This window comes from Blennius ocellaris (assembly GCF_963422515.1).
Source record: "Blennius ocellaris genome assembly, chromosome: 12".
Classification (NCBI taxonomy): Eukaryota; Metazoa; Chordata; class Actinopteri; order Blenniiformes; family Blenniidae; genus Blennius; species Blennius ocellaris.
The window spans coordinates 15,685,131-15,828,293 of record NC_137661.1 but is presented as its reverse complement, the minus strand read 5'-3'; the positions used below and the strand labels follow the sequence as shown (position 1 = coordinate 15,828,293).

The 143,163-nt window shown below is 41.2% G+C and overlaps 9 protein-coding genes across 15 annotated transcripts; 4 read left to right on the top strand and 5 right to left on the bottom strand.

The window, feature by feature from the left end:
• Positions 1-53,513: 53,513 nt before the first annotated feature.
• On the bottom strand, positions 53,514-54,767 carry LOC308137776 (C2 calcium-dependent domain-containing protein 4C; the record flags this gene model as incomplete). Its single annotated transcript, XM_080506612.1, has 1 exon — positions 53,514-54,767. The coding sequence occupies one exon, from the start codon at positions 54,765-54,767 to the stop codon at positions 53,514-53,516; it is 1,254 nt and encodes a 417-aa protein (XP_080362738.1).
• Positions 54,768-63,961: 9,194 nt separating this feature from the next.
• Positions 63,962-75,381, bottom strand: cdc34a (cell division cycle 34 homolog a). The gene is made up of 5 exons (XM_080506829.1): positions 75,042-75,381; positions 68,245-68,331; positions 68,040-68,137; positions 66,265-66,399; positions 63,962-66,166 (listed from the first exon to the last, which is right to left on the bottom strand). The coding sequence occupies exons 1-5, from the start codon at positions 75,222-75,224 to the stop codon at positions 65,941-65,943; spliced, it is 729 nt and encodes a 242-aa protein (XP_080362955.1). The 5' UTR covers positions 75,225-75,381; the 3' UTR covers positions 63,962-65,940.
• A 1,331-nt stretch (positions 75,382-76,712) lies between these two features.
• On the bottom strand, positions 76,713-101,650 carry ap3d1 (adaptor related protein complex 3 subunit delta 1). 6 transcript variants are annotated; one of them, XM_080505945.1, is made up of 35 exons: positions 101,371-101,650; positions 97,421-97,516; positions 97,196-97,276; positions 96,805-96,885; positions 96,557-96,664; positions 96,311-96,440; positions 95,664-95,803; positions 95,246-95,319; positions 95,069-95,118; positions 94,664-94,713; positions 94,214-94,262; positions 92,540-92,685; positions 92,003-92,151; positions 91,656-91,886; positions 91,006-91,237; positions 90,718-90,863; positions 90,353-90,494; positions 89,968-90,039; positions 89,803-89,878; positions 89,452-89,651; positions 88,783-88,856; positions 88,400-88,423; positions 86,991-87,159; positions 86,722-86,865; positions 86,293-86,346; positions 84,303-84,416; positions 83,903-84,058; positions 83,499-83,546; positions 83,121-83,141; positions 82,536-82,725; positions 80,329-80,417; positions 80,061-80,146; positions 79,773-79,894; positions 79,560-79,639; positions 76,713-79,467 (listed from the first exon to the last, which is right to left on the bottom strand). In XM_080505945.1, exons 1-35 carry the CDS (start codon positions 101,464-101,466, stop codon positions 79,372-79,374), a joined length of 3,816 nt encoding a protein of 1,271 aa, XP_080362071.1. In that variant the 5' UTR covers positions 101,467-101,650; the 3' UTR covers positions 76,713-79,371. The 6 variants fall into 6 exon arrangements, with proteins under 6 accessions (XP_080362071.1, XP_080362072.1, XP_080362073.1 ...); XM_080505946.1 differs by having other exon boundaries at positions 83,903-84,055; XM_080505947.1 differs by lacking the exon at positions 83,121-83,141.
• Positions 101,651-102,588: 938 nt separating this feature from the next.
• On the bottom strand, positions 102,589-110,934 carry hdgfl2 (HDGF like 2). The gene is made up of 16 exons (XM_080505625.1): positions 110,749-110,934; positions 110,121-110,197; positions 109,391-109,532; positions 108,830-109,048; positions 108,470-108,589; positions 108,234-108,302; positions 107,938-108,121; positions 107,715-107,799; positions 107,332-107,629; positions 107,084-107,217; positions 106,918-106,985; positions 106,508-106,578; positions 106,323-106,424; positions 106,000-106,156; positions 105,742-105,859; positions 102,589-104,623 (listed from the first exon to the last, which is right to left on the bottom strand). Exons 1-16 carry the CDS (start codon positions 110,818-110,820, stop codon positions 104,524-104,526), a joined length of 2,016 nt encoding a protein of 671 aa, XP_080361751.1. The 5' UTR covers positions 110,821-110,934; the 3' UTR covers positions 102,589-104,523.
• A 1,157-nt stretch (positions 110,935-112,091) lies between these two features.
• On the top strand, positions 112,092-113,726 carry fh (fumarate hydratase). The gene has a single exon (XM_080506442.1). The coding sequence runs from the start codon at positions 112,096-112,098 to the stop codon at positions 113,593-113,595; it is 1,500 nt and encodes a 499-aa protein (XP_080362568.1). The 5' UTR covers positions 112,092-112,095; the 3' UTR covers positions 113,596-113,726.
• A 488-nt stretch (positions 113,727-114,214) lies between these two features.
• On the bottom strand, positions 114,215-115,839 carry fam32a (family with sequence similarity 32 member A). The gene is made up of 4 exons (XM_080505661.1): positions 115,702-115,839; positions 115,026-115,170; positions 114,450-114,503; positions 114,215-114,357 (listed from the first exon to the last, which is right to left on the bottom strand). The coding sequence occupies exons 1-4, from the start codon at positions 115,773-115,775 to the stop codon at positions 114,289-114,291; spliced, it is 342 nt and encodes a 113-aa protein (XP_080361787.1). The 5' UTR covers positions 115,776-115,839; the 3' UTR covers positions 114,215-114,288.
• Positions 115,840-116,021: 182 nt separating this feature from the next.
• Positions 116,022-117,688, top strand: mrpl54 (mitochondrial ribosomal protein L54). The gene is made up of 3 exons (XM_080505875.1): positions 116,022-116,222; positions 116,521-116,677; positions 117,141-117,688. The coding sequence occupies exons 1-3, from the start codon at positions 116,096-116,098 to the stop codon at positions 117,271-117,273; spliced, it is 417 nt and encodes a 138-aa protein (XP_080362001.1). The 5' UTR covers positions 116,022-116,095; the 3' UTR covers positions 117,274-117,688.
• Positions 117,689-118,698: 1,010 nt separating this feature from the next.
• On the top strand, positions 118,699-125,762 carry malt2 (MALT paracaspase 2; the record flags this gene model as incomplete). Its single annotated transcript, XM_080505735.1, has 16 exons — positions 118,699-118,813; positions 119,589-119,764; positions 120,409-120,533; positions 120,719-120,875; positions 120,971-121,158; positions 121,967-122,063; positions 122,298-122,348; positions 122,687-122,773; positions 123,123-123,326; positions 123,444-123,621; positions 123,701-123,775; positions 123,943-124,076; positions 124,517-124,666; positions 124,789-124,946; positions 125,056-125,193; positions 125,328-125,762. The coding sequence occupies exons 1-16, from the start codon at positions 118,740-118,742 to the stop codon at positions 125,760-125,762; spliced, it is 2,427 nt and encodes an 808-aa protein (XP_080361861.1). The 5' UTR covers positions 118,699-118,739.
• Positions 125,763-127,225: 1,463 nt separating this feature from the next.
• On the top strand, positions 127,226-137,641 carry safb (scaffold attachment factor B). 2 transcript variants are annotated; one of them, XR_013936868.1, is made up of 21 exons: positions 127,226-127,486; positions 127,748-127,844; positions 128,849-128,910; positions 129,035-129,232; positions 129,521-129,577; positions 129,662-129,707; positions 130,518-130,926; positions 131,236-131,279; positions 131,373-131,473; positions 131,585-131,734; positions 132,327-132,412; positions 132,660-132,709; positions 132,795-132,874; positions 133,169-133,311; positions 133,695-133,800; positions 134,191-134,390; positions 134,472-134,646; positions 134,839-134,912; positions 135,001-135,084; positions 135,203-135,260; positions 137,000-137,048. XR_013936868.1 is itself a non-coding variant. In XM_080506862.1 (21 exons), exons 1-21 carry the CDS (start codon positions 127,334-127,336, stop codon positions 137,115-137,117), a joined length of 2,466 nt encoding a protein of 821 aa, XP_080362988.1. In that variant the 5' UTR covers positions 127,226-127,333; the 3' UTR covers positions 137,118-137,641. The 2 variants fall into 2 exon arrangements, 1 of the variants encoding a protein (XP_080362988.1); XM_080506862.1 differs by having other exon boundaries at positions 135,001-135,059; positions 137,000-137,641.
• The last annotated feature ends 5,522 nt before the right edge of the window (positions 137,642-143,163 follow it).

The window sequence follows — 143,163 nt, the reverse complement described above, 5'->3', positions numbered from 1 at the left end:
TAGGTAAACTAGGGATGCATATGTCCTGTCTGCTCTTTAAATAATATATTTTATATTATACCTCTGTGATGTATAGAAGTCGCCGACCAATGTCAGTAGATTGATATCTCAGAACAGAGCTGGATGACTGGATGCGGACACTGGCTCATCCCCTCATACTCAGACTAAAATCACTATAATACCTCCTTGAAGTGAAAGTGGCGCATGTCTTGCTTTGTAACCTACCAAAGACTTTCTTTACAAAGAAAGACTGTAAATCTGTTAATTGCATGTCGCTCACCGTTTGACTGGTCCCACATACACAACAGTGCAAGACAGCGGAAGACAAATCGTCAGCATCCTATCACCTGTTATTGTTCTGGGCCTGAGGGCGGGCCCTTAATCTTAGCTGCACGTTAGCCTTCAGAATAATCACCTGCACCCACACACAGCCTTTATTCTTCTACTTGGTCTGGGTCCACTGCCTGAGGAGGAAGAGGGAATAATGGCGCTCTCTGCACTGGTGTGACTCCTCCAGTCAGAGTCGCAGTACGGCGCGCTAAATGATGCGTCATTATAGCGATTCCATAATGGCGTTCTAATTGGGCCCAGGCGGCGCGGCGGGAGCATTTTATGTCAATCATTTCTCTTTCTGGCACGCTCTGTCCTTCCTGCGCTGCCTCACTGGTTTTCCTGTCACTCTTTCTCTTACCTGCTCATCTCTGACATTTTTACATCAGTCATTTTTCTAACCGTCACGCATGCTTTTATTCTATCTTTTTAATGCATCTCCTCCTTGTTAATCCATCTTTTTCCTCCCGTGAATGAGGACGAGAGACACAGCGAAGAACAATGAGCATGTTCTTCGGTGCAGGAAACCCGGGAGGGGAACCCATTGTGCTTGTAATCACAGACCCCGCACTGTTCGTCCCCCGGCAATGAAGTGAAAGGGTCAGTAAAATGATCAAATATGGGCACAGTGACAATTACCCAGCTCCATTCATACCGGACCACCCACACTGTGTGATGCATATCGACTCAAGAGGTGAGTCAAAGGCTGGGAAGCAGCTCTGGGTAACATGAATCCTTTTTTAGTCCTCAGTCAACCTTTTGTCCATCATATATGAGTGAAAAGCATAGAAGCTCTGGTGTAATATTATTATTATTGTTATTATCAGCTTTTCAACCAGCTTGAGGACGAGAGGTACAGACAGTGATACTCCTCTTTTCCAAATAAATGAATGAATTTTGCTCTCCAGGGGAGACGAATATGTTTGATTCACTAATTCAGAGGTCCTCTGCTCAACTGTATGAACAGCGGGGCAGCAGCAAAGCATATAATTACAGAGATAGATGAATCTAAGGGTACAATTACCTCTGAAGTAACAGAACCCCAATAGTATTTGTGTATATGTGGCCAAATTAAAGGGCTGTGAATGAAGGGCCTTAGCCTGAATGCATCAGCATGCATGCAGAGCTGAAAGGCCGATTTACATATTGTACACTAATGGTTGTTTGATTGGACAAGGTGATGAGTTTGACCTTTCTTCCCTGTATGGCAGCTGGGTGAGCCTGTTATTATCCTGAATAGGGGTTGTGAACGATGAATAAACTGATTTGTACATATATACTACCATACACAAGGGAGAAGGCATGTGCAGTTTTCTTTTTTTTTTCTATTGGTTATTTATCTGCATCCCACTGATGGACAGCTGTTTGTGACAGGCACACACCACGTTTCTCAAAAACATCTGAGTTTTTACCACTGTACTTAAACACACTGTGCTTGTATCTGAAGTTAACCACATTATCATTGTATGAACTCTGAAGCGACGTACGCTCTAGTTTACAGAGCGAAGGGTTGTTTTTTTTTTTTTTTTTACTTTACTGCTGTAACGATTTACTACATGCTGAAAATCCACTATGTATTCTGTGTCAAGAAACATAATTCTATTCTATTCTATTCAATATAGTTAACACACTGGTGATTGAAGCTCCTGCCTGCCACATAATGTGTTGTCCATGTGACATAATACATTATTGATGCAGTTATTCATACATTCACTTATATAATTGGGTTGAGAGCAGTAAGAAATTTAAGACACTTATTTTTGAAGTGATTAAACTTATACTGAAAGAGTCTGAGGACACATGTTTTGGATCTAATGTCATCAAAAGCACATCTTTCCTCTAATCCAGTCCACAGCGACCACCAACCAAAAATAAGAGCCAGAACTCAACTTTCCCACTCAATGTGTAACAGTAGCAGGACTTAACTTTTACACAAATTCAAAGTTATTCCTTGCTGATGACACTCGGATCTGTGCAGGTACAAATTTAATCACTTTTTTGGGGGGGTTTGTGCAGACGTGGTCTTAGAATAGCTCAGAGAAAATGAGAAGCGAGAAGATATGACGCTTTACTGAGAATCTTAATGGCAACTATTAAAACCAGAAACTGTCTACCTCGAGGCAAATAAACCAACAGAAAAGCATCACATTTACCTCAAGGTGGTGTCTTGGGGAAATTAAACCATTCCCTCCCGTTTCAAGTTTTTAAACACTCATCCAATTCACCCTCAGTCTCACTGGACAAACACAACCTCAGCAAGATGGGGGAAGAAGTAGGTTTTGTAAATGGAGGATGTAAAGCAGTTCCTACCTGAAAAAGCAAACCTCACCTCAAAGAGCAGTAGCATTGCTCTACTTGGTGTGGCAGCGTGCGTGCGCACAACGCATGTCGCCTGCAGCACGACTCTTATTATTATCCTTCTCCAGTTTGGTTTCTTTCAACTTTTTCTTTTCGTCACTTTGGATTCATTCTTTCAGGTGTGTTGGTGAGCTTTTCTCCGCTTCATCCAACATTCTTTTTTCTTTTTTAATTTAAAATTGGCCTTGGCTGTGACTGTACCTTTCATTTCACTTTGATGCTTATACGAGTCCCCGGGTAGCGCTGCATATATTTAACTTTATTCTGTCATGTTGATATTGGAACTACAACCCTATTTATCCTGTGTTCTTTTTCGTGAGCAGTTAGGTTACAAGAAATTTCTTCTGAGATGATTTCTATTCTATTCTATTGACATGCTATTTCCAGCTAGCGCCAGTAGAAATCCATCGAGAACCCAATGGATAAAGATAGAGATGGCGAAAGGAGAAAAGTTGAGGGGAAAACAGAGATTTCACATGCGTGTCTAGTAGGGTTGAGGTTAGTGTTTAAATGTGCTCTCGACCTTTCACAACAAGACATTATGGAGCACTTACCTGTGCCAAACAGCACAGTAATAACATTTTCCAGACAGCTCAGTCTGACCTGCACGGATGCACAATTGCCTCTTTGTATGTTCTCCTTAAAGCAAAGGTTCTCTGATGGCAAGTAGAATAACAAAACAAACTACAAGAACCCCTTTTTTTTCCCAGCATCCTGATATTGGTTCCCGTGTATCTGAAAAGATGCATTATGTATGTGAAATGCATCTCTTAATGAACAAATAGTTCATTGTTCATCTCATTATTATGATAACCGTCCGTCCTTCCCTTCCTTCTCTGAGCTGCCAGCCAAACTAACAATAGCACATTTTAATTAACTGAGCGAAGCGTGTCTCCTTGGCTGATAAATTATGACACCGGGTCTTCTTTATTTTACAAATGTCTGGTAATGAACCTCAGGTCTTGTTTGCGCTGCTCTGAATATCCATCGTTTCGGGGGTTGTTGCTGTGAACTCGCCTGCAACGATAATAATGAAAACTGGACGGCAGAGAGAATTCAAGCTGAAACGTAACCAGTGTGATAGTTTGCCACCACACAGGGTCCAGAAACCATTTTGTCCCTAAATGTTGTTAGGGGTGGAGGAGTTACTGGATTTACCTGACAACAAAGTATCAGATGTGCTCCTGTCTTCCCTGTCCAGCTGTATCAGCACTGCATCAAACCTCTGTAGGCCAATTAACGCAAATATCACGGCCGTGATTGGATCATTGAGTTTTATTGTGACAGGAGCAAGCATGTGTCAAAATGCACTCATGTGTAAAAGACAATTTTAAAATGTATTATTCTAACATTTCAAATGCAGATGTGAACTCCTGCATCAAACTGTTATTAAAAAGAGGAAAACATTCAGATTATAACTATAGAGTGATCCTAAATAATCAATGGTGAACAGCCTGACCCATTAAAACGAGTGAGGAGAGGTAATGTTGAGGGAGATACAAACACAAATTGCTTTCGGAGACAACCAGGGGTTAAATTGTTTGTTTTTTTTTTTTTTTATTTGGTTTGTTGTGATCAAACTGACCACACAACTGTTTTCATGAGTAAAATGTTATACACAAACAATCTCCTGCTCATAGCCTTTAGGCCTGATGATTTTTTTTTTGTTTGTTTATTTTTTTATAGTATTTCCTGCTTTGAATACTATCAATTTATCAATTAAAAGAATGTTACTTCAATCTCAGTGTGCTGCCTTCGGTTTTAAACTTTCTAAAAGCTGAATGGGAGGCATCAATTTCACCTATCAGGTTCACACAGCCTCTACTTTATCATCAGGACAAAACTTTCATTGTGTGGCAAAGCTTACCAGCAGCACTTCTTAGTTTTGTCCCTTGCTTTAGACTGCTGCGGAGTGATGACTCTCGCTCTCCCAGTTATTTCCATTTAATATTAACAGAAGTTAATCCTTTATTTATATATTTGACTGTATTTGTGCGCACGTTACAAATGGCAGACAACAAATCCTTATTTCTCTATAAATGACCTTTGAGTGTAAAATTCAAAGGCTTTTGGTGAGGTATCGAATGTTTCGTGCCACAGTTATCCTTCTTGTGGTTTATATTTTATTATGAAGTATTTCTGTTTTCTCCTTAGTTGATGGTGAAACAGTTGCATTAGAAAACACAGTTTCCTGGGCTGATCCTCATCGTCAGCAGCTGCTGCTCCAAACTGAATGACATTAGGCTTTTAGTGATAACAAGGTTTCCTCCTACTCTCCTCCATCATCTGCAGTATAATTAGACAGGTAATGGAGAGAAGAGCAGCTCTGGACCAATGCTTCTTAAAAGGACCATAGCGGAAGAACCAGAATGTGAAAATTGACCCATTGTTGATTTAGAATCCCGAAAGCGTGATACCATTTGAACTTTTAAAGTAGTAGAGATTCATCAGAGCACAGCAGAGCCACCAAACTCATACAATGATGAAGGTGATGATGATATTCACAGGAGGAGGAAAGTTATGAGTCGCATTAAACTGGTAATAAAATTGTGAGAGTAGGGATGTGCAATATGTGAGATATGGGGGAAAAAAATATAGATCTCTTGGCGCACTATGCCTCTTACATTGTCCCATTCATACTTCAGATTTACTTAAATCTCTCTCTTTCTGTCTCGCTCTCTCCTCAACTTCACTTCTTTCTGTCTGTCTCTGGCCTCTCAAATACCACTTTCAGTCTCTCTTCATTATTCATTCCTTTACATTCCTCCTCTCTTTCTTCTCACCTTCATCTCTTTTCATTTCTCTGCTCCTCCCTCCCAGGTCTTTGTCGGTCTCACTCTTTCTCTCTCTTATCAGACAGGCGGTGAAGCATAGGGAAGCTGTCTGCAGCCAAGACAACACCAGGGGAGCACAGGGCCGTGAAACGCAGGGAGCCGAGACAACAGACCTGACGCTAATTTAATTAAAAGGCTCCAAACTTTAATATAGGATCATATTTTTTTAACACTTAAGTTGTAAAAGTGGATAAAAGCAGCTGCTTGTTTCCATGCTCTGGTGAAAATATGTTGCAGGAATGAAAACAATAAAATTAACAATAGTGCGACTAAATAAGAGGACAACATCATTGAGGTCACATCATTACAAGTCACTGCCAAATCTCCTGAATGCCATTACTGCCATTGGTCATCGTCAGAGTACTTAGGTTAATCAAACAACTCATTCAAGTAGAAGCAGATGTTAAACCACTTTAATTAAACCTTTACCATCATTATAATTGGACCAAAAAAAAGTTAATAAGTTGTGAAAATACAAGCTAATTTCCAGGAAAGACTACATACACAACATTTTGACTTCTCATAAAGATTTGTAAAATCCTGTCCTTTCACCACTGAGAAGATTTGACACACATACTTGAGACAGGGTCAGTTTGACAGGCGCTTTCAATGTATGTTTTAACTTCCCAGAATGTTTAAAATTATTTATTGTGTTTTAAGGTGTGTTTTCAACTGGGTGTTTTAGTGCTCGTACGCAGTGGTTTGAATCCCCTTGCCCCTGAAGACCATGAGCAGAGGAAACCCACACACACACTGGGAGGACATGCAAACTCAATACAGAAAGGCGGAATAGAATATTAAGACATTAAGCAAGACCAAAATATTAAACAAGTAAATGTGAATATGTACAAGGAAATATTAATATTTACAAGCCAAATGATGACTAAACATATACACAGAGAAGGGTTTCCCAGTTGAAACTGTTTCCAATGGGCATGAGAGCAATTAGCTGTTTCCTGTAAACAAGCAGGTCTAATCAGAATGTTAAAGAAAGGGAAAGTGCTCCATTTATGGCATTGAACAAATAAAAATGGATAGAGAAGAGGAAAACTAACACATGGGACGAAAGAAACTGAAATTGATGGGGGAAAATGTTTAGAGTAAAAGGTGTGAATGAAAACAAAAGAAAGCGTCGACACACACCTGATGCACATTTCATTAAAATGTAAACGTTATCATGATTTCACCTTGTGGAGTTTATGATTCTTCTGGACAAATTAATGCTTTATTATTACCGCCTGCTTGGATTCAAAGTCCAGCTTTTGAAAAAAAGTTTGAAAGATTTCTCAAAATTAGCAATGCATATTTTATATATATGTTACATATATTTTATTTTGAAAGAAATTATGCTCCTCGTAAGTGGATGCTCCAAGCAACATTTATATCAATATTTACAATTTTTGTATATAGATATATTAATTTACCTCTTTATTGTGCATTTCCCTCAGCAAAGGTTTTGCGGTTTATCTCTAACAAACAATATTCGCCTCTGGTAAATCATGTGTTTCGGTTTGGTTATAAGCTTAATAAAGTGTTACAACAGCAACAGGACTTACGTGAACGAGAGTACAGTGTAATTTCAGCACAACACATTTACCCCGCAGCCATTATACAATTAGGGATCTGTGTGTGTCCATACATGCTTGTTTCCTCTTTAGGATGCTTCCTGGTACAAAGATTGACCTTATCAGGACTAATAGTGCTCATGGGGACCGACTGTTGATCCCAATGAGGAAAGACATTCTTTCCATGGTCCCAGCTTAGGTTAGGTTTAAATAATAAATGGATTTCACTTATATAGCGCTTCTCAACTGCTTGAGGCGTCCCGACGCACTTTTCATCATTAATCACATTCACCCATACATTCACACACCAATGGACCAAAGGACACTTGTGTCATGTGGACATGGAGAGATGAGGAATCGAACCTTCCAAATGGGAGCGGACCATTCTACCAACCAAATGATCAAACTTTTAACTAGTGAAATTACATTGCCTTTTCCTGTCACATGTATAAATTGCATAGTGACATTTGTCCTCTGCATTCTACCATCGAGACGGAGCAGTGGGCAGCCCCAGCGCAGCGACCACATAGGATCTGTGAACATCCGCAGTCGCATTAGCATCAAATTCATTCTGAGAAGGCGAGTTCCTGAAACATGCAAACTCTGAAGGCAGGAGGAATCCTGCACCCTGAGAAGTGGCTTTTTCTGGCATAAATCGAATGAGAATCGTGAGGATTTGAATTGCAGGGTTGCAGAATTGTTTTTATTTATTTGTTATTTTACGAAAGAGCTTCAAATTGATTAACATAGGTTTTGCAAACACTGTGTACACATTTAGAGTTCTAAGTATTGATGGGCTATTTTGTTATATATTTTGCGTGTGCACATGCATGTGTGTGTGCGTGCGTGTGTGTGCAGATGAGAGTTGAAATTAAAGATGGTATTAGAAGAGGAGATGATAGAGGGTTAGGGTTGAGAAAGCCGAGCGATAAAGCTTTACTGTTTGGGATAGTGGAGAGATGAGTTAGGGCCTGAAGAGAAGAGAGAATTACATTCTAATAAAAAATAATAAATAAATAAATAATTGCCTCCGGGTATTCAATGTACCTGAAGGTAGGATTTCACAGGAAACAAGAACATTGGTGCATCCAAGGCATTTGTATTTAATGTATTGTCTACCTGCTGCTGCTTTAAAAGCAAACTGGACTGAGTAAATTCATGTGTGTTCCTTTTAAATGCACCTCAACCATCAGTCTGGCAAACGAGTAATAAAAGCTAATATTGACCAAGTACTGGAGCTCTTATTTAAATAGAGTGATATCGATAAAGCAGAAATCATTGGGCCTCTTAACTATATATTATTTATTACTGCTGCAGCCTTTCTCTGCTCTCTATGACACGGTGATACTCGGTCATGCAGAAGCCACGCCACAGCAGAACATGGTCAACAAGATCCCTGTGAGTCCAAGCCAAACCTTTATCATGACATGTGTAACAAGCATTGACATTCAAGAATCAATATTTAATCTGTTGCGTCCAGTGCATTACCCGCTGCTGCTATGTTTTACACCGGTGCAAAAAATGTACGACAAAAGTGGTGTGACAGTAAGGTCAATTAAATTATTTCAAAAAGAGATTGAGGAGTCGGAGTGATTAGAGCAACAGTGCATTCATGTCTATTCATGTTCTCATTCGTCCATGTACAAGGCCTCTCAAATCCCAAACGAATCAGTTCTGTACTTAGTCATTTCTCTTGAGAGTCGTTCACGAGCATCAGTTATCCCTGAGCAATTCAATTTGAGGATTAATCACAGAAAGTGTCAAATAGTGTTACGTTGTGCTTTGTTATCGATAAGAGATCTAAATTTGATCATGTGTTGATACATTTGAACTTTGTACTAAAATTAAACAACTTTAACTAAATCCATAAAACAAAATGACAGAGGCAAAAAGCAAGTATATTTTGACATTTCAATGGCCCTGTGTACTTTCTCTGTCTACCTACTTTTGGGACTTCCAAGTTAGTCTGTGTGTGTATTGTAATACTGGGAATTAACACGTCGGACATGTTTAGACAGTCACTATTTCCGCAGGAGACAAAATACACAGGAATCAGACAGAAAAGAATTGAAAAATGAAGAGAATTTTAATACATTATTCTTGGAGGAAAAGACAAATGTCACAGCACAACCGTGGCACTAAACCCCGAAAGATAGAAAAAGTAGTACCACAAGTCATCTTTCGAACACAGATTGCAAAAACCATTGTTATTTATGACATTAAACAAGTTTCCACATCATACAGGTGTATCCTTGGAGCATCGATAAAGGGAATCACACTTTATGAGACAAAACTTCTTTGTGAGATTAACAATTTTACCACAACATTATTATACCATCATATACTTTCATCTACAATAACACTTGGCTGGAGAGCTGCAGTCTCTTTGTCCTGCTCACTAAAGCAATTGTTAGTACTGCATTAGCATTACCTAAAGATGAAATATAGATAATCTCTGGGTCTATTTGGCTAAACTACTGTTTCACAGCAGCATGAAAGATACCCGACTGAAAGTAAAATAGAAATTAAAATGAATCCACCAGACCTTGGACACTTTAGCATCCATAAAATAATAGTAGATTACCTTTGTGACACATGTCCTCTTGTTTATAGTGTATCTCAGCTGTTTTGCTGTTGCTCTCCTGTGAGTTCAGAAAACTCCTACATAGAGCATCTTCCACCAACTCACTGATGTTATTTCGGTTCATTCAACCATTTATATGTCCCTCACTTGAATACTTAACAGATGGAGAAACAGGTGGTGAATTTCTACACACATAATGTCATAACTTCTTCTTTTCTTATTGTTTTAAACAATGTGGAATAACACTAGTAAATGGAAAGTGGACAAAAGACCAAATTGGCATTGTATTTCACAACATAGAACTACAAAAAAAAGGGGGTTAAAAATCTCACTGGATCACTGCATGTCTTCAAAAAGTGTCCCTCATCATGTTATCTCATCCTACTTACTACATGGTATTAGTTACAAGTGTCCTTCATACATGTAATGCAAACTCTGTATTTGTTATTAACTCATAAATTCGCCTTTTAAAGAAACCAGACACACATGGAAGTGACCATATATGTTTATTGACCATATAAAGGGTTAATGACTGGCAGCCGGCTGGCATTGTCTCACTTTAGCAAATGTGAGAATCAATTGCAATTGAGGCAGACATATGGATTGAAGATCTTTTGAGCCGGGGGCCTTTATCTTGAGTCCCGAGAGACAATTTAGTGATGTGTTTTTCAACTTACTTTTTAGGCCTGAATTACAATTGTTAGGAAGCTTCAACACGCTATCTGATTCCACAGAACCAAAACGAGAAGCTATTTCCAAAAAACAACAACAACCCCCCCCCCACAATTAAAAATAAATAGCATCTCATCATATCCCTTTTCTTACTGGCTACAACCATTTTTATCTGATCTTTATGGTACTTGTGTTTATGGAAGGTAGTGGTTTATACCTCATGCATCTGAAAAAGTTTCTGAATTATAGTGTAATGTGGGTGGAACGGCAAAGTAAAAGTAACATATTTACTAAGCTGTGTGGCAGCAGAAATCCATACTCTTTTGTCGGCCTTCTTTATAGGCTCACATGGTCGTCAGCTCTGCAGAGAAACAAATCTTAAGATAATCCTTTCATCGCTCTCCTAAATCTGCACTCAGAGACCAAGTGAGCAGATAAGGCTGAGAGAGAGAACAAAAAAGTTTCTGCTTTAACGCAACAAGGAAAGAGTGCAGTAGAAGGTATAAACTCGTGATAAAATATTTATGTTAATAAAAACTTAAACAAGGTATATCAAGGGTTGTAAAAGTTGTTCATGACGTTCTCAGCTTTTTGAAGACAAGAACTGTTTCGGTTCTCCATTAACATCATTTTGTTACAGGTATACCAGTCGCACATACTCTTGGCAGTGTTGCTGAAATGAAATGATTAAGGCCGTCACGATTAGCTACTGTAGTTTCTGTGATAACATGAGCCATTAGTTATTATTTTTAATGGAAAGGGTTGCAGTGCTGCCGTCTCTCTCATTCTGTCATCTGTACATTCTCAGAATCAGTGGCAGGCAGAAACGGGACGACTGCAGATTGGACATATGAGGGAACAAGAAGGACAGAACAAGGACTGACACTGTACATAAATGAGCACAATAGTGTAAGAAGTTAACTTAATGAAGCGTACCGATGCCAGCTTAAAACATAAAGGTGGCTATCAGATACTGATTATATCTTACACCCCACTCATTTTTGAGAGATGTTTCTGAATAACGAAGTGGATTTTTTTTTTTCAGGCCACAGAAAGCGGCTCCGTGGGTCATATGCGTCTGTGTCTGTAGCGTTTGTGGATTTTGCCATGGCGACGGACTGAGCCATGGTCCAGCTTGTGCACTGCCGTGGCCCTGGGCTATCTGACAGTTAATGAATGGGAGGCTGTGGATCAGTTGGTGGAGCAGCAAATCTTCTAGTAACAATCCCGCATTTCTTGCTGTACATGTGTCAAAAAAGTTATTTGACAAAACGCTGAACCCTTATGCGGCTTCCGCAGTATACCACCAGTACACACGTCATGTTCGGTGTGTGATTATGTGAGAAAATAGGCGAATGTGACTGAGTATAGATCACATAAACACCGAGCGCTAATGCGAGTCAACGTATTTAACTGCTTATTGTTTGATAAAGACTTTAACATATTCAAAGATTGATCTTGATAGATTTGAACAACAGCAGCTGCTAAGAAGCGGCATTGTAACGTCACCTTAATCACATCACTCCCGCTCCTCCGCTGCACACCCAAACGCATCATTAATAATCACATCACAATAATTGGTTTTCAGCCATTCAGCTGCACTAACTTGTGTCTGTATAGATTAACCGAGGTTGGTTTGGGTTTTGTTTTTTTATGCCCAATTAATCCCTCTATGGACACAGTGAAGAAATAATTCTTTCAAGGACAATGGGGTGTTTTACAAAGTTTTCAATAAGATGGCAAAATAAATAGAACTGACATACACTGAGCCAGTTTAGTTAAGATTGACTGCTGATCAGAGTGAAAAAGAGTCTCTCGCAGGGTTAGGTCAGATGAGTGTATTTACGGGAGACTGACCCTGCCAGTCAGTCAGTCAGTCAATACTCTGCAGACTCTGGTTGCAACTGACATCTGCAGCAGCACTGTGTGGTGTTGCTGATCGAAACTAAACACATTTGAAACGACTCCAAAAAAAACCATAAACTGGTCTGTTCAGCTCAAGATCAAATCTGGATACATCGGTTCAAGCAATAAACTAAAAACTAAACCAAAAAATTAAAAAAGGTATTTATGAACCCAGGTCATCAGTGGTTAGTCTCCCTGACTGCACGAATGAGACGTTGCTATCTCCTCTTTGAGTCCTGCATTGGTCCACCAAATAAGGCGTCATTATTTAGTTTGTACACTTCCAAATCACTGACTTTTTTTTTTTCTTCAATCTCCACTTCATGCATTATAGGACCATCCAGAACAATCTGAAGGGATTTGTTTTTATTGTAAATAGCAATATTCTTTTACATCATCCTCAGGCCAAGGCAGATGTGAGCAGCCCATTTTTTCTTTTCACATTTTCTTCCTCCTGTTTTTAGTTCCATCGCCAAACTGGACGCCGTCTCCTTTTTCAGTTGAGGGTCTTTTTAGCTACTTTGTACATCTTTTGTTGCTTAAGTGAAAAAGAAAATTGAACTGTCAGTGTCACCATTGTTCTTGGGAGAGCAGGAAGGAAAGTGGCCTTTCTTTTTTCTTTCTTAAATCAGCCCTAATCCAGGTAGAACAGGATTTGCCCAACATATATGAATTTACGAAACAAGCAACAATGAGCAGACCAATGGACAAATCCTAATTTCTCACTCAAAGCCTACTGATTGCATTCAAATTCAGATAAATCCTGTAAACCTTAAAGAAAAGACGGGCTCGATGCAGATCTGACTTTAAGCCACCAGGAGCAATCGATGTGAGTCACAGAAACACACACTGCCTGATTAGGAAGCTTTTCTGCTGTCGCAGACGAGGAAGACTTGTCTCTTCCAACATACAGCTGCTTAAAGGGAAAAGGGTTGGCACGTTTACTTTTTCTTAAATAAGTAATGTTTTCCATTCTCTGCAGAATTACTTAAGCGCTATTTACTCAAAAAGGTCTATGGTTGATAACCATTGAAATGCATTTTCTCTGTAATGTAATTAACCGAGGCACAAAGGGAGAATATATCAGCCCTCTAGTTTAATTCATAGAAAGACAACAATGGAGCAGGCTTCCACAAACATGCTGTACAACTGAAAGTCTTCACTATAAATTATTTCATAGGGAAAAATGATCAAAACCACCTGTGGCGATCTTCAAGCGCACGGGAAGAAAACAATGATACAACAAAAAAAAACAGCATTGTTTTGGTGTACCCAGAATGAGCAGCCGATTTTCACTGCATGTGCTCGTGGTTTTTGTTGATTTTCTACATCTATGCCAACCTGTGTCCTTCTCACGCTGTTGGGGGAGTAATTACGTTTCCAATTGTCCCTTGTGTCCGTGCGCTTCCTTTTCTGCTTCAGTTTAATTTCATGCGGCTTGGGAAGATGAGGGCACGTGACAGACTAAGTGCAGCAGACAATTACGCCATCTGAGAATAACCACTGAAGCCTGTAATAGATATGCAAAACCCAAAATAGACGCACCGATTAATTTGTGCTCTACGTCATTGCAAAGGAGACAGGAAAATACCATGGACCGATTGGAGAAACATGAAAAAGAATGTGGTCCAATCATAATACATGAAACTGCAATCAAAGAATTGAAATTAGGCACAGCGAGGCGAGACTCTCCCAATCTTCGCCATCACATTCAAGTCTCATATGCAGCTGGAGGTCTGATTCCTATCTCGGCCTCTCACAGCTCTGTGACCAATCAATACGTATAAGCCCTTCTGCCTCCAGCCCGGTGTGAACAAAACTACTCAGAGCAAGAACGCCGCTCATGTTCCAGCTGAAAATAAGAAAATTGACACACCAAAAGCTAAGCAGTGTGGAGCTGGCTATCTTGACTCAGGTTGTTGTGGGCTGTCTGCTCCTATTACAATGGAATTAATTATCTTGTGAAGCCCAAAAAAATAAGATTCGCTCCCAATTTAAGGTAATAATTTCATTTTTTTCCACACCAGTTGATATGAAACCGCTCTGCCAACATCTTGAGCTCCTGGCCATCAGGCAAATTTGTAAATCATTTCACTATCTCATATATATATATAGTCTATTCTCTTGTGTGCCACTATCCTATCTTTACCTAATTGTTCAATGTGGAGCTGCTGTGATGACTCAATGTCCCCATGTGGGATTAACACAATCTCATCTCATCACACCTAACCTGCATTAAAACAGATGAAATATGATATTGTCCTGTTGTCTTTCACCCACACAGAAAGAGAGGACAGATCTCTTGATGAAAGGAAGCCGCGGCGAACATTAAGCCATAGTTCATCAAACCTTGAGATTGGATTAACACAGTAATTTATTATAAAAGACAGAAATACTGGCCTAACAAAGATTAGTCTTATACTTAGCCGATAAACGCGAAGGAAAACAGCCAAGGATGAAACAGTTGAGCTCAGTACGAGGAGGAAAAGACAGAGAGTGAGGCAGCCGGAGCTTCCGCTATATAAAACACGCGCGCTGCTAAATCCCCTCTTCCCATTGGCCACCGCTAGAAAGAGGCGTAAGCAACGTAATCTCCTATTGGCGGACCTTCACACAGACTGAACAAACTACGGTACCCATGATGCATTTCGGTATTTGTCCATCATCTACAGCTCAATAACAAAACAGTCCGCCGCCATTTTAACAGTTTGAATAAGTCTATGCGGGAAGCGTCACAGTTCGGAGGTCAAAGAAAACGTCATACTCTAACAATAGCTCTCTTGATGTGATTCTATCACATCACAAATAAACATTAAAAGAGAACAGATTAGTTTCATCTTCTGGATCAAAATGACCTGGTTCACCTGTGGAAGTTAACAATGCCATATTTAATACATCCCGTTTGTCAGGGGAGATGGCAGTGTTAATCAAACGAGTAAGAAGCTCTCTATTACATGGAATGCAACAACCAATAGAAATCAACACAGACATTACCAAAGCTTTGTAATTACCAAACATGTCAGCCAAACCGTCCCACATGAATGTATCAACTCCTGAATGATGATGAATTATTTTTATTGAGCGTACGCAAACCTTCTAGAGTCCTAGTTAAGGTGCCATCTGCTGTTGTGTTATTAGGGATGAAAATACACTTATCACCAAACATAGCACATACTCCTTCATCCAGGAGCATATCAACGGCTATGCGGGTCGGATAAGCCATAGTTGAGGTTTCTTGAAGCTGTTCGTGGACGGCTGCAAAACCCATTTCTGTCCAATTGCCTAAACGTTGAACATTATAATGAATATAATTAATCCTATCTACATTTTTATTAGGTGTGGCTGGGAAAACGCTGAGATATTTGGTAGGTTTTCAAAACCTGCTGCTATTTGATCAACTAATTTGTATTCATCAGGCACTCCTATCGCATCTATATAAGTTGGATCTAATGGTCTTCTCCAATCTCTTTTGCGATGTTTAAAATGATTTTTTGGTGCACCTCAGTGCGTTGTATTAGAGTAGAAATTTTATCTATGTTTAAAGGCAGGACTTTTACTGGAATAATTAAAGTTACAAATGCACATAAACCTCTAGCCTGTCTTGGGAGTCCATCATAAATTTTATTTGATCCACACCACCACCATACATCTGACCTAGTTAATAGCGTGAAATCAACGGGAACTTGAAGTGTTTTTTCGCACAAAGTTGAATCAAGAGTTCCTAATTTGTGTTCAACTTTGTCCGCATTTACTTTAATACAGGTGAAGTTTTGTTTAGCCACTGTGCTATGAAATAGGGTTTTTAAGTTTAGATATTGTAGTTATGAGAAAAGTTTCTTACAGGTGTTACTAGGTATAGTTTGATTCATTAAGTTGACTATACAATTTGAGTTTACTGGAGCCGGCACTACCTTAAGTAGAGGTCAAGCATGCATACACAAACATGAACCTTTAATTGTGTCCTGGGAGATTTTAGAAGCCTGCTCTGCCATTAGCAACTAATTATTTACATCACCTAAAATTCCTGTTGTTATTTTGAAATAATCATTTACTTCTTTAACTTGAGTAATGGTCCTAATTCCTACACGTTTTGCTGCTGGAGACATCCAAGCTTTAGCTCCTATTTTATTTTGGCAGAGGTAATCACACAATTTTATTGGGGAAGCTACATCTCCCTTATCTCTCAATTCCCATAGGAGGAAATTCCAACACACTCCAAAATTACCTTTAGGGAAAACAGGGGGAAAAGTAGTACGGTTGTTAGTTAGATCTACCTTAATTTCTATTGATTCACTATTTGAAGTTGGTGATTTTAGCGTGTGGCTGATGCAAGTGTGTTTACTTGGTTTACATTCGTTAGAGAACTAATACCTTTACCTGCGGGATGAGTGGTGACATGTACAAAAACCAGGATGATAAGACAATTAGTAATGTAAGTATCAATCTACATAAACATTTCCATGATTCACACATACAGGACCTCTGGCTATGACCAGAACCTTCAAACAGTTTTTTCAGCCACTTCATCCTCTGTTCTTCTGTGAAGATGAATTCTTGATTAATTCTTTCCGTCTTTCTATATCAGTGCTGCTCCTCGGATTCTTCGTGTTGTACAATGTTTTGCGATCTTCTGACCGGCTGGAACCTAACAATGTTTTCTCTTTAATCCTCAGGGGTTGCTGCAGTGCACCCCTGGGGATCTCTTGTCGTCGGTGTCGTCGCGATGATTTCCTCCTGGTGCCGATTCTGCGTAGGATGCTCCCTCGTTGTCATTTGGCCCCTCCTGGTCGTTGGATTCCTAGTCGTTGTCAGGAACGATGATCTCTCTGTCGGATGAATCTGCCTTGGTGCAGTAATGAAGATGGTACCACGCTCGATGTCCTTCGAACTTCACGGCGTGTGATGTTTTCTCCGTCACTCAGAATGGACTCCATCACCTTGGATTCCTGTAAACATTACAAAAAATTCTCCAGAGATGGGGGAAGACTCAAGTGTCCTTCCTCACCTGCTGTGAGCAGGAAGCGTCACCGTTCACAGGCATTCTCCTTTTATCTTGTAAATAGCTGATGTTGTTTACAATCCCACCCAGCTTTTATTACCCCTATTTGATGTGGTTGGCGGGGCCGTCTGCTGAGGAGTTATCTCTATTTCAAAGGGATTGCATACATCGTGTGTGTGTGTGTGTGTGTGTGTGTGTGTGTGTAGACAAGAGAATTGAAAGGAGCATTTGTGTGAGATGTGTGATGGAAGTTCAAAACAAGATGGTGGATCACAAAATACTACATTTCAAATGGCAGTTCTCAGAGAGCAGGAGGACTGTCCTTGGTCTCCACCATGTGTTGATAACAATGGAACAATAGAAGCTTAGCCGTAGCATCTGCTTCCTATGTGTCTTTGCTAAAGGACCATTTCTAGAATAAGTTTATGTGAATGCGATTTATCTTGTAAAACGTCATAAGTCATCAGCTGGTGTTCAGTCGCAGTGTGATGTTGTCTTTGATATATGTGTAGGATTGTGAATTAACCAGTTAGTAAAACAGATAAGCATGCAGACCCTGTGTCTGTGGCAGAGTCAACGTTGGTTTACACATTATTATCTGCTCCTAATATCATTATCAAAAGAATGCGATCACTGTAACAGAATTAACACATTTTCATGAAAGTTAAACAGTTCTATGCATAATCATCAAGTTTAACTAATCTCAATTAAACCCCAATTGTTACCACTGCCTTAAAGCAGTTCAGTTGTCGTCTTGCTGGAGGGAAACTGGTGTCTTCTCCTTTAGTTAGCAACTCCTGCTAACTGTGGCTGCTGGTTCTGCAGGCTGAGGAGAAGAAAATGAAGTTGGTGTTTCAGGAGCTGTTCTTTACAGCTCCGAGTTGGTCCCCTCCAGACTGAAGACCTGGTGGCTCCAAGCTATGACGTTTTGTCCTTTTGTCTTTCACCCGCACAGAAGAGAGGACAGATCTCTTGGTTAAGGGAAGCCGCGGCGAACTTTAAATATAGTTCAACATACCTTGAGATTGGATTAACACAGTAATTTATTACAAAAGACAGAAACACTGGCCATGTAGAGAATCGCCTTATACTTAGCCGTTAAAGCAGCTGAGGATAAACGCGCCTCAGGTCAGTCGAAGAGCAGAAGGAAGAAGAACGCTCCACACAGTGCTTCCGCCCGATCAAACACGCGCGCTGCTAAATCCCCTCTTCCCATTGGCCACCGCTGGAAGGAGGCGTAAGCAACGTGCTCTCCTATTGGCGGACCTTCACACAGACTGAACAAACTACGGTACCCATGATGCATTTCGGTATTTGTCCATCATCTACAGCTCAATAACAAAACAGTCCGCCGCCATTTTAACAGTTTGAATAAGTCCATGCAGGAAGCGTCACAGTTCGGAGGTCAAAGAAAACGTCATAACTCTAACAATAGCTCTCTTGATGTGATTCTATCACATCACAAATAAACATTAAAAGAGAACAGATTAGTTTCATCTTCTGGATCAAAATGACCTGGTTCACCTGTGGAAGTTAACAATGCCATATTTACTACATCCCGTTTGTCAGGGGAGATGGTAGTGTTAATCAAACGAGTAAGAAGCTCTCTATTACATGGAATGCAACAACAAATAGAAATCAACACAGACATTACCAAAGCTTTGTAATTACCAAACATGTCAGCCAAACCGTCCCACATGAATGTATCAACTCCTAAATTATGATGATGAATAATTTTTTTATATTGAGTGTACGCAAACCTTCTAGAGTCCTAGTTAAGGTGCCATCTGCTGCTGTGTTATTAGGGATGAAAATGCACTTATCACCAAACATAGCACATACTCCTCCTTCAGCCAGGAGCATATCAACGGCTATGCGGGTCGGATAAGCCATAGTTGAGGTTACTTGAAGCTGTTCGTGGACGGCTGCAAAACCCATTTCTGTCCAATTGCCTAAACGTTGAACATTTTAATGAATATAATTAATCCTATCTACATTTTTATTAGGTGTGGCTGGGAAAACGCTGAGATATTTGGTAGGTTTTCAAAACTTGCTGCTATTTGATCAACTAATTTGTATTCATCAGGCACTCCTATCGCATCTATACAAGTTGGATCTAATTGTCTTCTCCAATCTCTTTTGCGACGTTTAAAATGACTTTTTGGTGCACCTCAGTGCGTTGTATTAGAGTAGAAATTTGATCTATGTTTAAAGGCAGGACTTTTACTGGAATTATTAAAGTTACAAATGCACATAAACCTCTAGCCTGTCTTGGGAGTCCATCATAAATTTTATTTGATCCACACCACCACCATATATCTGACCTAGTTAATAGCTTGAAATCAATGGGAACTTGAAGTGTTTTTTCCGCACAAAGTTGAATCAAGAGTTCCTAATTTGTGTTCAACTTTATCAGCATTTACTTTAATACAGGTGAAGTTTTGTTTAGCCACTGTGCTATGAAATAGGGTTTTTAAGTTTAGATATTGTAGTTATGGGAAAAGTTTCTTACAGGTGTTACTAGGTATAGTTTGATTCATTAAGTTAACTATACAATTTGAGTTTACTGGAGTCGGCACTACCTTAAGTAGAGGTCGAGAATGCATACACAAACATGAACCTTTAATTGTGTTCTGGGAGATTTTAGAAGCCTGCTCTGCCATTAGCAACTAATTATTTACATCACCTAAAATTCCTGTTGTTATTTTGAAATAATCATCTACTTCTTTAACTTGATTAATGGTCCTAATTCCTACACGTTTTGTTGCTGGAGACATCCAAGCTTTAGCTCCTATTTTATTTTGGCAGAGGTAATCACACAATTTTATTGGGAAAGCTACATCTCCCTTATCTCTCAATTCCCATAGAAGGAAATCCCAACACACTCCAAAATTACCTTTAGGGAAAACAGGGGGAAAAGTAGTATGGTTGTTAGTTAGATCTACCTTAATTTCTATTGATTCATTATTTGAAGTTGGTGATTTTAGCATGTGGCTGATGCAAGTGTGTTTACTTGATTTACATTCGTTAAAGAACTAATACCTTCACCTGCGGGATGGCAGTGACATGTACAAAAACCCAGGATGATAAGACAATTAGTAATGTAAGTATCAATCTACATAAACATTTCCATGATTCACATATACAGGACCTCTGGCTTTGACCAGAACCTTCAAACAGTTTTTTCTTTCAGCCACTTCATCCTCTGTTCTTCTGTGAAGATGAATTCTTGATTAATTCTTTCCGTCTTTCTATATCAGTGCTGCTCCTTAGATCTTTGTGTTGTACAATGTTTTGCGATCTTCTGACCGGCTTGAACCTAACAATGTTTTCTCTTTAATCGTCAGGGGTTGCCGCAGTGCACCCCTGGGGATCTTTCGTCGTCGGTGTCGTCACGATGATCTCCTCCTGGTGTCGATTCTGCGTAGGATGCTCCCTCGTTGTCATTTGGCCCCTCCTGGTCGTTGGATTCCTAGTCGTTGTCAGGAACGATGATCTCTCTGTCGGATGAATCTGCCTTGGTGCAGTAATGAAGATGGCACCACGCTCGATGTCCTCCGACCCTCACGGCGTGTGATGTCTTCTCCGTCACTCAGAATGGACTCCATCACCTTGGATTCCTGTAAACATTACAAAAAATTCTCCAGAGATGGGGGAAGACTCGAGTGTCTTTCCTCACCTGCTGTGAGCAGGAAACTTCACCATTCACTTGCTCTCTCTTTTGTCTTGTAAATAGCTGGTGTTGTTTACAATCTCACCCAGCTTTTATTACCCCTTTTTTGATGTGGTTAGCGGGCCGTCTGCTGAGGAGTTATCTCTATTTCAAAGGGATTGCATACACCATGTGTGTGTGTGTGTGTGTGTGTGTGTGTGTGTGTGTGTGTGTGTGTGTGTGTGTGTGTGTGGAGACAAGAGAATTGAAAGGAGCATTTGTGTGAGTTGTGTCATGGAAGTACAAAACAAGATGGTGGATCACAAAATACTACATTTCAAATGGCAGTTCTCAGAGAGCAGGAGAACTGTCCTTGGTCTCCACCATGTGTTGATGACAATGGAACAATAGAAGCTTAGCCGTAGCATCTGCTTCCTATGTGTCTTTGCTAAAGGACCATTTCTAGAATAAGTTTATGTGAATGCGATTTATCTTGTAAAACGTCATAAGTCATCAGCTGGTGTTCAGTCGCAGTGTGATGTTGTCTTTGATATATGTGTAAGATTGTGAATTAACCAGTTAGAAAAACAGATAAGCATGGAGACCCTGTGTCTGTGGCAGAGTCAACGTTGGTTTACACATTATTATCTGCTCCTAATATCATTATCAAAAGAATGCGATCACTGTAACAGAATTAACACATTTTCATGAAAGTTAAACAGTTCTATGCATAATCATCAAGTTGAACTAATCTCAATTAAACCCCAATTGTTACCACTGCCTTAAAGCAGTTCAGTTGTCGTCTTGCTGGAGGGAAACTGGTGTCTTCTCCTTTAGTTAGCAGCTCCTGCTAACTGTGGCTGCTGGTTCTGCAGGCTGAGGAGAAGAAGATGAAGTTGGTGTTTCAGGAGCTGTCCTTTACAGCTCCGAGTTGGTCCCCTCCAGACTGAAGACCTGGTGGCTCCAAGCTATGACGGTTTTCCTGCTTGTTGAGGAAAACACAAAGAAGTTATGTGAGATGTCTTTTCTTGGTCCCGTCTTGGAAGAACCGGTCGGTTCCCTGGGAAGCAGACTCTGGATCGCTGGTCTCTGGATGTGGAAGGTCTGACCCTCATGGTAGGGTCAGCTGAGTTGAGGAGTGGAGGCCGCTGGTTTAAAAGTTGTTAGTTGGTTAAAAGTATTAGTTGTTAACGCTGGGTGAGTTGAACTGCTGTAACTCACCTCCTCTGAGCGAGGCTCCCAGGACCCCCTGTGACACGAGTGCATCCAGAGGTGTGAAAAGTCTGCTAGCTGAAGCAGTCTTAATTACACGTTGTAAACAGAGAAAAGAGGAAGGGGGAAGGAGATCCTGCAGAGCTCCTCCAACCCCCTACTAGGTGCGATAGACAATTACATTCCTGAGTCTTCTTTCATGTCATGGCTGCGTCTCATGACAAATGGAGATTTTTTCTACTAAAATTAACAATCCAAATTAACAATCCTTCTGTGATCCTGTGTAATCCCAACATTCCCCCTGTGGCCTCAGAAGCATTGTCGACAAATGATTCTGAGGGCACACATGTTCAGTCTACAGATAAGAAAGTTCATATATTAATTCATTCATGTGGTATCATCTGGACACCTGGTAAACAATTAGGCCTTGTCGGTACAATCTATCTCTGCTATACAATAGTACTACAAAACAATCCTTCAGGTTATGAAACACAATTCAGAAAAACCACAATAACACTGGCATGATGTTAAATAACTAGCTTTTGTCCCAGTTAATGTTAGTGAGACACAGGGTTGGTAGTTAAAATGGTTGAAGTGTGAAAAAGAAGGGGGGTCACCTCAATGAGCACTGTATGTGAATGTATATTTATATGACTATGTGTAAGTCATACAGAATCCTTACTAGTGTTTCAACGTACCTATGTGTCTGACAAAATTGTGCACAAAATTTAATACAAGTGTACTTGTTAAGTGGACAGCGATGTTTTAAGTCCATCTGAGGTTAATAGCAGGGTGTCTTGCTATTACTTGTTTAGGAATCGACTTCCTGCTCTTGCAGCTCAAGTCTGCCGGTCTGCAGAGAACAAAGAGCTCATTACAATACCAACTGTATCAATGTTGCTGTGGGGGTTGTCTGTGGACAAGCCCTGGTTCTTGGAGACAGAGAGACAGTTAGAGGCATTCAAATTCATCACATGCCGCTAAAATGTCCCTCAAATTCATTTCAAATTCTTCACTTTTTTTTCCTTCATTCTCATACTAACTATCCCATCTCTCCACAATACCAACACTCTTTACTCTCATTTGCTGGGCTAACTTTTTCTACCTGCCTTGTTCCTTTCTTTCCATAATAGCCAACAAAATAACATACTTTTCCTTCAAAACACACTTCCTCTTCTCCTTCAATATAAATCACATTTCTATTTCTCGTTCTTTTACTTAAACCACTTTCTATTTCTCGTCCTTTTACTTAAACCACTTTCTACATGAAGAGGGGGTTTCTGTTTTACTTCTTCCCTTATCCTGTGTCTTTATCCCTTTTTCTCCTACTCAAGCACATGGAGATAACAAAGCACACAGCATCCATTTTTCTTTCTTTCTTATTTTATACTTTAAAATGCCACTTTTTCAGTTTCAAAGCTGAGAAATGTCTCACTTCAAACTGCCTAAAGATCTCCAATAAAAGGCTGTCTTTACTCCACTAGAATAACCGCACCGTAAGGTTTATCAGTCATCTAGTGTTTCAATTCGGACACTTTTCATTCACACAGTCATTCACAGTGTTATTCTCGGATTGAAAACTACTTTTTCCACTTATGATAAAACAACAACACAACTATATCAACTCACAGCATCACCCACACAATTGTGTATTTTACCAGAACATGAGCCTGATGCAAACGCACAATACATACAAACCACTCACACAATCTCTTCATGCTTATAAAATATTAAAAAAAATGACTGCAGTTTCCCTTAAATAGCGCTTTTCTAGTCTAACGCGTCCCGGACGCGGGGCAAAGTTTGCAAGTGGTAAAACTCCAAACTTTGCGGGCCTTTAACCCTTATAGTTTCTTTTTAAACTTTGACTACAGCGACCTTCAGGTCCTTATTTATAGTTCAAGGAACTGAAATTATTTCACGAGACTTTAAAATCTCTGTTTAAGGTTCCCCGAACCGGTTATATGTTTAGGATTTGATAGATCCAAAGACCCCAGGCCTTCCTCAGCGTGTCTTTGACACCTGGTATACATAAAAAACTGCGTATTCCACTCTCAAGTTTCTGAACTTTAACATATTTACCGTTAATTCTATAAAATTTAGCAATATCAAACGGCGTTCAACTTCACGTACCACAGAGCCAATTTATCGTGTCCAATGTGCAGCATTCGGTGAAACAGGAAACTGCGCACCTTTCAATTTAACCCGGGCGGCTCGGTATTACGTTCAGAAAAAAATCGTTTTTCACTCACCGGACCAATTCGTCCAAACTTCCCTTCCGTTAAAAATCGTGTTCGTGGCGCCATTTTGTCCTTTTGTCTTTCACCCGCACAGAAGAGAGGACAGATCTCTTGGTTAAGGGAAGCCGCGGCGAACTTTAAATATAGTTCAACATACCTTGAGATTGGATTAACACAGTAATTTATTACAAAAGACAGAAACACTGGCCATGTAGAGAATCGCCTTATACTTAGCCGTTAAAGCAGCTGAGGATAAACGCGCCTCAGGTCAGTCGAAGAGCAGAAGGAAGAAGAACGCTCCACACAGTGCTTCCGCCCGATCAAACACGCGCGCTGCTAAATCCCCTCTTCCCATTGGCCACCGCTGGAAGGAGGCGTAAGCAACGTGCTCTCCTATTGGCGGACCTTCACACAGACTGAACAAACTACGGTACCCATGATGCATTTCGGTATTTGTCCATCATCTACAGCTCAATAACAAAACAGTCCGCCGCCATTTTAACAGTTTGAATAAGTCCATGCAGGAAGCGTCACAGTTCGGAGGTCAAAGAAAACGTCATAACTCTAACAACGGTTTTCCTGCTTGTTTGAGGAAAACACAAAGAAGTTATGTGAGATGTCTTTTCTTGGTCCCGTCTTGGAAGAACCGGTCGGTTCCCTGGAAAGCAAACTCTGGATCGCTGGTCTCTGGATGTGGAAGGTCTGACCCTCATGGTAGGGTCAGCAGAGTTGAGGAGTGGAGGCCGCTGGTTAAAAGCCTCTCATGTTAGTTTTGTGTTAACGCTGGGTGAGTTGAACTGCTGTAACTCACCTCCTCTGAGCGAGGCTCCCAGGACCCCCTGTGACACGTGTGCATCCAGAGGTGTGAAAAGTCTGCTAGCTGAAGCAGTCTTAATTACATGTTGTAAACAGAGAAAGAGGAAGGGGGAAGGAGGTCCTGCGGAGCTCCTCCAACCCCCTACTAGGTGCGATAGTCAATCACATTCCTGAGTCTTTTTTCATGTCATGGCTGCGTCTCATGACAAATGGAGATTTTTTCTGCTAAAGATTAACAATCCAAATTAACAATCCTTCTGTGATCCTGTGAAATCCCAACATTCCCCCTGTGGCCTCAGAAGCAGTGTCGACATATGATTCTGAGGACACACATGTTCAGTCTACAGATAAGAAAGTTCATTTATTAATTCATTCTTGTGGTATCATCTGGACACCTGGTAAACAATTAGGCCTTGTCGGTACAATCTATCTCTGCTATGCAATAGTACTACAAAACAATCCTTCAGGTTATGAAACAATTCAGAAAAACCACAATAATACTGGCATGATGTTAAATAACTACTTTTGTCCCAGTTAATGTTAGTGAGACACAGGGTTGGTAATTAAAATAAGTTGAAGGGGGGTCACCTCAATGAGCACTGTATGTGAATGTATATATATATATGACTATGTGTAAGTCATACTGAATCCTTACTAGTGTTTCAACGTACCTATGTGTCTGACAAAATTGTGCACAAAATTTAATACAAGTGTACTTGTTAAGTGGACAGCGATGTTTTAAGTCCATCTGAGGTTAATAGCAGGGTGTCTTGCCATTACTTGTTTAGGAATCGAATTCCTGCTCTTGCAGCTCAAGTCTGCCTGCCTGCAGAGAACAAAGGAGCTCATTACAATAGCAACTGTACCAATGTTGCTGCGGGGGTGGTCTATGAACAAACCCTGGTTGTTGGAGACAGAGAGACAGTTAGGGGCATTCAAATTCATCACATGCCGCTAAAATGTCCCTCAAATTCATTTCAAATTCTTCACTTTTTTCCTTCATTCTCATACTAACTATTCCATCTCTCCACAATACCAACACCCTTTACTCTCATTTGCTGGGCTAACTTTTTCTACCTGCCTTGTTCCTTTCTTTCCATAATAGCCAACAAAATAACATACTTTTCCTTCAAAACACACTTCCTCTTCTCCTTCAATATAAATCACATTTCTATTTCTCGTCCTTTTACTTAAACCACTTTCTACATGAAGAGGGGGTTTCTGCTTTACTTCTCCCCTACTTTTTCTCCTCCCCCTAGTCAAGCACATGGAGATAACAAAGCACGCAGCGTCCATTTTTTATTTTTTCTTATTTTATACTTTAAAATGCCACTTTTTCAGTTTCAAAGCTGAGAAATGTCTCACTTCAAACTGCCTAAAGATCTCCAATAAAAGGCTGTCTTTACTCCACTAGAATAACCGCACCGTAAGGTTTATCAGTCATCTAGTGTTTCAATTCGGACACTTTTCATTCACACAGTCATTCACGGTGTTATTCTCGGATTGAAAACTACTTTTTCCACTTATGATAAAACAACAACACAACTATATCAACTCACAGTATCACCCACACAATTGTGTATTTTACCAGAACATAAGCCTGATGCAAACGCACAATACATACAAACCACTCACACAATCTCTTCATGCTTATAAAATATTAAAAAATGACTGCAGTTTCCCTTAAATAGCGCTTTCCTAGTCTAACGCGTCCCGGACGCGGGGCAAAGTTTGCAAGTGATCAAGCTCCAAACTTTGCGGGCCTTTAACCCATGTTATAGTTTTTTTTTAAACTTAGACTACAGCGATCTTCAGATCCTTATTTAAAGTTCGAGGAACTTGTATTTATAGTATGAGGCTTTAAAATCTCTATTTAACGTACCCAGTACGGTTCTTTGTTTAGGATTGATAGATCCAAAGGTCCCAGACCTTCCTCAGCGTGTCTTCGACACCTGGTATACATAAAAAACTGCGTATTCCACTCTCAAGTTTTTGAACTTTAACATATTTACCATTAATTCTATAAAATTTTGCAATATCAAACGGTGTTCAACTTCACGTACCACAGAGCCAATTTTGCGTGTCCAATGTACAGTCATTCGATTAAACAGGAAACTGCTCACCTTTCAATTTAACCCGGGCGGCTCAGTAATACGTTCAGAAAAAAATCGTTTTTCACTCACCGGACCAATTCGTCCAAACTTCCCTTCCGTTAAAAATCCTGTTCGTGACGCCATTTTGTCCTGTTGTCTTTCACCCACACAGAAAGAGAGGACAGATCTCTTGATGAAAGGAAGCCGCGGCGAACATTAAGCCATAGTTCATCAAACCTTGAGATTGGATTAACACAGTAATTTATTATAAAAGACAGAAATACTGGCCTAACAAAGATTAGTCTTATACTTAGCCGATAAACGCGAAGGAAAACAGCCAAGGATGAAACAGTTGAGCTCAGTACGAGGAGGAAAAGACAGAGAGTGAGGCAGCCGGAGCTTCCGCTATATAAAACACGCGCGCTGCTAAATCCCCTCTTCCCATTGGCCACCGCTAGAAAGAGGCGTAAGCAACGTAATCTCCTATTGGCGGACCTTCACACAGACTGAACAAACTACGGTACCCATGATGCATTTCGGTATTTGTCCATCATCTACAGCTCAATAACAAAACAGTCCGCCGCCATTTTAACAGTTTGAATAAGTCTATGCGGGAAGCGTCACAGTTCGGAGGTCAAAGAAAACGTCATACTCTAACAATATCACAGTTTACCTGTGCCAAAGTGAATTTTTTTCCCCCACGTTTCTTACTTTTGTAAGTCACGTAAATAAACTGTGATGAAGCAAAGAATACAGCACAGTCGTTAACTTGACACCATGCTGAATTTCTTCTGGCTTCTATATGATGATTTGGTGAGCGGACTCTCCTAAAACAATCCCCCAAAAAATGCTTAATGTTGACCCACTCGAGTCCTTTCACAGTAAAATTGCTTTTCTTGGTTTTTAGCATTCACATAGAAATAATTCCATTCTTTCTGCTGGGCAATGATCTGATTCAATTAGTTCAGAATTCCTTCAGACAAATGTCCCGGTTCAAGTCCAGTTGAGGTCCTTCTTATGTTGAATAGGATTCAGTGAAACAGAAGGTGAATGCAGAATTTTCATTTGTATTCAACAAATTAGTATCTCCTCAAACAATATGCAATAGATACTGTATAAAATGTACAAATTACTATTTCTTCATTTTTAGTGTCTGTGCAATAGAAGTCTTATCCATTTGCTCACACAATCATCCATCCATCAGTTGCTCATACACAATTAGAAGACACTTCAGACGTTCAGTCTCAAACACTTTGATGTATAATGATAAGACGGGTAAATGAAGCACTAATATTGAGATTCATCCTCATTCTGCTCTGGTGATAAAACTGTGTTATCTTTAAACACATTTCCATAAAGTAACTTAAATCAATTTACTGAGATATGTCAATATCAGATATATATACACATATCTCAAGCATTTATATATCAAATACACACAAATATATAATCAGCTCACAATTTCTTTTACAAGAACAGTATTTTTACTTCAAAAAACCAAAATGAAAGCTCAATACAAGGAGAAGCGGATCAGTTGGAGCATAATGGATACTGTAGTATAACAAACATTTTTTTAATAATATGTGATGTGGTACACATTGATCAGCCAGAACATTAAAAGGTACTGACAGGTGGCACCTGTCAGTTGGTGGAACAAATCAAGCAGCTGGCAAACAGTCAGTTATTAGAGTTTATGAGGTTTTCTCTCTTTTTTTTTTTTTTTTTAAACTGGACAAGCAGCAGAGTTCTATTTTTGGCCAGGATAACAACATTCAGAAAGAGAATCCAGACCTCTCCGAGCATGTTACGGCCTCACAAAATCACATCAATAATCTGTCTTGGCTAAATGACACCAGAACGTATAAAAGGACATCACACAAGAAGTTTCAGGTTTTTGGGAAGAAAATAAAGCAGCACTATTGTTTGCTCACTGTGGGGAAAAGTGACAACGAAAACTTAATTCCTAAAGCATCAACCAAAAAGAGGTGGAGACACAGGCCTAAAAAAAAATAAATAAAAAAAAAAAAGAACAGGACCAACCACGATGTGGCCGTCGCACCCTGCACTTCCCTCAACTCAATAAAGAGAAAGGTTTTAGTCTGATCACGATAAAAACAGGACTGCCGGTGACCTCCAACTCAAAATGGAATAAACTAAAAAGTAAGTCTGCTATTAGGGCTAGAGGGAAATAAATTAGGGATTCTGTTTTTTCCAGTTTAACCCAAAACAAGGAGAAATCAAGCTGCTGCTGCTGCAACTTCTGAGATGTGTGTGGGAGTGCTCATCCTCATGACTTGCTCCTGCCTTCCCTTATATTACCTCTGATTACCAAATGCCTGGCAGCCTGTGAAGGAGGGAACAAAGGGTGAGGAGGAGGAGGAGGAGGAGAAACACACACAGCAGCAACCCCCCCCCCCCCCCCCCCCCCCCCCCAGTATGTCCGCAAGCAACTCACTACACAAAACAAAAAATATAGACGAGGTAGACAAAATAAAAGTCCACAGAAAGGCTGACAGACATTTTCTGCCTGTAGACGGCAGAATGCTGCAGAGTGACATGTTTTGTTTTGTTTTTTTCTTTTTAATATAAATGCGAGTCAGTTTAGGGCTTGCAAGCAGTAAACACCTATAACAGCCTTTTACAAACTGTTCCCACAAAAAAAAAAATTATATTGAGTTGGAACGTTACCAAAAAAAAAAAAGCAACAACAAAAATGTTTGTTGGTTGTCAAAGTTTTTGGATATGTCGCATCCTTTTTAGAATTCAGTTTTTTCATATTCAGAATTTCAGTCAGTTAGATAATTATATATGAAACAATGCCAATGTAATACAATGAAACCAGTGTTCAGACTGAGAAAAACAGACATTTTTACTATGTTACATAACTTTCATTATTGCTCAGATGAACTCAGATCAAGTGTCCTGCTACGTAGACCATCTTTTTGAAACAAAAAAAAAATATTCATTGTCAATACTAATGTAAAATAAAAGAAAGAAAAAAAGGTCGTTTTTACAATATTCAAGATTTCTCTTGGGCAGATTGTGTGTTGTTGCTTTCAAGGTTGGACTAGTTCCTCTTTTGTATTTGTTGTAACTAGATCAATGTGTTATCGCTATCAAATTAGACAGACATGTTAACTGAAGTCTTTCTCTATTACTCTCATACCGAGTTATGTATATTAGGTAGATTTTTCTTTCATATCTGTCATCTAAGAAAGGTGACACACATTTACATGCATGATGATACTGCATTTTGAGTATTTGATATGTAAGAAGTAACTAAGTAGCTGCATTTACTCACCTACTCGTGATTTTTACTGCACACCGGGAAACCCTGGGGTTGTTCAATTAACAGATCTGATCCAACCAAGTCACCCCATTTGCTCTTTAATGATTCTAAACATCTGAACTCAATCAGTTTAAATTCAATGAATGTAATTCATGAAGTAATGCTAACTATGTGAACACTGTAAAAGCAAAGATGAATCAACAAAATGCTGCTCTTCTTAATCTTTATTCGCCCAGGAGATTATTCCAATTTCTGTGAAGTTACCGTGACATGTGTGCTTTGGGAACGCCCACATTTAATTGTCTCAACTAACTGAAAGTACAGTGAATACAGAGGAGAGATTTTTCTACTGACAGGTACCCATTGTCCACCTTGAAAGGAGCGTGGTCTGGGAAAAAGTTTCCTTTTAAACCTACATCTAACGTCAGACATTAAACGCGTGTTGCCCTGCAAAGTGATGGAGCGTTTGAAGGGTCGAGGAAAAAGCACTTAGACTGAGCACAGAGAAAAGACCGAGGCCACCACGTGCAGCTGGCGCTCGTCAGGATCAGCATTTTATTGGGTGAGTGGTGTGAAAGGGCCATCTTTTATGGTTGATTCATGCCTGCTGGGATCTGCAACAATTTAGGTTAGTGTTAGCGACGGTTAGAAGCCTTCCTACTTTTTCAAGTTTACAAGTAGAATTGAATCGATTCTCCATGGACCATTTTCTAGCTGGACTGCTATAGGTTTGGACTGCTAGCAGACCTTTTCTTCTCTACTGTCCAGTCCTCATATATTCATGTACTGCTATTTCATGAAAAAGGAGAGTTTCCTTTTCACTCTCGCCTATCCTTGCTCATGCTTAAATTGACATTAATGCAATTAACAATACAGGGAATCCAGAATTCAACCATGATTTACTTATTCATGTGAAGCCAAACACGAGTGTGACTTTAGAGTTAATCGTTTAACTTTCACACCGAATCACATTTGAGCCGATATCTCAGCTTTTCATAGCTTATGATGACATATATCCAATGCTTGTTCACATATTCTACAAATCTTAAGTGCAACTGTGAGACTGAAGTTCGTGGTCTGAAGTCTCCTACCCTGATCTGTCTGCAGCGAGTGGACCTCTGTCCTGTCTGTCCTGTCCTCTTCTCTCTTTCTGTCCTCTAACCCCAACCACAATAGCAGAAAGCCACCATCTCTGAGCCTGGTCCTGCAAAGGTTTCTTATAATAAAAACTAGAGTTTTTCCGATCCACAGTCGCTTATGCTTGCTATGCTATGTGGAATTGTTGTCTTTTTTTCCTCTGTAAAAGTGTCTTGAAATGACTGTGTTGTATTTGGCGCTATATAAAAAAATACTTTCATTAAGTTGAATTTAAAGATTCAACAACATATATAATCATCAGAGCGTCTCTCCAGTAAGCATTTTTAAACACGCACACACACACACACACACACACACACACACACACACACACACACACACACACACACACACACACACCTGGTGGAACTTTACTTGTCCAGTTACGCCCTGAAAGCTTTATTGGGGATTCAGAGAAAAGCCTGTTGTGGGTGCATTGTTTATCTTAGGGGTGTTGCATTGTCTCGTCTGAGAAACAGATAATTGCACCTAAAGCCTCGTCTGACAGCAAAAGCTCTCTAGACTCGAAACAGCACCGATGGTCAGTATCTGACAGTTTGCGATCAGGAGAAAACAAACGCAGACGTTCAGATTTAATGTTGTATAAGCATCAAACATCTCGGGACACATAAAACACTCCATTCGACTCACAATGGGTCGTACAGTGTTTTGCTCAATAACAGCCAGGAGGACATCAAAACAACAATGAAGTAAAATCGCAAAAACTTCACCTTTTATATATCAATAGTTATTGGATATTGTCGACATCCACGCCTCTTGATTCTGTAATCTATTTCCTCAAAGCCACACTTTTCACAGTTTTGTTTGTGCTATACTGTTGAATTCCAGTCTCTGTCCATGAAGTACAGAGTAAGATGTGTTTTTTTTCTTCTTTTTTTTTTCATTGCCTTTTGTGAGCAGCTCGAAGTCATTACAAATTCTGATCATCATTGCACACATGATCAAATAAAAGAATAGTGAATGTTGAGTCTCTTGAACCATTCAATCTCACGCCACACTACCAACAGGCATCCCTCAAAAAAACACTACTCTGGGGTTAATAGCCAAACAGCTACCCATCTGTGATATCGCGTCATCCAGAGACTTTTGCAGCATTGCAATAAGCTTTGAGGCAGGAGGGAACATGCTGTTTACAACTGAACTGACAATGGGGCTGTTTCCTGTCAGCAAGTGAGGAAAGCCGTGTAGCTAAAGCTCCTGATTGACTCAGTGATAACTCTATCCATTCAGGTCAGGTCGAAAATTCACCGTGAAGCATTTGTATGTACTTGCTTTGAAAGCATCTATTAGAAGCTGCTTTTGTGAGTCTTCACGCCATTTCTCCTGATACTCGTGAACCATTGTGCTCTCATCTTGTCAGGCTGTACCGTCTGTGAAGAGGTGTTGCTTCAGCCCCTGTATCCATATTAATCAGTTGCTAGAGTATGCAAATAACACTTATGGACTGAAAATTGACACAGACTTGGGGTTTTTTCTACGCTGTTCTTTTACAACAACAGTGTGCTAATAAATTCAATGGTATTATGAAACAGAAGTGCCACATCGCAGTGGCGTGATTCTTTAATATCTAAAGAACAGATTGCAGTGCACTAATACCCACTTGAGCACTAAAGATAAGTGAATAAATGTGACACATCAAAGTGGGACAGATATGAGGTTACAGTGAGATGAACCTCGATTTGGCCACTGAAATCTAATTACCGGTAGTTAATTTTGTGAGGAAAAAAACTGTGTCAAATTCAAGGAATGTCCATCCATTCAAGAACAGCATAGCATAGCATAGCATAGCATAGCATAAAATAAAATAAAATACAAACGCTTCATCAATCCCAGGGGGAAATTATTGTAATTGCACAACACTGAAAAGAATTAAGGAAATTATGATAAATAAACCTTAAACCTTAATTAAACCTTCGGTTAGCAATTGTTTGTTAAATGTTTGCACTTAAATATATAAAATAATGTCAACAAACTGTATAACAAGAATTCATTTAAACTCTGCTCAGGACTTGCTCCAGATATGCTTAATTGAATCTGAAAGTAAGGCACGCCTGGGTGTTTGTTTACCCTGATGACCGTATTGACAGCTCACAGAGGGCGGACGACGGGGGAGGAAGCTGGAGACGCATCTTTTCCAGGAAATGTCTGAACAGTGAACTGGTATGTTCAGTCGTTGGCTTCCTGTCACAGTGGGTGGGACCGACGAATGCAAACAATCCACGCCACCAAATACACTCTTCTGTACTTCTGAGTAATGGTGACGTCTCCTTCGATTTCTATTCTGGAGTGAAAACAATGTTGTTGTTTTTTTCAAGAGTGACCTCTATGTCAATGCCCATTCTCGTAAATATGCCACACATCACATGTATCACTGAAAAATGATGGCAGGGCAACAGATTTTCTGAAGGATCTATTCACTAATTGTGGCGACAATTAGGGAGCCTTTGTAGTGGTAATCATGCTCACGGCATCTGGGCTTGCCATTATCATCACTGGGCCTCATTGAACAACAACACCTCATCATCTTTTCTTAGCTCTCTTCAGCCTGCAGAGGACAAGTAAATATCAGCGCCGTGCAGGACGGATCTGCTGCCGTAAACATCACCGACCAATCCAAGTCTCTCCCGGAAAATCAGTGGATATTGTGTGCTCATTGTCTCGCTAATGGCCACAGGTGAGCTCAAAAAAATTAAAGATTATTTAAACCGATGATGACGTTTATTCACGCATTTGGGTTGACTCATCTTTTTTTTTATCAGCTACTCAGATGGTCAGTCATGCACTAATATGGAAACACTGATGATTAAATGGTAGAAAAAACAAAGCATTAATATTTGACAACTTTGTGTCACAAAATAATTTATTTCTTGCAGTATTAGGACCTGTAGTCATACAGTTGTTGTTTTTTTGTTGTTGTTTGTATTTGATACAACAGGGATACAAACGAACCAATAACTTTGTTTGGCAGATGATTTTATCTAAAGCTGAGTTGCGTCAAAGAACACGAGAGGTAAATGTTTCACTAATGGATACAACCAAGGTTCAAACTCTGATCAGAATTAGATTGTAATTGCCAGGTATGTACAGCATGCAAGGAATCTGTTTAGATGATTTTGGACAACATTAATTAAAAACAAGACAAGAATATATAACACTTACAGGTTACATATATAAATGGATATGCCATAAGAAAAATACCAATAATAACAACGTAATAAAAACACAACTAACTAATCAACTGACTATGTCTCTCGGCTGGCCTGGGAACGCCTTGGGGTGCCACCGGAGGAGCTAGAGGAAGTGTCTGGGGTGAGGGAAGTCTGGGCAACTCTGCTCAGACTGCTGCCTCCGCGACCCGGCCCCGGATAAGCGGTAGTCAATGGATGGATGGATGGATAACTAATCAACTGAATACATAAAAAAAAGTGCAATCATCTTCCTGTTGCACAGACTTTATTTGCTCCTGTGGTTCCCAATCCTACATGCAGAGTTTGATGCACCCTTATGACTTTCTATTACATTACATTTGCTGGCAATTTGGCCATTTCACCTCTCGTATTAATTTCTAAAGTTTACAAACCTGACAGACAGGGAAGCTTGACATCTGGCAGCTGAATGGAAAAATAACTCTTCAAGAGTATTCTACATCTGATAGATAGATAGATAGATAGATAGATAGATAGATAGATAGATAGATAGATAGATAGATAGATAGATAGATAGATAGATAGATAGATTTATTAATTTGGATTACCTTCAGCTCCCATATAGTCAAACAATATGCAAAACACGTGTGTGCAGTCAGAAAAATATCTAATGGGCCATAAGTCCGTGAGTGTGAGAGAGGAACACAACATGACTGTGTCATAATCAGTAACTATCAGCTTAACGTCAATGTGGTGGAGGGGAAGCAGAGCTTTCAGCCATCATGTTCCTCCCAGTTTCAGTGAGAGAGGCTGGCACACTCTTTACTTTGAAGGTTCGGCTTGAAATGTTTCCATGTATTCATTAAGCTTACAGTCACAGCTGGTTCAGGCCACCCTGGACCAGTTTCTACTTCATTAGATTAGAGATCACTACTATTACAGAGAGAGATTTAATTACATTTGTAATGTATTAAGAGACAAAGTGACTCAAATCAATATGGTTGCTTATTTTTCCTTCTTGTAACGCACAAGGAATACTTGCTGAATACTACAGTATATCCCCCCATGCTATCATGTGCCACAATTAAGAGATCATTTGTTCATATGTAGAACATTCTCTAAATATATATTTTTCACATTCAAACTTTAAACTTATGGTTGCAACACTTCACTTTCAAGATGATGTGTGTCAAGTGTGTAAAATATATTGATGTCAGGATCAAGGCAGTAGATTTAGCAGTCTTGTTCATTCAACTTGTCCCCGTTACCTCATCTGTAACTCTTTGTGACATGATGGCTAAGATATTTATTTCATTTACAATAAGTCAGTCGTAGTTAATAAAATGACTAGATGTGAACAGTGTTTGCTACTTTTGAGCAGAACTGAATGTGACAGCTTGGATTGAATGTCGGCGACTAATAAAACAAGGATGAATGAGATTCTGAGGAAGAAAAGTTTCCTTACTGGTGGACGTATGAGGTTCATTTGAACAGTCTTAAATGACTCGTGTGTGTGTGTCTGTCGTGTTGTCTCTCCAAACAGACTCGTTTTTTTTCCCACAGGAAGTTGCTCCAGTCTCTGTCCTTTTGTGAATTCTGCAAACATCACTTACCAGTGCTGCTGCACCCAACCACACACACACACACACACACACACACACACACACACACACACACACACACACACAGAGTGTATGTGTAAAACAACACAGCAGCAGGCTGTGGAACAAGGGAAAAGGCTGAGGTCTGGCTGATGATTCAATGTGCCTCCAATAGAAGTTAGACTTCATTTATTATTCTGCATTCAGTGAGAGGACGATATTTCACACACACACACACACACACATATATATATATATATATATATATACATACAGTAAATATATAGTGCTCATGACTACTATTTGGCAATATTATTGACTAAGAGCAAGCCACACATTGAAGAGGCCAGTATTACTAATGCCTGCCCATTATTTGTTTGTCAAATTTAGGAAAGGTTAACTTCTATTGCTTTTCTCAATTTTAAATACTGATCAAGTCAGGCTGAGGTATAAACTGAAGTTTAACATGGGTCGTCTCACAGATTGTTGTGGCTCAGCTCGGTACAAATGTGAACCATGAACCACATCCTTCATAATGTTTAGTGACTTCAATTTATTTTTTTTATTCTTTTCATCCTTAAACAACAATAGACATGATTAAACCAGCTTTCACACGCACACACACACACACACACACACACACACACACACACACAGTGTGTGTTCAGTGTGAGAGTCTTTGCTAATCTCGCGTCGATACACATATTTACTCTTCCTCGACTCCTACCACTTCTTATTTTTTTCTCGGTGGCTCCTTTAACAGGTTGCCACAGGGAATCGTCTTCCTCCATTTCTCTTCATCCCCTACTTCCTGTCCCGCTACAATAACCATTCTTTAAGTCCTCCATCACTATATTTATGAATCATCTCTGAGGTGTTCCTCCTCTCTTCCTGCCTGCCAGCTCCAACACCTTTTGTCAAATATTTATCATTTACCCACCTTCAGCAAGCATTTTAACACTTGTCTGTGAGACCGGGTGTGTCGGTTGGTGGGCTGGCGATCTTTGCACCTTTGGGCTGTTAAAATCAGGTCTCACCTCAGGTGATTTAACACAAAAAGCAGTGTCTGCTTGTCACTCGCTAATGTTTTGCCGTCACGTTGAGGTTTAATTTGTTGGTGACACTGGGCTCTGGGCAGATATTCACACAGCCCTGCGTCATCTTACACTTATTTTTAAATACCGTGCATTTTAACGTACTGTATTGTAAATGTAAGAGAGGCAAAACTAAAAGTGTAATTCCATCCAGCAACAGGGTCCAGCTGTGTTCTTTAGTTGGCTGTGACACAAAGTAAGTGAAGTGCAAATGTGGATCATTTTCTTTTCAAGAAAAAATGTACTTCCTGCTTCATTTTCCACCACGTTAATACGCTGAGGTTGTCAAGCCGATAGTCTCTCTATAATAAGCAGCCTCCAGAGTTTCCATGAGAACTTTCTCTGCAGGAGCTTTGGCATCAGTTCTAAAGCGCTCCGTTACTTACTCATTAAAAGAAGTGACAGACACAATGAGGAGCGTCAATCTGACATTTTCTACCACATGAGTAATTAATAAGGCAATGATAAGAAAAGGAAAAAATAAAAACAGAACGATGAATTGTTTTCCTGCATAAATATCTGGTGGCAATAAACATGTTCTGGCAAAACCACCATCATCTCATTGAATTTATTCTATGATGTAACTTAAAACACCGGGATTAATCGGAGAGGGTTATTAACAGTTATTAACAGCAATTACAATTTTTTTTTCTCTGGCAGTTTTCATAGACAAAGTAGCTCTGTCACTGTTTATGCACAACAATCTATATGAGTCTTTTGATGTGGGATTTACAGTCGAGTTCTGCGAAGGTTTCTTCCTGTTTTTTACTTTCACCATAACTTTTCCTTGCTCATCTGATATAGTTGAGTTTTCTCTGTAAATGTGCCTGGGGATGACAGTGTTATATTTGACGCTATATAGATAAAATTTAATTGAAATGAATCAAATCAAATCAATTTAAATCAAATTTAATTGAATTGCCTGAATAAGAACATCCTATTTAACTTGTGAAATCAGCTCTTCTATTATTATACAATGAAGAACAGCACATTTCCTTCTGAAACATTCATGAGTTATTTAACATGGAAAAATTATCAAACTAATGGGAAAGGTTTTCAGGATGCTTCTGAAAATATGACCAGGAGTCTGGTGAGAGCAGTGGTCTCTGTCTGCAGTCTAAATAGATTACAAATATAGTATGCAGGACTAGGTTCAATGTCATTATATGTGCAAATATTGTTTTGGACCCTCTTCCCCAGTATTGTGTAACCATTTCTTTGAAAAACCATGTACCCCTGGTGAGCTGAGAACAAATTTAAATCTTCTCTAAAGCCTCTGCAGGGCACAGATGCTCTGCTATCACCGCGGCCCTCCTCTGTTTTCACCAGAAACATCAATATGCATATGCAGTTAATCCCGAAATGAAAAGATTTATTCTAAACACTTTTTAAACAAAACAGTTGTTAGTTGGAAAGCAGCAGTTCTGCATGCCCCAACCTGTCTTTTGTGTCCATGAAATGCTTTTATAAACACGGTTACGTTTAAACTCACCAGAGTTTGTGTGAATGAGAATCCCTGACCCTTATTCGGTCCGGCCTTCCCGTTGTGACCCTCTTCCACAGTCTCTGTCTGACACCTGTTCATTTGAAAGCTAATTTCCTTTGATTTTATGGAAGCGGCATGTTGATAAAGGGTCAGGATATAACGCACTAAACTGCTCGGCCGGCCTGCTCTTTCCCTGCGTGTCTAATTAAGATCCCGGCGCCACGGCACTAATGTTAATTCACAGGTGTCTGCTGCCTGCCAGTCACCATGGCAACCACAAGGTATGTTGTCTGATCTGTAGGACACACACACACACACACACACGCACACACACACACGTTTTACTTCATCTTATCAGGGCTAATTAATCTGGACAACAAACAATGCTCGCTGCGACGTGGGAAACGGACTGCTGATTTTTTTCCTGAGCAGGAAATTGAAGGTGTCTGGTCAAAGTCAGATCCTGAAAGCGCACACTGGATAGTAAACAAACCGTGAAGATTTGTTCATGGAAGAGCGGTAAAGCCTCTCAGCTGCCTAACTCCTCTGGATGTTTGCTCAAGCTGTGAATAACTCATCAACATAAATGTGAGCTCCGAAGCTCGGGCCTCAGGGTGGACACAGTTCCAGCAGGAAAAGAGGACCTGATTTACCAACAGCTGCAATAGTTGCACATGACACGTGTGCAACTATTCTTCAACATCCAATGCAGAAATTAGTTTATGTAAGTTTCAGGTGAAGTATGTGATCCGTCCTTCTGTTTCTCTGAGTTTTGCACTGTAATGTACTGTTCTCTCACATCTTTCTACAGATTTTAATAATATTTTCTGGTTGGATGTGGATTTTCTGCATCCCAATGAAGTAGATAAGAAAAGAAAATAGTAAAGAAAAAAAAAAGATTTTCTCTTCTCGGCCCATATTGTTTCTCTTTCTATTGATACACTATTTTGAATTCCAGAGTAAATTAAAAAAGAAAACTAGTAAAAAAAAAAAACTAGTATTGTCAAAATTAAACTTCTCCACTGCCAATTTCCTAATAGTTAAGAAATGCATTACAGTGAGGCAGAGCTGGTCGCTCATAGTTTTTCTAAAATTATAAAATCCATAAGCCTACTGGAGTTTTTGTGAACTCATTTGTTTTATAGAGGTTTTTTTTATTTTGAACATAAAAAAACAACAGACAAATACAGTAATAATGATAAGTACATCATCATAAATACTCAGATTGTTATATCATATATTATTGATTAGTCTCCACCAACCATCCCTACACCAACCCTCCTTAAAATACATTTAAACTTGTACCTCATGGATATGAGCTCATTATCTACTTGCTGAACACATCCTTTTCTCCCCATTGCCCTACAGATTGAGAAGCTGTTCTTTCCAGATCAATGCGAGTACCATAATGAGAATCGGGGGTATTTCAGGACATGTCTACAGTTCATCTCAGTACACCACCCCTCCCTTTCACTTCCCCGAAGTTCTGAGCATTCAACAACCTTTTTTTTTTTTCTTTTTCTGTGAGCTCTCTTTGTTCATTATCCTCTATACTGCATATTAAATCAATAAGCCAACTGTGTACAGTACGTGTGTTCCCAACCATTCAGTCCAGAACGTTCAGTATGTTTTTCTTGGTTGATGCGATGTAGGTTCATAAGTTGACACTAAAAGATACTAGTGAGAGAAAGGGCATGCTTGTAGATTTAGCCTTGAATGCTGAACTAAAACAATCCATCCATTATTCATCTTGCATATCTTCAACCTGATTAAATTAAATTGCTGCATCACCAATCATTAGGTGTGTATCCTCAATTGAAAAAGTGCTCGTTGGAATCATAATTATACTCCTGCAGAATTATCCATTACATGCTTTGCCTGCAATGTGAAGGTTGTGGTTTGTAAGGCTGTGCATGAATCTTCAATGAGAGGTGTGTTCAAATTTACATCAGGAAAAAACGCTGAAGTATTTCTGATGCATTGACTGAGGACTTCGTGAAGAGATGATGTCAATAACATCCAGCTGACTCTGTTATTTTAAAAGATGTAAATATATATGTTGATTGCAGTTTAGTCAGTATGGCGGCTTTTCTTTTCGTGGTTCAATCAAATGTACACAAAGAGCCTCCTTCGCCTCAGCTTGAGGGGAATTGCCAACAGCTCATGGCCAAGACTCCCAGTGTCAATCAGAGCATCACGGCCAGTTGCTGTTTTTTTTACCTGCGAGGCTGTCAACAGGAGAGACGGAGGATTAAATACAGACATGCACTGAGAAGGCTGAAGGTGAGAGTGAGACTTGCACAGAGGAGATTGTGTCATGTGTTGCTGCTGATAAGGACGTCATGTCAGGATGTTGTCACAGGACGACTGAGTCGCTGCTTTGCAAGAGAGCAAATAGTGCAGCACTTCATTTCACATTGTCCTAATATGGTGAGAGACGGGTGTCACCTTGTATACAGGCTGTTGATAACTGGTTATTGTAACTGCTTTCATTTCCTTTCACCCCATTTATTGTTTGTTTTTTTCCCTTGGAAAAAGGAGGCATCGGTAAATGTATTTCCATAATAAAGCTATATGTGCGTCACAAAGGTGGGCAATTCCTGCCTTTTATTTCTCAGTGACTAATAAGACAAGATAAATACCCCCATTGGTTTCTTACACAGTCGTCACTACAGCAGTGTTTTAGTAAATAAAGGCAGTGGTGTGCAGTGGGAGTGTAGGAGGGGCACACGGACTATTGATTCTTGTGTTTTGAAAAGCCGCAGCCAACCCCTTAATCTTCCCTCTGTCAATATTTCACAGGAACAACTGATGAAACCTAATATGTTTTAAGACACCATCTCAACATGACTCGAGGGCATCTTATTCTGAAATTGATTATTCAATACAGTCTAATGCTGATCTACAAGTTGTTCCATTAAAAAAAATAAAACAAATCAGATCTTTATTTTTTTTTTTTGTCGGGGTGGATAAAAAAAAAGTAAAACACCCTTAGTTCAAGCCTCTCGGGTGTTAATAATAAACCATCCACCCTCAGTATGACTTTATAATGTCACAAGGTGCTGGAGTGAATCCCAATCAGCAGTCCAACGCACAGTAGGTAAATGATCTCATCTTATTTGGGGATTTACTATCTGAAACATTCACGTCTACCTCAGCTTGGTCCAGGCTGAGAATGAAAGGAGAAAAAAAAAATGCATCATGATGTTGTGCTCACACATCTGGTATAATAACCATGTCTTCATAGTGTGACAACTTCTGATACAGTGCGTCCCTTTACACAGTTTAATACAGCTACAGCCCACTGAGCAAGCAACGTCCATAGATGTCTGAGCCATGTCCGTCCAGCCAGCCCGTATTCTGGATGTCTATTTGACAGGCAGAACTGGTTGAGAAATGACACATACATTTTTTTTTTTTTAAATGGACATCGAACACACCCAGAATCAGTTAAAAGAGACAGGTCATAAGCTGTCTGTTAAGTCCAACTGCCTGTATAACTATTGATTTGTCATTAAAATATTGAGGGAAGTAGATCATGACAGGCAAGAGGAGACAGCATGTGAAGTTTGATGCACAATGTCTGAGTTATGACCATTTATTGTTTTGGTCGCAAGGCATTCAACTTTTTACGTCTCCACGGAGAAACGCACCACTTTGATAACCTTTCATCTTGTGAATACAACCATTTACATGAGTGAATGTTCTATCAGCACTTTACAGACTGAAGGTTGCGGGTTCAAATCCAGCTGGAGGTGTTTGTGGCATTTACTTGTGCGTGTGCATGTGTTTCCACAGTTATCTGGTTTCCTCCCACATTTAAAAAAAAATTCATGTACATTTTAATGCTAAATTGACTGTGTGTGTGTGTGTGTGTGCGTGTGTGTGTGTGTGTCCTGTGTAAGACAGATGACCTGTCCTTTTTCTTTTGAAACGTATTGCATTGACTTCCATATGATGTCCAGACAAGACATCTAAAAACAACTTTACAAATACTCATTTACAAATATGGGAAAAGGCAAAGCTACCAATTAGCACTAACTGCATGTTTTTGGATTGTGGAAGGGAAAAAAAACAGAGTACCCAAAGAAACCCTTACACACAAACAGAAAGAGCATGCGAAATACACAAACCACAAATCAAACCAGAAAATATGAGGTGAGAAGGCTCACTATTTCACCACTGTGAGTCCCGGATTAATGATCACAACTTTTTTTTTTTTTTTTTAATCATGTTTTGGTCACCTCTGATGCACTTCTTTCATAATGAGCTGACATTTTACTGCTCAATGTGATTAATTAGGAATAAAACCAGTGGATGAATGGCTAATGAACAGAATTTGGGAAGTAGTGGTCAGCATCGTCACCTCATAACGAGAATGTCAGTAGTTTGAGTCTGGGCTTAAAGTCCTTTCTCACAGTCCAAAAATGTGCCTGTGAAGCTACTTGGTGTGTCACGTCTGCAATTGACTGTCTCTCTCTGTGTTCAAGATCAATTACATAAGAGCTCAATCAACAGTTACACATCTGATCCCACTAAAATGTCTTCATAGAATCTGTCTCTGCATTAGTTCACTGGCTGAATTCCTCACATTCCTGCACGCCTGAGCTTACACCAAACACTTTTCTGCATCACCGATCAGATGTTCGCAGAAAAAGAACAACTTTCATTTCCTCCTCACCTGTGACAAATGTCCCCCGGGGGTTGCCATGGTAACACTGTCACGGTTCGACAGGGTTGGTTGGCTGAAGTTTTCACCCAATCAAGCTGAGAGCCCAAAAGCGTCTCTTGTGATCCCAGCGGTTGGGCCACAGGTGGACCCACACAGGTCAGCACTGTGAGGGTCAGTCTAATGGCAGCTTCATGGATGTAGGATAATTACAGTGAAGAAACTGCAACAAAAAAACAGCTGAGAAGAACCACAGATGTACCGACAGCAACACGCAAGGTTGAAGTGCCAAAGCTACAAGTAGACGGCCTTCATGTGGAGCTGAAGGAAACTCGACATCAAGCAAACGGGAGTTTAGTGAATAAGTTACTGAGTTGCTCGTCAATGTAAGGTCAGTTTTAGATGATAGTAAAGCCAGTGGTTGACGAGTCAGCAGGGCAGAGAGACGCAGCAGCACTGCAATATTAGCAATATTTAATACTTCACTTCACATTACATTACAGTCAAAAGTAATGCAGTTACAACTCCTTCTGTAACCCATTTTAACGAGTATAAACCTTTGAAACATCCATGGTATCTGTGCTCAAGCACTAAGTACACCGTAATATTTTAGAGTCTCCTCAAAACTAAACATGAGATGTGATCGTATTTTATTTTCACAGCGGTAAACTGAGGAAATTTGAATAAAGATGCCTACAGGCGGAATAAAATCACTTGCTAAATTTCCAGTGCCGTACAAGTGAGTAAAGTTAAAGTATTCGTGCGTTTAGTACTATAGCTTGTAAAGATCAGAGTAAAAGTTACGTCATGTTTTTGTTTCCTGTTTTTCCTCAAACAACTGATTCAATCTGGGTTATGGCTGTTACTGCCATTTCTTTTCTGTCATTTTCCATTCTATATCTACTAAGTTAATCAGAATGAAATATAACTATTCATGCTGACAAGTTAGTGTTTGAAAAATTATTAAATAATGTATTTCCGAAATCAGTATCATCAAAATGCTATCCTGCATATCATAATACGAGTATTCAGTATTATCAGCAAATGCTAACATAAGTAGCAATTGTGTTTTTTCCTGACGCATTGTGCAGCAATCAGGCCAACGCATCAGAAACAGCTCAGACTGTTGCCCAATCTTACTCAGGGCTGAATCAAAATAGAACCTGACTGTATTGTTAAATCAAAATATTAGAATGTTTTTGATTTTTAAAGCAATTCCAAAGGCAGGATGTACGGTTCAGATGCTAAACTGAGCCACACTGGATTGAGTGCGTCTTATGGAGTCTTTTATGAGTTTATTTCATTAATGTTGTGAACTGTGCTAACGGTGCAGTTCATATAGAAATGATCTTTCAAACTGAATATGTTATACATTTATATTAAATTCTATTCATCTGTTCTGTCATTCAAGTCTGCTGCAGGAGCACGTGCACAAGTTCATGACGTTACAATGGAAATCACACACGGTATTAAGAATCATGGGAGTGTTTGTACTTTTGCACAGTTTCCAGTCAATAGAAAATGCAGCAGCTTGACAAATTTCAGACAGCAGCACATTAGTAAATGTTACAGTGAACAGACAATTTGACCTTCAGAGCAGGAAAGAGGATGGGTGGAACAAATGACAGTAATGATAGATTTGTTCTGTTCTTGTAAAGCAGTGTACTGCAGCCATTATTACCGTAATTAGTCACACCTGTGGCTGCAAAGTGAAAAAGAAAAAAAAAAAAAATGCTCCCAGTGCAGCGGGTCTATAAAACTGCCCACATAAAAGCTTGTATACAAGAGAGAGCGCTGGTCTTTAATGTAGCACTATGGCTCTGCGCTGCTGGTCAGATATTGTGACAATTACTGTATTTATGGTGGCCAGGAAGTTACATGAAATATGTAAAACTCAGTAATTCTTATACTGCCTGCATACATGGACATGGCAGTATTAAGGGGTTATTATCAGAATAGGTGTGACCAATTCTTACTTTTTCTGTCCTGTAATTTTTTTTACCCACAGACATTATTTTTGGGGGGCAGAACATTACAGTGAGGTCTAGCATCAGGTCTAATGAGTTTTTGAATTCAGTTGATTCCTCTGTGCAATTCAACTGCATTTGCATATGTTGTGCTCCTGCCATTCACAAGCATTCACAGAGCCATTTTCTCCCCCACAGGAGGAGGATATAATCCAACACATTGATAATCTGTCTAAAAATATCTTTTAAAATGATTTTATGTCCAAAGCTTCACTTACCATTCCTGAATTTCTGCCACCTGGTCTGGACGACAGTAGTTGAGGCAAAGCTGAGAATCACCATGCAAATTGGCCAAATCCATTTATATTAAAAGATCTTGCTCAAGTCCAGACCGCAATTACTGGTGTCCATGTATTCAACCACAAAATCACATCAATCATTGACCAATTATCAGTCATTGGAGAAATTACAGTTTGCCACATACATTGCATCACAAATTTGAAAACGACATGGCAACATAATTTTTTTTCCCCCACACTGGATTTCCTACACGGGGGAGCTGATACTACACTGGATCACAACAACACTCCTTTTGCAATCGTTATGAGGACTGCAGTGTAAAAAAATTTGAATCTATGCAACATAAACTCAGCATGACGTAAAGTGTAATTTGAACAATCAACCCACAATAATCTCTCTCTCTCTCTCTCTCTCTCTCTCTCTCTCTCTCTCTCTCTCTCTCTCTCTCTCTCTCTCTCTCTCTCTCTCTCTCTCTCTCTCTCTCTCTCTCTCTCTCTCTCTCTCTCTCTCTCTCTCTCTCTCTCTCTCTCTCTCTCTCTCTCTCCATTCCTTTACTTGGAGAGCACTCTCGTCTGCAGTTGCCATAGTAATCCCAAAGCCAATAACGACCCTAAACCTTTCCTCCCTCAAGTCAAGGAAGCTATGGATGAAAATTGCCCCAATCAAATTTGCCCCCCCCCCCCCGAGAGTGTGGATTCTTATTGCTTCTGTTGTGTCACATCCAACTCCAGACCCCCGGTCTCCATCCTCCTCCCACTGCTCAGGAAAAGTCAGCATTATAAATCAATTTGCAAGCTGTGAGATACATTCGGCGGAGGATGGAAATGAACAATGGCAGATGAAGGATATTGGAAAACACTCTTTTCCCCATCACAGAGAGAGTGTTTGCAGCAGCTGCATCTCGAGCGCAGCTGGCAGAAAGGAAACCTAATAGTATTTCTTTTCTTTTTTTTTTTGGTTCATTTTTGTGTATGCATGTGGGCGATGAATTAGAGATGGTGGGGATGAGGTGGGGGAGGGAGAAGGTCTTTGTGTGTCGCTTGTTTGGCTTTCTAAATATTCAAAAGAGGAAATGTTCAGTCACGACATTGAAAGTTGTTTTGGGTAACTCAATTGTTGAATGAAGGAGGAGGGGACAAAGAGTGTCGACGCTTTTGATTCTCCATCGATCACTTTGACGCTGGCTCCCTGCGTGGATATGTTGCACGCTGCAGTGCCGTGGTTTGTACGGCGCCAATGAACGAACTGGCGGTCACTTAATCACTTCATATGACTGCTTGCAATTCAAATGCTTTATGTGCTAGTTCATTTTTTGTGTCACAAGGCGAGACCTTATGTTCACATTTCACCTAGATCTGGTCACGTGATGATTATTGTATTTTAATCGCTGATTTTTTTTTTCTTTTCTAGGTTTTTTATAATAATGCTGGTTTGCTGTGTCAGTGTCGAGGCCTCAGCTGCCCTGCTTTCAAAAATTTTTTTTGAAAATGTTAAAAATGAATACATTTGAAGGATTTGAAATCTTCTTGCATGAGGTGTATGAACTTGAAAACATGGTGTTTGAATTTTGAGCATTAGCATGATTTTTCTTCTTCTTTTTTTTATTAAACAGCCTGATAATTACCGCAACATGTGTCAATTTAGTTTCAGCAAATCCAATAACATGTGTGTTAAATTACAAATAAGCATTCACCTTGTGGTCTGATCTAGCTGCTGTTGCACTCCCTTCTGTGTCACAGTGCACGTTTTCTGATTTGTTTGTTTCCTGTATTATTTTGAAATCTCACCCTCTCTCTCTCATTCTGGGCTCCTTGACTCTCTGTGTCTGATTGCTGCTTCCTGTCTTGATATCTTTCACCTGTGCCTGAATGCACTATTGTCTGCACCTGGTGGCTGCGATTGCTGCCAGAACTGTTGTGTCACCAGTCGTTCCTATTTTCTCCCTGTGTTTCAAATCTCAGGCCACATTTATATTTACCCGGGTTTTTGAAAATACGGTGATATTTCTCTATGTTTGGACCTCGCATTTTACACATAAGCGCAGTTACGACTCACCACAAATGTCGATTCCTGAAAACTCCGGCCACAGTGGAGATCTGGATAAATTCTGTCTCTGTCTGAAGGGGGGGAAGGTGGATATTTATGTCACAATTCATGAAGTGGTGTTTTTTTTTTCCAGGATACTGATTGGCTATCATGGCTTCATGCTTCTTGCTACACTGCCCCCAACAGGTTCGGCATGCTCATAGTAGCTCTGAACTAGGTGTGTATGCAGTCTGTGTAAATGAAGATTTTTTTTGTAGAAAGGGAAATATCAGAGTTTTTTTTTAAAACCCGGGTATGTGTAAACATGGCCTCATGTTTCTCATCTTTTTTTCTGTATGGCCAAGACTCTCCAGCCCTTGAGTATGATTGAAGATTGTGACCTTCGCCTGTACCTCCACGGCACTGTTGCGACGCTCTCCACCTTCCTTTTCCCCAGAAAGGTCAATAAAGAGCATATAAATTTATAATTTATATATATTTAATCCTGCCTGGCAGTCATAGAGCTGAGTTTAATGAAACCATGCCATTAATTCTGTGATTCTATAGTTTCTTTCTACACTGAACTTTTATGTTTTCTGTTGGAGACAAACATAGTGCTTCCATTTCATCAAAAAAAAAGAAGGTACACATTTCTTCAAACATCATTAAGGTTCCTAAATTTTCTTCCTGTTGACAGCAGTGACAGTAAATGCATCCAAGTTGCTGCTTTAGTTGCTGTCCATAAAAATATCCATTTCACAGGATGGAAGAAAAGTGCAAACATATGATTCATGACAACAACTCAATATTCATTGTCCAATTTGTGTTGTGGCAAATGTAAAATGTTTAGTTTTAACTACTTTTAACTTATTTCAAATAGCACGCAGAGACAGAATTGTAACTCAGGGCAGATCCCACACAACAAATTGCTTTAAGACAGACCCTGTTGGAGAACGTGCACTTTAATGCATTTCAGGTGGGTTTGCTAAAAAAAAAATATATATATATTAATACCCTGCCAAATGCTGGCAGCTTGGCCAGAATAAGGTGTTTCCTGTCTTGGTTAATGCTTGTTCAGGGAAGATAAAATACGTACAAAGGTTGAGGAGGTCAGAAAAAATATAGATTTTTAAGTGGGCAGACTTTGTTTAGAAGAGCACATCTCAGTGGTGAATCAAGTAATCATGGCGTCAGTGGGGGACCTGCTCTCATTTCACTCAAAGTCAGAGGCAAGCCAGGAATCCTGTTGTTTTCATCCTTCCTGTAAAAAAACACATTTTTACTTACTCATGATTTGTCCTGTGCTAAAACAGTATCCCAGAGCCCATGCATGCAAATGATCAACAACACATCAATGATGTCATTTTAATCATTCCTTTAATTTAAGTTCTTCACACACGCATATTAACATATTAACCAGAGAGAGACTCTCAGCGGTCAAAGTAATATCACAGTATAAAAAGTATATAGCTGCACAGGCCAGAAACACAACAAGAACAGTGACTGCACTCGTTAACGGCTACGTTTTTGCTACATTTTATAACTGATTATTCTTTTTTTTAGCATTCTCCTTGAAAGGAGTTCAGTGTCAAGTACCGTAATGGACTGGCACGTTGTTGCCTCGCTTTTCGAAGCAAAACCTGTCGAGACAGGAGAAACATCTGTACAGTATATTTAAACCATGTAACCAGTATCAGTAAAGCACAAGATCCAGCTGAGTCTCTCTCTCTCTCTCTCTCTCTCTCTCTCTCTCTCTCTCTCTCTCTAGTATTGACACTTTCCACCATTCTCATTCTAAATGTTATCAGTCAAGCATGTCTGTACTCTGTCTAATTAAACAGCTATTGAGTGCAGAAACATATACATTGATTTCCACAACAACAGCAGGGTAGATAATGGGAAAGTTAATTCTGGTAAGCTAATTTTGGTAATTCCTCTGTAAATCAAATGAGACTTGCCATTCAGATCAACCGACCCGGCATGTAGTGTCATCAGTGCAGTGACTGTGAGAACTATCCTTCCTGCTCTTGACTAAACAGTCATACATTCTGGTACAGATCATTATTCATGCCTTGACAAAAAATTTGAACTGCCGAAATGTAAAAAAAGAAAAAACATGCTACAATATAAACAGTGATTAATATGAAGCTGCAGCTTCACTGATGCTACTGTGCTGCAGCAGGCCAGGATGAGCCAGTGTCGGTGGAGAGAGGACGTTTTTAAATCCACTAATCTGGACACATCACCAGTGGAGTTTCCCCATGGCTGTCGCATTAAAGTAATGCAGACAGCGACAATTGTAAATAAGCTATTTTAATTCACTAATTTGGCTTCTTATGGCACAAAATTAAATAATTCAAAAAAGATGCAAGATCAACCAATAGGGGTTGCTTCTCAAATATATTAGTGTAATTGTTTAGGTCAGATCTATTTTTGTTGTGCATTGAGATATTTATTATTCATTTCACTCTTAGCAAGAGTCTGCTGAGACATACAAGCAGTTCTTTCCAGCGTGTGCAGAACTCGAACCCAGAGCGAGGCCACAGTTTGACCGATGACAGCATCGTCTGTCCAAACAGAAGCAGCCAGATAACACTGTTGCTTTTCAGCCTGCATTTGAAAGCTATTAATTGATAAGCCACATAAAAACAGTCATACAGTCGTAATTAGTTCAAACCAATTTAGATGCAGTCAAACAATCTACATTGTGCATTATTATAAACATCTGTGCCTGAAGCTAAACTGCCATCGAGCACAAGGAGACGAAGAGCCGCACGACAAGAATCCACTCAAATTTAGTAAAGACACTACTAAAGTATAGTCATGCGAGAGGAATCCTCTGACAGAGTTTGGTTGCAACGGTGTCGAGTTCAATTTAGAGACTGTGGTTAAAAGGTACAACAATGAGCAGGCACCGAGTGCAGTTGGGTTAACAACAGATCACTGATTTGCACATCAAAACAGACAATGCCACTATATATAAGGTATACATAGAGCACACTGAGTGGTGCTACAAGTGAGCTACGGACACCCGGTGTGAGTAATTCATCGAACTGAAGTGGAGCTTTGAATAGTCACGTCACAAACGTCAATAAGCTTCACTCTGATGTGTCGGACTCCTTTTCTTTTCCGTCGTTGCATTTCTTCCACCGAGCTCTCAAGGCCGCAGTCAACATGTGACTTCTCGTATTTCCTCAAACCAACAGCAGACGGCCCCGCGGCTCATCTTAAAGTGTGTATCACCATTTTGTTTCTTTACAGTTCCATTGGGGGCATTTTCTTATCATTTGAAACAGCACAATGAGAAAGAACGAGACTTATCAGCACTTCTTGTTTGCTGGTGCATAATTTGCATTTCACAGACAAATGTAAAAACCAGCACATATGTGGTTATATACAGTACAAATCCAACATACGCTTTGAATCGTGTCAAAACATTCAAAAGCAGTTTACAAAATACCACATGTTGTACATAGAAAATCACAACTCTAGGCAAAGCCATGCTGATCAAAACACACACGACTTGATCCTCTCTCTCTTTCTCTCTCTCTCTCTCCCTGACACAAACACATTGTAAGGCTTTTGGGTTTCATGCGAACGCCAGTGACATGTTCATGCCATGCAGCTGTTACTCACTGCAACACCAGTGCTCTAATCTCCTCATAAGTTACATTTAATACATTAACATGCACACTATAGTTGCTTTTCTGCCAGTATTGTGGCTAAGGCGAATGCCTGCTTGCATAAATTGACAGTTTTTTGTTCATGTAAACGGATGTATTGACTTTGATTGAGGAGTAAAGAAACTAAATGATGCTCATTTCCTAGGATTAAAAAAAAATATGGTGGAACTAGAAGTTAGAGCGCTTTCTGAAAGCTGCAGCTTTAATTGCTTGGATGAAATACTACAGATGCTACTTGAGAGAAGAATTTGATATAAATGACTAACCAAGCTTGGAATTTAAAATGGGCATTTCTGCACAGCAGAACAAAATTATAACTTGTCAAAGTCTCATTTGACCAGCTTTATTCACTATCTGTGCTGCGGAAAATAAAAACCAACTGGTGGTAAGTAAGGAGGTTGGTGTGGAGTGAGGAAAGCCTGTTGCTTAGTTGCAAAATATTTAATCAAGGTGCTCACACTGGATGAAGCATGTTGACCTGCTGCGGTGGGAACATCCAAACAGCTGCTTGAAAGCCACTAGAGATCTCATCACTAAAGTAAATATATGTATATCAAACATGACGTAATTGTCTCGACTCCACTGTGAGAACATGTCCTCAGTTTCTCCTTATTTATTTACTCAAAACCGGTTTTAATGCCATTAAAGAAGTACCTGGAGATTAGAATCGAAAATGCACCCTGTACTACAGAAAAACTCCCCTTATAGTCATTTCCGTCTGAAATTGAGAACAAAAAGTGAGCAAATCTGAAAGATAATCGAGAATATTTAACCTATTTTCAGAAATAATCACAGATTGAAAAATGTTGCGTACACACACACACACACACACACACACACACACACACACACACACACAATGTTTGCTTATGAGAGAACAGGCAGTAAAATTCACATTGGGCTGGTTAAATTCATATGACACCATTGACTGACAAACTTCATCACGTGTCAAGAAGGCATTGATGAAGAAGAGCGGCAGAGCTTAATGTTTAGCAAAGGGGATTTGGAGGAGTAAAGAATTGAATGTCACAGAGAACCAGGGTATGAAATTACAACCTGCAATCCTTTTTTACAGGACAGATATTTCGGTAGTCTTCAGTTCATGTTTAACATTATTCAATCAGTCTTATTATAATTGTAAATTTTTTTGATTTTTTTGAATATGCATGCAAATGCTCCTGTTTGTCCATCACACTCCCATGTCAGAGTTGAGTCACGGAGACTGGGATCAAAGCATCCTTTGCGCATCAGGATGTAGTGCTACTTCAAAGAGCGCATCGACTCACAGAAGCATCTCCGTGGCCAGCACATGGTGACGCTGATGTAGGATAACACTCTGTATTGATGGGCATTTCTTTCAAAGAGGAAACCACAGAGGGTGCAGTGCAGACGAGAACACGTGCACGCAGGCCGATTCACATTTGTCGTCCCACCTTTGAACTAGATATGCATCCAAAACAAAACAAGAAGGGAAATCGTTCATCTGTTGTATACGTCTGTGGTTGCAAAGTCCAGCTTAGTGTAACAAATAGCCGATTTTTGGGGAAAAGGGCCGGTAAAAATGTGTCCACCATAAATCCAGTCCAGATGAATCAAAGGATGTTTTACCTTTGTGCAATTATATATTTTTTTAATTGCAGATTGAAGCATTTTTTTCTTTCAATTAGTCGGTTTTACAAATTTTGAATTCCGAATTTTCCACTCACTTTTTAATCGCTTCACTCGGTTTGACGATTGGGATAGACCAAGAGTCGAGGAACCAATTTAATCGTGGGATGTTTCTGTCTAAATTAGGTTGTTTTCTTTGTCTCTTTTGACTTGGAGGTCATGCAGCTTTAAATCTCAGAGAGCAGCTTTGTCAGAGGCACCTCTCGTTCGCCCAGCAGCGTGTCCCTCTTGAGGCTGGTGCCTTTGTTCACAACCTTGAACTTCACCGAGAGGTTCTTCACCTGAATCGAGCTGATCGAGTCAAAGAAGAAATCCTCGTTGAAGGTCGGGTTGCGGCTGTTCTTGATGATGTTGCTCCTCTGTTTCTGCAGCTTGCCGGGGTTCAGGTAGACCGACACGCAGCAGTTGATGCTCTTTATGTCAAAGTGCTTGTCGTACAGACTCTCCGCTGCAAAGATGCGGATGAGCAGGCGGGAGGTGCCGGAGTCGTAGTTTGCGCCGATCCTCACGGTCCCGCCTTTGTGCAGGTTGATGGTATGCTCCCGATTGAGGCCGTGGTCAGAAGCTCCGGCGCCGCCTTGCAAGGACGGGACGTGGAGCCGACGCTGAATGTTGGGGCTGGGCTCAGCTGAGCTGCACTCGTCGGTGGAGAGGGAGCTGTGGCGGGCGAAAGTCCGCTTGACCTTCACGACTTTGGCCTGCGTCTCATGCGTGAAGATCTTCAGAAGAGACGCGGAGCGAGAGAGCAGTGGGGAGCTGAAGGGGGAGGACTCGGCTGAGGAGCACGTGTCGCTCTCTCCACCGCTAAAGTATCGGTAAGGATTCATGTGAGAGGTGTTGAAATCTCCTGGATTCAAGTGGTTCCCGACCTCACTGCTTTTGCCTGCGGTCTTCCTCTGTGCATTTGGGGAGGTGATGGGGCTGGTGAGCTCGCAGTGAAACAGCGACTCTTTGCGACGGGTGTGGGGGCTTTCCTTCAACGTTGCAAAGCCATAAGATGTCTGAGTCTTGGGGACATAGGGCAGTGACATTGCCGTCTGTGACTGTGGGTCTGCATTGGTGTCCCCAGTCACAACGTCATCTGCACTTTCAATTTGTATAATGTGTCGGTTTGCTGCTCTCAGCAGGTTCTTTGTGTCTCCTGCGAGCTTGGCAACCAAACGTGGGCTCCTCGGACTGCTGATCTTCCTCCCGCTGCCGACGGTCTGCTCAGATGTGGACGGCTGCAGGCACTCTTTGGGCTTCACGTTGGGAATCTCAGGCTCAGCAGGGCAGCTGACCAGCTTTGGAGGAATGAAAAAATCTGGGATCTTGTCTGGGGTGAGCACATTGCTGTAGGGGACACCTTTCTTGTCTCCATTGTCCCCCTGTCGCAGCATGCCAGTCTCCACTGAACCACGTATCTTATCGAGAACCCACATAGTGCCAGACAGTGGGGATGTGTGGAGTGGTTGCAGTCAGGTGTTTCTGCAATTAATAACACAGAAGGGTGGGGAGGGAAGTAAATGATCAGAGAAGAGAGCTAAAAATATCACCTCTGTGCTGTGATGCTGGAACGCAACCTGTGATTAAACTGAAGCTTTTTACTGAATTAAGACGGAAGAGAGAAAAAAATAATTGCAGTTGCAGCTGAAGGATTCTGACCTCAACTTTTAAAAACAGATTCACAGCATACAAAAGAGAACAAAGTATTCCATAAAGGTGCAATTCAGCTTGAAAAAGGTTTTCCCTGCACAGTTAAAAGTCAGTTACCACTAATCCAATAGGGAACAATATGAGATATTTGAGGCTGATAAACAATATCAACTTTTCATATACTAAAATTGTTCTTTTTAGAGAGAGAGAGAGAGAGAGAGAGAGAGAGAACTGGCTTTATTGATGGAGCCTAATTATTGGGGTAAATACTGCATCAACCTGAAAAGAGACCGACAAAATATCTCATTTGCCTTTCCTTTCTTTGTAGTCCATCTTGTCAATAATTAGACTTTTTCTTTAAGGTCGTATTCTTTATTTTACCTTCTGTGCCGCCTTCTCTTCTCCTCATTTAACTGAGCTGTGATGTACAGGTTAGATTTATATACACAGTCTCAATGTTTGACAAATATATTGCACTAAGCCTGAAGTCAATTTATAATAACATATCATGTTCATCCCGTTTTGGAAATCTGTAAACTGAACACAGAAAGTTGCATTCAATGATTCACTCCAACAGGTGCGAGGATATTTCAGCCTCTGCGCACCACTCTTGTTCCACAACCTCCAGAATGTACGCTGAAATGTCTACAAATAGAGTTCGAATCAACAATTATTCATAAACGAGACACTTACATCTATATGGGAAACCTTCCTCCTTTTGCTCTCCTTTGCATTGGCTCCGTCCGCAACAGGTGTTTGTATTTTTCCCTCCCGGTAAGCCTGCGCGCTGCGCGGCGCTCCTCTGCGCTCTCAGACGGTCTCCCGCCGCTCCGAGCGCACGCAGGACGCTTTATAGGCGCAACCAAGGTGAAGCCGACCAATAAGATCAAACTGTGGCTTTCCGTGTTTCCCCAAGCAGAACCAGTTAGAAAGAGACGGGTTACATGTGAGAGACAGAGGACCGGGGCACGGCCGTCATTCTCCAAGTGTTTTATATCAGAATGAACCTCAGCTGTGTTCAACACAACCACAGGTGGGAAAAGTATGTGTGTATATATATATATGTTTCCACAATTGACAAAAATTTTACAATTTTAATCAATTGTAAAATTGTATAATAAACCTGTTGATCTATATAGTCTTGTGTACCAACTCTAGTTTCTGGGTGCAGACACGATTTTATTAGTAGCAAAGTACACTACAGATTAACTAATTAAGTATGAGGACAATTACCTACATCAGTAAAATATTAATAAAAGTACCCAAATTATACTTAATCACAATAATTACATTAATAGCTATTCAATGAGCCTCATCTTTTAAACAGATTCTCAGACTTTTAACAACAATAAACTCAAATTGTATGCCTTCTGGCGAGCTCTAAAGGTTTTTGTGCTGCTGCCTCTTACTAGTCAGTGTTTCAAGAGAAAGGTAAGAAGAGATGGGACACTTTGCCAGATTAAACCTCATTTAAAGGGTGGAATTTGAGGTTTTGAACAGTACCTGGAAAAACGACAAGCCTGATCCTTCTACCATGACAAAGCACATGCAAGTGAGCGGGTGATATGCAACTGCATGCTGCTCAGTGCAAGTCAATTTGTAAGCAGGCTTTTGTAAGTTCACTTCATCTTTTTTATTTTTTTATTTTTTGGGGGGTGTAAGTTTGAAACCCTCTGAAAGGTTTCCCTGGAAACTTTGCTATGGCAACAAATATATTTGTCTAAAATTGGAAGGGCACCCCTGATTTCATCGATCTGAAGGACAAAAAGCTCTTTACTCTCCAGACCGCCTGGTTTTGAGCACATGCCTGCAACCTGTTGACTGTTTGGGCCGCGCTGCCTCAGCAATACTGGCATGCCACTGATTTCATGCAGAAGCAAATGACTGCACTGACAAGTCAATGAACAAACGTTTATAGTGAACCGGCATGGAGTAACTGTCAAGGTCGCTGGAATGAATTCTTTAGGAGTGGGATTCCACAGCTAATTGGAAACTTGTACAAACAACACAGAGCTTCTCTTGAAGCCAAAAGAAATGTGACAGCACCACGTCTAAAGAGACGTCACAACACAAATAGGAAAAATCGAAATGTTTGGCACATACAGTGAGGAGATCATGTGAATCTTCCCTGCAAGGGGAAGCATTTCAGTGGCATGATTGAAACTCATTTCTTCCTTTACACGTGCAAGTCACTCCAACTCAATACCAGCCCCCGCTTTGTAATCACATTTATCCTCTCATGAAAATTATCTTTGCTCAGTGGTCGGAGAGCACAAAGGGTCACTGGAAAAAACATTGTCGACAACTGTGGTTTCCACCGAGGCCAAATTAAAGTTAAACCACCAATCCACTCTTCTTACAGTTGAAAACTTGAAAATTCATTGACCTTGTTGAGTTTAAAATTATTCAAATACTGTTTAAATCAAAGAATAACAAATTATGTGTAGAGATGAAACAATTTTCACATTTAATACCATTTAATAAAATATAAAAAGTTGATTCTGGCAAGGTACAGAGTTTAGTCACAACAGTAAGGGTTTGTGGATTTAGGGGGTCACATTGTTTGATCGATGGACGTGAATGAAATGAGATGAAACGTACGGACAGTGCCTCAAATATTTGTGGAAATTGTTGACTAAGAATAATCCACAACGTCATATTGGTTGGTGCTCGATGGGACAGATTTTAGCACAGATATTAGGATCAGGAAGTTTAACATCTTCTTAGACTTTCAGGCTTAAAGCTGTAAGAAATTATGTCCCACATAGCAAACATTTTTCCAATTAATGTCATCAGCGTGGTTGTGTTTTGTGCAGATGTGTTTTCTTTTTCAAGACGTATCTGATTGAAGTTTACTTCCATATAGGATATATTTTGAAGGTGAATCAAGTGTCCAAAGTCAACATAAAAACACAAATATCTAGAAGCATGACACATCAAATAATATTAAAGTTTCTGAGTGACATCTTTGTCTTTCATCATATGAGAAGCTGCTAAAAAAAATTTAATGTACCTTCACCGTTGGTGATTTTATGCTCTAGGGACACTATAACAGGATCACATATATTTGAGAGCTTTATTGGTGACATTCAGAGGCACTTGTTCATATGCAATATTTAACTATATATATGCAAACTTTCCATGAATGTTTACAGATGTATATGAGCTACTGGATTTTTAGAAGAGCACAGTCTTTCCACGTGGCCAGATCATTTCAGCTTGAAGTGATGAGGACCACATCAGGACTGCATTTCACATAAACCATATCAGCCATCGGAGCGAGGTGGAGATAATTACCCATCTTGGCTTCAGAGGTCCTCCCAGATGTAATTGCCTGATATGATCAGCCTGTGAAAAGAGCCACTTACACAACCGTATAGATTGCAGAGGCACATTGAAACCCCCGCACTGTCGTCCATCCAAACCGGAACCCGGGCTCAACTGGCATTAAAGTGAAAAGTGTTGAAAGTCTTATTTGAATGTGTCAGTTCCCACTTGAAATGTGGTAGCTCTGCTCAGTTAGCTGAAGCAGTGGCCCGCAGATGAAAGTGGTAAGCAATTTATTTTGAAAATATGGAGTTTAAATTTGAACCTCATATCATTGTTCTTGTTCCCAATCCAGGAGCTTAATATATAAATATAGACACATTTAACCAGAGTTGAGTTATTCTGTATTATATTGTAGATGTCATAATCAGAAACAGCCCGTCTTATAGCGCCGGGTCACGGCCCTCTCTGTAGGGAGTTTGCATGTTCTCTGTGTACCTCGGAGATAACTCATACATACACATGCATTTTCATTACCATACCATTGTAATATTCCATATTAAACTGTAAATATGACTCTCAGGGTCTCACTGTGGAGTAGTGCTGTTCCTTGTGCTCTTTTCCATGCGCTCTGAGACTTGTCCCACAGTTCAGTTACATAAGTATGAAGAGCTTCACGTCTCCATTGAGACCACAGGCAACAGTTATCTGTTGTGATGAACTGGTGACTTGTCCAGAGTATCTTAAACGATAGTTAGCAACCCTCAAAAATGGATAAAGTGGTATTAAAAGGTGGTTGGATGTTGTAAATAAAATGCATTTATTTTCACTGTTGAAAAGTACGACTACTGACCCTCAGGTGATGGACACAATATAAAAAAAAAACTAAAAAAAACTTTGTATATCAATAAAATAGAATTACAAAATCTTACCGCAAATCAATATTTGATGGTCGAAAATCATGGATCATGGACCTCTGAAAAAACCCAAAACGTACCAAACTGCACCTCCTTGTGCAACAGTACAGGTCTGACTCACTTCAGCAAATGCAAAGATGTAACAACACATCAGCAGTGACTGGGGGTGGTAACGGGAGAGGCGGGGGACATCATTTGCAGGACAAAACTGCGGAAGTGTGGCGTGACATCTTTCCTGCTGACATCCTACTGCCTTCCTGGAAAGACGGTAAAGACAATTTGGGGCTGGTACACGGCGACCAAGCTGAGCTGGAGACGCATAAAAGCTCAGCAGGAGGTCCAGTCTTTAAACGTACGTGGTAACCCAATTACAGTCAAACAAGCCCCCCCAAAAAAACTGCAGAGTTTTGACACACAAGGTTCATTTTTTTGCATGTTCTCTCATTGTTGCCATTTGCCTTTCTGCCTCCCTGTCAGCCTGTTCTCACCTGCCAAAAAAACCTCTGTTGCCTTGGCGACGACTCATACACTTTCACATCGACCAACGCCACATCAATTAACTCGTCCTCCTTTCATCTCACATTTCTTCATCTCTGTCGTCCATCACGGGTGTTTGCAGGCCCCAGAGGGTTTGGATTTAGTCGCCTTTTCGTCAACACCAAATATTCACTCAAATAAAAGTATAGAAGGATCTGAGGTGTTATTAGTCACCTGCGGTGTGATTTAGTACTGTATCATGTCATCTGAATGACGTTATTGGTATCTCATCAGGCTGGTTGCGAGTTAAAACTCATCATTTCTTGAATGAAGAATCAAGAAACCTCAAGAGTTTAAAAAGAATTCTCAGAGATAAGAAGACAAAATGATTAGTTTATACCATCTCAGCTCTTTTGGCTTTTTCTGATGGCCTTTATTCCTCCTCCTTCTAAACTGAACAGGAATTTAGGTTGTTTATTTATTTATTTTTATCTCTTGGGGGAATTTCTTCACTGAATTGACCCATTGTTAGCAGCCACACATCGGGACTGTGGGAGGAAACTGGGAGTACCGAGAGGAAACCCACACACATTAAGGACAACATGCAAACTCCACACAATAACATTCTGCAACAACACTGCAGCAAGAATTTCGATTAGGGAAAACAATGACATAAAAATAAAGGAAAGAGAAAGAAATAAGCAAATAGCGGAGGTTGTATGAGCATTGGCAGCGATTAAATGGCCGCTATACTCAGAGAGGAAGAAGAGGGTGGAAATTAGCGATGGAGATCAATGTATCAATGAATAATTACACCTTAGGCGTAAGATGAAAACGGCAGAACTATGATGTATGGATATAATTTGATGGAACTTTCAGAAAAGGGTTTTGTTTTTAACTGAAAACTTTAAAACACTTCTTATGAATAAAACTTCAAATTAGGAGCTTGTTGCTGCTTTTTATCAACATTACCCTGCTCATTGTCAGCCATGTTGCAAAAGGTTTGTTTGATGACAAAAGGTGAGCTGAGAGCTTTGTCTTTTAGATATTTTAATGCCCTTTATGGCTCTACCATAGGCAGTAGAAGAATCATTTAAAAAAAATTGGGCATTGTTCCCTCAATTTGTGTTTGAAAGCGAAAAGTTCAGACAATAAGTCATTATGAAAAGAAAAATGGAGGGAAAATATTGCAGAATCGAAAATATGTGAAAACCTAGCAGCATTTTCATTTTATCATTATTACATGATATTTAGAAGTGTTTACATCATTACCTCTTGACAATCCTGTCACAATGGCAGTTTGAATAACTCATTGGAGTAACCACAGGTTGTATGTGATTAATGAGCTGCAGAATCAGACAACAGGTACAATCTCATATAAAAACACCAGAGGAAACCACAGAAGAAGAAACAATTCCAGCAAATGCCTCGACCATTTGAGTGCCTTGCTTTTTATCGTCTGCTGCAGTGTTTTTCAACCTTTTTTGAGCCAAGGCACACTTTTTTCTTTGGAAAAATCTCGAGGCACACCACCACCTGAAAATGGTAAAATAAATTAACTCGAGCCTATATTAACAATATAAAGCCATTCTTATCAATGCGTTATCAACAGGAATTAAATAAATACAATTTAATTTAATTTTTACTCACTCAGTGTGAAACCTGGGCTTGATGGATGAACACAGGGCTGAGATCCTGGCAGGAATAGAAGACAGACAAACACCAACATGTCTAGTTCGGAGTTCAAATCCTCCCTTTTCAAAAACTTCTCCATCACTGTCACTGACACAGTACTTTGATACAAGATGGTAGCAGCTGCAGGTGGTGGTGATTAACAAGACTGACGTCTTTCAGTTTCGATTTCAACGGCAAAGTTCTGTGCTGCCATCTATTGGTGAAGAGTATTTATACATGATTACTCTGCAATACACTGTTTTTTTACAAATTGGATAATTTCCCACGGCACACCTGACTATATCTCGCGGAACACCAGTGTACCGCGGCACAGTGGTTGAAAAACACTGGAACCCCCATGTCACCCAGAGAAACACACCAGGGACTCTGGACCTTGCCCCTGTGAACACCAGGATTCTAACTGGGCTTTATTTCCCCTCCAACAGTCCCTCTTTGCCACCGGTTCCACAACCAGGAATTCATGCTCCTTTCGTTAAAATCTTCACAGCTTGATGAGTTGAAATTGACGCTGCTTCAAACCTGCTTGTCTGTAACATTTAAAGAACTCTGAAAATACACTGACTTATGAACTAAGAAAGAAGTTTTGTTTTTTTTACACTGGAGGTTGTTTATCAGCAGCTACAGTGGATTATATCTGTTGTGTGTGTTTCAAATGTGATGCCACTCTTGCTGTGGTGTGGCTGTTAAACACGGGGGTATACATAATGCTGAATTAGTATACATAATGTTGATTTGGTGATTTTTGTTTTGTGGCCCTCTATAGACGGGTGGTTTATATTTTCAAGTGGCAAAGACAGTATGAAAATTGGGGTCTATGAAACAAAAGCTTTTCTTGTTTTTCAAAGGAGGTAACTTCAGTTTTCCAGTGTCTCACTTTTACCTGCACTATTAAAAAAAAAGAAGAAGAAACAACCCTATTCAAATCACCACCATCAGACAACACGTGTAGAGAAATAAAAGAACTGGACTGATGAAAATCAGCAGGAACAGAAGCTCATCAACACCATGTAAAGTACCAACACTCCATTAAAAAAAATAAAAAATAAAATAAAAAATCCACACACACTGAGCATATGCCAGAATCTCCAGCTTTTAACTTCACAGTAGATCTGGTTTCATATGGAACAGCCTGAACCAAATTCATTATCCAGCCCCATTAAAATAAAATAAAAATCCCAGATCCAATAGTTGAAGTAGAAATGACTTATTTTGACACTTTGAATATGATTTGATAAAATACTATTATAATCAGATAACAAGATACACTAATAAATTATTATGAAGAGTCACTGAACTGTACACACGACTGAAAGACAGCCGACTATAATTATAGAAATGAGCTGCTGCTGCCCTCTAGTGGCACAAAAGTCAGACAATTATTTGATTAACAGTTTAAAATTATTGAAGTGTAATAAACATCTGAAAGTGACCTCCTGGTGGTCCACTACTGGACACCAATACATTTTATTTGGATAGAACCTTTCAGGAAACTCAGACACTTTACATCTTCACATTAATTATTTAATTGATTGGAAAAACAACAAGCAGATTTAGTCACGTACTTGATTGTCAGTTTGAAATCACCAGAACGATAAACTCATGAAAGATTTAGAGCTCATTACGATCTAATTAAATGTGAATTTATTGGTGCAAATAAACATCAGAAGCTGTGGTGGCTGTAATTATCCTGCAGAAACGGGTCAATATTTTACCATATAATAAGAATTGTCAAGAAATGTCAAGAATTATGTCAAGAGTTTAAGAAAGAAGAAAAGTAATCTTCAAAACTCCATGCTCCTAATCAATGAATAAATGTTCAAACAGGATGATTGTATTTTTAACATGATAAACAAAATAGTACAGACCTATAATACATTGCTCAGCTATTTTGCCTTGCTGAATAAAAACTATAATATATAATTACAATTTTATAATTCAAGATAGTATTTTTAAATGCCTCTTATCCACAACACAAAACAGTCAGACACACAGGATGCTTTATTGCATGTGATGCACTATGAGTGAATTATAAAGTGTCAAGGTCTCCACTAAAGTTTGCTGAATTTGAAAATTACAATCAGTTCATCCCGGCTCAGTCAAATACAAACTATTATTGCATTAAAACAGAAAAGACACCTTTAGGTTTTGGAAGTGGTCAAAGATTATTAGTCCTTCAATGTCATCCAGATATGCCACTGATTTATCTCGAAACATAATTGGCCATAACAGCAGGGCCACCTAATGATGTGCAAGTTTTGGGTTGTTTTTCCTTTTGCTGCCCATTAGTCTGTACAGATGTTTGAGAGATGTCATCCAGTGAAACACGTTGAAGTTGTACTAACAAATTTCACAAAATACGGAGCAAAGTCTTACCTTCGTTTCTCCTAAGCTCACTATTCACCGTGGAGAAGGGAAAAGAGAAGAGGAAGAAAACCGGTCCACAATCCTGTCGGACAAACAAGAAGTCGGCATCAGAAAATCCTGTGCAGTCTCTCGGCGCAAACCCCGAGCTTCATTCACTCCTGAGCATGTATCAGAACATCAGAAATACAAAAACCAATAAGTGTTTCGATTTTCCAGAAAGGAACACACACACAGATAATAAAATAACCAAGCACTCAACATCTAATAAACTGTTTTATTTCAGAATTTAAATACATTCAATATCCATATGAAAAAAAAAAGAAAATATAAACAAAAAAAAATCAAGTGACCATCAAAATATCCACATGTGCATATCAAGGTAGATTGTAAACAGTCCTTTGAGGCTCACGGTCAATGTCACTCAGCCAGTAAAGGATTTGTTTGGCGTCTTTGTTTTTTCCTGAGGTTTTTCTTGTAACTGCTGGGTTTTGTTATTATTGCGCTGAAAAATCCATGATCGGATCATTTTGGGCAGTCGAGGGAGAGGGAAAATTATAAAAGTTTAGATTGACAAAATCTGCAAAGGAAAGCCCGTCAAGCTCCCAAACAAAACTGAAAGGTAGAATACGTTGCAGGCCATGCAGTGAATAATGGACAGGTAAGATTTGGTTATTCATTATGTGCTCAGTGAGGGAGTGACTGCCGTCTGGCATTGATTCTATATTGTTTCGTTTAAGTGTGTCGGTTTGAATATATAATTCATATACAAAAACAGAAGGCATTCCAGCTCACGCCAATGTTTGAAAAGGATATAACAAAGGTGTCCTACAAAACAAATCCTCAGCCAAGTCACAACGGATTTAAATGAACACAGTAAAGACTTTTTTTTTTTTTAATATAACTTTAGAGAACACCAACAGCAGACCTGCAATCAGTCAACATGCTGAAGAACCGCATTCACCTCTTCGTGCTCAAAGAGAAACCCAATCAAAGTACCCTTCTCATTTTGAGTTTCTGTACACGTTTCTCAGCACATCTTATAAACCACGATTGGACACATGGAAACAATCACAGTGAAGTCGAACCAGAGATGGTCTCAGACAGTCTACAGCAGACTTCGGCCTACATATTCATGGTCCTGAATCACTCACGCTGCTACAGGAGCTCCATCTGAGGTCACATGGTTCATCGATTCAGGCGAGTCGAGACGACTCGATAACTGAACTATCCAACTCTGGAAAGTTGGGTTATCATTGGGAGTAGTTTAACTTAAAAATAAAAAAATAAAAAAAAAAATACTGCAAGACTCTGTAGTGGCCTCGAGGTTAGAAAAACAGATTTGGGTACTGAAGTTCTCAGGCTTGAATCCCACTGCTGCTCCTGAAGCGAGACCCTCGACCCCCATCGGCTGCAGCCCACTGACCCCAGCATGCACGAATAGGAGGGAGTAGAACCAAATCCCTGAGGCAATCAAAGTTACACTTTCTTTACTGTGCCACATCCAAAACACTGCGTATCAAGTAAGCTCAAGCACAATCTTTATAGTTTGTTTTTTAATTTATTTATATCTTTTTACAGTAATTAGAATTTATTAACAGTGACCTCAGCAAGCCGCCTCCCAGTGCATCCAGGCCACGAGTAACGAGTGTTCATGTGATGGAGGTCTGCACGGCAGTGAGCCGAGAACATTTGTGGGAGTCTGGTCTGCATTTCAGTCTTCAGCCTGGAGCGACGAGGCCGAGGGCGGAGAACCCGTCGGCCCAGATATCAACCTCTGGTTTAAACTGACGCACTTAAGTAGCCAGGAAAAAAGACAAAAAAAAAAAAAGATGGCAGTTGGTCCCCACGAGTTCACATCTGGGATACATTGTAGCATGGGAAGGCACTAGGGGTTGTTACCAGCTTCATAAAAGCTGAAACTTTTCATACACGTAACGCCACGAGCCCAGCATTCACCATGAGCACAGCTTCGAGGTGGAAAAGATACAGCTTCATAAAAACACAGAATATCAACAACTTTCCTCAAGGAGCATCTTTTGCAATAGTTACAGTTTGATTTAATTTGGATCTGAAGTGACCTGTGGCTTTATCGCGACGCGAAGATCTGCGCCGAGTGGTTGGGAGGGGAATTAAAATTCGGCCCGCGGTTCAGAGAATTGGGTGTTAAAAGGCTCTGAACGGATCCAAGAAAGGCCGCTGGTCCAGGGTTTGGGGAGAGTGGCGGTGGGTGGCGTCGTGGTCAGGAGTCCTCGGTACCCGAGTCATTGTCATCACAGTTTAAGTCTCCAGTATCCTCCTCTTCCTCTTCCTCCTCCTCCTCCTCATCGTCATAGTAGTCGTCGTACAAGAGGTTGGATCCGTCGTCCGGGAGTGGCGCCGGCGTGCGCACGCAGTATTCGTCCAAAGTCACGGGAACTTTGACGCCGTCTTGCTCGGCATCATCTCTGGTCCCCTGCACCTGCTTCCTGTGAGACAAGAGGGGGAAAAAAAAAAAAAAACCTCAGACATCACTGCACAGAGATTTGTGTCCACGTGTGTGAAAAGTGGTGTGCCGTCGTCCGACCTGATGATTTCAATGTACTCCTTGTCCCTGCCCTTGCTCTCTCGCCACTTGCGGTACATTACAGACGCGTCGACGTTGGCCGGGGAATACGTGTTGGGTTCATTCAGGAGAGAGATCACACTGAGCAGGATGGTCCTTGGAGAGATGGAAGGAGGCAGAGTGAGATTAAAGCGTTGTATAGAGGAAGGGGGTGTAAACGGTAAAATTGCAATGCGGAGAAAATAAAGGCAAGAAAATCGAAAATGAATGGAGAGAAGGTCAAATGCGCGGACAATAAAAATAAAAATACACAAATATCAGGATCTAAGAAACTGACGAACAGAGTGTACATTTGATCAAATCAAACTTTTTGTACAATATAAGTCAGCACAATATTTTACAGGGCAAAGATGGAGTTCCAACTCGTATCATTTGAGTGATCCCATGTTTGTCCTGTTGATGATGGACAGCTCTCTAGTGACCTCTTGAGGATCACAACACACATTGCAATCTACTGGTGTCAATTTAAAAACAGACTTGAGCAAATGTGGCTCAATCTTGTCATTCAAGTCCGTCTTGCTGTGAACAAACACTTCTTTTGTGTGATGAAGAACCTCCTGCCGTTGCTCCCTTTTCATATACTCTTAATGAGGCCACACGAATACCAGGAGTGCATTTACCACAGCACCCGTCATTACTGTGGCAGGTATTGAGCTTCTGTAATGTAATCCACATTTTAGAAAGTGCATTTAGAATTGTTTTTTTAATCCCCATGAACATGAAGCAAACTGAACTAAACTAGTGAAGTCAATCCCAAACAAAAAGTGGAAAAATTCCACTTTGACACAACATCGCGAACCTAATTTCTTTTTCACATTTTTCTTTGAAAATATGGCACTGGTATAGTGCTTTTGTTGCACAGTGTACATCTAAAGTATGACAATAACAAAACCCTTCAAGACGGACTTCAATAATTGATAGGTGTCAAGTAAAAATCTCAACGAACAAGCAGAAATTGTACAACCTCCCTGGGCGTTAGCATTTAAACTGCAAAGATTTGAGGCATAGCAGAGGGAAATAAAAAAATAAAAATCTGTTTTCTTGTTTTCATAACTACATGAGAGCTCACCAGCTATTTTGTCAGTTCACCTCAGTCCCTGGGCCAAAATGGGAAACCGTGTTTGTAATAATCAGTTGCAAAATGTCCATTATTGTGGACACAACCATAAAATAGCTGATCATTTCTGTGGGTGTATGATAAAGAAAAGGGGAAGACGAAGAAAGGGAGAGCCAGAGTAGCATTGGTATTACTAGAATAAGTCGAGTTTAGAAGGAAGCCATTTTTTTTATTATTCTTATTGTAAGGACAGTGGGACTATGGTATTGGATAATGCGTGCAAATGTTTAGCAAACACCTGCTGGTTTAATAATACCAATATCCTTTCTGAAACGTCGAATTGGCACGAATCCACTGACTGCTTGTGCAGATATGTGCAGGTACTGCTCATTTGATAATTAAGCGCATGTAAAAATGCAAGCTACCACCAGCTTGCATTTTTACATGCGTTTAATTATTGTAATTATTGTTACTTAAACAATTATTATTGTAATATCACAAATGCTCAGTGGATGAATAAAGTACATTTCTATACTTATGGATGTTTTTTGGGGGGGGGGTGAAATTGAAGGAATGCAAATGGACAGAAAAGAAATGCGTTATTGAATAACAGGAGTGTTTTGCCAAATTCTGACTGACATTTGTTCTTTGTACATCAGTGTTGCTTTATGAGGAGTACCTGACATTCTGTGTGGGGTTCCACCTCTCTGAAGGCAGCTCGCCGCTCTGTGGATCATCTACTGGTGGGTGCAGGATAGAGATGCACACGTCGCCGTTCTGTGACACACACGCGCAGAAACTTTTAGACGGGCATAACATCTACTCAACGTGTAGCCAGAACTTGCACGTTTAGAGCCGGCTCTCTTTACTGCAGTCACATTTACCTCATAGATGTTGGGGTGCCACATATTGGTGAGGAATCGGAAAGTCGGAGGAGAGTAGGGGTAGTCGAGGGGAAACTTCATCTGAGCCTGAGGAGGAGAAAACAAAGTTTCAGAGACGTGATGGGCTTGTCCAAGTACATGACAACCTAAAACTGCCTCTACTGATCAAACCCTGAATTAAATCTCAACTCAAGAAGCCCTTAATGAGTCATAAAGTGAGAATCCAGCATGACAAAGGCATCACAAATCACGCCTTAAATAGAGGTGAACGACTTTATATGCAGTGTGAATTAATGTAAACAAACATCTGAGGTGTGGTAGAAGAAGTGTAAACAGATCTCTACAGTGGTTCTTCTACACCAACAATGCATTGGATTTTGTTCTCAAAATATTTTTCCTTATAAGAAAAAAAAAATCCATTTACTGCAAATTGCAAAGTGAATCAACTAGAGAGTGACAAATCATCATTTCTCTTCACCATTAAAAGCAGCTTCCATCCTTCTCGGCACACTTTGATGGCACTTGCAGGGAGTAGTTTAAAAAAAAAAAATCGCCCTCAACTCCATTCAATTCATAAATATGAGCCATAAATGCACTCAAAAGGAAAAGTGAGGGCCTCCTGAAAGCTTTCCGTAACCCCCCCCCCCAAAAAAAAACAACTTGAATTTGCAGCACCGGCACACAGCTGATGAATGAAGATCAATCATGCTTCATTACTGCTCGAGAGAAACCTATAAATAGTATCAACGTAAAGTCGCTGCTGACCGAGGTGACGGCCCATGGAAGAGCTAATGATGAGTGTAACATAATACGAGCTGGAGGAAGAGAGAGATTGACGTTTGCAGTGCATTCAGAAGCAAAGTGTATGGATCTTAGTGGTGTTAAGTAGGGGGGGGGGGGGGGGGGGGTGGTATTATAGAGACATTGTGTTTGTCCTCTCCAGCTGTCACTGCAACTAAAGACAGACAATCCACCACTCACTCACGCCCGTGCTCTGCCATTATATGTCCCTGCAACTGAAACCACACCCAGATCCACTGTGTAAATCCTCCATGTGAAGTCCCTCCCTGCATTTGTGAGATTTGCTGTGGGAGGGGTTGGCAGTGTGTGCGCGTGGGTGTCTTGTGTTCTTCGCTGACCCCGACTGTACAGATTACACACATGCATATCACTCGCAGCATGAAACCTCCTGCTGATCCCCCCCCCCCCCGTCTCACGGACTCGCGCACACACACTGGATCACATTTGCCGATTTGGCACGGTCAGCTGGTCCTCGCCACAGCGCATGGGAACAGAGTGGAGTGTGTGGCGAGGCAAGAAAGACGGGATTTAACCAGTGTGTGGGTCTATTCATGTCGTTTTAGTTCATATTTTCCTCACTTTCTGACGCTCTCGATGTAGGACTTCCCAACGCAAGGATCCTGGACTCCCACTTTGTCCAGCGAGTCGACTCACTCCTCCTGCCAAGGGTGCCTCGTCTTCAAACCGCCCTTTGACTCCCAACCTTCTTGTGACTATTAAGTTTGCCATGCGCAGATCGCATGATGAAAACAAGTGGAGTTAAAACAAGTAGAGTTGCAGCCTACGATGTACGCGACTGCACATGAATGTGTAAGAATAAAACATGTATATATAGATATATATATATCCATATATATATATAAACACAGCTGAAAATGGAACCCGAGAAGCAGAACAAGTTTTTGGTGACTAAAGAAAAGCAGAGAAACTGAAGTAGACGAAGCTAAGTGTGGGCTATAAGCATGATGGCGAGAGCTGAAGGAACAAATTCACAGTTGGTTCTCGATCAGCAGCAGCTGGCTGAGGTTTATCGAGCAAATAGAAATGAGCATTACACACCAGTGCAACTTCAGCTTTAAACTTTATTGACAGATACGACTCCTACTCCTACTGGTGACTTTGCTTGGAAAGTGCAGGAAGCCATCAGAGGTGTGTCGTATCAGCGGTTGATCTCAGTGATGAATCAGTCATTTAAAATGTGCATCGGATGGCTTGACATTTATACCGTCGAACAATGAACGAACAGCATTTACCATAGTCACAGAATTCAACATCAACACGTTCTTCTGGATTGTGACCCAAAAAGCAGGATTGGCAAGAGAACGGAAAGAAGAGTTGAGAACGTACTCGCCCCCCCTGGAAAATTACAGCACAGTGAACAAAACTAGGTCAATGCAAAGACACTTGGCTGAACAAATCATTCTGTACTCCTCTGTGCACGCCCTTACCGTCTCTACAGACCTCCCACACAATTATCCTGCACAGTACCAACACTCACCTTGAATGACTGGGAATACGGTCCCAGCTGAAGAGCACATTGCATATAGACTATCAAACATTCACGTCCCAGAGGAAATCAACCTACACACATAATCTTTCGCCTCAAGTGTCTCACCATATTCTTGTTCTAAATACATTTTCCTCCAACCTAGACTGGATCAAGAGCCTTTTTATGGAGTCACATCGCCTCAAAATGTGTAAAAACAGAGGAAAAACAAACCCAAATGGCCAGGTGGCAGCTAATCGGCTAAAACCTTTTCCTTCGGGCTTCACCTGCTCACAGCAGGTTCTGCTTTCAAAAGGAACCAATGCAAGGAAGCACCGATTCCCCACAGCCTGCTCTTGTTTCTCTGAGACACTGCCAGAGGGGAGGGGGGTGTGGGGGGGAAACCAGACTCCAGCGGCTCGTCCGGGCATGGCTCAGTCAAGCCGTCAACAGCCAGAGTGGGATGTGTCGATCGCTCCCTCCCCTCCACAGAAAGGCCAACATGGAGCCTGTTGTGCAAACGCTGTGATGTAGAGTCGACAAGAAGAGACCGCCGGCTCAGAAACCCAGCTCCGTTGATCATCGTCAAAACAACAAACGAGGCCTGGCAATGATCAAAGAGCAGCACCTCTCATCCCACCCCCTCTTATTTTTTTTTTGTATTTACTTTCTTTTCATCACAAAACGCATAACATAACATTGACTACTTGTAACCTTGTTTCAATTCTACCTCAAGTATGACCTGTCTTCTGATACAGACGCCGGTAAAGATTCCGTTACGGATGAAAACTGGAACGTGGCCATTTTTTATTCCCCTTTCTACTTGGCGTAATACACTGTGCCGATGGTTCAGTAAACATTGTGAATAAGAGCAGACTTGTTGATTATCTTGAGTGACCGCAGGTCTGAAGCTCACCATTGATTTTTAACTGGGCTTCGGCTTCATCGCATCAAAATCAGAAGTCAAAATGTCCCCTCTATTGTCAATTCTGTCTCACTGGACTTCCCACAATGCAGACACGAATCACCCAAAACAGCCAATGGAGAATATCGGCAAGAAAAAGTGCAACATTTTAAAATACAAGTTGCAAAAAACAGAAATATGCAACATAACCATGAAAAGGTGCAATGTCCAATGCGAAGTACACTTAATATCGAGCCCTCTTAATTACTCAAATCAAACTTCTTTGGCACTGAAAAAGTAACGTTTTGGATGGTTTTTAATAAGTGACTGAATCGATCCAGAACACATCTTAAGAAGCAGCATTTCTTATAACATCCGTCACTTCCTCTGTGAAAATGGGTGAAACCACTTTAATCAAAGAACCAGCAAAACTACCAAAAAAATTAAATAAATTACAGAACAAACATTGTACTGACTTCTGCTGAAAGTAAGCACAGCAAACCTTTTCGAAAATAATACGAACATTGATGCATGGAAAGCACAACAATTGCTTTTTGATTATTGAGGGGTGACTTGGTCTGAATTCGGGTTTGAATAAATGGTTCTGTTGCACAACTCTCTCAACTAATTATGGGCCTCAATAGCATGACGCGTGTCAGGAATTAAAAACTGAATACGTTTCTAGGCGTATGTTTGCCCTAAAATGACATTTAAAGGTTGCTTTTTTTCTGACAGATACCGATCACTCCACTTTGAGCACATCAGGCCGTTATGGTTATCAAATGTGTTATTTCATAGAAACAAAAGTTTCATTGCCATTCATTCCCTTGCCTCACATTTCCACAAATGATGATATATATATATATATATATATATATATAAAAAGTCACCCATTCACTCAGTCACTTGATTAATTTTAACTACCGAGTGCAAGACTGATCGTAGTAAAATATAGACCTTGGAGAGGACTGGCCACATCAGTCACTGTTCGGTGATGGCTCATAAAAGATGCTTTATTCAATCTCAACACAAAGTTAGTCTCTGTTACGACGCTGCTGAGCCGAGCCGAGCTCAGCCTCTCCGTTTCATCCATGTTACAAGACCATCGCAGGAAGTAGGACAAATGGACCCCTTCCCACAGGACACAGCCTGAAGGAAAACTTGACAAAGGAGAGCAAAAGTAACAACAACAAAAAAACAACAACATCCTGACAATACAGAATGAACATGTAACCTGGAGGATAATGGTCGGATAATTCTGATCATTTACATTGTTTACTCAGGCTCGAAGGATCCAGGACAGTAATCTAATCCAGGTGTGACCCTCGGAGGCCACAACACCCAAGTGAAATAAACACCCGACTCAGCCAAGTTTTGACGTGACGTCAGTCACCGTCCAGTTTCGCCATTCAACGCCCAGTTGTGGTGTGTGTGACAACCTTTTTTTTTATTTATTTCGGGTAACGTGGTTAAAAATTGGGAATACGTCAAAACCGGTTGGATGGAAACCCAGCGCAAAACACAATGAGTCACAACGAGTCACAACCATGCAGTGGATTTCACAGCCAGACGGGAGCATTCCTGGCCCGACAAAGGAATCCTGCACCCACACACACACACACGCCAAACACGGCCTACGGAGGCTCGGCCGGTGCGCTCGCTACATGCTGGAGGCAAAGTGACGACATGAGGCTTTTAAAGAAAAATCAGTCGTGAAAAATCAGCCCAATGGACTCTTTCGGTGGGCTGAAACAATTCGGTTGGGGAAAGTGTCAATAACCTGACCAGGGGTCATCGCGTCCAATGACGTCCGGCAAATACCGCCCCGAGTGCTTGTGCCTTCCATTAATCGGATAAATAATCACAGGCAACGTGAGAAGGAGGACTGGATGACGGTCGATACAGCAGCTGGCAGGACAGGTTACTTTCTGATTTCAGAAGCTCCGATGTCGCTATGTTAAGATCACAATGTAAACCATTTAACTGTCGTCACAGTGCTGGATACAGGAGCCTGCTCTCAGTACACAAGCTTTCTCTTTGTATACAAACAACAAGATAACAAATCAGAGTCTTAAGCATGACTAACAGTTCAGGATGTGAGACATGGCGTTTTCTCTCAAAGTGCTCAACAGGAGGGACGGCCACATAATGTTCAGAGTTTGAAACAATCCCCTCGGGGCTTGTGAAACTTCTCAAATGAATTGCGCACATGCCGATTCAGGTTTGAAACTAAATTAAAAACATCAGTCGTGGCACCAAATGGAAAAAAAAGTGCTGATGTGCCGGTTGAATAATGAGCTTCAAAAAAAGCTTCAACTTTGGAGCAAAATGGGACTTTAAAACAGTAATTCACACTTTGATAAGAACGTGGTTTTTCATTTTAGATTAGAGAAATGACAAGTTGGTGAAGGTTGTGAGAATGAGCCTCATGGTGGAGGAAGTATAAACAAACTGTCGTTACCTTCTGCTACAGTCTGGGCCGTCCTGCTTGGTGCAGACAAGGCTGATTTGTCAAGTCATTTCTCGATCAATTAAGTTTGACTCTTCATCAGTCTCCACCTTATATTCCAGAAGCGTCTATATCGAGGCAGTAGACCAAAGTATTTGAAAACGGTTTGTCCTGTACCTGAAACCAGATTCTGAATGTCTCGGCTCATTGCCACAACACAGCATTAAAAGGCAGTCACTTTATAAATTCTGATGGACAAATTACTAAAAACTTCTGAATACAGGACGTGAAATGGATAGTCAAGTGGCCAGAGGTGACCCGGACATAAGATCCCTTACTTTTTTCCCCCTCAGGGTGTTTGTACTCTGACATGAGTAAGTGCTGAGTAAGTGACCAAACAAGAAAGTCTGTGGCACTTTTCAATTGTGAGATTCTGAGACGAGTTAAAAGAAGGGGAATTATCTGTTAGTTTGTTTTTTCTGAAGGAGCTATAACATCCCACCAAATAGCTGAAGCATTAAATTGCATCTTGAAAGCATGGATACGCTCGATGAGAAAATGATACCCAAGAGGTTGATTCTACTGCATCAATAAATATTCATTATTAAAAACAAACTGTAGGCGCAGGTGCCATTTGGGTGAAACTGGTACGAGAAAATAAGCAAGCAGTTCATTATTTCGCAGCGGATAACACAAAGCAAATTACTTAATTACTTATGGATGCTATTCTGGAGGTGTTTTATACCAACAGGAGTAACTTTGTCAAGCCGACCGGCCTGCGTAAAATCAGTACGTTTACCGATTTACGCACAGACAAAAGCGGTTGGAGGAAAAGTTCCGGGTGTCAGAGAAAGAGAGAGAGACCGCGAGGAAGTGAAGCGATTGATGCGAGACTGGGTGGAGTTGAGTTAAAAGTTCAATAAAAGCGGAACTGATCGTTATTTAGAGGGAGAGACGATCGGACAAGGAGCGGCGGCCGTTCGGGGCTCGCGACGAGCCTCGGCTGCTGTGGTTCACGTTCGGACCACCCGGACGCTGTGGCTTAAACTCGGAGCTGCGATATTATCGCCAAAAAAAAACCCCAAAAAACAAAACACGCCAATGTGGGCTAAAGTAAGAACAATAGAGCGACTGTTAGCTCACATTAGCCAACTCACCTTAAAGTAACCCCCAACGTAGAACGTGTTCGGGGGTCCGAATATCGCCACTTCCCAGTTGTACATGTCCGCCTCGTCCACCAGCGTGATCTTGAAGCCTTCCAGCGGCTCGTCCTGGAGGCTCTTCATCTCCAGCATCAGCGCTTTCTGGGAACTGGCGACATGGAGTAAATGCTGGGCCATGTCGCACCTCGGCAGGGCGCAAATACAGCCGCGACACCGAGGGGGGAGAGAGAGAGAGAGAGAGAGGAGAGACGGGGGAGCAAACAGAAGTCGAACGCGGAGGCGCCTGTACGCAGCTGCACGGTGCCGAGTGTCGGGGCGTCTCCGCTCGGTTCACAGCCGGTCACCTTTCCTGTGGACGGCCGCGGGGAGCCCCGGCTTTTAAAGTCCATCCGGAGATCCCGTGCCAGTCAAGTTACACGCGAGTGGGAGCAAGCACATCCGGTCACCCCTTCACAATACAACCGTGTTTTTAAATAAGATTTCGATGGAAAACGACAGGTTCGGTCATGAACCATCTGGTAATCATCGTCACAATATGAATTACTTTTTATATCGAGTCAGGTTGGATTGTATTTGTAATTTCCTCATACTAGTATCGCAAGAGTCAGATTTTTTTTGAGTTTCCGTTTTATTTTAAAGCAAAAATCAGCCGTTTCCTGAACAACACATGTTATTTGTCATAGCTTTTGAATGATCTCGTCAAAGAAAATCGAGTGAAATTTTCTGAATTATCTACAAAGTAGCTAATATTTAGAAGAATGTTGTGTTTTTATGGATAACACCCTCTCATTTAAAAGTAAAAAATGTTTTGTAATATTAAACATTATTTTACAATCTATAAAGTCTGCTCTATTTCACATTTCATCTTTAGTCATCTTACAGTCGTTTCATGTTCACATCACATTTCCTTTGTCTTTTTTTTCAAAGCAAAAACACATTTCCCCGATTACACACACATCTCAATGTAATCAACACCCGTTCACAATATTTATTCTAATTATTTTCAGTATTTGAAGGACATTTTTTGTCTAAAAAACTTTATGAAATATCAAGATATCTACAAACATGAGCCGTTTTCCCAATGTTTTCTGAATATGAAAAAAACATTTCGACAACAAAACATTACTTGTTAATCTCATAATTATTAAGAAAGTATACCGTGCATCATTTTTTAATTTCTTTAAATTTTTATATTTGTCCCAGTTTTACTAAAAATCTGATTTTCTTTGACCGTTTCATTTCAAAGCAAAAACATTTCCCCATCATCACATGTGAAAGTCACAAATTATTACCATTAACCATTGTTAAAATTCTAAAACAAAAATACTTGTGGAGAGCCAATATTCACAGGTCTGAACATGCTCGCTTTGTGTTGTAATGCCGCCTGAAGCTTGGCTGCTGTATTGTTTTCAAACATAAACGGAAGGCGGTTCAATGACCTTCGGGTCCAAACGACGTAGCTCCATACGACACCGCAAGCTCGAAATTTGCAGTAGTGGAATTGATCAATCTTGCCGTCAGGCAAAGCTTTCTTGGTATTGAAGCTCAGTAAAGTGCACTGCAGCACCAAAACAACAATGTGCACACGTACTCTGATATTGCATCAGTGTTTATCAAATCACTGTGACACATAAACACAAAGACCAAATCTTGCTTATTCTTACAACCTTTATTTTTTTTCATTTAGGTGGACTTTCTGTAGAGGGAATGTAGATAGTTTATGTCGTCCCCTTTAAAACATGACATTGTACATCTTGATAGTTGAACATGGAGAAATAAAAAGACAGGACCTTCAGAAAGCTGTCATATGAGAGTATATTTCAACATCACAAGCCAAACTTTTGTAAAATAACAACTCACTACAACTGAAACCAACAGATATTTAAGACAGTGGGTTGCCTCTCAGTACACTGTTTCAGGTGACCTGTACTATTCCACTTGTGATTCTGAGCCCCACGCCCTCAATGGTCCTGACACCAAACAGAACCCCCTTCCTTCTTGTGTTTAATAATTTAAAACATTCAGTGAACTCACTTATTATAATTGTTGAACGTAAAAGAGATTTTAAAAAAAACACAACACTGTCGAAATTAGAGAATGATAAAGTAAACTTCATTTTAGGGAGAGAGAAAAAATGTACAGAGAAAGAAACGTGGAATGACCAAGTTGTAGTTTGTGAAAATATGTCCATCAAACCAAAAAAAAAGGAAATGAAAAGTGTACATTCCTACTCATGCAATATACAAACTTTATTCTAATATTGTGCACAGGATGATAAGAATGAGAACGATAGGATTATAGAGGAGTTACTTCTTGATTTCACTTTGTCATTTTCTATCGATATTCTTTGAAAAACAGCTGATCGCCTCTGTATTACGGCTACTACTAGGACTGAAGGTTTATTGGAATGGCTGAGCTGACTTCAGGTCAAAGACACCATTATTATTATTATTATAATTATTATTTACAACATTTGACTAATGTTAAGGGGCCTTACCAGTGTGCATGTATACAGACGCTACCTTGTCAGTCTTTTGCTTGCTACTACAAGGATAAGTTGTGCTGGACGGGGCAGTTACTTGAAACATGAATGATAAAAGCTAAAACATCAAGTACCTCGAAAAGAGGAGGCCAAACTTTGATTTATTTATTTTTTTCTTTCAAAGATCCTTCATGTTCGTCATAACATGCAAATGCACAAAGAAGTGGCAAGGCAGTATCTGACGGGGGAAAGAAACATCGGGGGATAATTCTGGGTGCCCGTCGCCCGGTCTTAACCTGGGGATGGGAGGAGCTTCTGTGAGGATAAAACTAATGCGTCGCATTTCGCAATAACTGCAGCAAGCAACAGAGAGAAGCTCGGGTCACTCGCCAGTTAAAGATGTCGGCTTCGAGAATCGGCTGGTTATAAACATGAAGAGGAGTTAATCGTTATGCTACGGTTTATTCAGTTTGGTTTCAAGTAGGCCTCGGCACCCAGACTTTTTTTTTTTTTTTTTATCAGAAGTTGACCGAAGGGCGATACAATTGAGGGCCATTCGGCATCAAAGTGGCTTAAAAAAATAAACCTTCTGTATTACAACAATAGAACATCTGCTGAACAACTCAAGCTGAGGTGAACAAAGGTGCTTTGACCCGACGTAAAACCGCAATCAGGTAAAGGTAAACTCCTCCATCTCACTTTGGTTTTGCTGCCAAAAGTTTAATCCACCGGTCTTGTTACTTTTGAATATTTCCATTTTATTCTCAATTTGTGAAAGGAATAATGTGTCGAAAGCCTCCTGTAATGCCGGCGTCAATCTGCAGCTTAACACGGTTCAGCCAGCGAGCGGATATCCTTGAAGGAGAGGCGGGGCCCTGCGAGACTCGCCAAGTGCTGGAACAGGTCAGTACAGGGCCAAGGCACAGAGCATAACCACGGTACAGATCACCAGTACTGCCACAAGGTTTATTGAAACAGCAGCAGATCTGCTCTGAGCCTTCCCAAAAGGCAAGAACATTTTCCAAACCCCCCCCCCCATGCCTGTGTAGCTTTGGTTTGACTTCAGCTCCATTGTCACTGCAGCCACTCAGTGTCTGGTCTTTTCCAGACGCCAGCTCAGCAGAGCATTGAGCAGGTGAGAGCGTCTATTTTTTTTTTTTAAAGCTCGAACCAATCTACAAAGAGTTAGTTGTATAGTTTGTTTGTTTTTTTTCAGGCCTACAGAGACGAAAGAACCAGTGATGTTGAGTGAGTGGAAAGAAGGGAGTGAGACAAAAGGCGCACGCAGGCTTCAGACAAAAGAATGAAAAAAAAAAAAAAAAAAGGACAAACAAAACCAAACCGAGGAAGAAAACATAAAACCTCAAAAACGGTAAAAATACAATTCAACCATCAAGAGCAAGAGTCCAGTTGTCAACATTTACAATACATGACTGTCACAGACTGAAGAAGGGCGGGAAGAAGGTATGCGCTAAAGAGCAGAGGATGCCAGGCATCCAGAAACAGCAGCTCAGTAACAGAGTCAAGAGTGTCTCTTCGAAAACCGGCGGGTAAAAATCAAAGTGCGATGCAGAGAAGACGGCGCGTGTGCACGGTGGAACTGAAAAACACTGAACATGAAGGGGTAGTAACCACAGAGCTCAGAGTGTGCGGAGGAACAGCAAAGTGTAAAGTCACTGTAGTAAAAGAGGAGGAAAGAAATGTTGCGAATCTCAGGACTAATAAATAGGGCGATACTGGGAATGCCAGCCGCAGTGTTTTGTAACACGATTATGGTGTGCTGCAAGTGGAAGAGGAGGGGGGAGGGGGGTGTCAGGGGCACCCTGGGGCTTTCAGACACAATCAGCACTGAGAGAAGGTCTGCTTGATCTCGTCCAGCACATTCCCAAGCAGCGTCGGCTCGTCACATTTAGCGTCGATGGTCACCGTCTGACCAGACTGGAAAAAGAAACAGAACAGGACATTAAAAGCCACTGTAAGAAAATATACGTTTGTTTTTTTTTTGGCGCATAATAGATTCGGTTACTTACAGTTTTCACCAGCAGACAGACATGGTGACCCTGGATTGACCTGCTGTACATTGAGGCACAGGAGTCGATCCTCTCCACAACTACTCGGTGACACAAAAAAACCCACAAAACATTACCACAAGGCGACGTACAGAAAGTTTCCTAAAGTCCATTGGTAATGATGAGAACTCCGATCCGAAATACAGCGGGGTTACCGTTCTGGTGAACACGTACCAGAGAAGTGATGGTGGAAGCAGATCCTGGCCAGTAGATGGTGGAAGGGCATGTTGACGCCCTCCAGGCGGACCGAGCTGCCCTTCAGGTCTCCGGACTCCAGCAGCTTTGCAAACGCATCACTACAGAGAGATAAACATCGTCCTTCAGCAAAACATCACAAAACCACAAAAAACATTCAATTTTAAAACAAATCTTGATGATTTCAATATTTTTTCCCCTTTTTTTAAATAGTCTGTATCAGAATGAAATGGCCGTGATACTTTGAGCCACGTTTGCATCACAAACCTGTAACACGGAGTAGTGATTAGGTAGGAAGTGCAGGTAAAGTGCAGTTTGAAGTCCAGTTTCTCATGAGTGGAGGAGTCCTCATTCTAAAGTGAAGCAGCACAGCACCATGTTCAACAAGGGGAAAACGCGAGCGTTCCACTATGAAATTCTACCACGAATTTTAAGTATGGAAAACATTTTTGGTCAATTATTTTCAGTACGAAAAATAATCACAATTAAAGAAAAAAGAAGTCATATTTACATTAGCCTGGATTTTCAAACATACCTTGACTATGAAGGTAAGAGTTCCCTTCAGTTTCTGGGACATGACGATGCTCTGCACAGTGAAGACAAACCGGGCCTCGTTGGACACTCCTAGAGCATAAGAAGACAGAAGGTCACCGGTAAGTCATGAGACCTCAACTTCCTGCCATGACGCCGCTTCCCAGTGAAGGCGGAACAAAGGGACTTCTGCTGGTTTGTTATCACAAGTTAAAAACACACAATTGATCATGTCGTACACACACACATATAAATATATATATATATATATATATATATAGTAGCAAGAACATGAACCCTTTGGATATCCCCAGTCTCCGCATCAACTAATCATTAGACAAGGAACTTGATTTGTACAGCATATTTCCACTAAATGCAGAATACAAAAAAAAAAAAAGAGCAATTAAATGCAAATTTAGGATCAAGTCCAATTGCATCTGCGTGAGCAGCCCCAAAGCGCTTCACATAGCTCAGCACATTTAAACCCCAAATGCAAGAAAAGATGCAACATAAAACCATTGTTTAACCAAATAAAAATGTAAAAAAGGAATACAGAGTGAAAGGACATTATGCACTATGAAACAAATGAAAACGTGCAGCATTGGGTACAAAATAAAAAAGTTGGAGCCACACTTGGGGCCTTTTTTTTGAAATATTTGGTCCATAAAAACTAAAAGCGGCTTGAAAAACAACAACTTAATAAAAAAACCCTACAATAACGTCATTGTCAAACTAAACACAGATGATACACAGCCGGTCAGTCGAATGATCAAAGAAATGCACGTTCAGGTTGCCTGTAGGTATTCAGGAACAACTTTCTGGAAGACGAGTTAAGATCTGTTTGCATTGAAGGACGTCACTAAACACTATTTGCAGCTCTGCCAACATATTTGACATAAAGTCAAGCTTGTGCTCAGTAATTCAACCACTGACTCACTTTCCTGCTCGAGAGGCTAACTTTAATGTATTTGGAGGCGTCGTCACTGGGACTATCGGTTGAAAACGAAACAAAACGATACCAAATTATAAGCTGGCATTATCAGGAGAACATCGTCTTCCTTTTTTCCTGTTTTGAAGTCGCTCCAAAAATCCTGGAAACAGGCGTGCACATTATTGTCCTTCAACTCTGGACTCACGTGTGGGACTGTACTGGCAGTATTGTGCACAACAGTGCTGGAGGGATAAAACCTGCTTCCACAAGGCGGATTGGCAGGGGAGACTGCGGCTTTAGAAATTAAGAGTTGCAGAGGGTTCGTTTTGTTTCAGTCGTCACCGTTTTCTGGTCAATGAACTCCTGAGATTTTAACCACTTCACCATGTTTATAGTTTCACAAAGTCCTTTCTCCTTCATATTCAATCTGAGCTGATTGGATCTTTGTTTCCATAAAGGCAACTGTGGTAATCATGTGAAGAGAAGCAGCTCATTACAATGGAAGATGGTAAAGCTATAGCGGATCGCTGTACGACACACTAAAGTCCCACTGATTAATGAGGTCTTAGTATCTGATTTCGCTTTGCTTCTAACTCCACAATCAAGCATATGGCTGCTTGTTGTGTGTCAGCAAAGCAAGATGGAAGCAACTTTGCATAAAATGTGGGTTAATCGACGAAAACCTTTTAATAGGTTAACACAATTTTTCTGAGCATCATGATCAATTGCCTTGACCTTTGACTTATCGATCAGGAAATGTTTAGAATTTTTAAAAAAACAAAACACAATTTTTACCCTGAAACTTGCCTTTTAAATTTATTTTTTTTAAAAACAGGTCACAGTCTGTGACACATCAGCAGTTCAAGCTGTTGTAGCTACAATGTCATCAGGTAGCAAACATTATCTTGCTAACAAGTTAAAGATCGCTGCAACTTTCTTGCAAGTTTTCTCATCACACTCTTCACGCACCTCAGCCGAGCCGAGTCAACACAACACCAGATGAAGGATGATCAGTGCAACGAAAAAGAACTTTAAAGTAACATCTAAAGAGGCTGGAGGTTTAAAATCACTGGAGCTGGTTATGAATGTTTCAATTTCTAAAATATAATCATTTGTTTTATTAAGCAATTTGTGGTTCTCTATACAAGCGACATAGATATAGATAAATCTTTTTTTTCTTGGTAAACTGAAGCAGAAACCTTACCAAACAGTTCTCGCCACTGTACATTTAGAAAGCGATCATCAAAAGAAAGCCATGCATTGAGGATGTAATTACTTACCAGGAGGCAGCTGGAAGGGGACAGTGAGGCCATCGTGTGGGCCCGATCCCTCTGGCCTTTGCAGCTTGGAGTTCAGCGAGTCCAAGACATTGAACTCCATGGATTTTAAGAAGCTCTCACACTTGTTTTCAAATATTACAGACACCACCACCTGGCTGCCATCCTGCAGGTTCCCCTGGATGTCATACACCTTAAGGAAGGAAATCAAAAAAACAAAACAAAAAATAAAAGGACAGTATTTACAAATTAGGAATCGATGTTCACAACAAGCGGTTTTATTCCCATGCCTCTTAAAAGTACAGCAATTATTGTAGAGCCGAACACCGAGCACGGAAATTGTGATTCCTCACCCCAACAACAAAGCAAATGTCAGAGCTTTCCAAGAATCGGTGTGAGCACAAGGAGGTAATCACAAGACAACAGAATCATTCTGAGAAAGAAAAGCCAGGCTGCTGCGCGACGCAAACACTCGTGGAGTTCGCCCAAGACGGGGACGTGTTTGAAGAGCAACAAGAGCAGAAAGAAACACGTCTAGGAGAGAGAGCTTGAATAAAATTCTGCCACTGACAGAACGTGAACCAATACCTGATCAGCATCTTCCATCATCTTCATAGAGAGGGAGAGAAAACGAGAAGCTTCTTTTTAATGTGTAAAGCAGTGCGGGGAAAAAAAAGCACCATGATTTCTCTCAAAGTTATGACGTATCTCATGCGGTTTGATCCGTTTGTGCTCAGATTTCAGTTGGACTGTAATTAAAGCTATGAGACGTGCGCTCGCACACGGTTTTCCGACAAATTTGGTCCTCAGCAGGGCTGAGATGGGACCGTTCAGTTCTACGACAGGCGTCAGACTGACGCGGCACGGGCAACGGCAGCAGTCATTTCTATCAGCCCCAAACCCGACATGGACACAGACATTCTGATAAGCCAACATGTAGCAACATCCACGTTCACCATCACTCACCATCTTGATGTAAGAGTTCTCCGCCAACAGGCAGTAATTAGACATGGGCTGAAACGAGAGAAGAGCTCCGGTCAAATCAGGCATATCCTGCAACTCAGTAACTCGGCAACAGGAGCTTGTTGTCCACAGCTGATGCATAACAAGTAAGGCTGGGTGTGCCAGCAGCGGTCAGTGGGTTTACATGCCACATGGTTTTTGTTTGTTTTTTTGGCTTTCAGGTAAGGAATGACTCACAGTGGGGATTTAATGTTTACGTCACACTTTTAATAACGGCAGCATCGATCTGTACAAAAAAAGTCTATTTCTCAACCAGTGTCGATGCGCAAGATGGAAATGTGTAAAGGCTATGAAGAGAGTGTTTATGTTCAGCACGTCAAGCTGTGTTGAGGCAGTTTAATACTCACCGGCAGAGGCTCTTCATCCTCAACGGTGCCATTTTGCACCGACTCCTCTCCACCTCCGTCGCTGTGGTGGTGACGGTGATGATGCTTCTTCTTCTTTTTCTTCTCCTTCTCCTCCTTCTCCTTTTTCTGCTTCTTCTTCTTGTGTTTGGAGGACTTCTTGTCAGAAAACCAAAAGGTAAGATTGACACAAGGAGTTACAAATTTTAACAGCCGATTATGTGAAACTAAATAACCAGAAGGAAGTTCTAAAACACAGTTCGTAGTGAAATATTCCTCAGAAAACGGCAGGTTTGTGGTACATAATTTACACAGATATACGAGAAAGAATGCTGCCAATGTGCTGCATCCTACCAGGGCCTTTGTGAACTGAAATGCCATCGTCGCCACATCATTAACTCACAGTCTCTTCCATTTCGGCGTCTTTGGGTTCATCGGGATCCGAGTCTTGCGCCGTGCCAGAGGTCACTTCAGGTACCGGGGCTGCTTCTGCTGCGGCTGCTACTGTTGCTACTTCCTGTTTGACACAAGTACACCAACAAGTGAATTGCGTTAGCAAGTAGAGCTTTGCACTCCGATAGGCTAGTGAGATCAGTCATTCATGATCTGCTGCGAACGACAGAACTGTGACGCCCTGAATGTGAACCCGATTCGTTAAACCGAGAGAGAGAGACGAGCAAATCAGTAAAAAAAAAAAAAAAAAAATCAATAAAAGCCTACCTAATACACCGACACAGTGATCACAATGGCAGGCTCATCTGGCATTGCTGGATCAATGTTACTAAGCAGCAAACTAAATTAGTTGTTGCTATACAATCAAGATGGGAAAGCTCCCGGTGAGAGTCGGCACACGTGTTACCATGACTTCTGAGATACCAGTGTGACAGCGAATACAAAAACACATCTTTCACACAGACGTGTAGAGGCAGGTTTCTGGGTCAGCCTTTGCAAGGCTGACGGCTTGACTGGTCGAAAACAAGAATCCTCTAAAACAAAGTTTAAAAACTACTAAAATCAGATATTCAGTCAATATTCCTGAATTTAAGAGTGTTAGAGGGGTTTGACTCTTATTTCACAGCCTTCTAACTCTTGATAGACTCCTGAATAAAATTACTAAAGCACATAAGGGTAGGAAGCATGATTAAAAAAAAACCTGTTAATGTCCAAAATTAACATCTTCCTTTTCCATCTATCAAGATGGTGATTCTGTTACATCTAATAACCTACCGTTGGCAAGTGTCTTACAATTAAGAGTCAAGAGATCCATGAAATAAAAGAAAAAGTATCATTAGTGATTAAAAATAAGTATGCAGAGTTTTAAACTCTTGCACACTTGCATACAGGTTTGCCAACTAAGTACTCTAAATGCGCACGTGCGCAAACAATGAATGTTATAGAAACTCTTTTTTTTTAAAATTATACATTTGACAACATACTAGTAATTAGAAGGCCATTCTCAGAATTGCTGTGACATGTTTTTTGCCGAAAGCCAAGTGTCTGTTTCAGACCTTGGAAGATCACAAAGAGGCAGAGATAAGCATGACCCTGCATGTGACGGTGCAGGAGGAAGCCGTCACTGAACACATGCTGACGTAGTGGCGACGGCGACAATAGGAAGCAGCTCTTGCTCGGACTCGATTTAGAAAACACTGCGCACTTATCAACTCCACACCGACAATAAGCTCAGGACTGACGACGACAACAACAACAACAACAACCATTGATGCTAATAAATGATTAAAAAAAAAAAAAATACAAAAGTACTGTGTCCACATACACATGCTTGAAAATAGACTGGGACTTCAGAATGAGAGAGAGAACTGTGTTATGTGACCTGTGAAAGAGAGAAAGTTGGATCAAAAAGGTGTCGGCGGCAAAGGCCTTGACACAGGGGGGAGTGTTCTTCTTGTACTTTTGTACCACTAAAGACGGTGCTCAAAGTACTTTTACCAAACAAATTCAGAACTGCTCATCTTCTTTTAAACCCCTTTGTGAAATCAAATCAAACTCGAATCTCATTTTCTTATCAAAGCAAAGAAGCATAAGACCAACATTCATGACATTAAGCTGAAACAAGTATTTTTTTTTTTTATATAAACAATCCTCTGGTGCAAATATATAAAAAAAAATCTTTGGCTCAAATATTTCTACAAACACTTGTGTGTGATCGCACCCCTGGTGTGTAAAGGCCTCAAGCAAGAAAAATTAACTGATGCTTATTGAGAAGCAACAGGTACAGGACGATGGGGGAAACCAATATGAGGTAGCTCAATAAAACAGTGTTATGCAGGAAGAATGTGTGACGTGAGAAGATGACGAGAGGACAGGACAGAGGGCGAATGAGGAGGGGTGGGGGCGGGGGCGGGGGTGGGGGAGGGGAGGGGCGACTCAACCTGGGTGTTAGAGGGCACTGGAGCGTTTGAGAGCCAGAAATCCAGGTCCGAGACCTAGAAGAGGAAGGGAGGAAGAGGAGTGCGAGGAGGTGAGAGGGGTGAGAGTCAAACAGGTTCACCATCTTACTACTATTCATGGAGGCGGATAGAGAGATTACACCAGTCTATATCATGAATAAGTCAGGTATTTGGCCAGAGACGGCACAGTCTGCTACCAGGAAACTGATACTTCACTATGGCTGATTGAAAGGGAGGCTGGGAAGAAGCAATGGGAGTGTTGAGTCAATGAAAATGTCATACTACGTGTAACAGTACTCTTAAGTCCTCTATGATTAGGAATCTTAGATCAGACAATTTTAAATCACTGGTAGGCATGAACCTATATAGACCAAACCTTGAGGCTGGATATTAAAGGGACTGAAAGCATACCTCCGCACTGGTGGAAGTGGGTGGTGCTGCCACCTCACTGTTTTCTTCTGACTGGACCACGGGCTCATCGGCCTGACCCCCGAGGAGATCCTCCTCTTTATCGTCCTGTTTGTGTTTCTTCTTCTTCTTCTCTTCTTTGCTCTTCTGCAAAAAAAAACAGAACACTCAGTTCAGTGCTGTGTCCTCACAGCTTATTATATACAAGCTGTGCCAGTTATATCGCATAAGAAAGTAAAATAGTGTGAATGAAATAAGCACTTGAAGCTTACCTTTCTATCCCTGTCTTTATCCTTCTTCTTCTCCCTCTTTTCTTTGCCATTCTTCTTCTTGGGTTCTTGAGATGCAGTGCTCTCCATCTCGCCATCCTCCACGGGGCTTTTTAAAACCTCGGCTGCACGATGTGACCTGACAGGCAACTTCTCGCTGTCTGCAAGTGGCCTGAGCAAACAAATAGAAAAATACAGACACATTTTTACATTTTAGAAGCTGGAAATGAGTAGGGTTGTCCTCGATGCAGCACTGACCCCAAAAAACCATGCCAATGCTCTTTAAGTAGTAGTAGTATTATTTGTGGGGAAGGGTAAACACGGCATGTCAGGTGCTACAGTATACTATCCTCATTGTTACAGTATAAAGTCATTCAAAGCACTACAATAAGTCTTTATTCTGGAAGAGCTCAAGCCTTTGGGCATTTCCAGAAACTGACTTAATTCCTCCTCAATGAACAGATAGGATTTGTCAAGTTTAGTCTTCTCAAAGTCTGTACTCTGGATACAAGAGCTTTGAAGCCCCCTGCTGGCCATTGTCCGTAAAGACAACGCTATGTGTCCTCATCACCAGATTATGTGAGATCGTTTTTAAATTGTGTGAATTTTGAAAGTTTGGGGACTAAAAAAGTCTTGGTTAATAATCCAGAAGATAGACTTATTCAAAGTTCATAAAGGAATTACTTATTTTTAGATGGTTTTCTTGTTCATACCAATAATCCTTTTCATGCACTTGCCTATTAAAGCAGTAACATGCAGTCTGCAGAGCACCAATTCTAAAACTTTTTCAGCATTTGATTCCTGCCTGTTCCTGTCATTTCTGCACTCATTCTACATTACAATCAACCTCCGGTTTAGCATTTGTGTAAGGGCACATGCTACTCTTTTTCCACTAAGCTCTGAAAATCCAACAGACGCTGAATATTTGAAAGAATGTTGATGCATGGTCAAATGTATCAAGATGCTTTTAGGACCTTAATCCAGGAGAACACTTGTTAAACAATAAAGCCCTGAGAACATCAGCAGCATCTGGTTAAACATATTTTGCAACGAGCCAAGTAGCTGTATTAAGGTTTTGTTTTAAGGCCGATGGACCACAAAGCAGTTTGTTTTTAAACAGAGATGCTGATATTGTCAAGCTCGGTAAGTAAAGCAGACAGAAGCGGTGTAAGAGAATGGGGACATTGAAAGAAATCTACAAGGTTGACAGCTCTAAGTCAGAGGCAAGTGTCAGTGTACGGGGCGAAGAGCAGAAGTAAAAAAGCAAGTACTGCAGGGTCCAAATGAGTAAAAGGATGGATGCTAGATTAGTGAAACGAGCACGACAACTGTTTTTAGAGACCAAGAGGAAGGCGGAGAGGTATTCTTGGGTATAGTCAGAGCCCAGGTCCTGCGGCTGGGATGCTACTCACCTGCGCCCAGCCGATTCCACCAAACTGCCCACACAAAGAGGCAATGATGGGTGTGTGTGTAGGCATAGAAAAGAGGAAGCAGAAAAGCAGAAGGCAATAAGAGAATGACGAGGGAGAGGGCCTCGTCAGACTGGCTGGGCCGTTGTGACCCGGAATCTCAAGGTGTGATCAGGGAGAAACAGACTAATTTATATTTAGAAATCCATCAGGCTAAAGATCATTAAAAAAAAAAAATTGGCGGGAGAAAAAAAAAAATCAAATGAACAGTGTTTAGTTTGTGAATTTAGACGGAAACAACAGATTTGACTAATTTAAATATTTAACACCTGAAAGTCGAACCAATGAGCATCTGAATAAACTTGTCTATAATCACAGGAACTCACTTGTCCAGGTCAATATCCAGGGCTTTGTGAGGGTCATTGGGGTCTTTGTCATCGTCATCACTGGGTAAGGCATTCTGAAACGAGATTTTTAAAAAACCAAGTTGCTTTAAAACGGTCCCCACAATATAAAAAAGCTTGCATCTGATATGAGAAATCATTAAACAATCCTTAGTGGGAAAAAAAGCAGAATTGTAAAAAGTCTGATTTATTTTTTTGCAAGGATCATTGTAATAATGAATTCAGGAAAAGGGCCACGTCAAGCATTAACTTTTTTTTCGAACACAGAAGAGGTTGGCGAATACAAAATACTTTCACATGAGGTGAACATAGCATAATACTGTATAGTGAATTACATTAAAGTCAAACATAATGGACTTTATCGGCGGCAATTGTTTGCTCATGGACCATATCACTGCATTTGTCGGCGCGCAATTTTATTGATTAATTACAATGTGCTTTTTGTTCATTTACTTCTTTTGCTAGGTTTTGTCATCACGGAAACTTCTTCCTCTTCATCTACCTCGTTGGATTTTCATCATGAGCATGCCATGTTGAAAATCCAACCACAACCAAATCAGTTCAGAATCATCACTGCTATTTAAACTGAATCAACATAGAATAATTCCAACTTAATATTTTATCCCGTCTTTAAATTCACTCTCAACCTACCTCTGGCATCTCCTCTGTAACAATATCGACCATGTGTGCAGGTGTGATGTCCTCTTCACTCTCGGGGCCTGAATCATGTTTTTTGCCTCGGCCACTGCGCTTTTCTTTCCTCTTCTTCTTCTCCTTCTTTTTCTTTTCCGCTCGCTCTTTCTGCCGACGCTCCTCCTCAAGTTTGACATACTGGTCAGACATAGGCAGACCTGTAGAGGGCAGAAAGGTATAACATTATAACAACATTCTAAACAGGAATGCAGACAATGTCACTGTCTTGAAATTAAAATATTTGGCTTTCCAGTCACACTGTTGGAAGTGAGGAACCTTGTATTTTGTGATGATAATAATAAGTTTCACCTGGGACTTTGAGAGGCACACTAAGGTCAATCTGGACGACGGGGATGTGCTCCACACCAGGAGCATCCTGGTACACCTACATCGTAAAAGAAATTTTGTTTAAAATACACTCAGGAATGTAATAAAAAACATTTAATAACAAATCAAAGGAACATGTAAAAACACCTTCTGAGAGGATGGGGAGGCCTTGATGTAGAATGGGTTATTGGCTTGCTCCTGCTTTCTGGCCTCTCTTCTCTGTAATTATGGAAAACAGACATTTAAGTTAAAAAAGTTAAAAAAAGAACACAAATGAATTCAGGTGTTTACATTTCTTAAGTAACTATGGTGGCTTCTTCCATTGTCAACATTCAAAGAGAATTTTGGTAAAAACAAATGTTTTCATGTTAAGACATATTTTGTAAAAACATGCTGTACAAATAGTCAACAAAAAGTTCATACTTTTCAATCTTGAATAAAATTTGACATTTTGCCCTATAGACTACCTGAACTGTGGAGTTGAACTGAGCTAAACAGACTCTTTTCCTTTCAAGTTCCCAGTTCTACCTACCCTTGCAAGTTCTTTTTCATCCACTTCTGTATGGCGGGGTCGAGAATGCTTGGGCTCCTCCTTAGCAAAAATAGCCTTGGGTTGCTCATCCTCTGACTCACTTTCAGACGGAGGCTCATTGATCCAAGCATCCAGGTCCAAGCTACACAAGGAAACATGGTTTATTCCACTGATCAAGTCTACATAGAAACATAAGCTTTACCGTTACTGTATATTTTTAGTCTAATTACTCACAAAAAGGGGGACATTTATGGAAAACACACAAAGTTAAAGCAACAGTGAAAATGTCAACAACAGTGGTGGGAATACTGCAAAAAAAGTCCATGTCTTTTAATGGGAACACTCATGCACTGAGTCATGCTCACCCTTCGGGAACAGGCACTTTCTTCTGTGCCTTTGGAGCTACTGGGTTGAGTTCCCCTGCAAACAGAGCGATGACTTCCTCCGCGACTTCTACATCCTTCTGCTGCAATTTCTGGATGTACTTCACCAACTGCAGGATACAAGATGCCTGAGGACAGAGGGGAATAAGAATACAGTTGTTTGATTAGTATGTCAGAGCTAAAACTATGTGAACTCGACAGTTATGATGATCAAATCCATAAAACGGTTTGAGGAAAGAGTGCAATTCATTTGCTGCTCGTCTACCATACCCTCTCTTGGACCTCCAGGTTGGCGCTCTGGACAAACAACGGGAGCCTGTCAATCATCAGCTGACTGGTCTCCTGCGCAGCTGTGCCATCCGTGTTTCCCTCCTGGCTCTTCAACACAGTAGCAAACAGCTTAGCTGCATTTTGGACGTACACGGCCTGGATATGTCCGGGCAGGGTGGACACTTTGGGCCGCAGCATGGCCTCCAAAGTTTGCATCGGGTTATCTAGGTGCCTGAGAGAGACGGGGTGGGTTTCATTATTACCGATTCGTCACTCACAAAACATGCAGTATGGTAGTAGAGTACACTAAAGTATTTTTCATCAAGCATTTCAACAGCAAACCCAACAATATATATTTTTTGTCATTATGCAATCCATCCTATGCAGACTAAATATAGCTGAAGTTATGCTGATTCAACATGGCTGGTCATAATGGCTTGATTATCATTTCTTATATATATCTCAAAGCAGTTTAATCTGTGGCAATGCCACAGAAAATGGAAAAAACAAGATACAAAATTCACATGGAGAATTACTGACCACAAAGCATAACAGATCTGTAGTTTTTTTTTTTTACAAAACAGTGATAACCATAGCTTCATGTCAAAAGACTGCTTTAAAAGTGCTTCAAATTAGAAAAGTGCTCTTACTCTGAGAATTCGCCACAGATCCAGGCTGCCGCATACAACACTTCACAAATGCCGTTCCGTTGCATGTTGCCCGTCAGCAGATGAGCGTTGTCCAGCAGAGTGGCCATCTGGGCAACGGCAAAGACCCTGATGGCCTTGACCCGGATCGCCACATCCAGCATCTGAGAGGCAATGAGGTGACCATGGCGTGTACCCTCTAATCGGGTCAGCTCCACCAGGATACTAATGTACCTGTCAGGGGAACGCGACGACAACAGTTACCTATAGATGTCTATTGAATAGAAAATATTAGAAAACTTCAAAACCCTCAAGTCAAACAGTCCAGACTGACGCAATGTCAAACTGACCATTCGAAGTTGGTTATGTACTGGTAGTTGCTCTGGCTGCAGATATCGATAATTTTGGTGAGCAGCTCATCTCTGTAAGTGGTTCCTTCAGCTTTGTCCACGTGGAGCATCAGCTTCTTCACAATCTCCATCAGGTTCTTCTTGGATACCTGGATGGTGCAGAGATCAATTCAATAGTGGTGTGAAGTTAAAAAAAAAGGAAATGATTTCAAACAACAGAGTTCAATTCAATTTAACAGCCGACATGTGTTGCTGTGCATAATTTTTCTTGCACAATTTCATTTTAACAGCCATTTACTTTACTTTGAATATAAAGAATCATTTATTTTATTCAACTATAGCATATAGAGGATATTTTCTGGCAGTGGCATGTTGATTTGACTACTGTACTTTTCATGTTGGTGCGTGACTGACTGCCAAATGTATTCTTACAAAATGCTTTTTTTTTTTTCCCCTTTGCAAAACATTTGCGAGCACTTTACATAGGACCATTAACACAAACATGACCATCGCGATGTGAAAGTTATGTCTGAATACCATTCCATAGAGCAAGTCCAGAGCTCTCAGACGAATGGACTCATCCTTGTCATCCAAACACTGGAGAATGAGGTCCTTGTGTGACTGCACCGACTTGGGATGGGTCTTGAGGATCTTTGACATGGCCAGCAGGCCCAAGTACTTCACTATACAAATGCATAAACACACAGGGCCTTAGTACACCGAACAGACTTGTATCTTTTAACATGTAATTACATACCTTATCAATCAGAAGCTTGAGAGTTACTACATGCATTTATTCTACACTTCAGGATCACTAATCATATAATCTCTTAATATAAATCTTAGGGTGGAAGTGGAACATTTACATGCAAGTCATTAACATGGTTATTTGTCTTCACTGAACAAATATTTAATATATCACATGTGATATAAAGGAGGGAAAGTAACACAAAATAATGGAAAGGACACACAAACACACACACACGCACACAGAGGACACAGTCATTTTGTTTCGTGTTATCCTTTGTTCTAACCCTGACGGCTCATCTATCCCCCCTCCCAAAAGGTTTTTCTATTTAATTCAGAGATCTGCTGAATCATGCCATACTGTCGATCATCTGATCTGGAAAGCACTAAGGCCTCTCGGGTTCCCGGATCGATACATGTGTGGTAGTGACCTTGGGGGTGAGATGAGGCTGATCACTGCAATGAATACACTGCAAAAAAAAAAAGGCCAGAGGTGTGTTCTCAGCGGAGCCGCCTGCAAAGACGACGAAACAACTGCCGATTCTGCCAGGACAGTGACGAGTACTATAAGCAGTCCCGTTGTATATTGAAGAAAGAAAAGAGATTATCAGTAAAAAAAAAAAAAAAAGAGCATAACTGCATGAGAAAATACAAGACATCAGATATTTAATGAATCATTCTCTGACCTGATGATTACCCAGAACAAAGCATCTGATGTTGGAATTACAAACACTACAGTGACACAAAAACCTTAAGACTTGTGTCTTATTTCAAGCCACCAGCAATACATCTCATAACTAAAACCTAACACTGCAAGTTTGTTGACCAACTTTTCTTTTAATCAAGCGTCTCAATACCACCTGAAAAATGTCATTTAAACTGGTTATTTTTGGTGAGTTCAGTAAACGTCTGTACATTTTTAGAAATAGTTATATTGAAAATCCAAGTGCAAGTTTAATACAAGATTTGTTAAAAGGATAACCTTAAACAACACGCTCACAGTCTGCCATCATCATGGCATAGGTCTAAAATCTACTGCACAAAGACACAGTACTAGCTATATGAGAAGCTCCAGATAACTCGAATGGCTCGATGCAGCAATCTGAGCTTCAAATAACGTGTAGGAGGGAAATATTTTCAGAGGCAGGGCCTAGATTTGATCAGAGCACTTAGGCAATCTTAATTAATTTCAGACTCGAGCAAGAATCGAAAAAAAACCCATCACAAGTTGGCCATTTTGTCCATCAAATGTGGAATTTCTGTGGGAGCCTGGTAAACGTGGCGAATTGGTAGTCCAAGCGCACCACTTTTCCAATTCAAACTGACAAGGTAATCGTGTTCGAGTTATCCAGAGTCGGGGCTCTACGTTATTATCATCTAAAAGGGGGGGAGGGACTGTTCCACAGTCAGAAACACGCAGACAATGAGAAAATGACACACTGCAGGCATTGACAGAGGGCTCACAGTTCTGGTCCGAGTCTTCTATCAGGATTCGCAGTTTCTGCACACAGAGCTGTGGGAGAGGAGGGGAAGGGGGGGAGAGGGAGAGAGGGAGAGAGAGAGAGAATAGGAGATGGGCAGAGCCGTTAACAACACTGTGAACCTTTCCACACCAGTTTTAGCACATCATACCGACACAATGTTTTAAAAACTCACGTTCGCCAAAAAAGTGGGGACATAAAGCATGCAGTTTAAAACAAGCGTTTATGTACCAATGAAAATCACAATGTGTTAGAACAGACACACACACACACAAAAATTCATAAGGTGATACAGCCTGTCATATGCTTGAAATATATTTGAACAGAGACTGGTGAAAGCATGCATTGTGGTTCAGCTGGAGTGGAAAGGGTTAAAAGAAACAAACTGCATCAACCAAATGAAAGGATTTGGGAGAGGAGCTTTGAGGCTTACCTGGATACTAGCACTGTGGTTCGGCATCCCAGACGACAGAGAAATCAACACTGCAACGCAGGACAGAGAAGCCATTAGATCTGAACGTGAGCAAAATATTCTGTGAGAGAAAAAGCTGAAACTATGAGGGAGGGAACCCCATTAATACTTAAAGGCGAAAGAACACACGCCGAACATTGGAGAATTCAATAGTCACGAGTGTTGCATATATATCGAATTGCCTTAATAACTGCAAACGCGCAGCTGCAGGCAATAGTATGCTAAGCAGTAGTTTTAAACCTTGATTCCCTCTCAAAGAAAATTCCATTAAACTCACAAAACATTATCAATTATACACCAATAATAGTGAAGTGCAGACGAGCCATAGAGAGAATAGTATTGTACCCACACAGTACCAGTACTGACCTGCAATTACAGTGTTGACACATTCATACAGAAGAGACATGGCAGAGGTACTGTGTGAGGAAGAAGAGGAGGAGGAGGACAGGGTTACAAAAAATGAAAAAAAAACGTGCAGGATTACGTTAATTATTGTATTCATTACATCCCAGTATTTTCACCATCCATGAGATTTGGTCTCACCTGTGGATCAGGTTCGTCAGAGGTTCAATCAGTTTCTTCCCCAACCGTGGCTCCAGAGGTGTGAGAGCACCAAACTATAAAAGAAGAGGCAGCAATATTTTAGCAAATGCATATAGAGTAGTTCTTCACCGTGTAATATAAATCACACTGCATGCATTTTTTTTTCTCCCTCTCTCTCTCAAAAAGTGCAAAAAACACTGAATTTGCCACTTTCAGAGAGGCGCTTTTGATTCACTCATGTGTCAACGTCTGGAAATATAAAATACAGCTCATCTGCGTGCAGTAAACATACTAGTGGAATTTTTCCCCATGACACTGGGAAAAGAAATTCTACCCAACAGGAAACCGAAAGAGAGAAATATTCAGAAACTAATTTGGCCACTACTAAATTGTAGGTTTCTCTGTCCTGTTCACTTACCAGCTTGATGATCTTAATGAGAACCCAGTTATTAGTAGAGGAGGTCATCAGTTTGAAAAAGAGAGGGGCGAGGGACAAGTAGTTTTTGGGATTCCTCCGGGCCAGCTCACAAATCACATTTACTGCTGCCGACTGGACGCCTGAAGTATGAGAAAATGCAAATTTTTCATGAAACAAACACAAAACGACAAACACACTTGTAATATGCATATCTAAAAATGAAAGAGTACGTCGAGATAAAGATGGATATCGTATGTGTAATTAACTTGCGCTTAAAAATAAGTGAGGCCTTACACAATGTTTAACTCACAAGTCATAGCTTACTGACATGAAGCACATAAGAGTGTCACTACTGCTACGATCTGCCATAACGCCAGGTAAATGTCCTCAGAGATCACTTGTCTGCGCAAAAGGCAGACCTGGGAGGATCACAACTGAGCCTCGCGTAATCTCATATTCTTCCCTGTTGAATAATGTATAGGCCTCCGGTGACAGGAAACGTCTGTCCCGAGGAGTCACAGCTCTTTCTATGATTTACCACAAGAGTGCATGTAGCCAAGCCAAGATTTTCAGAAAAATAAGAATATGGGGGGGGTACACTGATGGGTGTCGGTTTACTGGGTAACACACGTGATGGGTTCTGATACCTGGGTCTGGGTCCTCCAGTTTCTCTTTGAGCCGGGGAAAGGCAGGCCGCAGGGACTCGGGATACTTCAGAAACACCTTGTACATGATCAACACTGCTTTCTTTCTAATGTAAGGTTTTGTGTGGGACATCTAATAAAAACAGCAAAAAAAAAAAAAAAGACACGTTTAGAAAATGTAACAAAAACTGTGTTGACTTGCAAATTCCTCAGGCAAATACAGGAGATCAGAACTATGTCTTGGCTCACCAGAGTCATGATGTCATTGGCCAAATCCCGAGCGAGGTCAGGAGTCACAAAGCAAGAGAGGCCTGTGAGGGCGACGCCTGTGTCATACTGGTTCGGGCTGCTGAGATCCTGCACGTGCAAACATTAAAAAAAAAAAAAAATGTTTTTTTTTTTTTTTTTTTTTAAAGTAAAATGTCAAATAAACAGCAAAGGTAGGCTGAGAGTTGAATATTCAGAGTGAACCAAATAAAAAAAAGCACATCACTGACCTTTCGAATTTGATTGGTTGTCAGCATGATTACATCTGTGCTCTCATGGAAGCACTGTGAAGCTGCCAGGTAGCCAATCCTCTGTGGGAAGAAAAGTAGGAGAAAACAGCATTACAACATTTTTTTTTAAAAACTCTAGCTCTGCACTCTTTTTACCTTTACCTAACAGTATAATATGCTGCGACTATCTCAAGTACAATGTTTGGGTGACTATCATTGTGGGGATGTTATTCAGTTGAACTACAGTACGTTTCCTGCATCATCCTTGTGAGTTTTCTGAAGAAAAAAAAAAGAAGGCAGGATATCTATGCGACAGGTTTTGAGCCTATATAAAAAGGAACAGGTCTTCACGGCCTATTTCCCAATTTTATTCACAGTAATGCAACAGTACCTTGTATGTGAACTTCGAGGAACTCATAACTTCCACAATGTTGAAAGCAGCCCAGCTGACATCGTAGCCCAGCATCTGGAGCTGCAGCACAGACAAGAAGCATACATGTGAGTGAAAAGAGGAGGGAAATGTTGGTACTGTGGGATATAATGGTAGCAACTCTCAAAATGAGCATTTTTTCCCCATTTCCGTCTCAGAAAAGCTACATGTGCAGTTGGTTCTTACATAGGTGAGTTTGCACACGGCATTGGCCTTGACAGCGATGTTGTCCTGCTTGAGTTCCTGCTTGATCTCATCGATGCACGTGGAGATGTACTTGGCCTGAGGGCAGACAAAAGAGAGGACACAAACAATACATTAGATTATGTGGGCTGACACGCTAAACGGTAGGCTGGCGCCGAGATACGGGACAAAAATCCTGCCAATTCTGCTGTTGCCATCGAAGCATGTATTCAAAAATGTCGATTTGGTTGCATTGAGAGGAATTATGAACACATGGAGAACTTAAGTCTTTATTGCATGATTGTCCATGTGGTGAAGAGCCCTTTTCACATGTGCGAGATTCAAATCCCTCTCTGGGGCACTTAATGAACATGGCATACATATCACTATTCTTTTGTGTTATAGACAGCTATACCTTTCGAAAATAATCTCCATTTTTCATCGTAGAACGGGAGCCTCTTCAACTCAAACGTGTGGTATGCATGAGGCATTTGACCCACAGTCTCCTATGACTTGTTTCCACATGACATCCAGGCTGGATAGTAAAGACTGCAGCCGCTGCAAAATCCTGAGGCTGCCCTCGAACCAAAAACTCAATTAGGTGACATAAACATGGCCTCTGTGAAAGCGCCATTCGTGAAACTTTTGCCATCAAATTGGTAATATTGAATGAAACACTGATTCATGCACCTTGTGAAATGCTGGAATTGCAGGTATGGACTACTTTTTGCTTTCCACTTTGAAATATTTCCACACTTCTGACATTGTAGCCACTGTGTTGTGTTGCTAACGCTGCTCCAGTGGAGGAGTTGCATGTTTTCATCAGCTCGCAAACACCTGATGGTGGCTGTTGGGTATAAAAAAATAATAAAAAAGGTGGTGCTCAATCTGCTGATCGGCTTAATTTGTTCATTGCCAATCAATTAAAAAAATAAAATAAAATCATCCTTGATCTGATCAGGACGCCCCTGTTTGAAGACATGCAAATGTTATCTTAGGAACCAGACTTGAAGCGAATGCGGTAACCAAGTCTGGGCCTGGTTTCAAACAAACTCAGGTGTGGTTTGAGTGATCTGCAAAAACACCAGGGACAAAATACCTCTAATGAGGCCAAGTATGGAATGCGACAGATGTTGGAACTGCAGGCTCACTGCAGCAGATGTTCTATGTTTAAGAATTCCCGTGGCTGCGTTATTGCATTTAATGAATGACTAACTGATTAGACTTTTTCACATTTTCGGGAATTCTAAAAGAAATGTAAACTAAATATCTAAGACGAGCCATCAACTATGGAACTGACTGTCATGTCTGCTAAAAACCTTGTCATTTTGTAAATAGACAGCGTATATCTCTTCCCACTTCTGGGTCTTGGTCTGACAAGTAGAGTTGCACTGTTTGTAGTTCTGCTACCAAAGTTTCATTCATTATAATGGCTGTTGGAAAAAAAAAATCATCTGTCACCTTTAATTTTTTAAAGCCTTCTAAAAAATTTTTATTAAAATATCCCTGCTTGAGATGTTATTAGTTACACTGAAGTAAAAACCTTTATTGTAAGAGAAAAACAGCTTGGTGGCAGAAGCAGACTAAAAAAAAAAATACTGCTAAATTAAAAACATTGGCTCCAAAACATATAGCCTGTGATTAAAGATGGCATAAAAGCCAGGTAACTTCCTGTGTCCAGCCATAAAAGCATTTTAAAGAATGACTCCTTCCTGGAACATCATGCCTGAATGAACGAGTTAAAAACTGTTGCTGCCATGACCACGGCGATAAACCCGACAGGTTTCCTGAAACATCGTGGAGACACTTTCCACTCAACGACAAATAAGAACGTGATTTGAATCTCTCGAGGCAATCAACCGTCCAGCCATAGTTTGTGAGGGGAAATAAAACCTTGTTACACAAACACATATAGCTGTGTAGAGTGCGAGTGTGCTGATCATGTGTGTGTAGTCATGAGACAGCGCAGTGACAGGGGGAGGTGCAAAGGGGGGTGGGGTGGAGGGGGACTGAGCTTGGCTGCTCATACAGGAACTTTGTCTCCTAACCGAAGGGTTTTAAGACACAATCACCAGACACACACAAAACGCAGATTGCCAATCACACTCCTCCTGGATGATCCCCTCAAAAACTGTTCGAAATCAGTTCAATAATTAACATGTGGCCATATTTGGTTATATATTTTTTAAATTAAGCCATCCTTTCTTCAATGTGCCTGCCGTCCCCGAGACGTGGGCGGGAGAGGAATGAATGAAATGTGCAATGGCTCGGCACATATGTGCAAAACAAATACGGTGCTGGAGGAAAAAGTCAACACACACTCGGGAGCGCACACACACACGCACCGAGTATTAATATTTCAGCAAACTGTCCACTGTTGACGGGGCAACCACCACCTTATCTAGACGACCTGGATTAAATTACCATGGGTGAACTGCTAAGACCCTAGACTGAATCAGGAGATCAAACACTGCTGGCCTAAAAAGAATGTGGATCGAAATGCTTGTTTTTGCCTTTCTGAAAACTCAAGTCGGGTTCACACCCCTATTTTCCAAAGCCAATGTGAGAATCCAAGGGCGCAGATGAGACATGCCATCTCTACATTTCACAGTAGGATTACAGCTTGAGGCAGGTGTACAAAACACTGCAGCCCTGCGCAGCAAAAATAAATTAATTAATTTAAAAAAAAACAAACACAAATCTTTCTTCATACTCAGCCCTGGGCTTCGCCTGACAAATTAAGACTAAGCAGCACTGAGTTTAAGAAAGATTCTGATGGAAACGTGGTTTTTCCCCTTGACCCAAACAGTGGTCAAGAAAGGCTCCATCTCCTGCCCGGAGCCGTGACGAGCCTGTCGTCGAGCTGTGACAGGGGTGACGTCATCAAGCCAGTCATAGGAGCGTGCAACACGAGCCATCTCGGCCAGAGACACACATTTAACACATAAAAAACATCCACGTAAGCCTGTGTTTGTTTGTTTTTAACATTTTTTTTAACATTCCACTTTGACGTTCACATATAAACGACAGCGGACGAGACGAACACCATCTGACCACCCGCCCGTTTGTTCATCAACTAATAGACCCACGATTGGTATTCAAGGCACAAAAACATGACCCGATGCGAAACGAGTTCGCAGTGTGTTCGTATGATCGTGCAGGAGGGAGGGAGGAAGAGGGAGGGAGGGGGGGACATTGCGGGCAGAAATCATACCAGCGGAGCGGGCAGGGTGTACGTGGTGAGTGCGGGGATTAGGGAGTAGTCCTCGGATGCGAATACTGGAAAATGCAGAGGGTGTATTTTGTGGGCCTGACTGAAGAAAATACTCGTAATTACAAAAATAAAAAAACAACAACAAAAATGCATTTTTTTTGTTGCAAATATGCAGATTAAGTTCTGTGATTCTCGTTCAGTAGAATGCATACAGGGGAGTGTGTGTGTGTGTGTGTGTGTCTGTTTGTAGCCCGAGAGCAGTGCAATTTTGTGGGTTTATCTGTAGACTGGTGAGTTAAATCGATTCAATGGGGAAAAGAAGCCGATTTTGCACACAATAAAGAACAGAAACCATCACGACCCGCTTCCTCTATCTGGACGTTAGCCGTGCTAGGCTAGCTCCCAGTCGAAAATCTCAAAGGTTCCTTCCCCCCCCCCCCCTTTTTCTTTTTTTATTTTAATTCGAGGTCCATGGCAGCCAGCTGCTACAGATGACAACATGAAACCGAGCACTCAGCGGGGAGTACCGTTCGCACCAAGCGACCATTTTAACGACAGTTTCGTTCAATTGAGTTGGAAAATGAGTGAAGCGAGCGCTAGCGTTAGCCGGCCAGCCTGGTCCCAGCCTTCACGTCCATAACGGCGGCGGCTTTTTAACGGTGTTGTCGTTACAACCGCGAGGAGTGTCCGGGGAGCAAAACGTTCCCGGCTGCGGCCGCCGCCCGGCGCTCGCTTTTACCTCGTCCTCCTTGTGATTCCTGATGCCACGGACTAAATCCTGGAGGTTTTTGTCGAACATCCGATCGATGCTCCCTTTGACAATCTTCAAAGCCATGTCTGCTGCTCCGTGACCTGTGCCGCGTCGCTCCGGCGGGGCCAAACGCCTCGGAAGTGTCCAGTGGGTGCCGAACGACCCGTGGGGCTCTCTCTCATCCACCCGCGTACCGTGTAGCCGCAGGGTGCGCCGCCGTTTACCGAGCCCGGGCAGGTGAAGCTGAGGCCAGACGGGGCGTCCTGTGCCGTGCAAAAAGACGCTGTGGCAAACGGATCAGTGTCAAAGATGGCTGCCCAACATGGCGCCCGGAGTCAGCTGACTGGAGTATTATTCTCAGAGGAATCAGGGGAATTAAAGGTCTCGTCCCCGTTTCGAGGAGTTATCGACTGTATGACACCGCGAACAACCCCCCCCCCCCCCCAAAAAAAAAAAAAAAATTAAATAATAATTGCATTATTCGCCTCTGAATGTTCTAACCCGACACCATTTCTCACTCCTGTCTTCTGTTAGTCCATGTTCGCAGTAGTTGGCATTCTGAGTTCACATTCGGAGGGTCACGGGTTCGAGTCCAGTGCCGTCGTTCTTGTGTGGACTTTGCAGATTGTTCCTCTATCCCACCATCCAAAAACTGAACCGAAAGTTATTGACCCCGTCTATAAATGGGTGTGTATTCCTTTGTTTGTTTGTTTTAGGTATGCCTTTACCACTGCTTTATATTTGTACTCCCAATAGATTTTATTTTTGTATATCTTACGACTCTTTCAACCCATTGAGTTTCCTTCAGTCTTTCTCGTATGGTTATCCAAAGCCATTATCTGTGCAATGTGCAATGAGAGGATTAGAAGCTGAAGAATTGTATAACTCATCCAGAAAAAAGCTATCAAAACATCTCTACTCACCTGCAGTATTGTCACATTATTTTATTTTGTCAAATGGGGGGGGTGGGGGGCACCATCACATTAAACTGCACAAAAAAGACCAAAATCATGCTAAGAATTTTATTCAAGTCAGTCTCAACTAAGTGATAAAAATGCTTTACCAATTTACAGCGCACTAAAAACACCTGTTGTATGCATCATGACGGAAAAAATGTCCAAATAGGCTGCAGCTACATGAGATCTCAATAGCTTCTAAGGGCAGTTTTCAATCTTTGTGGTTATTTATTATGCAGGTTACCAGAAGTGGACAAGAAGTGAGAAGTGTGAATGTTTAACTCCATAGCAATTATTATTTTACACAAAATCGTAACTATTGAAAAGCAAGGCTTAAAAAAAAAAAAATCAAAAATCAAAAACAACATTAAGTTAACTGGATCAAGACCAGATAATCAAAAACAAAATAAAAAACAAAAACAAAAACAGTATAGACTCACAAATATGGACTTCACCACTCGGACAGACAAGATGCCTTTGTGATGTTTTGTGGACTTTTATAAAATATAGCCAAAAGATTTTGTAGGGACAACAGGTGATCAAGAAAAACACAGCATGACTTCGTTTCCCAGAATCATTCAAGTTAAAACTCCGACGGGGCAAGCCCAGTCAAACGTTTGAATAGAAGTGCTCAGAATGTGATCGTTCAATATACAGTCGTGTTCAAAATAATATTAGGTCTAAAAAGGTGAGCAAAGTTCAAAATCTTTATAGTTTTCCATGAATTTGTAACTCAACATATTATATTCTAAACCAAAAACATAGACAATGTGAACTTTGTGTGCTTTACAGAAGAAGAAAAAATAGCAGTGTCTGAATTTTTCTTTACAAACATAATATTTATTGTATAAACTGTTTCTCAGAACTGCTTCCAGTCTGTGATTCCAGCCAGAATAACATCCCACCATCCTCTGCGTTTTATGGTTTTGCCTCAGAAACTGAATTTTGGATGTGACCTCACATGTTTTATACCGGATTAAGGTACAGGGACTGGGCTTGGCCACTCCAGAACTTAAAATGTGCGTTATGCAATAAATAGCAGCGCCATAGTAAGAGAAACATATCGTGATGTTTGCACAATCATGCTTCATTGTCTTAAATTGAGTGTTTGGGGGTCATCTGAAAAACTGTCTGCAGCCTTCTGGACTAAAATTTTTTTTTAAATATGCCTTCAGTAGACAAAATCTTTCTCTATTTCTCATTAAGACCAGTCGATGTGTTTGTAAGCTAATTCTAACTTTTTCAGCACATTTTGATTTTGCAAGGGATTCTTGTCAACAGATTGACTTCAAGAGGCGTTTTCTCACCGTCACGGCACACAGAAGTAACTTCAGACCATCGTTATCAACCCTGGAGTTTATCATTGGCTGAGTCTTTGCCATTCTGGTTATTTTTGGATTCATCTGGTAGTGTTCCGTGTCATTCCGCGTTTCTCTGGTTTAGCGCTCCCTTTTAAAGCATTGGAGATCTTTTAAGTTGAGCCAAAACATTTTCTCCTTTTCGAAAACAGTGTTTTAATGAAAGTACGCCGAGTTTCTGAACAACATCTGGATCATGACAACGTTCTTGGGTTTTCAGAGAGAAATACATGGTCAACATCCTTAAATAAAGGCCGTCAATTTTGAACATTCCCACTTTCAATTCATTGTTTCATTTAACAGACTTGGGAATACGAAAACGATTTACTATGGTGTACCATTTCTACCAAAAACAGTGAACGATACTTTAAGTCATGGTGGACTGCTATTATTTTGAACACAACTGTGCATATGGCATTAAAAGAATGAAAAAAAAAGACGGAGTTCAAGTAGTAGAAAGTAAATAGCAGTCAGAAGCAGGAAAGAGGATCCAGGACGAGCAGAGTGTTGTATAAAAGGAAAAAGTACATTTCATAAATGAAAGAAGTTTGCACAAGGCCACAAACAATCACTCTAAGAAGCTTTCCTTGTTTTGCCGAGATAAATAAAAAGGACCCAACAGTTTAAGAAAAAAGGGGGCTTCTGGTTCGATATCAATTTAGTACAAAACGTCCAAAACATGAAGAGTGACGTAACAGACACTGGAGGAATCACTGGGTGTGTTTGTGTGTATCGTGATGTGGTTGGGTCAAGGAGCACTGCATGACATCAAACAGAGGCCACCATCTTTTAGCACTTGGTCCACTGCAGTGGGTTCGGAGGGTGTTTCAGCTTTCGACAGCAGGCGGTTCCAGATCGGCGGAGATGGAGTTGTCGGCCTCTTCGTATGCGTTTGTCTGGTTTTCATCTGGACTACCAGGACTTTCTCTGAAGGGGGGAAAAAAACGGTCAACGACCATGACGCGAGAGGTTATCGAATCGTAATGATATTTATGAATGAGCAATCAAATGATGCTGAAAACGTTTATCAAAGTAACCCCACCCCCTTTTTTTTAAATAAACCTATGCAGATCTGAAAAGGAAGAAATAATTCTTCACTACTGTATTGCTTTTCCTGAAGCACATTTTTTTGTAAAATCAAATTTTTTTTAAATCTGTTCTTTTTCACCTTTTTAATTGTCAAATACATTTGAGAACATAAAAACAGCATTTCTAATTATTATTACCAAGGGTATAGCATAGCCGTAAAAAAATTGTATCATACCGCCATTTACATAAGAGAGCAGTAAATAAAAATAAAGAGGGACAAATCTCACCAAAAACTACAACTACATCCTGAAATGAAGAATTTCCCTTGAGGATTAATAAATTATTTATTACATTTTTTCTCTTATAAATTCTGCACATTTCTCACTTGTTTAAAACAAACAAACATCTAAACTACATTCAATTTTCTCAAGAATAAAGTTCAATCTGAAATCCTACAGGTCAGAATGTTTCTCTTCAGAATAATATGGGAAATAGCATGTCATTTCTCAACACGGAGGGTTCTGATGACCTTTCGGGGTTGTATTTTCCACAAACACAGCATCATTTTGATGACACAGCTGGTTTTCTGTGAGTAATGTCGGCAGCTTCCACTGCTTCCTCACTGATTTCTCAGTAACAAGCATCATTGTTATGAACTCCATTCTGACTGGAGCCACGCGACCCCCAGTGGACAGATTGGGAACTGCAGTTGCTCTCACTCAAAAATTGCACTTTCAATCTTTGTTATCTTTCTACTTAAAGTATGTGGCTCATCCTCATCAGCCCTGCTGTAAAGTCAATACTTGAGGTTATAAGCTGGAGAAACTTAACAAGGGTCGTAAATAAGTCTTTTGGACGCTGGCCTTTTTGCTTTCACTTGAAGAGGTCAAAATACACATTTTGTCTCACCCCCCCTCAGATTTACCATCAATATACTAAGTATGTCATCATTATCTTCCACGGTACATGTATTTTCACCTGAGATCATTTGAAAATACTGCATGGTAAATATTCACCTGTTTGGACTCGAAGTGTTGTTGTCGTCGTTGTTCTCCTCTTGTTTAGGTGATTTTGGTTTTTCATCCACCTCCAGATTTTTTTTCGGCTCCGACTCCCCGTTCACTGGAGTGGAGTCTACAAAAAGAAATATTCATATTCATTTCCGAGTGGAGGCAATCCTAAACAGAACCTTGCACGAGAATACATCTCAATTCATATCAAACACTGATTGCAAAACAAAGCAAATAATCTTTTTTTTTTTTGTTTCCCTTTACCTGCGTTGTGTGTCTCTTTTTCATCATTTTCTGGTTCCTTGTTCTCCTCCTTAGGTTTAGCTGCCACCTCGCCCTTGCCCACGAAGCGAAGCTTTAACTTGTTGTACACTTCACTGGCTTTTTCCATGACGGCAGCGCTGGCTTTATATCTCCGTATCTACAGAGTCCGTGACAAGCACACGCACCAGGGAAAACTACATTTTACCCACAAAGTCGTGGAACCAGCACGGATTAATAATAAGTGACCGTACATTGTATCCTTTTACTGTATTTGGAGGTAAATCTGATTTCCGTGACTTTCTGAACAACCAACGAAAACGCACCTTTTTTAACGTGGCGATCACTTCAGCGTTCTTATGGAGGATCTGGCTGGTGACGGGAACGGCTTCCAGCTCCTCCAGGGCTTGTAGACATCGGTCAATGTCCTTAGGAGACATAAATACAAGGAAATGTGAGTTTTCGAGCCCAACGGTTGGAAGAACGGAACACTTGATGTTTTGCAACTTACCGGGTTGTCCACTTTGAGTGCAAACTTTATGTCTGTATGAAGTTTCTGTAGCCTTTCTTCTGGTGAAGGTTCTGTACACACAGAGAAACTTCATCACTTCTCTCTCGGGGTACAAACAATAGACTTAACTGAATGTTTCTAAGAGATGGATGATTAGACAATCGCAATGTCTATTAATCATTAAACTCCGGTCCTTGAGGGCTGGGGGGGGGTCCTGCTTGTTTTAGGTTTCTCCTTGTTGCAACACACCTGATTGTTTATTATCGGGCTTTTGTTGATCTATTTTTTTTTTTTTTACAGGTTTCATTATGAAATCAACAGTAGACTGAGGTTTATTGAGCCCCGAAAGGCCTGCAGTCCGACACCCCTCCACTTCATGGAGTGACCCTGCATAAGAAACACGGACAAACCCTTTTTCTTTTCCACTTTCTTCTCAGGCACCCGCTCCGGTTTGCGTCTGGGCTTTTCAGGCCTTGACCTGCAACAAAGTCAAACTCCGTGATCCTTCTGTCGTATTTCATAAACTTCATCCGACTCACGGCGAAAAGTGAAGTCCGCTCCTCATTGTGCGCTCACCTTGCTCTGGACTTCTCCTCTAACCGCCTGGCTTTCTTTTCCTTTAGCTCTTTCTCTTTTCTTTCTTTCCTCTCCTTCTCTTTCTTTACTTTTGCCTTCTTCTGGCTGTCAAGCTTCTTCTGTGATTTTTTCGCCTGCGTTTGGAAAAGGACGAGACGTTTCACAAGTAAAAAGTCTCAAGAGTCAGCTGCAAAGTCATCAAAATGTTGCAGGTGCCCTTTTTTTTTTTTTTTAAAGAAGAGCCTTACCTCAGCTGGCGGCGGAGAGTCAGAGTCAGAGGGGGCGGGGATCGGCGGCGGAGGGGGCTTCTTGGACTTCTTCAGTGGGTGATCGTCGATACCTTCATCCGAGCTACTGCTGCTGTCGCTGTCGCTGCCCTTTTTCGCCTTGTCCTTGTCCTTTTTCTTTTTTTCATCCTCCTCCTTCTCTCGCTCCCGGAGACGGCGCAGTTCCTCCGCCTCCTCCTTTTTCCGGCGCTCCTCCAGCTCCCGTCTGCGTTCCTCGTCGCGCTTCTTCCATTCACTGATGCGGTCGGGCTCACTGTCGCTGAAAAAACAAAACAAAAAAAAACAGTTGGACATCTTTTGTTGAGACATCTTTTGCCGATTCCGTTTAAAGAAAAGCAACGTACCTGTCGCTGTCGGAGGATGACGAAGGCGCTCGTTTTGCAGGCGCGGGCTTGGGTTTCCGAGCGCGAGGTTTTGGTGCAGGCTTCTCTGTATATTGGAGCAAATAAACACAGAGCTGGAATATAACTTCGCACTACGATCGTCAATAAAACAAGTCCGAGTATCGGTTTACTGGGAATAGTGGCGGAGGTTTACTAATCAAGCAAACGAGGCAGAAAGGCGCACCTTTCTTGCGAGCCTGCGGCCCCTTTTTAGGAGGCGGATCGGATTCGGATCCGGATCCAGACTTTGAGCCGGACTGCGATTCTGAACCAGACAGAGCCGGCCGGGGCTTCTCGTCTTCAGATTCGCTGTCCGCCGCTTTCTTCTCGGAACCCGATCCGGACTCGGAGTCGGAAGCGGAGGAAGCCTTACGCAATACCAAAGAGAACGAAGTTAAGAGATGGGGGGGGGGAAGAGGAAAAGATATACAAGAACAAGACACTTCAACAATGGAGGGAGCGAGGAAGCTCACGCATTACCTTCTTCTTCACTCGGCCTCCGGCTTTCTTTCCACCTCGACCACCAGCTTTCTTCTCTGGAGTGAAATCCTGTTGATCCAGGTAAATGTTTTCACATGCTTAATGGGCCCTTGCTCATCGTTTCACACTTTCAGACATAGATAGATATATATATATATATATATATATATATATATATATATATATATATATATATATATATATATATATATATATATATATATGTGAGCCGTTACCTGGTCACTGTTTTTTCCGGAGTCAGAATCTGAAGGTGTGGCTTCTGATTCGGAAGGCGACCCACTCTCTTCGTCGCGATCGCTGGACGAGCCACGGGCCTTTTTTGGCGGCGGAGGCCGCTTAAAGAGAAAAAAAAAGAAAAAAGAAAAATGGAACAGGTCTTTCTGACTTTAGATTAACAAGGTCAGGCTGTGCAGACGACCTCAGTTGACCACAGGAAGTTTATCCTTATCGAACTGGTATCAAATAACCAGACATGGTTTTTGAAGATATTAGCGATGGTAACTATAAACCAAATCGCTCAGCAAAGTCGCATAATCGACGCGTCACTTCTATTCACAGCAATTGTCCGCAGTTACCTTGGGAGCCTGCGGCTTTCGCTTCACACCTCCTCCCCTTTCTTGGTCTTCACTTCCAGAATCCGAGTCCGCCTCACTACCCGACTCGGCTTTCTGAGCGACCGTGGCATCTTCTTCATCGTCCTCATCACTTCCTCCTCCTCCTCCTCCTCCTCCTCCTCCTTCGCCGCCGCCACCTCCTTCTGCGTTGTTGCCTTCGCTGTCAGACGAGCTTGCCGGCTTCAAACAAACCACAATTTTAAAAAAAAAGGTTAAATGAAGCAAAAGGGACGGTTGAGATAAGTGAAGTCATAAAGCAAGGAATTGAACCATAAACCAGTGGGCAGTAGGACACCTGAGTCTTATAGTTTGCTAAATAGTGTGCTACTTTTTAAGTAAAAAAAAACACTTTTCAGCAAATCTAAGATACAAATACAAAAAAAAAAAGCTGAGAACTACTCAAAACTTCTACAACTTTAAGAAATTAAGAAATGATGAACTTGTAAAGAAACACAATAATAAAACTAATGCACAACCAAATAAGTCGTGTGTTTATGAGCAGGACGTTCACGGGTGACTTACCACAGGTGGAGCGCTGTATGAGGCATGTGGATTGTTCTGGATCTCCCATAAACCTTCATTAAATCCCTTTCGTTTGTTGGGCTTCCCGTAGCGTTCTCTGTACTTTTCATAGGCAAAAAGGTCCTTTGCGGCAAGGAATGCGCTGCGAAGCAAAATGAGACGTCGATCTTATTCTAAAGCCAATCGAAGACAGAATGTTTACACTGATCTCAAGTGTGGGCCGACTGCGGAGTTTAGGATTTGCCATCCAGCGACGGAGTCTACCGCGCTACAGGCGCTCGCTGGTAAACAGGTGGTGTCTGACGCCTGATCAAATATGTCAACATATCCCTCAGACAACAGTGAACCTCCAGTAAAGAGAACACGAACTGGGTGACGGGCGACACATAGAAACGGTGGCTCTATAAATGACACACTAACCATCCAAACCAGAAATGCAAATGTTCCAGTTAAAAGAAATTGCATTTTGGTACTTTTATCTGCTTCAGAGGTGGTGGCTGCCTAGTTTCATATGCATTTGGTGGCAATACCCAGTTCTTTATTCATGCTTTATCTTCTATACTTGTATATGTGTCTGATGTATTGTAAGAGGGGATTCTTAATATAAAAAATATCCTTTTTGAAAACACAACAAAAAAAAAAAAAGGCCACTACTGTTTTATAAACGGAACAAAAACTGAATACTAGAATATTGCATTGTAAACATTTTTGTTTTTTTTTGTTGGCTCACGTTTCGTGTGTTCCAAAGAAGAAGATCGGGATTTTATTGGGAGGCGGTTTCACTGCTCCATCGGCCACATCTTCAATCTGTAAACAGACGGGATTTACAAAGAAAACACAGAGGGGGACACGTTCACATTAGAATCCACAATTCAAGCGGATGCGATGCTGAAATATGTCGGAAGGAAATATCCTAAAAGACCAAAACAACTTGTGATCAATTCATTTCCAATACATGCACGTGAGTTGCAGTTGGGCACGCATTTTTGAGGGAGACGCTTTATGGTATTAAAAAAAAAAAACTGTCGACTTGTTGTTGGGTTTTTTTTGTCTTTCTTTCACGTCTTTTCCAAAACAACAACGAAGCTCGGCTGCTGGACGTCTCCCTGTACATTTTAGGCCAACAGCAGTAGCAGCATCATCTCTGGACTGTCAGCCCTGCAGCCGTTGCGGGCCCTCGCCGCGGTTTCTCCGCACACAACATATGAAGTTATAGTTATGTGTTGGTCGTTAAGCTGCACATGAGAGACAGAGATTCTTCTCCAGCAGCACTCAGTCGCATGGGGAGCGATAACCCCCCCCTCCTCCTCCTCCTCCTCCTCCTCCTCCGCCCCTCCGACTGCAGCTTGCTTACTTACCCTGGCCGGCCAGTGGGGGTATCCCTTCATTTTAGCGAAGACCAGGTCTCCGGGTTGGAAGTTGTGCGGCATTGTCCCGCTCCCGCGTGCAGCCTGGACCTACAACGTGTTCGGATGCGCGCTATTTTCCGTGTCTCCCCGGGTGGGATGTTTTCAGGTCGACACGAAACCTGGAAACGATGGGGTGTTAGCTTCGCGGCGCTAACAGTACACTAACCGCGAGAAGAGAGCGCCGCGTGAAGGTAGCGAAGGCGCACGAGCGACTTCCGGTGATCCGGAACTGTCCGACTTCACAATAATACAACAGGGACGTGACAGGCTTCATACAATAGTCTACTTGTTTGTTGAACGATTTCTTCCAAACGATAGTATTTATGATTTTGAGTCCGAAAGATTATGATTTTTTTTAAATCAACAATATTCTCATCCTCGTAAAATTTAACACACAAATGCAAATACGTGGTGTTTCTCTTCTTTGAAAAAATAAGAGTAAAAGTGCAATAAAACTATTCAACTTGATTAATAATTACGATCTAGAAAGAAAGCCCTAGATTTATGTTTCTCTTTGGGGATTTTTTCCGTGTTGATTGTGTTTAATTTTCACACTGCATTCCATGTAATTGTTCAAAAACTCCCTTTTTTAAATAGATATTATATATTTGATTCACTTCACTTGAACGTCACTGCAAATACCTGTTTTTTTGCTTTTGTGAAGATTGTGTCAGAGGACGTTTGTTAAGTGACTTTGTCAATTATAAAAGAGAAAAAGAAGAAGAAGAAGAAATGACAATTGGTGTCTCAGAGAGGAGGATCTGGTCCAAACTGATCCTGAACCTCTACCTTCCTCTGTGATGTCCTGGTCAACAGACTCTAGAATTCTTCCCTGTAATATTTCTAGTCTCATCTAATCATACATTTCTACATATTTATGCTACACATGGTACCTCAGTGTTAAGTATTTTTTGCCATAATTGTTCATTTGAATATGAAGCTTGTAGGGCTAATGGGTGACGAAATTAGTATTTATTTCGCAGTTTGCTTGCGCCCTTTCTATGGCGTTCCTATTAATAGTAGGCAGTTATGTAAAGCTGCTGATTTTATTCTTTTGAGTGCATTGTGGGTGAATGTCAATACAGGAAGTACAGTGTTGTGTGATGAAGAGAAGCTTCACTGATCCGGATGAAGAGCACAGATCGATTGAACCCGATACGACAGTTTCCGCGGAAGTCCCGCCTCCTCTGCCTTCTGATTGGCTGACGCCACGTCGCTTTCCGTCTCGTCCAATTGCTGGAGGCAATGTGGAAGGCTGCATTGACCTCCCCCCACATTCACCTCTACTGCGAAGCCATGTTTCGGTCTCTGAAGCACGTCCAGCGGGTGAGCTGCACCCTCCTGAGTTTGCAAAGACTCACCGCGAACTCTAAAGTCATCCTCTGCACGTCCAGAATGGCCAGCTCGGATTTCAGGGTGGAGCGGGACACATTCGGTGAGCTGAAGGTCCCTGCCGACAAGTACTACGGTGCCCAGACTGTGAGATCCACCATGAACTTCAAGATAGGAGGACCGAGTGAGAGAATGCCAATCCAAGTGATCAAGGCCTTCGGGATCCTGAAGAAAGCAGCTGCCGAGGTAAACAAAGACTATGGCCTCAGTCCAAAGATCGCAGATGCCATTGTCCAGGCTGCGGAGGAGGTCTCAGCCGGGAAACTGGATGATCATTTCCCTCTGGTGGTGTGGCAGACTGGATCTGGAACTCAGACCAACATGAACGTCAACGAGGTGATCAGCAACAGAGCCATTGAGATCCTGGGGGGACAGCTGGGCTCCAAAGACCCCGTGCACCCAAATGACCATGTCAACAAGAGTCAGAGTTCCAATGACACCTTCCCCACTGCCATGCACATCGCGGCAGCCACAGAGGTCCACCAAGTCCTGCTGCCCGGCCTACAGAACCTGCACGACGCTCTGGCCGCGAAAGCCGAAGAGTTCAAAGACATCATCAAAATTGGACGCACGCACACCCAGGACGCCGTGCCGCTCTCCCTCGGACAGGAGTTTGGGGGTTACGTCCAGCAGGTGAAGTACAGCATTGAGAGAGTGAAGACCGCCATGCCCAGAGTGTACGAGCTGGCGGCGGGAGGCACGGCGGTGGGAACGGGACTGAACACCCGCATTGGTTTTGCTGAGAAAGTGGCTTCCACCGTCGCCGCTCTCACCGGCCTGCCGTTTGTGACCGCCCCCAACAAGTTTGAAGCCCTGGCTGCTCACGACGCCCTGGTGGAGCTGAGTGGGTCCCTGAACACTGTGGCCGTCAGCATGATGAAGATCGCCAATGACATCCGCTTCTTGGGGTCGGGGCCACGCTCCGGCCTGGGAGAGCTCATCCTGCCGGAGAACGAGCCGGGCAGCAGCATCATGCCCGGCAAAGTGAACCCCACCCAGTGTGAGGCCATGACCATGGTGGCGGCCCAGGTGATGGGGAACCACGTGGCGGTCACGGTCGGAGGCAGCAACGGACACTTTGAGCTCAACGTGTTCAAGCCCATGATCATCAAGAACGTACTGAACTCGGCGCAGCTGCTCGGCGACGCGTCCGTGTCCTTCACCAACAACTGCGTGGTGGGCATCCAGGCCAACACCGAGAGGATCAACAAGCTCATGAGCGAGTCCCTCATGCTGGTCACTGCACTCAACCCTCACATCGGTTACGACAAGGCGGCCGCCATCGCCAAGACGGCTCACAAGAAAGGCACCACGCTGAAGGCCATGGCTGTGGAGCTGGGCTACCTGACGGAGGAGGAGTTTGACCAGTGGGTGAAGCCCAGCGAGATGCTGGGGCCAAAGTGAACGCTGACAAATACCACAGAACAGAGAAAGATACCTTTTCTACTTTTGAGAAAAGGGTATTTCTAAATAAAAGCTTTGAACTGTATGGGCGAGACCATTTTTTGAACATCAAATAAAACGATGAAGCTCCAGTCTTGTTTGGTGCAACTTCATATTCTGTGTTTTATAAACAAGCCTGCACTGTTTGTGATGTTAGTGTTGCTCAGCTGTTAGCTGACACATCTGACATGATATTTGGTGTTACACACCTTCATTTTGTCCGATAAACCTGTATAGTCACTATATCAGCGGTTACAACTGTTGCAGAAATGCAGAATATAGCTTCACGGTGAAGACGTGCTCTGGTCTTTATTTTTTGTTACTTAATATATACTTTCAATGTTTTCACTGTTCCATCCAAGTAAAACAAATATATACCAATCTATGTGTATGTGCCACTTCAGCAGTGCCCCCAGTTCAATAAATTATATGACAAAGCAAAATGTATTCTGATTGTGGTTACTCTTTATGGTTCACACATGGGAACAAACAAACTAACAAGAGCCTAATTATCAGGACAGAAAGGTGTATTTATACATACTCTTTAATACGAACACATGCAATAACAAAACACAGGATGCTGCTTGAATAGCATTTTAATTGTACATACATGAAACTATAAAAGAAATCCACATTTTGAAAAAGGCTCCGGCTCTATTTGGTCCAGCTGACCTTGGGAATATCGTAATGCTCCGTCAATGTGTCCAGGTGGCGATTGAAATCCTGACAGCAGACAAAATAAATTCATTTGTTAACTGAACGATTAAGCGGCCATTTTTATTTATTTATTTATTTTAATTATTATCGGCATTTACCTCAACTCTGAGTTTGTGTGTCTTTGATGCTTTGTTTAAAATCCGCTCCATTTGCTGTAGGAAACAAGGAAAGTACATTATTACAAAACAATTTAGAATTTCATTGAATGCCATTGGTCTTTGACCAATTATTGCTCAGCAGGGTTTGATACGCAACAAGCTATAATGATGAAACATAATCAAGACTGGATTGAAAATTGTACACTTTGAAAGATAATAGAACTGAGCTTTCTCTGAAGTAAAGCAGCCAGGCTGATCACAACTAATCACTTTTGACCAAACATCAATGTTCAACTGAGAACAAGTTAATAATCTACTAAACACACTTCAATAGTATAGGGTTTCTGTCTGGCAGGAGTGTTGCTGGTGGAAAAAAACACAATCTGCATTGAATATAACAAATATCTTAAATGTTAACTGTTCAATACGGAGTAGTTATCTGTAATATACAGCTGTGCATGTATCAAATTAGCCTCCATCCCACAACACCCCACTCAAATGAAATAGTCATCATCAACTTCTGTCGCACATTATTTATTAGTTTTAAACAATAAACAGTGGACCTCAACGACTCACCCTCTTTTCTTGCATCTTGTCAAAGGCAATTTGAGCTGGTGTCCTTTTGTCAAGGTATGCCTTCTTAGTTTGGACCTCTTCTTCATTTTGAGTGCTGACGACCTGCTCCATGCGATGCTTGCTCTCTTTATCCTTTTTCTTCTTCCTAAAAAAGAAGATGATCAAAAAAAAAATCACTTTTGTTGCATGAAAGGTCTAAGGTGTGTGTACCACAGAAGATTGAGGAGCATGTACATGTCTTTGTTTTTTTTCACTCGCCCCATCTTTACAATATATTTGTTCACCCTATATAACCCCGGTTGTTTATGGCGAACAGAACACACACTCCAAGCATTCCACACTGCACATTATACCATGTATAATTGTTGTGTGTGACAAATAAACGACTTGACTTAGTTCAAGTTGTTTGTGTTCGGAGATGCTAATGTGTCCTAACCTAACCGTTAACTTCGTATTGTTGAAATGACTACCGAGCTCGGGGGTTGTGTCTCTCTGGAACAACAAAACGTTGCTGCTCATCACGAATTTGTACAAATCAAGCAGTGAAGTGAAAAGGGCAATAAGGATCAACGTATTGTTAGCATAATAGCTAACGTTAGCTCCGTGTCGTTTGCTCTCGAAGGCAGACAGACGATTTAATTCAATTGTAAACAACCGTTACGGCTCCCACACTTACTTTTTACCGGCTGAAATGTCCCCAACACCTTTCAGTTTCAGGGCACTCTTCTGAACACCGCCGTACTCGGACATTTTCGTCGCACTGTTGTTGTCTGTATTTATTACGCCACTTCTTCTTCCTCCTCTTCACGTTGCGTCTCTTCTTCTTCTGGGAAGGCGGTGACACACCAGCGCACCGAGAGCCTTTACCGCCACCTTCTGGTTTGACACCGTGCGATTCTATAGAAACTCCGCCCCCTCCTGCAGTGTGCCCTCCGGTCCACACAGGGGCAGTAGCGTTTAGCTCTCATTCAAAGCAACAAACAGGATGCGGAAGCTGCACGAGCTATGAAAGTCAAACTGTAGCATGGTCTGCCCGGTTATTTAGGCAACCTAAAATATTCCAGCAAAACATGTTTCCGTACAGTTTATTTCGTGTCGCTTCGTTATCGAAATGTATGAGTAGTAAGTCCGCCTCGCTGCTGTGCAGGTCGAGCATCGTCCACAGAGGACAGACGTGCGGATATGCGAAGAAAGTTGGTAAGTAAAAATGACATGTAGTAATAATAATAATATATGGACCGTGCAGCTCTGAAATCTGCAGTACTTTACAAAAAAGTAAGACGTGTGATTGCATATTAAAGTGACGAGCTGACCACACAGGTCAAATCGCAAAGTGACATTTCTTGTTTCTTGCAACGTGTTTATCTTTTTTCAGACAGGTAACTCATTTTTACATTAACTTTGGCAAGTGTGCTTCATTTTAACCTGTCATACTTTGCATTGCACTGCTATTGTTGACACTGTGAATGTGTGTGTGTGTGTGTCTTACTTTCAGCGTCCAAAGGAAAAGGTAAAGGGATGATGAAAGAGGAGCTGAAAGGGCCAGAGGTGTGCAGAGATCCAGTCAGGCTCACTTCTCATGCAGTAGGAGTCAACATCCTGAAACAAGGCGAAGACCCCAAGATAAAGCCAACTGAGGAATATCCTGAGTGGTGAGAAAATACATTCATTTCACGTGTTCATCACCAGTTTTTGCATTTAGGTCATCCTCATGACTACACTTTTGTAGCGTGGTTTGTTATAGGAAGATACAAATCAACAATCACCAGCCACTTCATATGGTGCACCGATTTGATCTCATGTGATTCTGCCTTCACAAATGTAATAGCTTAGTTTTTAATTTGCCGACATGCTAATTGTTTAGGCTGTTGTCAAGTTGGACTGCATTGTATTAGGAGATGTCCAATGTTCTGCCTCTTCTATACATGTTCACCGGCTTCTCAAATTGTTACGGATATTTTCAGTAAAATGCAATCCGATACACCCTGACGAGCAGAAAGCGGTGGCTTATTAATGTTGGAGCTGTGCTCGAGACGATCACATCAAAAAGCCAGCCCAACGTGTACAGTTGTCACTGACAAAAATGTTCTTTCCCTTTTTTCATCACCTGCTCAGGTTGTTCCAGCTGAACCTGGGATTACCCAAAAAGTTGCACGAGCTGGACTCGGACACCTGGGAGTATTGGAAACGGCTGAGGAAGGAAAACATTTGGCGCTACAACAGATTACATAAAGGGAAGAAGTTCTAGGCCTCCGCTGTCCCGACAGAGTGTTTCTTTCTGTACGGCTTCACGCTCTGGACTGAGCTGATGACAACTTCCTGAATAACACTTTTAGGAGACTCTTTCATACAGCATTCATTTAAAGAATCATGCCGTGTGTTTGCTGGCATTTTGTTTCTCTCTTGTGGTGACATATGTGAAAAGTACGAATCGTCTTCAGGAAACTCCTCGCTGGTCATGTGAAGTACAGGAGGCGATGTGTGTTTTCCACCAACATAGTGTCAGAGTAAAACCCTCCAATCATCTCTCAGCAAAATATGAGCATCATAAGATATGATACACCCCCCCAGGCAGGAGTGGACATTATTTCCTCATTGGGTCTCTTTTTGTTTTAATATCTCAGATTTGCAAACTCACTTTCATTGTTTATTATTTCACAAAGTTATTGCAAATAAATATGAATCATTTTCAAAATGTTGATTGTGACTCAGTTTTCATTCATTTGCTGAACAACAAAAGGTTTATCAGAATTGCAGTTTGTTTTCATTAATATTTAACAAGTTATTTATGCATGTTTTACAAATCGGTCCTTTATCAGGAAGCAGCCATGATGTGTTTGGATTTTAATATTTTTCAAAAGATGCCTCTTCATGTGGAGGGGACTCGCCATGCTCAAAAGATATAATTTCTTATTACATCATCTATTTTCTGCAATCAGTGGTATTACAATAACCTAAAGTTCTTTGAATTAAACAGTGCATCATGTATTTCAGAAACTGCAGCGTTAACACAATGTTTATCATCCTGTTATCAATGTATAAACCATAACCATACTCAAAGATATTAACAAAGGTGTCACGTATTTATTTCAGCTGAAATGGAGTCAGATATAAAGTGTTAAAAGTCTCGAACTGTTAACACCGATCTATCTATCTATCCATGCATCTACCACGACCTCTTTGACCACTTTATATAAATTTCCCCAGGAAGAGGAACCGAAATGAGAAGCAAATCAACTGGGGAACAAAGTGTAAAACGCACTTCATTTTTGCGAGAGTCGCAGTAGTTCCTCTTTTACTGCTACTTATTGTCCAGGCTCGTTCTCGCTGCTCCATCTTTTCTTTTATTTAATAGAAGTGCTTCATAATCGTAAGCGTTCGCTCGAACGGCGGAAGCGGCGGAACGCCCGAGTCGATATATGAGCAAAGTGTTCAGTTAAGTACAAGTCGTATTTTGTTTTGGCTTCGTCGTTATCTGACACGTCCGGCCGTCCAGAAAGGATTGACTTGCGGACTTTCCTCCGCGTCACCTTCTTGTTGGGGGAAAAACCCGACGCGGTGTTTTGGTGTTTTGTGGGGGAGCGTCCTGCCACTTCAGCCGATAAAACCTTCGCTTTGTGACCCCCTCTGTCCGATTTTACGGATACGAAGATGGACGGAGGGAATAAGAACATTGGGTTTCTCGGAGAAGACGTCTTGACTAAGCTGTCGAAGATGTTGGATAACGCGACCCGCGGGTGGAAGCAGCTCGCCCAAGCCGCGTCCGAAGACCCGAATTTCTGCTGCAGGTGAGACCCTGAACGCACCACGCCGTGCGCGAGGCGAGTTTGTGTGAAACTTTATTAAACACACACAATAACAAACTTTCCAACAGGTATTCACTTGATGTTTGGTATGTCAGCTAAATCGTGTTCTCCACGTCAAAAAATTCGTGTTTATTATGATTATGATTATGATTATGATTATTATTATTATTATTATTATTGGTGTTTTTTAGTAGTAGTAGTAGTAGTAGTAGTAGTAGTAGTAGTTGTAGTAGTTGTAGTGGTAGTAGTAGTCGTATATATATTAGAAGACCTTTCTCATCATATTTTCCCTCAGGCATCACTTTATTTACTCCATCCTTATGTCCATCCATCCATCCATCCTCTATATCGCATTTTCACAGGTGCTGGAAAAAGGGGCGGTGTAAACCTTGGGCAGGTCACCAATCTATCACAGGACATAGGCAGAGACACAACCTAGGGACAGTTTAACCAATTAACCATGCAGTCACACCCAGGGAGAAAATGCAAATGCCACACAGGAAGGCCCATCCAGTATTTAATCCTTCTCAGTGTAAGGCGAGAGCACAAACCACCACTTCAGTCCAACACAAAACTACCAACTATTGGTTATATTCAGTATTTCCAATGCTTGATTACTTGATGTTTAATTAATTCTCTGTTGTCCTCCAGGAGTGGCGTGGCCGACCCCACACTTACAAACTGTGTTTCTAGGGTCATCTCTTTGAAGGCCATTCTGATAGAGCTGTCTGTAAATCTGTTCACATGTGTCCCGCAGTGAACGGGAGCTGACCAGCTGCTCCCTGCAGGTGCTGAGTGCCGCAGGCAGCCCAGGACGCACCCTCCTGACTTGGCTGGCCGATCGGTCCTGCTCCCTGGACTTCCTGCTCCACTGCCTGGAAAAGATCGGCCACAGAGAAGCTGTGCAGTTACTTATTTCTCCTTTTACCACAGGTACAAAGAAGAAGCTGGACTTTCATACATTCATCAACAGTGTGTGAGGTTATATGGGTGATGGGTTCGTCCTATAATTAATAATAGCATATCAACGATAATGTCAATGATCTGACTTGAGCTACATTTAAGAGGAGCTCAGTTTTGTAGTTTTGGTCAAAGGAAAAAAAAAACAGCACTGTGGGGACTGTTGCTTCGAATTACTATTTGATAAATTAATGACATTTTACTTTTAATTATCTTCCCACTCTAACTAAAAATCCAATATATATATCATATGTTTCATTAACAATAGTTACCTTTTGAATGTGATTAATTGGTGGCTTACTTTCCAAAGATTTAGAATATTTCAATTCGGAATGTTTTCATTTAAATAACTTTTTATGAAGAAGGGTATTTTGTCAAGGTGTATAGGAAAAACTATAGCACGCATAATGGCCTGGAAAATCCCCAATGAAGACCTTATTTGTTTTTTTTTTAAAATGTAGTTTCTAAAAATCAATAGTTCAGTGTCCACTGTATCGGTAATAGCTTATATAATAGGTTGTACAAAAATAACACCATGAAAATACTCAGATTGTTCTTTTTTTTTACAAGTATGATCGTGAATTTTACCTGCATGTTGTTCCATGTTTTCATGGAAGAGCTGATTCAGGTGACAATACAGCCTCAGTCCCAGCAGGCTGCGCCCGGGAGCAAGGTGGTCCTCACCTGTAGAGCCTCCGCCCACCCTGGACTCAGCTACCAGTGGTTCAGAGGCAAAGAGGAGGTAAATTCAACATTTTCTTTGTTTGCTAAAACATTGCATTTTGAAACAAAGTAATACCTCAGATCAAACTGTTGACTTTTTATTGTCTTGTAGATCTTCCACTTTTTTCCATTATTGTTTATTTAAATCTTTCCCCTATAAGCTGTTATGTAAACTGGATAACCACCCTTGTTTTCTCATTATAGATTTTGGATGAGACGGGGAGTTTGCCAGAGCTGGTTTTGTATCCTTTAGGTCCAGCCCACCGGGGTCACTATATCTGCAGAATCAACAACGGAGAAAACTGCATCTTCTCTCAATGGGCTCAAGTTGGCTTGGTCCCCTCTGATAGTTCCAGTCCAGGTAAACTCAAGACAGGTCTCCTCTATTTATTTTTTTGTTTGTTTGTTTGTTTGGCTCCAGCTGATGGGGAGTGGTTCAATGTCTTGTCTTCTCAGGCTGCAGCAGCAGTCTGTTTCCAGGTGCAGTGAGCGGTCTCCATATCACAACCCAGCCTCAGTCACTGGCAGTGTCTGAAGGTGGCGCTCTCTCGCTGGAGTGCAACGCAAAGGCCAACCCCCCTGCCCAGTATGAGTGGTACCACAATGGCGAGGTCATGCCACAACACAAGACCTGTTCAATGGAAGTAAGTGCACAAACGCCACCTCAGGTTACGTCCGTGAGGTTTTCTAACTGCAGTTTGAAATGGTGGTCTTTAGTTGAAAAGACTCGTTTAATATTTTTACTTTTTTTTAATGGATTCAACCTTTAAGGATTTGTTTCCCATTTGAACTCTTGATTTTAGCTTATTTGACTATTTTTGCAAATTTGCTTCTTCTTTAAAAAAAAAAAAAAAAAAGTTGTTTTAGTTATTAGTGTCATTAAAGTTACTTTATCCATTTTCAGTCTTTGAGACATTTTAGCTTATTTCTCCTTTTTCCTTTTTCTATTGATTTTCACTATTTTTGACATTTTTAGCCCTATTAGAAGTTCTACTATTGTTGTTTTTCTTTTATTTATTTCATTTGTTCCATTTGACGAGTTTTGGCAATTTATGTATTTGACTTTTTGTGGTGGTTTTTGCTGTTTTAGACATTTTTAATTAGTTTTATTTATTTAGCCTTTTAAGCTTGTTTAAGCTGCTTTATTCATTTTGGTCATTTCATCTATTCATGTATATAAAAAAAAAAATTATGATCAAATGTGAACGATCATCTTCCTTTAAATTAATCATAGAGGATTTGTTTGGGCTCCTCAAATCTTGCTCAGCCAAATCAGTTGATTTTTCATCTGTGTATTGGATATTTATGAAAGGTGTGATGACCCAAAACATTGATTTTTGTATCAAATATAATTTTTTTTGTGAATGCATATTAGTTTTGTTGCCTCAGACGGTAACTATTTTGCTCAGTTTCGAATAGACAACAATAACAGCAATCTTGTGTATCATGCAGATCCCGTGCGTGACCACAGCTCACAGGGGACAGTACAGATGTAAAGTGTTCAATTTGTATCATGAGGCCTGGAGCGACACAGCAGAAATCAGCATTGGTGAGGCCCACTGGAGTTACTTCATGCATTTCATTTTAGAATGTGAAAGTATGAATAAAAACTGTGAAATTGTGCTGTTTCAATATTAAGAAGTATATCAACTGAATGTCAAGCCATAAAACATAGCAGTAGGTCTGACCCAGCAGATGCATTATTTGTTCCTGTTTTTCATTCTGCAATTTCCCACTCATTGGACTAAATAAAGGTCTATTTTATGTTGCTTTCTGCATGCAGGTCCCAGTTCCATTATTGAAGCCTCTTGGGTGGAAGATGATCGTGGTTTAGGTGTGATTTTTTTTTTCTCAACAGGAACTACTGAGATATCAGTTCCTCTGTCATTTTAATGTTTTTGTTGTGTGTGTGTGAATGATTGTGACTTGTAATGTTCAAACTCTTGAATAGAAATGCTTATTATAAGATGTTTGTGTGATTTCGATATTTTACAGGAAGGTTAAAGGCCACTTAAATGAGCTATGGGTGATTTGTAGTGGTTACAACTGTTGAGCTTTGAGCTTGAAGGCTGTTCTGTGTGTGGTTTACATGTTCTCTCTGTGTATGCATGAGATTATTCTGGTTACTGGTTTTAATCCTGTATTTTTATCTTTTCATATTGATGCTGCTAGACGCACAGGATGTGTCCGGAATGACCTCTGGACAAGGAGCTCATCCACTTCAACAGATACCAAAGTCATCAGCCAAGAATTTCTATGGTTAGTTCTACTTCAGTAATGCCAACACATTGTATTTGTTCAACAAAGTTTCAACTCATTTAAAAACATAAAGATATTTAATAATATACGACCAAAAAAAAAAAGCATTGTTTAGTTAATTAGAAACGACTGTGGGCCATATTTACATTTATTTACATGTCTTTTACACACACACACACACACACACACACACACACACACACACACACACACACACACACACACACACACACACACACACACACACACACACACACACACACACACACACACACACACACACACACACACACACACACACACACACACACATATCATCTTTCCTCATTCCATGTCTTCTGGTCCACAGCTACAGACAAAGTGGCTCTCCTGATTGGGAACATGAACTATCAGTACCAGAAGCAGCTATGTGCTCCCATGGCAGACGTTCATGAACTGACCAACCTTCTCAGACAATTAGACTTTAAGGTGGTTTCTCTACTCGACCTCAACTGGCAAGAAATGTGCAGCGCTGTCACTGAGTTCCTAATGTTGCTGGACAAGGGAGTCTATGGTTGGTGTTTTCCTCTTTTTGTACAAGTGAATGTGTTCCGGGTCCCTACGTTATCTGATGTATACTCTGTTTCTACCATTATAATTCATTAGCATTTATTTGTCCATTTTCCTGCAGGCCTGCTTTATTTTGCTGGCCACGGCTATGAGAACTATGGCAACAGTTTCATGATGCCCATCGATGTACCGGCCTCCTTCACATCAAAACACTGCCTGTGTGTTCAGAATATACTTACCAGCATGCAGCAGAAAGAGACCGGACTCAACGTCTTCCTGTTGGACATGTGCCGCAGAAGGTGTATATTTTTAAACATGTAATTAATACGATCTTGATGCAGTCTCTGCTGTCTTATTTACATCTTTTTTTCTTTCTAGAAATCCCCACGATGATGTCATTGTACAACCTGGACTGCTGAAGGTGACAGCAAATATAGTGTTTGGTTATGCTACGTAAGTTTATTTCTATCACGATATGCATGCATGTCTTATGTAATACATATTCTTTTGAATTGCATGCATTTAAAAAAAAAAAAACTAAAACCCCATACATCATGCATGAGACCTGCCACTTCAGACTGCAAATTTTTTTTCACTCATGCATAACGACTTGTGCTCAGATGCATTGATGCTAAGGCGTATGAGGTGGCACAGCAGGAGAGGGAGGTGTCCAATGGCATCTTCATAAGCTTTCTCAAACGACGAGTTTGTGAGGATGAAAAAGTCACTGCCATGCTTGACAGAGTCGCTGAAGGTATGCTATCCAACAGTTGCTTGTGCCTGTTATCCGCGCAGCCGGTTTATTTATAAGCACGGTGACTGGACTGTACGAAATACAGACAGCTGTAGGCTCGCCTGATCGCTTTACACATGCATCCTATATTTCATACTTAATCTATGCTCACAATTATTTTTGTGTATTTGATATAATACCTCCCCAAATGCTTTAAGCTAATAGCGTTTTGCAAATATCACTCATGTTAAGTAACTGATGCTGTTTTGCTGAGAATCTGTTTTCAACAACTAAGTACACTCAGAGAATAGTTACACATTAATAGCTACAAGTCAAGCATGTTAGTTATTTTGTGTTGTTTTTTTTCCACATGCTCACCCCATTTACCATTCAAAACTATTTACCAGCACTGTTTATGTGTGAATTGTATATTGGATAATAAAATTGTCTGTATTCCCCAGATATGGGTCGTTGTGTGCTCACCCGAGGGAGGCAGGCTCTAGAACTGCGTAGTAATTTGTCTGAAAGACGTTCCCTCACCGATCAGATACAGACCGCCGGGTGTTCTGCTTCATATTCGGCACGAAACCTGCAGTGGGCGGTCGCTCATGGTAATTTTTTTAACAGACATAACTGAAATCAATAAATGCAGCTATAATCATGTTTTTTTTTCCGAAAAACATTGTTGCCTCAATAGTTATGTCTCTTTATAAATGTAAATGTCTCTTGATAGTCCTTCCGCCAAGTGATACCCTCCAGTTTGAGTGTGGCGTGAGGGTTCAGCTGGGGTTTGCTGCAGAATTCTCCAACGTCATGGTCATTTACACTCGGATACTTGAAAAACCAAAAGAAATTATGTCTTGCTCTGCTCAGCTCACTGATTTCCCCCAGGTACATTAAGTCTTGTCGTTGTATCTGTGACCCGGAGTCATTTAATGTTTCAAAGTATACACACGTTTTCAAATCCACATATTGAATTTCTATGCTTCCACGTTGGCAGGACGTCGATGTTGAGCTGAAGAAAAGTAACCAGGAGACGTTGCTGGAAGCTGGCAGCTTATTGCTGATCCCAGAAGATCTTCCCTCACCAGAGGTTCCCAGTCTTTACACACGTGTCCGCTGCCTGCAGAGACTGAAGGTCAGACCCCTCTCCCTCTGAGACGACAGAACTTGTGCAAATTATTTTATGGTGTGTTGAAGAGTAAGTCAAATCTTCTCCAGCATATGATTCCGCTTGCCAAAATACAACACTGTGCTGTTTCTTTTCTTCAGAGGGAACTCACATTCACTGTCTGTCTTCATTACATCTACTCCAACATGGATGATGAAATACAAGAGAAACGAACCGTAACAGTCGGCAAACCTCTGGTCTCCAAACTCAATCTCCATGAACACAGACCCTCTCACAGCAGCTCAGGCGCCTCGTTCTTCAGCCTCGACTCCTTTGACGTTTCTGAGTGCTCCTCCTTTGCTGGGGAGTCTGCATCTGTCGAGTCGGCTTTATATTACACAGATACTGGAAGGGCATCTTCTTCCCACTCGGGCTTTGTGACTTCATCCAGGAGTGTGAATGTACCAGAGGAGACAGACTGTCCAGATTTATTTGATGCTCCACAGCCTCTTGTTGCCAGCAAAAGCTTGTCCCATGGACAAGTATATGGTGCAAACTACAAATTCAGTGACACAAACGATTTCCACTCCTGCTAAACACATTGGTCAATCACTATGCACTTATAAATAACCTGTGTAACAATAAATGCTTTAAAAAAAATTGATGACTGACTATATTTCCTCAAATACATTCCAGGTCCAAACCAGTACAGGTGATCTGTTAGAACAAGTGTTGTTCAATCATTTTATGGGGACCGACCGACCAACACAGAAGTGGCCAGTAAGACATGTTCTAAAATAGTAGCGATGAGTATTCAACCAACAGAATTTGAAACCTTTCAAGTTTTGGGCTGATTTAAGATGGGTGAGGTGAGTGAGATTATTCTTATGCCTAGTATGTTACAATTACTTTAAGCAGTGGCCTTCCAGTGTTGTAGGGACTTGCAGAAAGGCAATTTAAGTGGGATGATGTTTACATCTCTGTAACCATCTTCTCCACTGCCTAATCCTGCCCCGAGTCACGGGGCACTGGATCCAAATCGAGCTAATGATTACAAGTATTCTCTTGCATTGATCAATAATGTTTTTCGATACATTCTTGAAATTAGACGTGCTCAGACTTTCACATGTTTAAACAAATTGAGATGCTGCAAAATAACGCTGTATGTTTCGATATGGATGTGTCTGTATGATGTGTCATTGTTAATATCTGAGCCTCTTCACATAAATGTGAATATTTATCTTCATGAAGAGTGAACCATCCAACTATAATGATTAAAATGATTTGTTTCAAGAACTTCCCTCTGGAATTAATACATTATTTCTATTCTATTCTATTCTATTCGAATTCCATGAGTGAGCACTCCTTTTCATAAAGGGGAATGACTCTAATCCCATTCAATCAAGTATAACTGCTGTCCTAATCCTTCTCCAGTCGTGGCCTGATCCTCCTCAGTCGTGGTCCTGCCTCTGGCTTTCCCTAGTCTGTCCCTGGTCTTTGTCCTGCCCGGTCCTTCTCCACTCCTGCCCCAGCCTCCTGTCCCTGGAAACTAGTTTCCTCACATTTTTTTTAAGGACAGTCAGTTTAAAGAGGTTTACAGTGTGGGCCTGCCTCACTGCCGCCGTGGTCCAAGTCTGTCCTGCTCCTTCCCCGGTACTGTCCCTCTCCCCCCGTGGTACTGTCCCTCCCCTGCCTTGGTACTGTCCCTCCCCTGCCTTGGTACTGTCCCTCCCCTGCCTTGGTACTGTCCCTCCCCTGCCTTGGTACTGTCCCCCTCCTCTCGTGGTACTGTCCCTCCCCTGCCTTGGTACTGTCCCTCTCCTCCCGTGGTACTGTCCCTCCCCTGCCTTGGTACTGTCCCCCTCCTCTCGTGGTACTGTCCCTCCCCTGCCTTGGTACTGTCCCTCCCCTGCCCTGGTAATGTCCCTCCCCTGCCTTGGTACTGTCCCTCTCCCCCCGTGGTGCTGTCTCTCTCCAATGCCCCGCTCCTGCGCTGGATACGCTTAACCCTCGGACCGCGCATGCGCTGTGGCGCCGCTGCTTGGCTCTTGCCTTCGTCCATTTTGCTGAGTTCTGCGAAAGTCTGCCGCGTCCGTACGTGGAGCTGCACGAGCGACTTAAGTCATTGGCGTGACTCTTTCACATCTTTCTTGTTGGAGAAGAAACGATGTCCGACCCTTCAGCCGAGGTGGACGTCCCGGAGGGGGCTGAGGTCCGCAAACTGTCGGAGCTTAGAGTCATCGACCTGAAGGCCGAGTTGAAGAAACGAAACCTGGATACAACGGGCGTCAAGAGCATGCTGTCGGAGCGCCTGAAAAAGGTAAAAAAAAAAACAAGTGTAATTTGAGCCCCTAATACCAATAGCAGGATGTTTTGAGCTTACACTCAATCCTGCATCCGAAACGTGTGGGTTTAATGCGTGGATGAGACCTTTTTTTTTTTTTTTTTTAGCAACGAAGCGAAACTTGCTAGCTCGCCAGGCCGTGCTAAATGCTAACTGATGGGTGCACCAAACTCTAATCCTCTCCTTATGTCCATGTTCACCAAAAGCTTTTTTCTCTCCCTGCTTATCCGCCAACAGGCGATTGAAGACGAAGGTGGAAATCCGGACGAGATTGTCGTTACACCGGAGTCAGCACTCAAAAAGGCGACCGTCGCGCCCAAACGGGCTGCCAAAGGTAAAGTCACTAAACCCTTCAATCCCCTGGTTTGTGAGTGTTTGCGAGCAGCAGTGCTGCATAGTCGTCTTATTACGCACGCTCAGGCATTTATAATAGCCTCCAAATGCACCTGACCTCACTAGTCAAACTTGTTTAGTTTGTCCTCACTAAACCCTAACCCGCGCCTGTTGGCCCAAACGTCCCTACGAGTCGGCTTGTTTTTGTCTCTGCAACTCTAAATGTGAGTCAACTTGCAGCAACTTGGCTAATGATAATTCATATTGTCGCTGCAGCCAAGTGCAAATGGTAAAATCACACAAAATGTTGTCTCTGAACCGTTTCTGCATTTTGAGCTGCATTTATCTCAAGTTACTATGTTCATGTTGGCCTCAGTTTAATTCAAACTGAAGCATTTTGGCTTATTTACTGATATTTTCAAATGCTGACATTGAATCTTGCCTTCTTGTAAGAATATCTGGTATATATGTGTAAATATATATATGGTGATACCACAAATTGCCCGTTTGGGATAATAAAGTTTACCTTGACGTAACGAAAATTCTGCATGTGAACCGCAGTCACATCTCACTCCTGTTAATGCTGTTTTCTTTTTGTTAATCGATACACTTGGAATAAACCAAAGCAATATTAAGTTTGAAGAATAAAGTCCTCTATCAGTATGTTAATTTAGTTTTGTACAATTATCTTTAAAACTTACTGGGTGAACAAATATCTCAGACCTAGTATGACATTGATGCATTGGCACAGTGTCATATTGTATTGATGTCATATGGCACATGTCAACATTCTGTAATGAGTAGTAAGTGATATTGTACACTGTTGATCATTCAGAGAAGTACAATTCAAAATATTCACAAGTATTTCACAAAGTAAATGTTTTTTCATTGTTGTTGTTTAGCTCCCTAAATTTCATTCACATTTTTTACAATCCATTGTACAGCTTTTGTTTTTGTTGAACGCCAAAAGAAACACAATATAAAGTGAAGCATATTTTCCTTTAGATGTCCAGCCAGAAAATGAACCAGATGACGGTAATATTGAGGAAGACTCTCGTGATGGAAATGTAAGTGTGTTTAAATAATACCGTGAGTTATAAATGTTTACATGCTGATGCTCTGCAAAGGTTTGGGGATCTTCCTGTTCTACTGTTCAAATATATAAAAGTAATTTCTTCTTTGCCTCATCAGGAGGATCTGCAAGAAGATCACGAGAACATGCAGGATATGGACATCCTTGAAATGAATGTTCTAGACGAGACGGACAATGACAACGAAGTGCCGCCTGGAGATGACTGCGACGAAAACGAAAACTTCTATGGAAATGAAGATGCACTATTGAACGAAGAAGGAGGTTATGAGTCAGAAGATGAAGGAAGAGATCCAGAGGTCAGAGAACAGACCAGGAACTTGTACCTTGAGCAGGGATAGGCATCACTGGTCCAGAATGGCCACAATCCTCCCATCATTTCTATCTCGTACTACTCCAACACACATGAATCTATGCCATTGTGAAGCTCTGCAGAAAGCCCATTCTAGCCACTGATAAGTAGGACGCGTGTTGAAGCACAGACAAGTTAAAACTCTGCAGGACTGTGCTGCTTAACGACAGACTTACCTTCCTTTCTCCTTGGGTTTTCTCTTGTAACTTTATGATTATCTCTACACTTCCACCAGATGGACAAAGCTGAGCTGTTGGATAACGACATTTTGATGGATCCACCAGTCGATATGGTATGGCTTTCATAAAACTCATGCGCCTATGACTGAGTTAAGCACTGCAAACGTGTTTAATGACAGTGTTTTGTTTGTTTTCAGGCTCATGAGTCGGACGCAGATGATGTGAAAGAAGAAGAAGAAAAAGGTACTGTACAAAATAGTTTCATGAAAAGGTAGTGGTATTTCTTTTTGCAGTGTTGAGCTTGGAAATGCAAACACTTAATTTAGTTTCCACCAGAAAGAGAGACTGGAAGCTCAATGGAGAATTGCTGTCTTTGTGTTGAAATCTCGTTAACCACATTTCATTGTAAAGGAACTCTCAATGCTGGTCCCCTGACTCTTTGTTCTCACTTGCCGAGCGACACGTGGTTAACATTTTGACGCACAATGTCAGCAATTACTTTCCAAGCTTAGGGCGGTTTGAGCTGTTGCAGGTGATTGCAGTGTTTTTAGGTTGCTCCAAGAAGATCAAGACAAACAAGACCCCTCAAAGTCGAGCAACCATTACGACTTCTTATATCAACCGCGTCAGATATATCGGCTGGATATAAAACGTCTGGACTTGAGCTGAAGTTCTGGTCACTACAAATGGACACTGGAAAAGCCGAAGGCTGAAAGAAGACGGACCCCAGCGAGCCTCGACCGCTGCACTGTCGATCTTGTGGCTCTCTTCAGAACTCTTTCTCTGCTCCGGATCAGGTGAACAGAATGAAGTGGTTCAGCTTGAGAAATAAGACTTAGGGTCAATTAGTTGCTTGGTTTTTCCCCTCCAGCCTTTGAGTGTTCTTCCAGTCTCTCATTAGGGCTCTACTTCACCGTGTTAATACTCAGTTCTTTGAGCACAGGCCAGTGGTCATGACGTTCCTAATCCAGGCCTTGCCAGTTCCTCGTTAACCATTGATGTGTTTCAGAAGTGATTAAACTCTGTGCCATTCTATTCCTGTTAAATCCGTAGAAAATGACAAAGTAGCCGGGTCTTGTTTATCTGAGCCGCTTAAAGAAGAGCACCACCAGAGCCCCGAGACGAGGCCCGAAGAAGAGCAAGGCGCCACCACCGGAGAGGATGTCAATGTGCCCACCGAAGCTGCCTCTGGTGACGTGGACGGCGACAGAGATGCTGGGGAGACTGACCCCAAAGAGGTTGGGGACGCGCCGAATGTCCCCGAAGAGACTCTGGACGTTGAAAACAAAAGCTCGCAGGCTGTTAGTGTAAGCGAACAGGGCGGCGCACATGAAACTGTTGATTCAGAAATGGGGTCTAAGAAGGGTGAGGAGGATGAGAAGACAGAAGAGAACGCTGCTGCGGACTCAGCCTCGACACTGAAAGAGTCCTCTTCTGTAGAGGGCGATGATCAGAAAAAGAGGTTTGTTGCTTTCTGTATACTAGAAACCAAAATGGTTATCTCTGTTGCATTGGCTCCTTTGTGCTAGCACAATTTGGATGCTCCTTTGGAGGTAAAAACGTTTTGCGCATTTGTCTGTTGTCATTTGTCATTCTTTACACTCGCCAATCTCACGTGTTCATTAGTTGGTAATGTCTTGGGGCTTCAGAGGGTATAGGTTCATATATTCTGCACCATGGTACGTGATGGGTAGAGCACTAAACAGTGTTTTTGGTGAAATAGAAGCTGTCAGAGATTTTGACGCTCATGGTTGTGTTTCTTTGTTTCCAGCTCTGACGAACAAGAAGGCAAGACCGAGTCAAAAGATGAGAAGGGTCAGCAAATGAGAATCCTGTCACTCCTGTTGCAGAATTGGTCCCAATAGACATTGCCTTGATGATTTTATTGCCTGTGTATTGTGGCTGCAGGTGGTGCTGCAGCAAGCAGTAGCAGAAACCTGTGGGTCAGTGGCCTTGCTTCTACTACAAGAGCAGCTGATCTGAAAACGCTCTTCAGCAAATATGGAAAGGTCAGTGCCTGAAATGATCCTTTTTCCCTTTGGCAAATGCTGTATTTTCCCCTCAATTTTCATTCCCGAAAGTCACATTGAACTTTTTTTTTTTCTTCTTCTTTTTTGTAGGTTGTGGGCGCCAAGGTAGTGACCAATGCCAAGAGTCCCGGGGCTCGCTGCTATGGCTTCGTCACCATGTCGTCTACAGAAGAGGCCACCAAGTGCATCAGCCACCTGCACAGGACTGAGCTGCATGGCAGGATGATCTCTGTGGAGCAAGTGAGTGTTCAATTCCCTTCAGTCATTTGGTTGCTTCATCCGAACAATGAACTTGCAGCTATTGGAATGTCTCATTTTTTTGAACCCTGTACATTGTTTTTGTTTTCTGCTTTGTCAAGCTCGCCGTTTGTAAAGTTATAGCATAACTCTCTTAACATAGTTACAGTTGAAAATCCATAAATTGTAAAATAAAAATGTTTTAAGCCAAATAAATCTGACAGCGTTAATGATGTGTTCTTGTATCTCTAAAGAAAACATACTTTGTGGTCATTAAGATCAACTAGATGATACAAGGATTTACTTCCACTTACAAAGGTTTTCAGTCCACTCACACCTCTGTCAGATGTGGATAGCATTTGTAAAACTTAAGCTCCAGGCCCCCCACCCCAAATCTTGTGAGGGTTTATTCTGAGCTGCACTGTATTTTATTTGCTTGTAACAAATTTTTTTTTTTTTTTTTGAAGTTGCGTATTATCCAGAGGCCAGAGGTTTCTGTAGAGCGGTTGATTGTTTTTTGTGCAGCGTAAAGAATGTTAAATCGCTTATTAAACTTGGCAGCAGTTGTGATTAAACTTGTGTTGTAATTCTTTAGGCTAAAAATGAGCCTGCAGGGAAGAAGGCGGCCGAGAAGAATGACCCCAAGAAGACTGGCAACAGGCGACACTCGAGTGACTCCAAGTAAGGCTGTAAAAGAAGTGTAGCTGATTAGTGAAGTCTTTTGATTTATGAAAACAAATTATCTTCATTATATTTGGAATCGAGTTTCCTTTTAGATAACGGTTTTTATTCTAACTATTATAACCTCATCATACATTTAAAAGAAAAAGTAATTTGATTTTGTTTATGGAAAATTCGAATGTCAACACATTTTTAAATGTCTGTAAAGCAGATCTCTGATGCTACTTTTTTGGTGATATTTCTGTAGGTCTGATGGAAAAGAGGAAAAATCTGAAGCAGAAGGAAAAGATGGGAAAGGTAAGTCATTTCCAGCTTGTGTTGTCAGCACTAATGACCTCTAAGTCAAACATACTTACATGTTTTTTCTGTTTCTGTTTAACAGGGAGAAATGAGAGAACTGTAGTAATGGACAAGTCAAAAGGAGAGCCTGTTATCAGTGTCAAGACCAAAAGCAAGGAGAGGGTAAGGACGCATTCCAGAAGCCCCGTTCAGATTCTGTTGTGATTTTATGTCTCTGCTTTTTTCGTTGGCTGTGTGTTTAACCAGTCGGCTAAATGAATAAACAGACGCCTCACTCGTAATATTAGTTGACTATTGTTTTCATTCGCTTACAAACTGTGGGTTAGTTGTTCCGTGTTGATGTAGAAAAGATACTAAGGATTGTTATGTTGTGTACACAGGAAGCCGTTTCCTCCACTTATAACCATTATTTGTTTTGACTGAAATAACATTTGTGACATTTGCTCTTTTCTTCAGAGCTCCAAGAGCCGCGACCGCAAATCATCCAGTAAGGAGACAAAAGACATCCTGTCATTTGACCAGATCAAAGAGCAGAGGGAGCGGGAAAGACAGCGGCAGCGAGAGCGGGAGCTCAGGGAGGTGGAGAGGCGCAGATTCACGTAAGCATCAGGCACACAGTGATGGGTAAAAAGATTCGCCTGCTTTTCTGTCCATTTCTCTGGACTACAAAAACGTCACACAACAAAAGGAGACAGATTTTACAGTAGGAGGACAAGATTAACACAACAGCAAGAAGGCAGAACAAGTCCTAACACTAATTTCTTGCTATTCTTTATCTTATCAATAGCTATGGTCTTTCATAGATTCATTATTGATACTACTCTTCTGGTTCTTTCCGTTTCTTCTTCAGTTCTTTAGAACATTGTTTTAATAAGTGCTATATAAAGTTTACACTTGAACCCATTATCTTGTAAGCACATGCTCTGCGTTCAGCAGTTTGTTTTGATGTTCACGAAGCGGGGATCCTTCACTTTCGTTTCAGAGACCGCGATCGTGACAACCGTCCAGACCGTGAGCGTGAGCGAATCCGTCTCTTTCGAGAACGGGAAGAGAGGAAGCACCTCATGAGAAAGAGACGATGGCTGGAGGTACTGACCTTGGTGCATCTCAACTTAAGAGCCAGTGTTAATTTTACATAGCTGAATGCATGTTCTGTTATCAGTTTTGAAAAATAAGTCTTTGGCAGTGATTCTCATCAGCCTCATTTCCACTGCGCAGTATGTGCTGCTACGCATATGTGTGTGTATGTGTATATATATATATATATTTTATTTTTTATTTTTTTTAAATCAACAAAATTGTAACATGGGCCTGGTATCACAATTTCAATATAGTGTTCCCGCGTTCCCTATTTCTTCCCCCTCTTAGGTCACTATATATGAAAATTGAAACTGTTTGAGTCACTCAATCTTATTTCTCCAGCGATACCTTATGAGGATCCCCCTCAAGTGTTGATTGTGAAATGTTTTGATTCTCAGGATGAGAAAGAACGCCTGGATTCTGACCGCATGGAGCGTCAGTTCCTGGAGCGCGAAAGGCTTCGGATAGAGTACGAAAGGCGGCGTGAGCAGGAAAGGATCATGAGGGAGCGCGACGAGCTCAGACGACAGCAGGAGCAGCTGCGCTACGAACAGGATAGACGACCGCCAATGAAAAGGCCTTATGACATGGATGGCAGGTACATGATTGCATATTGGGAGTGTGAGAGTGCTGTTTACACATCGGATCACTGACGTTTCTTCATTCTTGCTGTTTTTAGGAAGGATGACTGGCAAGACAAACGCATGTCCTTGGATGATCGCTATGGCCGCTCAGACGTGGGTCGCCAAGATCGCTATCAAGATTTTGATCATAGAGACCGAAGTCGTTTTCAAGACGACCTTATGCTCGACAGACGGGATGGTCGTGGTATAGCCGGAGACCGGGACAGTCAGGTAAGGAACCTAGATCTTTGCATTTTACGTCATATCAGGTAGTTTCCGACAGACTGCACTGTTTATGCAGGGGCACACCTAAATATTTCTTCATGACGAATGGTTGTGGTTCCCAGCTGCCTACAAAACTACTAAAATTCATTTACGTCTGCCTGATAAGCTGCTCTAATAGTTTGGACTCTCTTCTTGCAGCATTTCTCAGACCGATCAGACCGGCACAACAGAGACTCGTGGAGTGGAGGCTATGACAAACGCATGAATTCCAGGTAACTGTAGTGTTCGGTTAACCCCAAGTTCGATGGAACCCTGGTGATTTCCCTCAAGAAATGTAAAAACAATTTGTTTTCTGTTTAGGGATGGAGGCCGTGACTGGGACTCAGGCAGGAAGTTGGATGGCGACAGGACATGGCAAAGTAGGCACATTCATGCTTATATAAGGTGTGGGTGTGTGGTTGGTCACTACCACCATTATATTTGATGTTTCGTTAGCTGAAGTTTAAAGCCTGGAAGGAGTATTTGCGCTCAAAGCACCCAATGGTTTGTCCACCACTTCCAGGTAGAGATGGTGCCATCCCAGGCCAGAGCCACATGACACGTGGAGGAATGGCAGGAGGGTGAGTACATGCAATAGAAGACATTTTGTTCTTATTGGGAGATCCCATGTGGACAGGTGCAAGTGCAAAACAATCTAATATACATTCTGTACATTTTTAAAAAATATATAGAAATTTAAACTGCATAGTTAGACAAATGAATACCATAAGTCTTAAACTGTCCTCTATTATATAAAAAGAAAAATCCACCTCGTAGATTTAAGATGAAATACCAGGGTAATTTGTAACAGGGTTCAATGTTTACACAGTGTATTAGGAAAGCATTGACACCATTTCACTTTTTCCATATTTTGTTATATTCCAGCCTATTATTCCAAAATGGATTAAAAAAAACAACATTTCCCTCCAAATTTTACCCACCCCATAATGACAATGTGAAAAAAGTGTTGTTCTTTTTTGTGCAAACGTCTTAAAGATAAAAAAAAAAAAAAAAAGAAATCACATGTACATAACTATTAACAGCCTTTACTCAGTATTTTGTTGATGCACCTTTGGCAGCAATTACAGCCTCATGTGTTTTTGAATATGATGCCATTGTGGGGCGATTCTAATTAGAACGAAGAGCCTAAACAAAAACATTTGGTTTAAACAAGGAGAATGTGATTTCTGGGTGATTACTCTTTTAAGCAGCCGTCTTCATTTTGTTGCTGTTCATTCCTTCAATTATCAGTATACAGTGGGATCACCAAACCTTAGTCTGACCAATGTCAACAAGTTTATTTAATTGCTGAAGAAATGTGAATGTGCCAAGTCACCCCACGGATTCAACAGAAACTCTTTTCACTGATGTCCGACTTTGCATATACCGTATTTTCTGCCCTATAAGGCGCACCTACATTGATTGACATAATTTACAACTTCATTCATATATAAGGCGCACCACCCTATAAGGCGCATGGAACAGACCAGTGGTCAGAAACCTTTATAGCTCAAAGCCATTAAGTTACATTTTCCATTGCTTCTAACACCCAGAGAGGTGCACACACTTTATTTTGATAGTCCTACCTGCAGCCTATGCCAGTACCACACTACACACAAAACCTTCTTCACTACTGGTTGACAACTTACAACTACCGGTAATAATAATAATAATAATAAACTAAACTACATGAACTAAGCAACAAAAACACAACACAACACAATTATTACCGACACCACAAACCAAATATAACCCCCAATAATTGCATTTAAAACACCACAAACAGCTGCAATGAATTATGGGAGTTTCTATCGGCTGCACTGAGGAGCTCAGGTTGAATTTGTCGCTGCAAGGCATGATGTCCCATCATGCCTTGCAGCGACTAATTCATGTTTTGTGTTGTTGGAGGTTATTGTGGCTCGTTGTTGGGCTTGGTGTTGATTGTGTTTATGCTGTGTTTTTGTTCCCCAGTTTAGGGAGTAATTATTTCATCTAGTTTATTTTGGTTTGTTAGAACGTTGGTGTGCAACCATGAGTGATTAAGGTGTTGTGCGGAGTCTCGTCCGCACTGAAGATCCGGTTGCAAAGTTAGAGTTGTCAAAATAAAAGCTTCTAGTTGTTCAACTGTCAAATAGCAGCCTGGAGTAGAACAATCGTCCATATATAAGGCGCACCGGGCTATAAGGCGCACTGGCAGCTTTTAAGAAAATTTGAGGTATTTAGGTGCGCCTTATAGGGCGGAAAATACGGTAACCGGAAACTTATCAGTTAGACAAAAATGGCTTTTTGAAATGGTTCCTCTTTTCGCGTTTGTCACCAGGCGTGGCGGCTACATGAACACAGGCACCTCTCAGTCTCTCTCCGGAGCGCTAAATCGACAGAACCAGGTGATGCAGGGCGGCGGGCTGCAGAGTGGAGCTTTTGGTCGACGTTACTGATGCCCGTCTGAATGAAGAAACGAAGTTGGATTGTTTGGGGTGGAAGTATATGGGACTGTCTTGTTTTTTGCATATTTCTAAAGACAATTGATTTCTCTTCCCCACTGTTTGCGTTCAGATGGACATCCACCGTTTTGTAGTGAATTTACGTTCTGTATTTATCAATCATGCCTGTCTGCATTGTTCCAAAAACACACCTGTGTGTGTGTGTGTGAGAGTCAAAGTTGTGTTTATTACACCAGCCTCCTTTCTGTATGAAGCATCATGAAAGTTTTTGTCTCTGTCAACTTTTTTTTTTTTTTTTTAATTTTCATTCTCAAATGTTTTGGTTTTTTTTGGAGATAGAACAGTCCTTAGTTGTCACTGCTTGATTATTCACATGCGTTAACTGTGCATCTGAAATGTTTTATGGCCCTGAACGTCACTGTATTAATATTATGGTTGGTGGCTGATCAGCTGTTGTAAATTTCTTCAAATTCTTCTCGTCATTGAAACCATTACTCCCACATTCACTTAGAATTCACATTTTTCCTTGTTTTGATTTTAAGGATGATGTTGAATAAAATACCTTGTTTCACAGTTTCAGTTGTTTGACTCAATACTTTTGATTCCTCTGAGAAAAAAATTTAGACCAGGAAGGTTTTGTGTGGTTAAGAATGTCTGTTGATGGTATTGGGTTAATACTAGATATAAACAACTGATAAAAAGTTAGGGATATTTGGCTTTTGTCTGAAATTTATGGAAAATGTACAGTTGATGCTACAATGATATTTTATGGTGCAAGAAGTATTAAATGATTTCCTCATCTCAAGCAATTTATTCAATCAAAAGCCAACCTTGGTTCATTTTAAACAATTTATCCCACAAGGGGCAATTCATTTGCAGACTTCCAGTGTACATTCATACATACATGGTCACAACATAATATGTGAAGGAAATGTATAAGCAAGTCGCCTCCATTGGCTTTGGTGTGTCAATGGGTGAATGTGATTAACAGTAAAACACATTGGGGACCGCTCAAATGGTGGAAAAGTGCTCCACGTGCTTTTGGCTCCAGTGACCCTGAACAGGATAAAGTGGTTAGAAGATGGATGAGGTCTGTCAGAGATTAAAGCATCTTTCTTCTGTTACTTATATATTTTTGAATTTAAATTCAATTATATGTCTCCAGTAACAATCACACTAAAGCCTCTTTTGTCACTTTATTCTGTTTATGTTGCACCTACAGTCAAATGAGTTTTAAAAATGCATGTAAAAGTATCACTATAAAGCAATTAAATGGTTGGCTAAGTCATCCCCATGAAACAGTGAGCGAGTTTATCGTCTTTTATGTATCTCCACTAGAGGGAGTTATGTAATCACGAATGAAAGCTCTTCGCCCATATAGGGCACATGGCTGTTGACGTTAAGCTTAAGTGCATTGAGAAGAGTTGCAAACTCACCAAAAGGCCAGAAGCTACATTACAAGGGGAGCAGGAATTATTGATGGTGTGATCGGATTTATTATTATTATTTTTTTCTTATACAAAAAAAATGTCAGCAGGGAAAAGGGGGTCAGAAAATGAGAGCATTGATGAGAGAGTGTTGGTGGGGGAGAAGATCAGGATGTGCAATGTGGAACTGACCTCGTTCACCCTGACAGACCGCTCCTCAACTACAAATAGTGCTCCAGATGTCGAGCAGTGCACCCGTCCTGAGTAAACATGGGTTCATCAACTGAGACGAGGGAAAACACCACAGCTCGGGCTGCGAGACGCGGCAGACACCTCAGACAGGGGAGATGTGTTGCGCAAACAGGCGGCCATTCACACAGACACGCTGAGGTCAACTTCAAGACATACAGAGAGAGAGAGAGAGAGAGAGAGGGGAAAGTTTTGGGCAATGGCTTGATGAAGCCTGTTGCCCATCATTTCTTTATGTTTCTTCTTGTCACTCTTTACTTATTTGTGGACTTATTTATGCGCAGAGCACACGTCCTTGCCCGCAAACTGGACGTAAATGTGCTGCATAGAGACACTGCTTCATGAAGACATTGCTCTGAAGTGATGGATTTGTCTCAGTTATCAATATTACAAGATTTCATCAGTATGTGGAGCGATGAAATCACCGTGAAACGACCATAGGTGTCAAAGGAGGTCTTCTGTGCTGCACGCAGGTAAAAGACCAACGTGGCCTGTATAATATGGGATCATATCGTAGGCTTTCTGTTAGATCTTCTGCAGAGTTTCATTGATTTGATGACAAGGAGGAGCGTCAGGAGGAAGTGAGATACTGCACTGGGGGAACTTGAAGCGGTGACATTGTGAAATGTAATGCCTTTTCAGTGTGTTGGTCTGAAAAGGCAGATCAGAGACCACCGCAGGTGGATCCACCAGGAGATTCCTTCAACAGCTGAAGGAAATCAAAGCTGAGACAACATCTTTTTTTTTTTTTTTTCTGTTTGAACAGAAGTGAAGCTCAGAGCACCAGCTTAGCCTCCCGCAATGAGGAAATGGAGGTGAACGGCTTTTCAGCATGCAGCTCTGAAAAATGTAAAGGAAAAGTTGACAAGAAAAATAGAAATTTGGTTGAATCGTTTTATCAAAAGAAGATTCAATTGTGGAGTTCAAGTATATCCAAGGTTAAATATCAAGTTTGTGGCCTTTTTGTGGGCCTTTTTTTTTTCAACAATATTGCTCAAGTGTTTGTGACTGTCACGCACTGCTCAGATTGGTTCTCGTCCACATGACCATAAGTGGGGGATGAAGTGGTTTAGAAAATGTTTGTATGGATGGATGGATGGATGGATAGATAGATAGATGGATGGATGAAACAACTGCAGCTTGAAACTATTTGCTTGAAAGGATCAGAATCACTTCAGCAAAGCAGAAATATGCCATTAATACTTCATTTTCTTGTTTCACATCTGAATCTGGTGATGACATGAAGTTAAAATGCAGTGGAAAAGATAACAGCTTTACTAAATATTCACAATATTCACAATGACTACGACCTGCTACTTTCAACTTGATCCACAGGCACACAAGAATAGTGGCCTGTAGAGGTGTGAGCCAAGTTCTTTCCAACTCAACAACCTACATTTTTATTTATTTTTCGGGATCTATATAAAGAGCATAATGTGTCCCCCCCCCCGCCCCCTAAATTTTAAACTTTTCTATTCAAGGAATTGTAGGAAAAATAAACCTCTAATATGTGATTATGAGTCAATCCTGCAACAGGTCAAGGTCTGCTCACTGTGATCCTCTGCAGTACTGGAACAAATGTCTCACAATCATCTGAGCAAATATGCAGACTTTAGTCTGCAAGACAGTGGCGTAAGAGGATTGATGCAAGGCCCGTCTCCTGCCAGTTTCAAATCGGTGCCTGACTGGCACCAGGAACAAAAGGAACATTTGAGCCAAACTGGACCCAGAAATAAAACCGTAATTAATGAATCCACCACCAGAACAGACCGTATAGATTAAGGTTTAAAGGTAGATCGCACGGTGGGATAATGGTTAGCAGCTTTGCCTATTAGCCAAAACACTCCCAGTTCAATTATATACTGACTGCCCTTTCTATGTGGAGTGTACGCGTTCTCATTCTCTCTAACATCCATACTTATTTATTATAGTTTTGAATGTGAGTCTCTATGTTTTTCCTGTGATGGAGTGGTGACCTGTTGAGGCTCTGTCCTGCCTCAGTCAGATGGATTTGGTTCCAGCCTCGCCCTACGATCCTTCGACTTGGTTAAAGCTTCATAAGAAAATGGATGGACGGATGGAGTTCGAAGGTCCGCATTCCCATGTGAGCACAACCTCAGCCCAGACACAGAAATCACTATCATTATGAAACTTTTTCTTTCTCCTCAGTTGGGACATCATTGAGTTGAGAAACTCTCGTCAGACTAGACTGCAAGAATTGCCTCCCAAGTCTGCTTTTAATGGACTGAGCTCAAGCGTGACACGAGACACATTCAGGCTTTGAGACCGCCGCATTCCTCCCATAACATACAGATAAAACTCCTACACATGTGCAATACTCCTTATATAATCCTCATGCATGAACTTGTGGCTTTCAGTGAGAGCGGGATACGTGTAACTTCCTTACGTCTGTGACCAATGAGCGTACGCGTTTCTATAAAGAACACTGTGTTAAAAAGACAAGGGAAGCTTTCAGCATCGTGCAACAGCAACAAACATGCTTATCTCCACTGTGCAGTTGTTCATTGATAATATTTACTGCATGAAGAGAGCACTTCTCTTCATTTCTCGTGGATTTCTCTCGCTTTCATCTGCATGTACGTTTTGTGCTGGACATACTGGAGCTGTGTGACATCTAATGCCCAGTGCCCTTACAGGTCCTGGACTAAGGTTTCACTTCTATATATGTTTTAATATACGTCATGCATGATGTAAGAGGGAGCTGATGTTTCTGGGCCCTCATGCAGTTGTCCCCCGCTATACAGTTCTCAAATACTATACACCGCCAGGCACATGAGGTTCAATGGGGGGAGAGATTGGACGGCTGAACACCAGAACTGATTTTATTTGTGTTCTCATTTGAAAAACTATCATGTGTATCTGGTAAAAGAAGTACAATACATGTATATTTCGACAAAAAGATTGTTTTCATATGAACTGTTGATCCATTTTCCTCCCTGCGGGGCTTCACATGCTTTAAATCGAGGCTTGAACTGTTTTGTTAAAGAGACACGCGTGGGCATAATTCATTCATTTGCTTTCCTCGTTAAACTGCTGGCACAAGCGTCAACGCAGCCTCTTCTTGTCACCCCTGAGTGGAGGAATAAAATACTGCCGGCTCACACTCACGCGTCTCCTCCTGAGTCTTTCTGTGGCTCTTTTACAACCCGATTGCGTCTTTATTTAGAGACTCGTAAAAAAAAAAAAAAAAGGTGACTCCCACTGAGGAGCCTTTCTTTTCTTTGAGTCCTGCTCTTCTAATTGACCTCAGAGCGGGCCACAATCAAGTGCTGTGTTAACTAATCCAAACTTTTTTCATGTTTTCACAACTTCAAGTGTCGGGCGAACTGAGCCCAGTGAAACACTGCTCAAGGAAGGCCTTGTGTGCCTCATGTTTTGTCTGGTCTGATAAAGCAGTGATTGTAACGTATACAGATAAAGGGGAACACATTGTGATTTGCCGTCTAATTTGTAAAAGATAATCAAAAGATGAAATGGAAAGAAAAAGGGGGGGGGGGGGGGGGGGGCTCAATAAAAGACAGTTTGAAGAGAAAATGTAAGATCCCTCAAAAAACATGGTCCCTACAAAAGTGGCACTATTTAAACAAATCCAAACCAGGCTTTTTTGGTTGTTTTTTTCATGGAATTATTCATTATTATTATAATTTCTTCAGGGAAAATTCAAGTTTTCATTTGTAAAGAACGCCTTTGTGCGTTTGCAGCAAAGTCACAACACACATAATAGATGATATGTCTCTGAATATACATATTGTGCGTCATGCACTTACAATGAGTGAAATGAAGTACGGTAGAAAATACACCTACGTCTGTTAGGAACAGTCACTTTAAAGAAGCTGACTCAGCAGTTTTACTTGTATAAGTACCTCAGTTTCCTACTGTCATCAATCAATGCATTTGCCGCTATTTCAGTTGCCTGAATGAGACGTACTGTTATGTGGTTTAGCTTCGTGCTGTAATGCGCGCACATGGTACAACCTCTGAAAAACCCAAGGGGTCCTCACAATTTGCTTGTCGAGGCGATTTCTACAGCATCATGATGGAAAATTAATTCCCAGCTTTCCCTTTTTCAAATAACCATCAGACCCAGTGAGTCATCGCGCCGAATGTTTACAGTGATGACTTGTCTCTAAGTGCGTCTCAGTCTCGCTGTGTGTGTATGTGTGCGGGAATGGCTGCTTAAACACATGATTATGAGGTTTATGTTGCAATTTCAAGAGTTTTGGAGTGCATTTCTGGGAGTAACTTGTTATCATCAGGACTTAAGTTACACCTGTAGCTACACCTGCAGAGGCCTGAATGTTTCTATCAGGCTCTTTAAAATCCAGCAAACGTGTAAATACTGC

What these genes read in the sequence shown, in the direction of transcription:
- cdc34a (XM_080506829.1), bottom strand. Translation starts at nt 75,224, where the DNA reads ATGGCCCAGCATTTACTCCATGTCGCCAGTTCCCAGAAAGCGCTGATG. An exon ending in GGCACCCCAACATCTATGAG is followed by an intron (nt 68,138 to 68,244) that starts GTAAATGTGACT and finishes TGTGTGTCACAG; the next exon opens with AACGGCGACGTGTGCATCTC. An exon ending in AACCCCACACAGAATGTCAG is followed by an intron (nt 66,400 to 68,039) that starts GTACTCCTCATA and finishes CATCTCTCCAAG; the next exon opens with GACCATCCTGCTCAGTGTGA.
- ap3d1 (XM_080505945.1), bottom strand. Translation starts at nt 101,466, where the DNA reads ATGGCTTTGAAGATTGTCAAAGGGAGCATCGATCGGATGTTCGACAAA. An exon ending in CAACCAATCAAATTCGAAAG is followed by an intron (nt 96,665 to 96,804) that starts GTCAGTGATGTG and finishes TTGCACGTGCAG; the next exon opens with GATCTCAGCAGCCCGAACCA. An exon ending in CCAATGACATCATGACTCTG is followed by an intron (nt 96,441 to 96,556) that starts GTGAGCCAAGAC and finishes TGTTTTTATTAG; the next exon opens with ATGTCCCACACAAAACCTTA.
- hdgfl2 (XM_080505625.1), bottom strand. Translation starts at nt 110,820, where the DNA reads ATGCCGCACAACTTCCAACCCGGAGACCTGGTCTTCGCTAAAATGAAG. An exon ending in TTCTTTGGAACACACGAAAC is followed by an intron (nt 109,533 to 110,120) that starts GTGAGCCAACAA and finishes TTTGCTTCGCAG; the next exon opens with CGCATTCCTTGCCGCAAAGG. An exon ending in GAAAGTGGAAAAGAAAAAGG is followed by an intron (nt 106,579 to 106,917) that starts GTTTGTCCGTGT and finishes CTGTGTGTACAG; the next exon opens with AACCTTCACCAGAAGAAAGG.
- fh (XM_080506442.1), top strand. Translation starts at nt 112,096, where the DNA reads ATGTTTCGGTCTCTGAAGCACGTCCAGCGGGTGAGCTGCACCCTCCTG.
- fam32a (XM_080505661.1), bottom strand. Translation starts at nt 115,775, where the DNA reads ATGTCCGAGTACGGCGGTGTTCAGAAGAGTGCCCTGAAACTGAAAGGT. An exon ending in ACAAGATGCAAGAAAAGAGG is followed by an intron (nt 114,504 to 115,025) that starts GTGAGTCGTTGA and finishes TGTTTCCTACAG; the next exon opens with CAAATGGAGCGGATTTTAAA. An exon ending in CACACAAACTCAGAGTTGAG is followed by an intron (nt 114,358 to 114,449) that starts GTAAATGCCGAT and finishes GTCTGCTGTCAG; the next exon opens with GATTTCAATCGCCACCTGGA.
- mrpl54 (XM_080505875.1), top strand. Translation starts at nt 116,096, where the DNA reads ATGTTTCCGTACAGTTTATTTCGTGTCGCTTCGTTATCGAAATGTATG. An exon ending in CGGATATGCGAAGAAAGTTG is followed by an intron (nt 116,223 to 116,520) that starts GTAAGTAAAAAT and finishes TCTTACTTTCAG; the next exon opens with CGTCCAAAGGAAAAGGTAAA. An exon ending in ACTGAGGAATATCCTGAGTG is followed by an intron (nt 116,678 to 117,140) that starts GTGAGAAAATAC and finishes TCACCTGCTCAG; the next exon opens with GTTGTTCCAGCTGAACCTGG.
- safb (XM_080506862.1), top strand. Translation starts at nt 127,334, where the DNA reads ATGTCCGACCCTTCAGCCGAGGTGGACGTCCCGGAGGGGGCTGAGGTC. An exon ending in GTGGAGAGGCGCAGATTCAC is followed by an intron (nt 133,312 to 133,694) that starts GTAAGCATCAGG and finishes CTTTCGTTTCAG; the next exon opens with AGACCGCGATCGTGACAACC. An exon ending in CGTGGAGGAATGGCAGGAGG is followed by an intron (nt 135,261 to 136,999) that starts GTGAGTACATGC and finishes GTTTGTCACCAG; the next exon opens with GCGTGGCGGCTACATGAACA.